Source organism: Esox lucius, chromosome 14 (genome assembly GCF_011004845.1).
Source record: "Esox lucius isolate fEsoLuc1 chromosome 14, fEsoLuc1.pri, whole genome shotgun sequence".
Classification (NCBI taxonomy): Eukaryota; Metazoa; Chordata; class Actinopteri; order Esociformes; family Esocidae; genus Esox; species Esox lucius.
The window spans coordinates 5,466,009-5,598,202 of NC_047582.1; the positions used below are offsets into that span (position 1 = coordinate 5,466,009).

General features: G+C 42.3%; 5 protein-coding genes across 8 annotated transcripts; 3 read left to right on the forward strand and 2 right to left on the reverse strand.

The window, feature by feature from the left end:
* Positions 1-2,844: 2,844 nt before the first annotated feature.
* On the reverse strand, positions 2,845-26,595 carry rcl1 (RNA terminal phosphate cyclase-like 1). Its single transcript, NM_001303641.1, is given in 9 exon segments — positions 2,845-3,007; positions 5,082-5,185; positions 13,584-13,740; positions 13,935-14,060; positions 14,377-14,501; positions 14,706-14,774; positions 14,956-15,131; positions 24,643-24,714; positions 26,437-26,595. Coding segments are annotated over 9 exon segments (1,113 nt in total). The 5' UTR covers positions 26,567-26,595; the 3' UTR covers positions 2,845-2,853.
* On the forward strand, positions 25,998-41,343 carry ak3 (adenylate kinase 3). Of its 2 annotated transcripts, none has more exons than XM_020053284.3 (5): positions 25,998-26,118; positions 34,461-34,580; positions 36,579-36,751; positions 40,149-40,267; positions 40,722-41,343. In XM_020053284.3, exons 2-5 carry the CDS (start codon positions 34,475-34,477, stop codon positions 40,840-40,842), a joined length of 519 nt encoding a protein of 172 aa, XP_019908843.1. In that variant the 5' UTR covers positions 25,998-26,118; positions 34,461-34,474; the 3' UTR covers positions 40,843-41,343. The 2 variants fall into 2 exon arrangements, with proteins under 2 accessions (XP_019908843.1, XP_010875675.1); XM_010877373.4 differs by lacking the exon at positions 25,998-26,118 and adding an exon at positions 31,027-31,298.
* Positions 41,344-45,244: 3,901 nt separating this feature from the next.
* On the reverse strand, positions 45,245-56,163 carry cdc37l1 (cell division cycle 37-like 1). Its single transcript, XM_010877366.3, has 8 exons — positions 55,872-56,163; positions 49,870-50,187; positions 49,525-49,621; positions 49,321-49,436; positions 48,574-48,696; positions 47,771-47,947; positions 47,563-47,634; positions 45,245-46,504 (listed from the first exon to the last, which is right to left on the reverse strand). The coding sequence occupies exons 1-8, from the start codon at positions 55,971-55,973 to the stop codon at positions 46,385-46,387; spliced, it is 1,125 nt and encodes a 374-aa protein (XP_010875668.3). The 5' UTR covers positions 55,974-56,163; the 3' UTR covers positions 45,245-46,384.
* Positions 56,164-56,583: 420 nt separating this feature from the next.
* On the forward strand, positions 56,584-105,885 carry exd3 (exonuclease 3'-5' domain containing 3). Of its 3 annotated transcripts, XM_034297173.1 has the most exons (22): positions 56,584-56,684; positions 56,873-56,912; positions 57,072-57,132; positions 57,777-57,852; positions 59,213-59,277; positions 62,900-63,061; positions 63,351-63,536; positions 63,911-63,964; positions 64,047-64,293; positions 64,515-64,588; positions 64,712-64,750; positions 64,869-65,035; positions 65,161-65,308; positions 65,423-65,624; positions 65,915-66,024; positions 66,939-67,116; positions 74,447-74,598; positions 74,973-75,191; positions 76,475-76,528; positions 76,618-76,749; positions 103,857-103,923; positions 104,025-105,885. In XM_034297173.1, the coding sequence occupies exons 4-22, from the start codon at positions 57,828-57,830 to the stop codon at positions 104,399-104,401; spliced, it is 2,658 nt and encodes an 885-aa protein (XP_034153064.1). In that variant the 5' UTR covers positions 56,584-56,684; positions 56,873-56,912; positions 57,072-57,132; positions 57,777-57,827; the 3' UTR covers positions 104,402-105,885. The 3 variants fall into 3 exon arrangements, with proteins under 3 accessions (XP_034153064.1, XP_010875671.3, XP_010875670.3); XM_010877369.5 differs by lacking the exon at positions 57,072-57,132; XM_010877368.5 differs by lacking the exons at positions 56,873-56,912; positions 57,072-57,132.
* An 8,430-nt stretch (positions 105,886-114,315) lies between these two features.
* On the forward strand, positions 114,316-118,216 carry nrarpa (NOTCH regulated ankyrin repeat protein a). Its single transcript, XM_013137000.4, has one exon. It carries the CDS (start codon positions 114,963-114,965, stop codon positions 115,302-115,304), a length of 342 nt encoding a protein of 113 aa, XP_012992454.1. The 5' UTR covers positions 114,316-114,962; the 3' UTR covers positions 115,305-118,216.
* The last annotated feature ends 13,978 nt before the right edge of the window (positions 118,217-132,194 follow it).

The window sequence follows — 132,194 nt, forward strand, 5'->3', positions numbered from 1 at the left end:
GGCCCTCCATGGATATTAAACTCATGGCCCTGGCATTGTGAACAGCATGCTCTTTCCAGCTGAGCCAAACAATCAGTGGCATCCAGGAACCCTGCAACGATTTACTAAGCCACACACAAATTACAATCTCATATGTAATTGTGTGACTACATACGAACACAGAAGGGTACACCGTTCACACCAAACAGCACCACACAGAAGGGCACACAATTCACACCAAACAGCACCACACAGAAGGGTACACCGTTCACACCAAACAGCACCACACAGAAGGGCACACAATTCACACCAAACAGCACCACACAGAAGGGTACACCGTTCACACCAAACAGCACCACACAGAAGGGCACACAATTCACACCAAACAGCACCACACAGAAGGGAACACCGTTCACACCAAACAGCACCACACAGAAGGGTACACCGTTCACACCAAACAGCACCACACAGAAGGGCACACAATTCACACCAAACAGCACCACACAGAAGGGTACACCGTTCACACCAAACAGCACCACACAGAAGGGTACACCGTTCACACCAAACAGCACCACACAGAAGGGTACACCGTTCACACCAAACAGCACCACACAGAAGGGTACACCGTTCACACCAAACAGCACCACACAGAAGGGCACACAATTCACACCAAACAGCACCACACAGAAGGGTACACCGTTCACACCAAACAGCACCACACAGAAGGGTACACCGTTCACACCAAACAGCACCACACAGAAGGGCACACAATTCACACCAAACAGCACCACACAGAAGGGTACACCGTTCACACCAAACAGCACCACACAGAAGGGTACACCGTTCACACCAAACAGCACCACACAGAAGGGCACACAATTCACACCAAACAGCACCACACAGAAGGGTACACCGTTCACACCAAACAGCACCACACAGAAGGGCACACAATTCACACCAAACAGCACCACACAGAAGGGCACACCGTTCACACCAAACAGCACCAGAGGACTGGTTGACAAATAGCTACAGTAGCACCACCTTCTGGCATGTACCTGTCCTAACACCAAAGCCATGCTTTTCTCTTTATCAGCCCAGTAGCAGAGTATCGATATTGACAGATGAGAATAGAAAGTAATTTCCCAAAACAGAGTACATAAACGGACAGAGATTTCACCACAGCTGTGGGCCTATGCACAATACCACAAAATGAAAAAGTAATAACACATTTAGAAACATGTCAATTTCTTGAAAATCTAAATCTCTAATCTCATTTATTTAATACTTTGTAGGAGTGCTTTTAGCAACAGTCAAGGCTTTGAGTCCACTTGGTGAAAATAGTATTTTTTTTAAAATGAGAGACGTTAAAATACTTGTATGTTCTAAACAAACAAAGTTTCCAAAGTCCCACGGTTTATGAACAATAAAAACATTCAACATCACAATTCATATAAGCTTGGTTCGCACTACCCCTAAGAGCAACACAAAAGAACAGCAAGAGTGCTAGATAGTAGGCTAGTCTTTCACTAAAAGACAAACATATCTTGTGGGAACATTTTGGAAAGTAGCTCACCAGTGATAGCCCACTTATTAGAATATAGTACATTGTTGATGAAAACACTTATTGGACAACAAACCCGTGATGAAGCATTTGTGAATACCTAAGGCATACATTTGATAATTACTCAATTTCTGGGAAGTGGTGGTGGAAAAAAACACTAAAAAATATTTGACATGAATGAAGAAAGCTTTTTTTTGTCATGCTCTCAGAGTCCTTTCAGTGCCATTTAGCAAACCCAGACGGCGTGTCATGTCTTTAACTCAGGTTTGGACTCAGTCTAGCCATTGGGTGCCTCCTTGACCAAGGCCTGCCTAAGCGGTTTGGCCATACTGCCAGCAGTAGGTAGTCTTGGGGGTTGCTAACTTCTTCCCCACAATGATAGAGCACACTGTGCTCCTGGGAACTTTCAATCCTTCAGCAATTTTCTAAGATCTATGCCTTAACACAACACACCAATCAATTGAATTTGTCCACCATAAGATTCTAGAGACAGAGCTCATCAGTTAACATTTATACATTTCAGTGGATAATTGTTTTAAGAGATGACTTGCAATGTTAAAAATAGGTGAAAATACAATGTAAACATTCAAGACCTCATTGTATACTGCTAAAATATAGAATGCCTGTACAACCCCATTTCTAAAAAGTTGGGACGCTGTGTAAAATGTGAAGAAAAACAACAATGATTAGCAAATCATTTATATCCTATATTCAATAGAAAATAGTACACAACATAAATTGTTGAAAGTAAGAAATTTGTTTCTGCATCAAATTCAGAATGGGCATGTATTTTTCAAGATTTTTTTTTCTAATTTAACATTTTGTTGTCTTTGTGCTATTTTAAATTAAATGATAAGCACATCATTGCATTCTGTTTTTATTACCATTTTACTCAGCATCCCAACATCTTTGGAAACAGGGTTGGAAGAACAAGCAGAAATGTAGATTAAAAGATAAAGTGTGCAACCTAGTGGACTCTAATTGCACTCTAGGGGCTCTGCAATGATTCTCTTTCAAGATGGGCTCAATACTGAGAGTTACTGTGGACAAGATTCTGTTAAATGACTGAAGTGTTCATCAATTTTAATAAATGAACATTATTAAATCAAACCATTTTTAAATGGCTAATCTTAGCCTCAATATGAGGACATTTTAACCTAAAATGTATTTCTGAGAAACCTTTGTTCTAACAGTATAAAACATAAGATCCCATATTAGCAAATTTAAAATTAAAAGATACCAAAATTACATTTAAATAATTGACACTGCAATTCAAGAATGATTCAGGTATGAAAATAGTATTTGTACAGTCTTTATTTTAATGATTTGCTGATGTTGGTAAAACCAGCTCCAACACAGGTCATCATTACTTTGTCTCCTCCTTTCCTTTCATCATCCGAAGGTTTCTGAGGCTCCATCTTGAACACCATCTGGAAAAAGTCTCTTAGATGTCTGAGCATCTCAATCCTGAGAGTAAAAGATGGAGAATTTGAGACAAACATCAAGATTTCCAGTTGGGTTGTTTGGCTAATCATACAGCACAACACATGACAGGCTACCTGAAGGTGACCGCTGTTTTACTACAAAGTCAAATACAAAACATTAGCGCAAGTCAGTAGGGACGTACTGTGACTTTTGACCCATTGTGACGTCAGAGTAGTTGACTACGAGCTTGTTTACAATACGCTACATTTTGCCAAGACATTGAAGAATCAAAAGAATCAAATTATTTTGTGCAAACTTGCAGATATCGATAGCTCGAGACACCACCTTACGAAGAAGTGTGAGCCTAATTTTCGATAACCCCCAATGTGAAGACAATTCTGTCAAAAGGGTTTCAAGTTTCTGTGCAGTGCGTATGCATATGATGATTTTCCTGCGATTGCAGTCCACAATCCTTTGTGGTACATCTCGAACATGACAAGTGTCAATTCAAAGGCCATAATTATGAAAACTACACTACCTTTCAAAAGTTTGGGATCACTAGGCATACAGAGGCCCATTATCAGCAACCATCAGTCCTGTGTTCTAGTGGCATGTTGTATTTGCAAATCCAAGTCTTTAATTTTAAAAGGCTACTTGATCATTAGAAAACTATTTTGCAAGTATGTTAGCACTGCTGAATACTGTTGTGCTGATTAAAGAAGCACTAAAACAGCCTTCTTTAGACTAGTTGAGTATCTGGAGCATCATCAATTGTGTTAAATTACAGGTTCAAAATGGCAAGAAACAAAGAGCTTCTGAAACTCAGTCTATTTTAGTTTAAGGCTATTCCATGTGAGAAATTGCCAAGAAACTGAAGGTCTCGTACAACATTGTGTACTACTCCCTTCACAGAACAGCACAAACTGTCTCTAACCAGAATAGTAAGAGTGGGAGGCCCCAGTGCACAACTGAGCAAAAGGACAAAAAGTGTCCAGTTTGAGAAAAAGAAGCCTCACAGGTTCTGAACAGACAGCTTTATTAAATAGTACCCACAAAACACCAGTCTCAAAACTGAAGAGACGACTCCGGGATGCTGGCCTTCAAGGCAGAGTTGCAAAGAAAAATCTATTTCTGTATTTCATGTATGTTTTCATGGAAAACAAGTACATTTTTAAGTGACTCCAAACGGCAGTGAATTATTCTCTCCTCTGTACCGTAAACAAGCCCCAAGTGCAGAGCAAGGACAGTGTTTGCTTTGGAATGCCTTCAAACACCCAATTGTAGCTCAAAGATCTCTAGATATAACCCAAAAAGAATCTTCTTCTCAACAAGACATACACACAGAAAATGCATGAATCATTCAATCAAAATATAAATCCTGAAAACTCCAAGAAACAAATAAAACTAAATCCTGTAAAAAGGGCGTTGTAAATCAGCTCAGCATCGGCACCGGTAAGAGGGAGGTTCGACAGGGTAGCCTTGCCAAGTCGTCCACTATGCGGATCATTGTTGGGGTGTGGGTGCCTGCAGCCGCCATTGAGTTTTTTCTGGAATACGACCCGGTTAAGTAAGCAGCGTGACAAGAATGACATGACCTGGCTGTGTGTAACCCGGAGGACACATGTCCAGAGACTTGACTCTCCTGAACTCGCAGAGAGTTGCTTGATCAGACAAGGTCATAACGGAGACCAGGATGTTTGGGAGGAGGTGAATTCAGCACTGCAGCCCAGGCCTCAGAAGGTGCTCAGAGAACTATAGGGATGGCACTGCCAATCTTCAGTTATCATAGTACTGTACTTGACAGGCACACAGCACCGGTACCATGATAACTGAAAATGGACAGTTCATAGTCTAACTCTGAGGGGGAGTAATGGACCTGCTGTCCAAGATTAGTTCAGACACACACAGTATAAAAAGTTCAAAGAATACAAAGTATTTACCCCAAATAATTGCCAAAATAAATATTTATCAAATAGCCAACCAAAAGATTAATAGGAAATGTTGGTTTTCCTTCCATCACAGGTTTAGTGATCATTTGTTTGAGCGTAGCCATTCAAGTTTCCTGCTAGTTGAAAGAACTTTGGATCCAGGTCCTACCAAACAAAAATAAACATACGTGTAGGGGGACAGTGGGCCAAGCAGAGCTTTACACACGTCTTGTTGGCGTAGGGTCATGTAGAGGAGAGCCAGGCTCTGATTGGCTGAGTCGATACTACCGCCCTGAAACAGTAAGAGCAGAGAGGGAAGAGTGTCAGTAACAACAACAACATAACACTACCGCCACCAGAGGTCTCGAAAACAGACTCCGTAATCTCATAAGAGCATACCTCACATGACACCATGTCCTTGCTTAAAACAACAAAAAGCAAATTCGACGGGTCACTAATTAAAAACAATGACATAATCGTAACAGTTTAATATGTATTTTTGGGCACGTTTATGCTTTGAGGATATTCGTGCCAGATTGCAACCTTTTTGGCAGCGATACATGTGAATTGGAGGGAGAGGCTCAGACTACTGGGCCACCTCGGGTTCAGTTTGCCACTCCGACACACTCAAATCATCACAGTCAGCCCTCACACTGAGCCATGTCAGACTCTGGAGAGAACATTCTGGTAGAAAGTGTTCTTCACATACAGTGTCAGTGGCCCACTTTATGCCAAACATCTTCTCATCCGCATGAATGTGATTCAATCATCTAATCCGTTTTTCAGAGAACTAAGGCTACATTGTCTTTAGTGATACCTTGTTCCAAGAGACCACTGGGATTCCAAACGATTCACTGTTCATTGTCTGACGGTCTGACCAGAAAGTCTGTCTAAGAGAGGTATGTGATAATTCTGTTACGTTTATTCAGATTCCTTTCAAAAGTATTTTTTTCCATTGTTTTATACAACACAGCTTGGGGATAGCATATAAAACTAACATTCAATATTCAAACTAACATTACATCTTGAGAAAGCTCCTCCCCAAGCCGTAATAGGCAAAGTATTCCTCTCACTTCAAAGTCCAGATGGGAGAATGTAAACAGCAACAAAGCACTGTTGGTGAACCATACCAGAATTATAATCACCAAAGGAGACAAATCATACTGCACATAAACACCATGCAATATCCCTTTTAGAGGGCAGGGTTTCTCCACCCAGGGTCACGCTCAAACTAGACTCTCCACTGCCACGAGGCAGAAGCTCGAGTATATGTGCCAGGAATTCACAAAGTTGCAGCCCTTCCAATGATCAGACCTGGTATTAAGATTATGATACTAAGCAATGCATGAAAACTGAACATTTGTAATATTAGAAATCTTGTGACCTACCAAATAGGAAAAAAATATATATTGAATGTGCCTTCTTAGAATGACACTGTAACCCAGGTCCAGAAAAAGAGTACTGACCAGGATGCATAGATTTTACCAGAATATAAACCAAACAGAATATGAACTGTAATCTGGCATAGAACATTCATAAAAGTACAATAGGATGTAGAGAGTTGTCTTGAATTGCGGTTAGAGGATAGGATAGATTACTGGACTTTATCAGTGGTGGATTGTACTGTGGAAGGAAGACACAAGTCAAACAGTATGTGACAGATTGTGCACCTTTTGCTAGCAATGCATAGAACCTCTTTGCTGAACCATATGCTGTCTCTTAACTTGGCATCATGTAAAAACAGGTTAAAGTAAGCATTACATAGGCATGTCCCACTGATGTTTAGTGATATTCTGGGGATTTAAAGATACAGTATTATTATGAATGCTGAACACTCGGTTTTGTAGAAGGAAAAGATTAACTACACAAGTTTGTACATTATTTATACACCTCCAAAATGTATTTTCAAAAATGTATCTTTAGGTATCCTTGTCACATCAGGTAGTATCTCACCACAACAGGCTGGCATTCCATGTATTGCTTTCCTCAAAAATAATTTATACAAAAACGGGCATTATAAAGATTTACAATTTCAGATTGTCATTTTATTTTTTGCTTTCTCTAAATAGAAGGGGGAAAAATGTTTTGACTGCCTGTAACCAACTGCTAAATCCAAATATATTGTTTAGAAATGATTAATCCAAAAGGATAAATAATTGGAAAAAAATAACCACTACTCACATCAGTTCCCCTCGTGCCTCATCTCACCAGGCACTCCAAAACACAGTTGCCATCCTGCAGCTCTTGTTGACTACGACCACTATGCTAGCTGCTGTCTGCCACTACAACTGATTAGCCACTGTACAAACACAGTGGTGCACAGCATGTCCTCAGAAAGAAACTCTAGCCCCTGTATGCTTCAAACATTAACCATTTCCAGGAGTCACCCTGGAATCTCTCTCCTAGTGTTCCCCCTTACCTCCTCTGTGAGAGACGCCCAAGCCTAACAGCGACCAGAGCAACAAAAATCTACACTCAAAACAAATCAAATTCTCCTGGCTAACTGGACTCACATGCTCTTATGAAAGGCGGTGACCAATGGGAGTCACAAGGGGTAAAGTGAAGTCACAGAAACGGCAGCTAATTTAATATTTCATAAAGATTATCTTTTGGGGAGTGGGGGACAGTGTGGGATGCATTTTGAAAATCTGAAGCCAGCTTTGCAACACATTCACATCATTATCATATTACCAGAGAGAAAAGATGCACATTCACAATGACTTGGCTTCAACTTCAAAGAATAATCCATGACCTTAAAGAGACCCTGCATAACATTTATGTAAAGTTCTGAAAGTGGAGACTAAGGTCCCTGAATGCTGTGCATTCATCATGATGAAATTGTTGGAGTGTCTGTGCACAATGACACCCCATAAACTTATTGGATCAATACTGTGACCAAACTGATCCAGCCTACCACTTTAAATCAACCTTAGTGTTTGTACGTATATACATACATAGATACATATACATACAAATAGAAGACAAATAGAATGATCCCAGACCAGCGCCCATACTGAGGTGCTTTGTGAAGACAGGTCCAGATGTCCACAGTACATTGGGTCAGACATAAAATGTCCTTTAACATAGTTAAGGGCTTGACTCAATCCCAACATGTCAACGAAACCTTGTCCCGCTTGTTAACACAGATTCCCCTGTAATGATGAGACAAGCCATCTGAGGGGTGTCTGTGTTACTCTCTCCAAATCCTCCAGCGATTGTACATACCACTGAAATAGAAAATGTTGGTGACTATAACACAATAATGAATCCATTTACAATTTTCTTTGCATGTTACGCACTGTAAAGCATTGCAGCTCCATACTCAACAGCCGTAATAAAGGTTTGTGAAGAACGAGTAAACATGAATGTGAGGAAACCACACATTATTTCTACTTAGTGTGGCATTAATCAACATTCTTTAGAATATTCATGAGTTTACACACAGCCATGACTGCACACAGTACCAAGAAGTGGAATATGGTTATTTCACGCAAAAGTAGACTTTCTCAACAGATTTGTTTTTCTACTGTGAATTCATGCAATGTTCCTTAACAGGTTATTGGATTTCATGCAATTTGACCATGTCCGTTAATTATAGACATGTGTAAAACCATTGTTGAATAATTATAAGAGTGAGTTAATGGGAAACTGAATTAGAAGCTGATTCTTGTATGTAAGATTTACCACACCACTGCATTTCAGAGAGCGCATTGTTAGAGACAGAGAGTCACTCAGCTGAAATCATTTTGGCGTTTATTTATATATATTTATTAAAAAGAAATGCCATTCCAATGGTCACATCCAAGTGCCATCCCTCCTAGTGTAAATCCAATGGGCACATCCAAATGCCGTCGACCAGTTAAACCTGAATCGTTGCTAAATCCAACGGAGACTTTCAACAGGTTTTCAACAGGAGTCAAGGCCCGTCTTCGGAGGGGAATGATCGGCAGGCATTTTCTACCGGTGGCCTTGAAAAACTGAAAACTTTAGTCATTGGCGATTCCATTACCCGCAGTATTAGACTAAAGAATAAGCCGGCGATCGTACAATGTTTACCGGGGGGCAGAGCCACCGACGTAGCCGCAAATCTGGGGTTGGTGCTAGCGAAGTCTAAAACTGGCAAGTATAGGGAGTACAAAGATATTGTTATTCACGTTGGCACCAACAACGTTAGGATGAAACAGTCAGATGTTACGAAGCAGAACATAGCTTCAGCGTGTAAACTACCTAGAAAGATGTGTCGGCATTTTTGTCTCTGGCCCCCTCCCAGCTAGGGGTGGTGACGAGCTCTACAGCAGACTTGCGCAACTCAATCGTTGGCTGAAAACGGAGTTTGTAGATAACTGGCTTTCTTTTTGGGACTCTCCCGGAAATAGGGCCAGGCCTGATCTGCTGAAGAGCGACGGACTCCATCCTAGCTGGAGAGGTGCTCTTCTTTTATCTAGGAACATTGACAGGAGTCTCACTCCTATAGCCTTAACATGAGATAGGGTGCAGGTCAGGCCAGCCTGTTAGCCAGCCTGCTAGTGGAGTCTGTCGATAGTATAGCCAGAGTAGTTAGTACAGCTTTACCTATTGCCACTGTGACTCGTTCCAGGCTGAGAAAAGTTAAACAAGGTAGTGCTAACAAAAACGACCTTAAGATAAAGCCTTCCTCCACCTCGGTTACAAATAAAAATGATTATCACCTCGCATCTCAAAATGGGACTCCTAAATGTTAGATCCCTTGCTCCAAAGGCAGTTGCTGTAAATTAATTAATCTCTGATCATAAACTAGATGTTATTGGTTTATGTGAAACGTGGCTAAAGCCTAATGAATTTATTGCCTTAAATGAGGCCTCTCCTCCTGGTTATACTAGTGATCATATGCATCCCGAAAAGGAGGGGGTGTTGCTAATATTTATGACAGTAAATATACATTTACTCTCAAACATATCACCGAGTTTCATTCTTTTGAAGTTCTACTCATGAAAGTTAACCAGGCCGATAAATCGTTTTACATAGCTACTATTTATAGGCACCCCGGCCATACACAATGTTCCTCAATGAGTTTCCAGAATTCTTGTCAAACCTTGTAGTCATGGCAGATAGTATTCTAACTTTTGGCGATTTCAATATTCATATGGAAAAGTCCAACGATCTTCTTCCAAAAGCCTTTGAAGCCATAATTGACTCAATGAGTTTTATCCAACGTCTCAGGTCCAACAAATTGCCACAATCACACCTTAGATTTAGTCCTGTCACGAGAAATAGATATTGTAGATCTAATAATTTCCCCTCAAAATCCTGGATTATCGGATCACGGTCTTATTACATTTACCATTAAAACAAGAAATCCACTTGCTCCGCAAACAATGAGTTTCAAAAGCCGTACTATAAATTCTCGGACTACAAATAAATTCCTTGATATACTTACAAGTTCGCTCATTAACGACAGAGTAAATAAATCTGTAAACGATCAAATCGAGGATCTAAACTCAACACTGAGAAATACATTAGACACAGTTGCACCACTAAAAACAAAATACTTGCAACAAGAAACTTGCTCCCTGGTACTTAAGCACTTAAGCAAGCCTCCAGAAAATGGGAGCGAAAGTGGCGCTCCACCAAGTTGGAAGTATTTAGACTAGCCTGGATAGACAGTACACTACAATACCGAAAATCACTCACGTATGCTCAATCAGCTTATTTCTCCAACCTGATTGAGGTGAACAAAAACAATCCAAAATGTATCTTTGATTCAGTTGCAAAGTTAAGAAAAAAGCAAAGCTTAGCAAGTGAAGTGGGTCTTCCCTTTAGTTGTAATGAATACATTAACTACTTTGATGAAAAGATCATCACCATTAGAAAACAAATAACTGACTCCTCCTTAAATAGTTATGTTCCTCAAAATCTAAGTTGTCCTAAAAATTTCCTGAACCTCCCTGACCAGGTGTCAAAGGGAACACTTGAATTTTTTGTTCTAAACCCACAAACTGTCAGCTAGACCGGATTCCAATAAAATTACTTAAGGCGCTATTTCCTGTGCTAGGTCAGCCAGTGTTGAACATAATAAATTGCTCCCTTTCCTCCAGATGTGTACCCAACTCACTAAAAATAGCGTAAATTAAGCCTCTTCTAAAAAAATCTAAACAATTATACGCCAATATCGAACCTTTGACAAGTCAAAGGTATGCTTTGGTGTTCCTCAAGGCTCGGTTCTGGGCCCATTATTGTTCTCACTATATATGCTCCCTCTGGGCGATGTCATTCCAAATCACAATATAAACTTTCACTGTTACGCTGATGACACACAGTTATATATTTCAATGAAGCATGGAGAAGCCCCAAAATTAGCTACTTTGGAAGCATGCGTTTCAGATATTAGGAAGAGGATGACAGAATTTCTTGCTCTTAAACTCAAGGAAAAAAGAAATGCTCGTTTTAGGACCCAAGAAACAAAGAGCGTTGTTAGCAGATCTCACGGTGAACCTCAACGGCTGCATGGTCGTATCCCAAAAAACTGTAAATAACCTTGGCTTCACCCTTGACCCTGACCTCTCCTTTGAAGAACATATAAAATATGTCTCAAGAGTTGCTTATTTTCATCTTCGAAACATTGCAAAAATTTGAAAATTTCTATCAAAAACGGATGCAGAAAAATTTATCCATGCTTTCGTTACTTCTAGATTAGATTACTGCAATGCTCTTCTCATTGGTTATACAGACAAATTAATAAATAAACTTCAATTAGTGCTGCACACAGCTGCTAGAATCCTAACTAGAACAAAAAAGTTTGAACACATTACTCCTGTCCTAGTGTCCTTACACTGGCTGCCTGTTAGGGCTGATTTTAAGGTTTTACTCTTAACCTGTAAATCAATACATGGACTTGCTCCTATTTACCTTGCTGAAATGATCCAGCCATACATACATACACGTAACCTATGATCGCAAGATGCAGGCCTTTTAATTGTACCTAGAATTTCTAAACAAACAGCTGGCAGCAGGGCCTTTTCTCATAGAGCTCCACTACTGTGGAATGATCTGCCAATTAAGGTTAGAAATGCCAACTCAGTGCAAACATTCAAGTGTCTACTAAAAACTAATCTCTACAGCATGGTGTATAATTAGGTGTAGCCTGGCCCGGGGGCAGGAAAGTGACCAGTAGGCTTGATACTGTCCACCCTTGCTGTCTTGCCAGGTGGGCTCTCGTCGCCACTGGGTTGCCCTCCCTCCAATGCCTTTCAGGGGGAAGAATCACTGGCTTGTTGTTGACTCTCTGTTGCGCACTTGTGCAATTGGGCTGTACGCTGCTGGCAATACTCGGCCCTCATTCAGGGGGGTTGCGGTTGGTGGTTATCCCTTTGGTTGATGCCTGGCAATGTGGGTGGATTGATTTTCTGCCTGTTGGGCCCTGTCTGGGGCCTCCCCCGGGTAGGGCCACAGTGTCGCCGGACACCCCCGTCTCAGTCCCAAGGTGTTACGCTGCTATATTATTGTGCTGGAGGATATGAGGAATGCACTTTCTAACTTTTCTCAGTCTCCTCCAGTTTTAAATTTTAGGAGGAGATGAGGTCCTGGTCCACACCTGCGGAGTACCTGGCTTGGGGGGCCCGTTGCTGTCCCTGTCCTTGTCCACCTGGTCATACTTTTGACCTAGTCTAAAATCAAACAGGATTTAGCCCAGAGAAATTTATAAATTATTTAAATTGGACTTAATATCTCACCCGGCACAGCCAGAAGAGGACTGGTCACCCCTCGGAGCCTGGGTCCTCACTAGGTTTCTTCCTAAAATTTGGCCTTCCTAGGGAGTTTTTCCTAGCCACTGAAATCCAACACTACTGTTGTTGCTCCTTGGGGTTTAAGGCCGGGTGTCTCTGTAAAGCACTTTGTGACAAGTGCTGTTGTAAAAAGGGCTTTATAAATACATTTGATTGATCCAAGTGCCATCCCTCCTGGTGATAATCCAGTGGGCACTTTTCAGCAGGACCTCGCTGGTCTGGCATCTCACCCAGTGTGCGCCCGCCAGCCAAAATTAAATGTTGTATACCCTTTCCCACTTTTGCCGCTACACAGAGTTAATAAGAAGACATCTGTTTATTTTGCATTGATGGGTTCCTAAAAATCCCAACAATAAGGCATAAAAGATGCTGCTGCATGTGGTGGCCAGGGGGCATTCATTCCGCTGAGCCACAACAAGGCTGTTTGTACATTTAAAGAACAGAATATTGCCAGATGCTAAAGACTCAAGTTGTACTAAGTGTTTAGCAAAGTTTGCATTTTTCCTGCTCAACCAAGCATGAACAGAGTGATTTATTTTTTGTTATGTTGTTTTATTTATTGCTACCAAATTGTATGTTTCACACAGGCTTAAATAGATGATTTTTCTACCACAGATGGTAAATTAGGGGTGTGTCAAAATGCCCACCGCCATGGACATGCACAAGCATGAAGGCTAAGAACAGGTATTCATCAATGTAATATCCCACTGGTGTTTGTAAAATTATGGTAGAATAATTTGAGCCATTCTAAACTTGGTTTGTAAGTACACATTTAGGAAATGTTCTCCCTTGAAGAAACAGGACTTCATGGTTTTATACATACCGTCACAATCAACAAAGGGAAATGCAAATTAAGACTTAAAAACAGACAAAGTGCACCATGCCCCGTGACGGGAGATTGGTTTTGATGTGTGCGTGGCAACCCACCCTGTAAATTTCTTCAAGCAAGTGCTTGGCACAGTTCCTTCCCATGTCCTCAGGAAGCACTGGTTCTCCCTGCCCCTGGGGTGTGGATACCTGCTCTGCACTGAGGAATGTCCCGTTCAAGGTCTCTGCCACCAGGGTCAACCCAAAGCCTGGAGACCTGAGGACCGCAGCAGCCATGGCAGAAAAAGAAATTTAGGGTACAAAAATGACAACCATGAGTGTATGCCTCATTTGAAGTGACAAACACATAGTACCCACAAACAAGAACTACTGACAATGCTCCATAAAAACATTTATTTTTCATACGCTGTGCATTAATGAATACAAAACTAAATTAATCAAATGTCTTACTTTCCAGACTTGTCCCCTTTCATGTGGTCTGTGTAGATGTAAATGTCTGGAATGAATTTGTTCAGAATGCCTCTTGCAGAATCCACTAGTCGATTTGCCATCTGTGGAGAAACCCTGACAGAGTATCTTTATGACCAATGTCAAGGTTGGCAACTTCGGGTGTCGCTGTATAATGGACCAATAAACGATGTGCAGTCTTAAATAGTGGACTCCGGGTCACGAGATCAGCCCATCAAATTGACAATCTCTTCCAAAAACTCACTGTTCTCAAAAGGTGAACTTACCAAACCAATACATGTATAGGCTTCATACAGAGCCAGGAAAAGCTAAAAAAATATGTTTAAACCAACTAAAACCACCTTGCTACCGTATATTTTGGAGTTTCTGGATCAGAGCTTAGGAAAAAGGACGAAACATCGGATTGAGAGAACGAAAAGGATACGCTATTCCTCTGATTCGCTTGATTTTCCCGGGGTCTGTCAGGTTCACGGATACGAGAGTCTTCCGAACAGGACACGTGAACAGCACCTCACCTCCCCCACCTGGAGCCATCCCCCTCTTCACTATCTGCATAAAGAATCATTATAATACAGATTGGACGTAAAGGCAAGTCGCAAGAGAACGTTATGGCAAAAATAAATAATGTAAAAATATAACATACCACCACATACCAAGTACGTGCCTCGAATGGACATGAAGTCTGCAATTCTACCGTATGTACAGTAGAATACGTATACAAAGTAATTTATGGTATAATAGAAAAACCCTCACCTTCAGTTCCAACCCGTCAATTCCAAACTTCCTCATCAGGGGAACGGCCGAATACTTCAGCTGATCAACCTAGAAGAAAAAGTGAGACAACTGGTGGTTGAAATAGAAATAACAATCCTCCACTTAAATCCCATGCACTCAAGACAAACGGTTAATGTCGCTGATCCAGTATAGCTTATGAAGACCGTAGCAATGCGCTTTGCCAACCCAGACACTCTTGTTTAAAAAGAAAGGGGGACATGGGCCTAACCGAGGGGTCTGTGGGGTCGTTGGTGACCCCTCTCAGTACGGCCTTCAGGGGCATCTTCATGAAGGGAGCCAGCATCAGCAGAGCCTCCAGGTAGAAACCCACGGAGCGTTGGGTGTTACAGTCGTGTTCCACCTCCCCGCCGATCAGCAGGCCCGGCTGGTAGAAGAGCACTGTACCTACAGAGCAGAAAGACAACAGGGTTATTTACCAGATATCGAAAACCGGGTGGTAGTACAAAGTTGTAGCGAAACAGCTTGCTAGGCAGAGATTTATTGAACACTGTCTGGGGGTGGGTCAGGAGGTGTCAGCACCACCTGGTCTTAGTCTAGGTTAAGAGTTGACTGACTGAGTGAAAACTTCTAGTATTTTATTTTTATTTTAACTTTATTTTAACAGGGAAAACTGACTGAGACCTGGATCTTTTTTCAGCTGTGTCCTGGGTAAACATGTTGCCAAGTACAGTTTTAGGCACACAAACAAAACATTTATAGACAGACAATTTCAAAACATGCAAAACAAAGACATATAATTCAACAGAAACAATCACAGACAACATCATATAGATCCTCCGTTACAGTTTTAAAATGGGCAAGGGACACCAGTGTTTAACTTAAGTTTGATCTGCAGTTTGTTCCATAAATAAGGAGCAAAGGAAATGAAAGAAGCCCTACCCAACTCTGTGGAGACCACTAGAGTCTCTAATGTAATCCATGTCTGTGATCTGGCTATGAAATTTGTTAGTCTAGTAGAAATTAATTATATATATATATATATATATATATATATATATATAGATAGATAGATAGATAGATAGATAGAGGTAATTTTAAAAGAAGTGCTTTGTAAATAAACAACAGAGCATGTTGCTCTCAACTCAGATCGAGAGGCCCAACCCACATGTTGGTATAGGATACAGTGATGAGTTCTGTAACTATCACCCATGATAAACCTGAGCGCACAATGATAAATAGCATCCAGTGGATTTACTGTTTGTCGAAGTATGCATGCATATAGACAATATCAGCATAATCTAAAACGGACATAAAAGTAGTCTGAACAATTTGTTTTCTATTTACAGAGGAAAGAAAAGCCTGCGTTTAAAACAAGTTAAAGCTGTAAAAGAGACCTCTGTAGAATCAAAAAATCAGATTTCAATTGCATTAATGTTTGTTCCACTGTTGGAGCAAGAGTACATCATTGTGTCATTTGCATGAAAAATGAAATTACAATCTGACATCAATGTTGTTTGTTTAAAGTGAGAACAATAGTGGGCCAATTATTGAACCCAGAGGGACCCCTTTAAGTAACTCCAAGGACTCGGACTTGACCCCGTCAACCATGATGGCCTGAGTTCAATCTTTAAGATGGTTTTATACAGTGGGGAGAACAAGTATTTGATAACCTGCAAAATTGGCAGTGTTTCCCACTTACAAAGCATGTAGAATTTAGTATTTGATACATCAGAAAAGCAGAACTTAATAATTGGTACAGAAACCTGTTTGCAATTACAGAGATCATACGTTTCCTGAGGTTCTTGACCAGGTTTGCACACACTGCAGCAGGGATTTTGGCCCATTCCTACATACAGACCTTCTCCAGATCCTTCAGGTTTCGGGGCTGTCGCTGGGCAATACGGACTTTCAGCTCCCTCCAAAGATTTTCGATTGGGTGGATGGGGCCATGTATCGCGAGATCTGGAGACTGGCTAGGCCCCAGGATCTTGAGATGCTTCTTACCGAGCCACACTGAGTGTTTCGGGTGGTTGTCATGCTGGAAGACCTAGCCACGACCCATCTTCAATGCTCTTACTGAGGGAAGGAGGTTGTTGCCAAGCTCTCACGATACATGGTCCCATCCATCTTCCCCTCAATACGGTGCAGTCGTCCTGTCCCCTTTGCAGAAAAGCATCCCCAAAGAACGATGTTTCCACCTCCATGCTTCACGGTTGGGATGGTGTTCTTGGGGTTGTACTCATCTTTCTTCTTCCTCCAAACACAGAGTGGAGTTTAGACCAAAAAGCTCTATTTTTGTCTCATCAGACCACATGACCTCCCATTCCTCCTCTGGATCATCCAGATGGTCATAGGCAAACTTCAGACAGGCCTGGACATGCGCTGGCTTGAGCAGGGGGACCTTGCGTGCGCTGCAGGATTTTAATCCATGACGGCGTAGTATGTTACTAATGGTTTTCTTTGAGACTGTGGTCCCAGCTCTCTTCAGGTCTTTGACCAGGTCCTGCCGTGTAATTCTGGGTTGATCCCTCACCTTCCTCATGATCATTGATGCCCCACAAGGTGAGATCTTGCATGGAGCCCCAGACCGAGGGAGATTGACTGTCATCTTGAACTTCTTCAATTTTTCTACTAATAACGCCAACAGTTATTGCCTTCTCACCAAGCTGCTTGCCTATTGTCCTGTAGCCCATCCCAGCCTTCTGCAGGTCTACAATTTTATCACTGATGTCCTTACATAGCTCTCTGGTCATGGCCACTGTGGAGAGGTTGGAGTCTATTTGATTGAGTGTGTGGACAGGTGTCTTTTATATAGGTAACGAGTTCAAACAGGTGCAGTTAATACAGGTAATGAGTGGAGAACAGGAGGGCTTCTTAAAGAAAAACGAACAGGTCTGTGAGAGCCAGAATTCTTACTGGTTGGTAGGTGATCAAATACTTATGTCATGCAATAAAATGCTAATTAATTATCTAAAAATCATACGTGATTTTCTGGATTTTTGTTTTAGATTCCATCTCTCACAGTTGAAGTGTACCTATGATAAAAATTAGACCTACATGCTTTGTAAGTAGAAAAACCTGCATAAATCGACAGTGTATCAAATACTTGTTCTCCCCACTGTAACTATCAGCAGGCATCAGTGCCCAGTCCTATATAGGACAGCTTACTCGGAAGGATGGTTTACAATGTCAAAAACATTTTGTAATGTAGTACTGGAGCACCTGTTTTCCTTGCCACAGCCCAGGCTTAATTATTTAGCAGGATGATAAAAAAAAAGTACTACATTACAATAATAACTTATTACACAGGTACATACACATTATTACAATCACCTTGAAGGGCATATCAGACTTAACAGTGATCGCACAATGAATTCCATCCCAAACAAACCAGCTGAACTGTGTGTTCCGTCATACTGGAGACTGCCAAGGACAGTTTGGAGTACATGTATCATGCATTCACAGGTAGATAGCCAGCGAGTATAAACAAACTCAATGATAACAGAAATCAATACCAGACTAGATGTATCCTAATAGAGTAAAACAAATGTCTGTGTGTGTCCGTGCATACACGTGACTAGTCAGAGACGTATTATAAACACTTGGTAGTGCCTTGATAGTGCCTTTTTTGGGGAGCTGCAGGACATTCAGCTTTTTGTTCCTGAGCCACTCCAGTGTTGCTTTGGCTTCTGCTTCAGATCATCGTCCTGCTAAAAGATGAATTACTCTTCCGGGGGGACACAGAGGCGTTCCCAGGCCAGCTGGGAGACATAGGACACGCTGGAGGGACTAGGTCTTCCCCTGGGTCTCCTCCCGGTGGGACAGGACCGGAACACCTTCCCAGGAAGGCGTTCCGGAGGCATCCGAAACAGATGCCCAAGCCACCTCAGCTGACCCCTCTCGATGTGGAGGAGCAGCGGCTCTACTCTGAGCTCCTCCCGGGTGACCGAGCTTCTCACCCTATCTCTAAGGGATCGCCCAGCCACCCTGCGGAGAAAGCTCATTTCGGCCGCCTGTATCCGGGATCTTGTCCTTTCGGTCATGACCCAAAGCTCATGACCATAGGTGAGAGTAGGAACGTAGATTGACTGGTAAATCGAGTGCTTCGCCTTGCGGCTCAGCTCTTTCTTCACCACGACAGACCGATACATCGACCGCATTACTGCAGAAGCTGCACCGATCCGTCTGTCAATCTCCCGTTTCATCCTTCCCTCACTCGTGAACAAGACCCCTAGATACTTAAACTCCTCCACTTGAGGCAGGCACTCTCCACCAACCTGAAGTGGGCAAGCCACCCTTTTCCGACTGAGGACCATGGCCTCGGATTTGGAGGTACTGATTTTCATCCCCACCGCTTCACACTCGGCTGCAAACCGTCCAAGTGCATGCTGAAGGTCCTGGCTTGAAGGGGCCAACACGACAACATCATCCGCAAAGAGCAGAGACGAAATCGTGTGGTCCCCAAACCTGACACCCTCCGGCCCCTGGCTGCGCCTAGAAATTCTGTCCATAAAAATTACGAACAGAACCGGTGACAAAGGGCAGCCCTGCCGGAGTCCGACATGCACAGGGAACAAGTCTGACTTACTGCCGGCAATGCGGACCAAGATCCTGCTTCGATCGTACAGGGACCTGACAGCCCTTAGCAAAGGACCCAGGACCCCATATTCCCGAAGCACTCTCCACAGGATGCCGCGAGGGACACAGTCGAATGCCTTCTCCAAATCCACAAAACACATGTGGACTGGTTGGGCAAACTCCCATGAACCCTCCATCACCCTGTAGAGGGTATAGAGCTGGTCCAGTGTTCCACGGCCTGGACGAAAACCACACTGTTCCTCCTGAATCCGAGGTTCTACTATCGGCCGTATTCTCCTCTCCAGAACCCTGGCATAGACTTTCCCGGGGAGGCTGAGAAGTGTGATCCCCCTATAGTTGGAACACACCCTCCGGTCCCCCTTCTTAAAAAGAGGGACCACCACCCCGGTCTGCCATCCCAGAGGCACTGTCCCCGACTGCCATGCGATGTTGCACAGGCGTGTCAGCCAAGACAGCCCCACAACATCCAGAGACTTGAGGTACTCAGGGCGGATCTCATCCACCCCCGGTGCCTTGCCACCGAGGAGTTTCTTAACCACCTTGGTGACTTCAGCCCGGGTGATGGACGAGTCCACCTCTGAGCCCTCATCCTCTGCTTCCTCAATGGAAGACGTGACGGCGGGATTGAGGAGATCCTCGAAGTATTCCTTCCACCGCCCGACGACATCCCCAGTTGAGGTCAACAGCTGCCCACCTCTACTGTAAACAGCGTTGGTAGGGCACTGTTTCCCTCTCCTGAGGCCCCGGATGGTTTGCCAGAATCTCTTCGAGGCCAGCCGATAGTCCTTCTCCATGGCCTCACCGAACTCCTCCCAGGCCCGAGTTTTTGCCTCCACAACCACCCGGGCTGCAGTCCGCTTGGCCTGTCGGTACCCGTCAGCTGCCTCAGGAGTCCCACAAGCCAACCAGGCCTGATAGGACTCCTTCTTCAGCTTGACAGCATCCCTTACTTCCGGTGTCCACCACCGGGTTTGGGGATTGCCGCCTCGACAGGCACCAGAGACCTTACGGCCACAGCTCCGAGCGGCCGCTTCGACAATGGCGGTGGAGAACATGGTCCACTCGGACTCAATATCTCCAGCCTCCCTCGGGATCCAGTCAAAGCTTTGCCGGAGCTTTTCATCCATTCTTAAATAAACATGATTCCTAGACCCTGTTAATAAGAAGCATCCCCAAAACACAATGGTGCCACCAAACTTGACTTGTAGGGACAGTGGCCCTCATTTATCAAAAGTGCGTACACCAAATTTCCAGCGTACACCCAAAACCACGGTGACTTTGAGATTTATCAATATGGATGTTGGCGTACGGCACTCAAATCCTACACCAGCTCAGGAGGTGGTGTACGCACGTTTTGAGTTAGTGCAGAAATGCGCAGGAAAAAAAATCCTAACGCACTGACAAACTAAAAGACATGATATATTATGACCCACTTTAAAAAAAAAACAACAACATAATTACAAACTTCAGTGTTTATTTTTGTGCAACATGGACTTCTATGTTTAATTTGACTTTACCAAAGCATTTGATTTATATGTATTCCTTCAGATGCGAGCCTGTGTGCTTTACATGACGTTTCAGGGTTAGGCCCGGCAGTTGCGCACAGACTGGGTTCAGTAATAAAAGGCTTTTAATGACCAGAATATAATTCAGACTGACAAAATAAATATGACATTCTTCTTTTAATAACAATAAACTTCATTAATAATAAATATCATAAAATAATAAGACGAATATTACAAATTGTCATGCAATTATTAATGTGAATGAATGGTACTCCACATCACATCATCTTTTATTCCGCTTTTTCAACTGCCAAATAAAACAATTTTATTTCTTTCTACCTCCCTGGTGATCGTCTCAATCTCCACGTCAGAGAAGTTTCTCTTTTTTGCCGTCTTCCGTGTGTCCATGGTGTAAAATGAGGGCGTGGGGGAAGCGGAGACTTGAATATATAGGGGCGTGTTATTCTAATGACGATCGTTTTCAGCCGCGGCATTTATCAAGGGCAGGTATTGCTTACACCTGGATTTTAAAGGTACGCACAGCTTCATAAATCAGGCGGTGAGAGGAGTGTAAACAAAATCTTACGCCAACATATACGCCCGTTTCTACGCAAGAATGATAAATGAGGGCCAGTGTGCCCTGATAAAAGAGCAGTGTCATGGTCAAAAAGAACTAGCTTCGCATCTTCTGACCGCAACACATTTTCCCATATTGCAGCTGGGTCACTTTCATGACTTTCCTGATGATGGAACCAAATGTGCCCACTGGGATATCCAAACACTTTCATGCGTATACTTTTCCTAATTTATGCTTTTGTACTTTATTGCCAAAATCTAAATTTTCTACTTATACAACCGGTCCAAAGTTTTAGAACACCTCAATCTTTCCAGTTCTTATTGAAATTCACACAGTTTACTGTACTCTGAAATCAAAGCATGGAACAAATACATTATGGAATTATTTTGTTTAACGAAACATAATCTACATTTTTGACTAAAAATAACTAGGGATGTAACGATATTGACGATATCGCGCTATCGTGGTGGTAAACGTGTCTCGATATCGTCGTGGTTGGGTTACAATATTAAAAGGACAGGTGTCCGTCAAAAAGCAAGAGGAATAAACACAGTCCCGCGGAACAAATCATTGTTAACTACATAGACCATGATCCTTTGCGCTGCGTCGTCACAACAACCATTGTTAAGCCAATAGGATTGCACACTGCACGCTGTCCACACAAGCTCACAGCAAGCCAGCATGGCCGATAGCGATACTTGTAAGGATGAAAACAACAACCCCGAAGTTGAGATTGTGCCAGCCCCTGCAGCTTTTAAATCAGATGTCTGGAAACATTTTGGTTTCGCCGTGTCAAAAAACGCAAAAGGAGAGAAGGTGGTGGACAGACAATGGACTATGTGCAAGCACTGCCACAGTAAACTGCGATACAACACGGGAAAGACTGTTTAAGGATTTTTTATTTTTTACTGTTTTTTTTTCTTCTCCCTTGCAATGTAGATATTTTGATCTTTCTGATGAAAAATGTGAACATAAGCTAAATGATAGGTCAGTTTTTTTTAAAAGGCTTTTTGACTGACTATTTTATTTAAGTTTAAGTTATGTTCCTAAATACCAGTTTTAAAAGGCTGTATTTGCTTTGCACATTTAAACCTGACTTAACTTGATCTTTGTTTGCACTTAAAGGGAATTCCCTATTGTTTACAATTGTTCTAGTTGCTTCTTAACTTGCACATTGCACAGAAGAATCAGTTATGCAACCAAATATTATTATACAGAATATTGATGTTCCTGACTACAACTTGCACTTTAAAAGCACTATGTGATCAGCGTTTTATGTTGTCATGATCCATAAATACAAAAATAAATTGCCTGTTGACTGGCAAAAGCAGAATAAATGTCAGTATTTTTTTTGCTATTATCATCACAAACATTATCGTGAGCTATTTAACAATACCGTGAGCTTTTCCACAATATCGCAATAAATATCGTACCGTGAGGTCAATATCGAAATTGTATCGTACCGTGAGATTTTGATATCGTTACATCCCTAAAAATAACCAACTTTTGCAGCCATAACAGCCGAACACACTAGTGGCATTATTCTCTACAATGGTAATTAACCATTGTTCGAAAGTTCTTCCCAACACTGTTGTAGAGGTTCCCACAAATTTGTCACACTTTTAGGTTGCTTTGCTTTCAAACTTCTGCCCAGTTAATCTCAAACCAGCTCAATGGGGTTTAAGTATGGAGACTGTGCAGACCATTCCATGATTTTAAGCCTACCACCTTCTTTTGTTTTAAGGTAGTTCTGGAGGTATGTTTTGGGTCATAATCTTGCTGTGGGATGAACCCCTGACCAACTCCTGCACATCAGAGAGTATTGCATGGCACTGCAAAATGCTGAGGAAGCCAATTTGGTTCAGATTGCCACTCTTGCCGACTCTGGCTCCAGCAATTTTATAATTCAATAAGACCTCCCAATCTTTAGTAGTCCACTGGCGACACTTCAAGACCCAGGCAATCCTCTTATTTTGCCAACTTACCAATGGTTTTATTACTGCCACTTGACCTTTTAAGCCTGGAGCTCAAAGTCTTCTCTTCACAGTAACATTTCAGGTTATTCACTGGACTGTTACATTTCTATACAAAATTGAGAAATGGGGGTGTCACGGAACTTGACTGATAGTGTATGTAGAATGTTTATTGGTCAAAATGTTCCCATTTCACAGCCTGACCAATGATTCTACAACAGTGGGTTTTTAATCTAGGAAATGTCACAGCAACCTTGAGAACTTTGGTTCACAGGCAGAGGCCAATGGCACAACAACTGTGTCTTCGTTAGGGCAATTTCTTTCATCTTTGTAAACTGGGAGTTTCCAAAGCACAGGGTTTGAATATGTATTCAAGAAACATACTTCAGTTTAAGTTCTGTAAGTTGCGAGGTGGGGCCTCCATGAGTCTGGCCTGTTTGTTCAGCACATACCATAGATGCTCGACTGAATTGAGATCTGGGGAATTTGGAAGCCAAGTCAACCTCTTGAACTCGTAGTGGTGTTCCTCAAACCATTTCTGAACCATTTCTGCTTTGTGGCAGGGCGCATAATGCTGCTGAAAGGGGCCATTGCCCAAAGCATCACACTGCCTCCTTCCTATAGGGCATCCTGGTGCCATGTGTTCTCCAGGTAAGCAACATCCACGTGATGTAAAAGAAAATGTGATTCATCAGACCAGGCCACCTTCTTCCATTGCTCCGTAGTCCAGTTCTGATGCTCACGTGCCCATTGTAGGTGCTTTCGTCAGTGGACAGGGGTCAGCATGGGGTAAACGTCCGGTGCAACGCAATCCATTACGCAACAAACTGTGATGCACTGTGTGTTCTGACACCTTTCTATCAGCATTCACTTTTTCAGTAATTTGAGCTATAGTAGCTCATGTTTGATCAGACCACATGGGCCAGCCTTCGCTCCCCACATGCATCAGTGAGCCTTAGCTGCCCATGACCCTGTCGAGCACTGCAGACTGGGAACACCCCACAAGGGCTGCAGTTTTGGAGATGCTCTGGCCCAGTCGTCTAGGAATCACAATTTGTCCATTGTCAAAGTCACTCAGATCCTTACATTTTCCTGCTTCTAACATCAACTTAGAGGACAGAATGTTCACTTGCTGCCTAATATATCTGACACACTGAGATTATCAGTGTTATTCACTTCACCGGTCAGTGGTTAATATGTTGTGGCTGATCCGTGTATTGGGAACACATAGGGTATACTCTGACTAGGGCCATATAAGAAAGTGTGGCTGTGCTCTATATATTCATCCTCTCATTGCTTACCCGTTTGATTGATTTCGATTCTGGTCCCATTGGTTACTTTGTCCAAAAGCCGGATGAAGCTGGCTTCGAAGTCTAAAACACAGAGTCATAATGTCAATCATGGTGTAACTCCACCGATGTAATGACATCCCATTACTGCCAAACAGAAACATTGTGAAGACTCAGAGAGGTGCAACACTCATAACAACGTATCATGCCAGTTCGGGTTTTACTGATCTGAGGCAAGGGTGTAACATTTTAATAACTAAAGTTCTATTGGTTTAGGTCAGTGGGTCCATCGCCATTTTGTGGCAAAACATTAAGGGTCAGTTTCACAGACATAGATAAAGCCTTGTCTAGGACTGAAGGTTTACAAATTTAAGTTGTAGTGAAATTACTTGGCAAATACGTTCTTTGGGATCTGAAGTGGTGGTCGTAACATCAGCCCATTTTAAACTGCCAGCACTTAGAAGTCCTTTCTGCTGACTATATTTTTTATGAGAGAAAGTAAAATCTATTGCACTTTTCCACTACATGGTACCAGCTCGACTCGGCTCTACACGTCTCGCCTTTTCTGCTTTTCCATTGGGCAAAAGTAAGGATAGTACCAGGTAAGGAAACATATAGTTAAGTTAATTCAAATGTTAATGCAATACCACATTGCATTTTCATTTTCCACTTGTGCCTGCATTATTTCAGTCAATATGAAAATGTTAATGCAATCATGTGATTTGCATTTTCATGTAGTCGTATGCACATTTGCTGTCAAAATTAAAATGTTAATGAAAAGACATTTGCCGTTTCATTTTCACAGACATGCCTTGTTTGTGGTTAACAAAATTAAAATGTTGATTCAAACGTGAAAAGCGAGAAAAGGCGCAATCCTTGGCAATAGCTTTTCCACGCCCTAACACGGTTTTCCTAACTTAATGAAAATGACTCCACAATTATTTTAGGCTTAGTATAACGTAGCTACTGAAGGTTGTAGCCAGCGATGTTTCTGTCTATCTTGCTACAACGAGACTCGAACACCAGTCACCAGACGTGTGTTCAACCAGACGTAGATAGGTCGGGTCTCTACCCACTACGCTATTTAACAAGAGGTAATCATTCAGTCACTCAGTAAGAGACATTCGCTTTTCTTGGCTGGTGAACAAATATTAAAACATGTTTGAAAACGTTTTCTAGCAAGAAATGTTTTTCCATAACCTATCCACATTTTGTCCAAAAGATAATCGGTTCGACAAAAAGGTCCTGTCATCTTTGCTCCGGTATATATCACGAACAGTGTAATATGATATTCTATTCGCTGGATGTTGCAATCCGCTTTTAACAAAAAACACAATTTCCTTCAGACTGCAGTCCGCATAAAGAAAGTTTGCTCAACCCAACTTCAGCAAGCTCAGTTTCCGTGACTGTTAGCCTATGAGCTAATTTTCCGGATTAAGTGTGTGTGATGACAGAAGCATATTGTACGAAATTGAACCGAAGAGGATGGTAGGTATTTGGTTAGACACATAGCAGCTGATATAAGGTTTACCTAGCTAACAATCACTATAAAAATACCACATGAACAACAACTATATTCCTAACTAAATATTGTAGAATGTGTGGTTTTAATATAGCTGGTTGAGTAATTACTATTTGTATTGAGACAATCAGCAAAATTTCAGTCTACCCGAGTTTTTTTTAAGTATTAACTTTTAACTGCGTAGTATTGCTAGCTAACGTTAACATGCTAACCATATGTAGCTATCGTACAGGTTAGCACAGAGTAGTCTTAGTAATACCGCGATGCTTTTGTGTGCCACTTACCTCTCAGCCCCGGGTTATCATCTTTAGATCGTATGTTTGTTATCTTGACTCGTTTGCCACTTAGTGTTGATAATACTAATCGTTGTCTAAAAAAGTTACAACCATCGTAGTTTAGCCCCTGGCTTGCCATGTTGTTGTTATTTCCACGTGTTTCAAGAGGGTGGTGGGTGAATTACGGAACGTGGTGAGGGACAGAAAGGGAATTTTAAAGGGACATGTAGAATAACCGAGAATAACCACCAGGTGCCCCCCTAGCACGGCTTTGTCAGTTAAACAGAATGCATATACCGTTAAGTAAGCTAAATGGTTTAATTTGAGAGAAATGTTGAGCGTTAATAAATATCACCAATTAATTTGAGATTGATTAGTATTCAAATTGTGTGTGGTTCAATCACTAACTTGCGCATAGTCTATGCATATGAAAGCCTACCAGCGGTGTACAATTTGTGTGAATTGTAGAGAAAACTATAGGAAAACACGTTGTATTGTTCAAGTTGTATAATGTTAATTCGTATATGGATGAGTTAAATTTCAGCTAGACACGCAGTAGCATTTGCATACGAGCTTTCGTATTTAACCCCGTTATCGAACAATTTGTTGTACGGCTGATGTTCCTAGAAGCGATCGACCCGTCGCTGAGATGGAAACATCACTTAGCCGTATCCCAAATCCTCGGAGATGCCTTTGTAATTATTAACCATTTACCAACGCAATTAGAACTGTAAAACTTTATATGGAGTGGTACCGTGGTAGGCCTATTTCAAACTCATATACCGCGGTGTTAAGCCGATCATCATCCAGGATTCATATCAGTCGGTTTATCAGCAATAATAAAATTGACAATAACAATGTATTGTTCATCAATATCATCGGCCACAGAATCTCAAAGTTCTGTCTTATGTTTAAGTCTTATAGTGGGGTGTATAATATGGAGTCCAGAAGCAATGCCATTACTTGAAAAAAACGTGTGCATTCCTTGTTATTTACAATTATAGCTTTGGGGAAAGGGAAAATCCTGGATGATGATTGTACACCGACGGGGCAGGACGGCTTTCTTTTGCTCCTTACACCCTCCATGGTAGCTGTGTGCAAACTAACTCAGCTTCAATTTTACAGAATTTAAAGATAAGATATCCTAATTGTTTCGTGGCTGTAGTTGTGCACAGCTACCTGATCGAGGAGGGTGTATTAGAAAATTCCTATAAAGTAGCTACTGAAGGTTGTAGCCAGCGAAGTCTGTCCTGAACAAATACTAAAGAATAATTTGTTTTGACAGTGACCTGAGTCGAATGCGGAACCAGGTGTTTGTAGTCCGCATCTTTAACCACTATGCCATTTAACCGGATGTAACTACCCACCCAACTACTCATCCACTCACTCATCCACTTACTCAAGGCTGATTTCACTCACTCAGTCGAGACATTCACTCTTCTAGGCCGGCTCCACTTACGCGGTCTGGCAAAAAGAACCTGGTGTAACATCTCACAACTAATTTGGTAAATTGGCAACAGGAAAATAACATAGGGCATAAAAAGAGCATCCCAGAGAGGATGAGGCTGAAGTAAAGATGGGGAGGGGTTCACCACTCTGTGAAAGACTGAGTGGGCAAATAATTAAAGAATAATGATGCTCAACATAAAATTGAAAAGAGATTGGGGTCTCATCATCTACAAATGGACTGAGGGGAAGTGGAAAACTGCCCTGTGGTCTGACAAATCAAAATGTGAAATTATTTATGGGAATCATGGATGCTGTGTCCTCTGAGCTAAAATGGAAAGGGACCATCCAGCTTGTTATCAGTGCACATTTCAAAAGCCAACACCTGTGATTGTATGGGGGTGCATTAGTGCACATGGCATTGGTAAAATGCACATCTGTGAAGGCACCATAAATGCTGAACAATATATACTGGTTTAAGAGCAACATACACCGATCAACCATAACATTATGACCACCTGACTAATATTGTGTACGTCCCCCTTTTGCCACCAAAACAACCCTGACCCATCAAGGCATGGACTCCACTATACCTCTGAAGTTGTGCTGTGGTATCTGGCACCAAGACGTTAGCAGCATATCCTTTAGGTCCTGTAAGTTGTGAGGTAGGACCTCCATGGATCAGATCTGTTTGTCCAGCACATCCAACAGATGCTCGATTGGATTGAGATCTGAGGAATTTGGAGGCCAAGTCAACAGCTTTAACTCATTGTTGTGTTTCTCAAACCATTCCTGAACCATTTTTGCTTTGTGGCAGGGTGCATTATCCTACTGAAAGAGGCCAATGCCATCAGGGAATACCATTGCCATGAAAGGGTGCACATGGTCTGCAACAATGCTTAGGTAGGTGGTACGCGTCAAAGTAACATCCACATGAATGGCAGGACCCAAGGTTTCCCAGCAGAACATTGCCCAAAGCATCACACTGCCTCTGCAGGCTTGCGTCCTTCCCATAGTGCATCCTGGTGCCGTGTGTTCTCCAGGTAAGCGACACACGCACTCCCCCCCCATCCACGTGATGTAAAAGGAAGCATGATTCATCAGACCAGGCCACCTTCTTCCATTGCTCTAGTTCTGATGCTCATGTGCCCATTGTAGGCACTTTTGGCAGTGGACAGGGGTCAGCATGGGCGCCCTGACTGGTCTGCGGCTACACAGCCTCATACGCAACAAACTGTGATGCAGTGTGTTCTGACACATTTCTATCAGTACCAGCATTTACTTTTTCAGCAATTTGAGCCACAGTAGCTCGTCTGTTGGGTCAGACCACAAGGGCCAGCCTTCGCTCCCCACATGCATCCCTAAGCCTTGGCCGCCCATGACCCTGTCGTCAGTTCACCGCTTTTCCTTCCTTGGACCACTTTTGATAGGTACTGACCACTGCAGACTGGGAACACCCCACAAGGGCTGCAGTTATGGAGATGCTCTTACTCAGTTTGGCCCTTGTCAAAGTCGCTCAGATCCTTACGCTTGCCCATTTTTCCTGCTTCTAACACATCAACTCGGAGGACAGAATGTTGACTTGCTGCCTAATATATCCCACCCACTAACAGGTGCCATGATAACGAGATTATCAGTTATTCACTTCACCTGTCAGTGGTCACAATCTTATGGCTGATCAGTGTATGCTGCCATCCACAAATCTTTGTCAGGGAAGACAAGGAAGACTGGGAAGACCCTTGTCCCAACAGTTTTGAAACATGTTTCTGGCATCAAATTTGAAATGGGCATATATTTTCCAAAAACAATACAATTTATCTTGGTCAACATTTGATATGTTGTCTTTGCACTATTTTCAATTAAATATAGGGATAAATGATTTGTACAACATTGTTTTATTTGCATTTTACTCCGCATCCCAACGTTTTTGGAAAGAGGTTGTACATGTTATGGGTGTGTTAATTCCATTCATTTCTGTGGATACTGCTCCCATCTACGACTGCTCCTTCTAAGAAGTACCAATATGGCGTCAGCTGGCTTTAACGTGTCATGACCAATAAGCTACTTTGTGTCAGCAAGCCAGAGTTTTTCTGTACACAAATGGTCTTGGGGGAGACACGTGTTCTCGTTGTAGCGAGCGGAAGCTGGTTTCTCGTTTCTGAACTAGGCTACCGCCTTCTCTACAAGGGTTGCCAAAGCGCATTGAAAGTATAGTGCACAGTCACCCGCTATTACATAAAATAACTGCACAAGCGCTATTTTTTCCAAACAGCTCTATCTGTAAAGCGACCCGCTCAACCCGTTTTTGCCCGCACAGTGTCATTAAAATAGTCCAATTGCCAGGAAACCTCTCCACCTGGCAACACGGTTCTCTACCGGCTTAGAGGTTTTAGCAAAAAAAGATGATTTGAACCGCTAAAACCGAGCTTTGAGAGGGTGGTAAAGTTTGTTTTATATTGAACATTCGGTTGTTAGGCGTTTTATTTCTTGTCAATAGCTATGAAGTCAAGCATTCCACTTTCGTAGGAGCTATTGAATTTCAATTTATTTTTCTAATTTTGAATATAATATTTTAAAATACTAAAAGCTGTGGATTGTAGTCCACCCACACTTATTAAGAATGTGCTCTTTTTATAATCATGGCACACTTTTTCTAGTAGCTATTGAATTTCAAATTTTTTAAAACACATGTTGAAATGTAAAAAAAGTAGAAGCTGTGGATTGTAGTTCATTATCCCCCGATAAAATATGCACTTTTCATAGTCATGGCACACTTTTTGTATGAGCTATTGAAATTTAAAAATGTTTAATCACATTTTGAATTGTAAAATTTTAAAAATCTAAAAGCCATGGATTGTAGTCCATCCTTCCCTTCTTCAGGTTATGTATGTTTAAATATTCCAATACTTTTTTGTAGGACCTATTGACGATTGAATTCAGAAATTGCCCCCAAAAAAATCTCAATTTTGAAAATAAGGTGTGTATTGTAGTCCATCCTATCCCAATTCCGAAACGGTAATTTTCATGGTCATGGAATGCTTGACTTAGATACTGACAATTGAAAACGAAAATCCACATAATGTCCATAATAAAACTAACTTTACCTCGCTAGCATGGATACGCCCACAGACACGATGCACGCCCAGAGTTGGCGATTGTATTAGACGATTGTATACACTCGGGCACTGAGGGCGCGTGAACCTTCTCTCGTCTAAACGCATTAATGAAGAGGAAAATTGATTTCTGCACATAGTGATAACAGCAATAAGACTGTAACATGGCTATACAAAGGATATTACGGGCGGTTATCATGGGACCTCCGGGTTCGGGGAAAGGCACCGTGTCAGGGCGCATTGTAAAAAGTTTCGGATTAGCACATCTTTCAAGTGGGGACCTTCTGAGGTCCAACATAAAATCTAAAACAGGTAGGATTCTAAACCCTCCACACAAGCATTTGAACAGTGCTTGCCTTTAAGTCCATGTTCGTAGCAACAATGCTTAAACACCGTATTGCTTGACGGTGTTATACTGTTTCAGCAGTATTGGCTCTGACAGCTGATTATGTTTCAAGGGATTGATAAAATAGAGTTGATTGAGTATAATATCGGTGGTGGCTGATGAATTTGAGCAGAATGTAAATGCATTATTGTAATAGTGTTTGTACGAAGAATAGTCAGGCGGTTCCCAGTTGCTTGTGTTAGGTCTTTGTCACCATAGCAAGAGGTGACATTAGAAAAGATATAAACGTTCAGAGGTTGTTAGTGATATACTTTCTAGTGACTTAATCCATTTATTTTGGATGTTCTGCACAAATTCTTAACGTATGCCTAAAGAGAAAGAAATAAAGGTATGCAAGCTGACGGAAGCATGCAATGTACTGAATAAACAGTTCTGTTCTCACATGATTGTGTGATCTCTCATCTGACCTTCTGGGGAGAACGATAAAGTTCAGCTAAGTATTTTTGTTCAACCTGGACTTCATATCAGGAATTTCTGTCAAACTGTGGTAACAGATACAATGTTGTTTTTACATTTATCATACATCCCCTGTCAAAATGTTGTCCCAGTGGTCTGATTTAACCATATGGTAAAATATCAAGCCAAGATCGAAATGCCTATCCGAGTCACTCAGAAGAAAGATTATTGATGCCCATGTGTCTGGGAGGGGTTACAAAGCCATTTACATGCAATTCAAAGTACATCATTCCAGTCTCTGACAGATATACAACCCTGTTTCCAAAAAAGCTGGGACGCTGTGTAAAATGTAAAGAAAAACAGAATGCAATGATGTTCCAAATCATTTAGACCCTATATTCAAGGGTACACAGATAACATCAGATGTTGTAAAAGACATTTCATTGTTTCTTTTAAAATATATGCCCACTTTGAATTTGATGCCAGCAACACGTTTCAAAGAAGTTGGGACAGGGACATCAAAAGACTGGAAAAGATGTGTATTACTAAAAAATAAACTTGGAGGAACATCTGACTAATCAGGTGAATTGGCGACTAATCAGGTGAATTGGCAACAAATCAGTAAAATGATTGGGTATAAAAAAGCATCCCAGAGAGGATGAGTCTTTCAGAAGTAAAGATGGGGAGGGGTTCACCACTCTGTGAAATACTACACTGGCAAATAGTAGAACAATTAAAGAATAATGTTTCTCAATGTAAAATTGCTAACAATTTGGGGATCTCTTAATTTACGTTACATAATATCAATAAAAAATTCAGATAATCCGGGGACATTTCTGCACGCAAGGGACAAGGCCAAAAACCAATATGGTCTTCGGGCCCTCAGGTGGTATTGCATTAAAATCAGACATGATTCTGTAGTGGAAATCACTGCATGGGCTCAGGAACACTTCCAAAACCCATTGTCTGGGAACACAGTATGTTGTTGCATCCACAAATGCAAGTTAAAACTCTACCATGCAAAGAGGAAACCATATATAAACCAGATCCAGAACAACCGCCACCTTCTCTGGGCCCAGGCTCATTAAAAATGGACTGAGGTGAAGTGGAAAACTGTCCTTTGGTATGATTCATGAAAATAAGTGTGAATACTACTGTAAAGAGAAGAGGGACCAGGCGGCTTATTATCAGCGCACAATTCAAAATTCATCATCTGTGATGGTATGGGGGTGCATTATTATATCATTCATTTGGGAGAGTCCATAAAAATCACCCATTCAATACTATTAAGTACTAAACAGCATGTTTTCAAAATTTCCTCCCAGTCAATGTGAGACTGATAAGTTATAAGAAATTACTGCATTGAGTTATTGAATGTAGAGGTTTACTTATTTTTACCATACTATGAAATTGCATTTCTTTAGATTTTTAAAGAACAAATGATATTGAAGTATTACCTTCCAGTGACATTTCTTAAATGAGCTTCCCTTCATTTGCCAATGGTGTTGAGGTAAATATTCCATATCTGTATGTCTGAATAGGGGGTTTAGTTTTTCACAAACCTGTGGGTGTTTGTTCTTGCAAATGTAAAGATCCCCTTGATTAAAAGGTCTGTTTTCAACCAGACTAAAATAACCAAACATTTTCAGTCCAGTTGAGCTCCAAAACTGAAACAGCTTCTCTTATCTAACCCCCTGCCACTTGAGCTTTAAACAGGCATGAGACTCTAAACATTCAACCACTACTTTATCATACTGTCCCAGAAATCTGGGATCATGTCCAATTAGCTATGAGGACCATCATGAACTGAAGAGTAACCTTATGTTGAATTCAGGACATGTTACCATTACTCTCTGGAATAATATGTTTCAGGGCACAGGCATAATAATGTGAAGAAAATACATAAACGTTTATATTTAGTCTGACGTGAGCAGTGCTAGGGACTAGTGAACTATGTGTAGTTAATCTACTAGTTTAACAACATTTAACAGAAATGTAGTAGTTAACATTTTTGTAATGGGGTAGCTAACTACAGAAATACTGTACATGTTTAATACAGTAAGCTAAAGTTCACATTCTGTTAATATCTGACTCCAGAGTAATAATTTATTAAAGGTAAGTGTGGATTCACAACATATTTTTAACATCAGAATTACTGCTACTTTCAAAACTACTGTCTGAAATGTTACAATAAGCTAGAGAATGACTTTAAGGGTAGACTAGATCCTAACACATTCCAATGTATAATAATTGGTAACTTGGTAAACTATTTTCCGAATGGCTTCCTTAACACTAGAGATGCACTTCACATAAACTATAAACCATGTTCTGCTGTTTAATCTGTGACTCTGTAATGGAAAATTCCTGGACAAAGCAATTAATGAGAAATTAATGAACTGGCATTTTGACCTAGAAAATATAGAATATAAGCAATTAAATATTTTCCTAACATAATATATATATATTTTTTGATAGTATTATTATTATCATATTGTTGATTATGTTTTATATATGATTTAAACTCTATTCTGAATGTGATTGCATGCATTGTCAATAGAAAATACAAAGTAAAGCCTGCCTTCACTTTGAGGTTTTGGTTTGGGTTCTTCCCCGAAAGCATTTAGATTAGATCTTCCCATTAGTAACGCATAACGCATCTCTTCCTCTGGCAGAGTTGGGTCTCCTGATGAAGTCATGCATTGATCAGGGACAGCTGGTACCTGATGATGTCATCTCCCGTCTCATCTTGACCGAGATGAGGAATATGGACCAGAGCAGCTGGCTGCTGGACGGTAAGCATCAAGCACCTGAATCTCGCTAATGAGTCCTCTTTGACCATACTCTACACACACCTGAAACAGACAGCTAATGTTCCGGGGTGTCCCACGTTATGAAAAACAGTACAGGCAACACATTTTCACAATGTACCACTTGCTTCGGGGAGCTTAATGCATGTTTTTAACATCTTTCCACACACACTCTAATCCACACTAATTAGGCTTTTTTCCGTAGGGACACCAATATGTTCTCTGTTAGTCTACTCTAGCAATTAACCTTGAGACAGGGTCACACTAACATAGGTTTGGATAAGATATAGTCAATTCCAGAAACACTTTCGTTTTGAAATAGTGAGATTGGCTGTATGAAACACATGCTCACACTGCTCCAAAAAATTAAGGGAACAAGAAATCATCACAGTATAACACACCCCAAGTCTATTATACAGGGATGTCAATCTGTCCAGTTAGGAAGCATAAGTGATTGTGAATTCATGTCATCTGTTTTGGTGCAAATGAAAACGATAACAGGTGCACTGCAGAGGCAAAAGCAAGACAAACCCCAAAATGGGAATGGTTTTGCAGGTGGTGGCCATAGGCAATTGCTCTCTCCTTATTCTTTTGGACAAATTATTCTCTAGATTTGTGTTTCGCTAGTAGCACGAGGCAGTACCTGCAGCTCATTCAGGTTGCACAGGCAGTCCAGCTCCTCCAGGATGACACATCCATACGTGCTGTCACAAGAAGGTTTGCTGTGTCTCCCAGTACAGTCTCAAGAGCATAGAGGAGCTACCAGGAGATGGGCCGTTACACAAGGAGCTGGACAGGGCCGTAGAAGGGCATCAACCCAGGAGCAGGACCGGTATCTACCCATTTTTGCGAGGAGGAACAGGAGGAGCACTGCCAGAGCCCTACAAAATGACCACCAGCTACTGGTGTGCATGTTTCTGATCAAACTGTCAGAAATAGACTTTATGAGGGCCCAACTTCCTCTTGTGGGACCTCTGCTCACAGCTTCGTACCATGCCACTCAACTGCTATTTGCCAAAGAACCCCAGAATTGACATGTCCGCCATTGACGCCCCATGCTCTTCACATATGAGAGCAGGTTCACACGGAGCAAATGTGACAGATGTGAAAGAGTCTGGAGACGCCGTGGTGAACATATTTCTGTCTACAACATCATCCAGCATGACTGGCTTGGCGCTGGGTCAGTGATGGTGTGGAGAGGCATTTACTTGGAGGGTCGCACAGACTTCCATGTGCTAGCCACCAGTACCATGACAGCTGTTAGGTACCGGGATTAAATCCTCAGACACATCGTCAGAACTAATGCTGGTGCAGTGGGCCCTTGGTTCCTCCTGGTGCAGGACAATGCCCGGGCCTCATGTGGACAGAGTGTGTGGACAGTTCCTGGATGATGAAGGCATTGATGCCATTGACTGGCCCTCACATTCCCCAGACCTGAATCCAATTGAGAACCTCTGGGATGTTACGTATCGGTGCATCCAATGCCGTCAAGTAGTGCCACAGACTGTCCAGGAGCTCACTGATGCCCTGATCCAGGTCTGGGAGGAGATCCTCCAGGACACCATCCTCCGTCTCATCAGGAGCATGCCCAGATGTGGTCCGGAGTGCATACAGGCACGTAGGGGCCATACAAACTACTGAGTCACATTATGAGTTGCCGTGAAGAAATTCACACAAGTTGGAACAGCCTGTGATTTCAACTGTTTACTGTGTTTAAATCCTGCCTTTAACCGGTTGGTGATTTTGGTTTCCATTGACCATTGTTACGTCATGTTCCTCTCAATGAATTACACAATGTTTTGTAAAGATTTTGACCTTTAATATATTTCCTTCATGAAGACCCAATGTGTGATTTAAGTGTTCCCTTCATTTATTTGAGCAGTGTATTATATTAACATAATCTTGCTTCTAGGAATCTTTGGAGAAGGGATGCTGCAAGGAATCCCCAAAAGAAAACTCAACGTTTGTCCATCTGTCCTTCAGGATTCCCCCGTACTGTGGTTCAGGCAGAGTCCCTGGACAACGTGTTCAGAGTAGACACAGTCATCAACCTAGACGTGCCTTTCCAGACTATTAAACAGAGGTTGACCTCCCGTTGGGTCCACCAGCCCAGTGGACGGGTCTACAACATTGACTTCAACCCTCCCAAGATCGCTGTAAGTCCAGTCTATGAGACACCACTGTGTTTGACAACTAGACACTGTTTGTATTGAGCCTAAATAAAAATATAGATAAATAGGTTCTGTATAAAGGTATTTGTAAAGTATTTATGTGCATATTTGTATAAACGACAACACGTTTTATACATAGTCTGTTGGACAGCTGACATCAGAAGCAGAATAAAATCTGAACTGTAATGAAAAATATTGTCTGCTGAAGTACAAGCAAATGCCTCCAAAGTCGTTAGACATTGCTTTATAAAAAAAATAAATAGACAAATGTTTAGGTTTAAATCCAATTAAAAATTCCTATAATTTGCGGTGAGATTTAGGGTAAAAAGTACTCAAAAAAAATACTGAATATGTATGCAGCCTTGGCAAAGCATCACCAGAGTAGACACCCAGGCGCTGTTGGGGTCAGTATGTCACAGACCTATGCCAGTTATTACATGCAAAGGATGTGTTGACTAATACAACATAAGTGCTTAATTTGAGCATGATATTAATATGTCCCAATACTGAAATGTAAATAAAGTGTTACCATTTTTAAATGGTGAAACCGATATATATAAAAGCCCTAAAATAAAAGCTGATAATCTATTCTTCAACATCTTGGTAATTATTTGTCTTCAAATCCAGACTTTTAGTGTACAAGCCAAATAATTACAAAGGGGCACTGTATTCACTTAAGCTTTAGAAAGGCTTCTGTTCCAAAGTATTCAGACCTATTTTACACACAGTCCTTATGCATATGACCATGAAATAAAATGTTTGATACTGTCTGTAGGTATGGGTGGGTTACCTGAAAAACCTAAACCACCTTTACGATAACATTTTAATATTTTGTGTGTGAAATGTTTTCTGAAGACTGTACCAAAATGTTGCTGTACAAAATATGTAGCACAACAATTGAAGTCCTTTAACATGTAACAGATGACAGAGTGGAATAGGTTGCTTAACATTCAAAAACATTTAATCTAGCTAATAACCTATCATATTAGGTTGATTACAAATCTTCCTATATGCAACTTAAATCAGTGACTATAATATAATGGATGTTAGGTTTGAATTTTCCCAAATTTTTACTCTTTTTGTCTTTTCAAATATATAATTTTCTGTGGCTCTTTATTTGACAGAAGAGGTTTAAAAGATAATGAAGAAATGTTTTGCTGAAAGAGCAGTGGGCCAAATTGGTACCCATGCTGCCGTACATGTGCAGTAAAGGCAGCAGCTTAGACTGCTTAGCCATGCTAGGCCACAAATATTATTATTCTTAACAACAAAGTTTAGTAAAAATGTCTTCTTATATTCAATGAAGTATTCCAAATTGAAATCAGCTGTATTAAGAATAACTTCAATCCGGATCATGTTTGTTTTGTTGTTGTAATCCTTTCTGAGTGGCTTATTTCTCTTTTGTAATCAGATGAGGTAATCCTTGTTACATAATAATTGCATAATTTTTCAGTGTCCTGACATACACTCTGTGTATATCTAAGAAAAATTTTAAACCAGATGACAGCTACAGTATTTTGTGTTGTCTCCCACCATATAGTATATCTTTCAGTACACACCATATATTACCTATCGTTTAGCTTTATCTGAATCACTCTGTTCTTTAATTGTCAACCACAAAGCAACCAACTGCTTGCTGGTAATGCTATGAAGATATGGATGCTCAAACAACATTCCTTAAACAGTTAGGCACAGACAGTCTGTCCCTAGGGCCTGGAGAGATAGAGGAGCATGGGACAGATGGAGTGCTAAGGGATCTAACAGATTAGACGGTTGCATACCAAATGGAACCATGTCCCCTAATCCAGTGCACTACATTTGACTGGAGTTTATGGGAATAGGGGGCCATTTTGGACTTTTGTTTGCTTTTGAAATTCAAGTGGAGACCTTTGCTCCAATCCATACAATTAAACGGGAGCAAACAGACTTGCTGGCAGTCGATGGCGGCAATGTTAGCAGGACTGGGTGAAAACAGCATTTTGAATTAGTCCAAGTACATTTGCTGTGTTTGATCAGGCTTTTGCAATGGATCCAATAGAAAATGTGTGGTCAGATTGTTAGCAGGGTAAACTGACTGCACCAGTGGAAATGTTGTGAGTGGACACTACTCTCTAGCCTTCTCAGCGATGAATAGAACACTGAATGAGATCTCCCCCTCTCTTATCCTCTTGTGTTCTACTTTTCACAGCATGCACATTGTCTGTGTCTTTGCATTCTTTCCGTGTCATTGGTTTTAAGTAATAACACACTGGTAGGAGAGTTGGCCGCTATCTAAACACTAAGTCATATTGATTGAACATTTACCCCATGTTTGTATGCTGATGAGACAGAGGACTGAATGCTTAATGCAGGCGCAAATGTCATCACAAGGTATTGTTTCACGTTAACTGTGGAAACAGAATGGACTTGGCACTCTAGAACCTGTTTGGTCTGGAATGGGGGGGGGGGGTGTTAATTATCTGTGCCTTACATAAGTCTATTCACGTCTTTAGAGAAGTGGAACCAATCTCAGTTAAGGTAGCAGTCACATGCTGTAGGTTGTTTTGTCTTTATGGTCACAAGGTTATGAGGAGTTTAAAGTGTTTTAGCGATATCTTTGAGTGCCTAAGACTAGGCTAGGAGATGTTATTGCTTCTGATAACTAGGTTTTTTGTCCCACTCACATATCTCAGGACCAGAAACGCTGGCTTTGGTGTCAAGTTTTTATGCCACTATAATATTAACACTAATAATTTATTGAAGTTATGTAGTACTTCACAATATCTCATTTAAGAAGTCACAACCAATATCCGTAATATAAAATGACAATTGAAATGATAGAGGCCAAGTCTGATGGTGATTGCGTCTGCTGATTATTGTGTTGAGCAGTGGTTCCCAACCAGGGGTACTAGGACCCCTGGGGGTACTTGGCCTCACCACAGGGGGTACTTGAAAACACTCATGACACCATAGACTTACTAGTGAAATTAACATGAGGGGGTACTTCAGGGGAACTGAAAGCAGTGCAAAAACATTTTGGGGGTATAGTAACTGAAAAAGGTTGGGAGACACTGGTGTAGAGGGCACATCTGGGAAAATAAGTCTGTTGGACTTGTATTCTTTATGGCTCCCACTTTCTCTTTGCATGCTCTTTGCACCAGAAATTCCATCACAGAATAGGAGCCAATACAAAAATGTATTCTTCATTCCTCCAAATTTCTTATTCAAAATAGCTAAGTATGGCAGTACAATGACAGCTTGGCTGTAATCATTCGTGCTGAACTCTTTGGAAAATAAATTAAATATGCTTAGAATACGAGTACTGCAATCTGTTGTTTAACTGAAATCTCAGTCTTCACAAACTCACTGCTCGGTCTCTTTTGCTTTGCCCTTTTGCCCACAGGGTATCGATGATGTCACCGGAGAGCCTCTGACTCAGAGAGATGATGACACACCAGACACGGTTAACAGAAGGCTGAAGGCCTACGAGAACCAGACGCAGCCGGTCTTAGAGTACTACAGGTAGCGAAAACTAGAGCTGTACACAGTCTCCTATGGATGTATTTTATATTGCTCAGTCTCAGACCTACTGGAGAAATTCTTAAACACCAGATATATGCTGTTACTTTGATTTAAGTGTCTGTTGGATGAACTGTACTAGATACATTCCAATATGGTATTGTTGATCTTTTTTGTGTTTCTAAACCGCAACAGAATATTTAGGTTTTGACAAAGGACTAAACAGTGAATCTATTGCCCTGTGCAGCTATTTCATGCTCTTTGTTTAATACTGAATGACCTTTGCTGGTAACCTTGAAAGCATTATGTAGTTACAAACTGAGTTGCAGAGAACAGTACCTCTCTGTTTCAAAATATTCAATACCTACTGAAAAGGAGCTGGTTTATTGCTAATGTATATTGTGATTGCAACTGTTTAATGATGGTTATGAGGTACTAAATGTTTGTCTACCAACAGGAGTAAAGGGGTGTTGGAGACATTCTCAGGAACAGAAACCAACAAGATTTGGCCTCATGTTCAGGCCTTCCTGTCCAAAAAACTCTTGGCACAAAATGAAACAGTTGGTGAGAAAGCTTAGTGTCCATTTTGAGGGAAATGAATGGATCAGTTCACCAGAACTTCAAATAGGAATTACCTTTTCGGTCCAAAGCCTAGCAGTAACTATGTGCCTGTATAAGACCATGCCACTTAAGACCACACATTGAGTCAATGCCACTTTCCATCTCTGTTCACTACCTATCTAACCTTTTCTAAGATCTGTTTGAATTTTCTTGACAACTTGCACGGTCACACCAAATAATGGCTGTACACTCTAAAAAGTAGAGGTTCTAGGAAGAAAAATGTAAACGGTTCTCTATTAAAAGAGGTTTTTGAAAAACCCTCTACAAGAACTTCAACTCATATAAGTATTTTATAAAAAAGGAGGGGGAACTTGTCTTGAGGTCCAAGGTTTCAGTGTTAAGGACCCCTACATGGTCCTCCAGGAACCTTTTCTTTTTAGAATATAAGAGTTGGCAGGACAGAACAAGCAGGTCTAGAACCAAACCAAGCTGTTCCATATGTACAGTGGATATAAAAAGATAAATCATGTCAGAACATTTTCCACCTTTAATGTGACCTATAACATGAACAATTCAATTGAAAAACAAACTGAAATCTTTGAGGGGGAAAAATAACAGATAAAAAACTCAAAATAACCTGGTTGCATAAGTGTGCACACCGTTAAAATAATACTTTGTTGAAGCACCTATTGATTTTATTACAGCACTCTTTTTGGGTAGGAGTCTATTAGCATGGCACATCTTGACAGGCAATATTTGCCCACTCTTCACAAAAGCGCTCAAAATCTGTCAGATTGCAAGGACATCTCCTGTTCACAGCCCTCTTCAGATCACCCTACAAATGTTCAATTGGATTCAGGTCTGGGCTCTGGCTGGGCCATTCCAAAACGTTTATCTTCTTCTGGTGAAGCCATGCTTTTGCTGATTTAGATGTGTGCTTTGGGTCGTTGTCATGCTGAAAGGTGAACTTCCTCTTCATCTTTGTAACGGACGCCTGAAGGTTTTGTGTCAAAATTGCCTGGAATTTGGTACTGTTCATAATTCCCTCCACCCTGATTAAGGCCCCGGTTCCAGCTGAAGAAAAACAGCCCCAATGCATGATGCTGCCACCACCATGCTTCACTGTGGGTATAGTATTCTTTGGGTGATGTGAAGTGTTGTTTTTGCGCCAAACATACCTTTCGGAATGTTGCCTCATAGCACACAGCCAGTACTTAATTCCTGCAGTTCCTTTAATGTTGCTGTAGGCCTCTTGGAAGCCTCCCTGACCAGTTTTCTTCTCGTCATTTCATCAATTTTGGAGGGACGTTCATGTCTCTATTGTGTTATATTTTCTCCACTTGATGATGAATGTCTTCACTGTGTCCCATGGTATATCTAATGCTTAGAAATTATTTTGTACCCTTCCCCTGACAGATATCTTTCAACAATGAGATTCCTCTGATTCTTTTGAAGCTCTCTGTGGACCATGGCTTGGTCTGAGATGCAACTAAGAAAATGTCAGGAAAATCCTGCTAGAACAGCTAAACTTTATTTGTGATTAGTCAGATTCACTTAAAATGATGGCAGGTGTGTAATGACTTCTATTTAACATGAGTTTGAATGTGATCGGTTAATTCTGAACATAGCCACACCCCCCAGTTATAAAAGGGTGTGCACACTTATGCAACCAGGTTATTATCTTTCATTTTTCCCCCTCAAAGATTTCAGTTTGTTTTTCAATTGAATTGTTCAAATTATAGGTCATGATTTATCTTTGTCCCATTCTTTTACATCACAAACACCTGGCATTTTAACAGGAGTGTGTAGACTTTCTATATCCACTGTACCTGGTTTCTAGGTGATTTTGAGTCCAATTTATACCAATCTATGTGAGAGAGGATTGGATGATAAAGGGAAACACATAACATGCAAAATATAATTATGTTCAGTTTGTGATTTAATCACGTGTAGCGCAGTGCCTGTTGCCTCCCATTGTTTTTATCATCTTAGTTTTAGACTACTATGCAATTAACAAGAAAAACATGACTGACTGCATTGGTTGTAGTTAAATATTTGTTAAGGAATGGTGTAGTTTAGAATAGCTGCCATTTTGAGTTCCTAGCCATATTAAAGCAGACTTAATGTAAAGAGAATGGTGAAACATAATAGGTAAGTCAGTTTGCACACCAGGCTAAGAACTCATCATTTAGCTTTTTATTTAAAGGCTTTAATTTGCTGATGTCTAATTGTGTACTGCTGTGACCTTGTCATGGGAGGATAGATTATCGATCTAGAATGTATTAATACTGAAAAAGCAACATTGTCTTACCAGCTAATCATATGTAGTATTTTTGTAGAGCATTATCTGCTCTGATGATTTTTTTTTTAATGCTTTTACAAATGGATACATTTTTATGAACCTTATTAAATTTTTATTATAAAACAAGTGTAATAGGTGTTATTCCTGGAAGATACAAATCAGGGGTTAAATTGGGGTTTAGGTCTTAATTTTTACTTTCCAGTTGTGTAAAATATCATTTTGACCGTTTATACCGGAGCTCAGCTCCTGCCCAATTCTGCCCCTGATTATGATGCATGTTTCGATATAAAAAACTATACTGTAAACTGAAAGAAATGGTGAAAAGCAACAAACAGCTTCCCATAAATGTCTTCTGTTTATTTCTATGAACTTTTGCAGAATGTCTTCAACTACCTAATATTGCTGGTAGGCCTAAGGTATTACAGCTGTATTTTCTGCACGTACTGTCATTGTTTAAATTCTGTTCTATTTCAAAAAGAGAATGAAAGCAGAGCCTAGTACAGGATGTTATCACGCTTTTACAATCAATTCTATAAGCACTTGAGTACAGCAGACAAACACTGTTACGTTGAGAAGCGTTTGTCCTTGACAATTTCAGAAGGGTTGGTTGTAGTGGATTCACAAGCAGTAACAGAAACAAAAATCAGTATTCAGTAGTAATACAGCTAACTCATTGCTTTGCATAGTTAAAGAACCACAGCTACACCAAGGCTTTCATGGCTATGGTAGTTACATACAGTTTACTGTATCTGTGTGTGTCTGTGTATATAGTATACAGAAGAAAATAGCAGTAGTTATATACACTGTATATACTGGTACATACATTGGATGTAAGAAGTATTCACCCCCATTGGATTTTTTTCATATTGTTTTGTTACAAAGTGGGATTCAAAGTGATTTCATTCAGATGTTTAGGATTGATCAAATATTTCAAAATTTCCAAAATGCAAAGAATATACACAAAGTAATTAATTAAAATGATAGTTGCATGCAAGTATGGATGTTGATGTTTTAAATAATAACCCCTTCCTGTCCCCATTTTATTCAAACTCTAAGTTCCCTCTGAGAATAGTTTTATTTCAAGCACTGATTAAACTACAGCTCTTTGAAAGTCTAATAAAGAGGGACAGTTATTTTTTGCAGGGTACCAAACTAAAAACAACAGGAAGGAAACTACTCAGGGATGTCACTGTGCTGCCATTGGTTATTTTAAAAAAAACTCTAATGGGCCAAGAAACTGAAAATGGATCCACCACATTGTAATCACTCATCAATAATGACCTAAATTAGTAAAAGGAAGAATAAATATACACAGAAAAATATATTTCAACACAGTTAAATACAGCCGCAATACAAGTTGCATCAGTGAAGCCAGGTGTTTCACTCCTGGTCGCGACATTCCAACAATCTCTGAGGTCCAGCATAGGGCAGCGCTAAATGGCCTGGGTTGGAGGGGAGGAAGTCCGACTTGGGTGCCTGCAAGCTTATTGGTGATCGTTGATTCCCGGAATGCATTTCTTAGCACACGTCTATCAGCCAAAGAATCTTTTTAAAGAGAGAATTGTAATAAGAATCAAAGTGGCTTGGATAGATAGGTGGGTAGGAAACCTGTCTTGATCATAACATATCTTCACACCTGCTGTGGAGTTGGACATAATTGGTCATGAAGTTGGGAGACACAATGGGGGGAGGGGGGGTGGGGTGGGCACTTCTTGATAGGAATGAATGTATGCAACAGGGCACTCAAGTAATACTTTATAAAAAAAATCAGCAAAGGAATATACTTTTTGGCCTAAATGCAAAGCATTGTGTTTGGAACAAATCCAGCAAAACCCAGATCTGTTTCCTTATTTTTCAGCATAGTGGTGGCAGCCTCATGGCATGGGGTCAGTTCTCAGGATAAAAAAGGGGTGTAGACCAGAGAACAGGCAAGAATGTAGAAGTGCACTTTACACCAGCTACTGGAAAAGGAATTCACCGTTTAGCCGAACAATAAATTACAACACTATGAAATTGCAGTCAAGGCACTTCACAGAGCATGAAGAATAAAAAAATAAATAAAGGCCCAGTATTGCATGATCCATATGTGCAAAGCACAAGACCAACTGTAATTGCTGTCAAAGGTATTTCTAACATTTATTAATTAGGGGGTGAACAGAACTAATCAACCTAGTGTTTGATCTGATCAATATTTAAAAAAATATATAGTTGTCTAGTGCAGGGTTTCACAAACCTCTCCTTGTGGTCTAGTTCAGGGTTAAAACAGGGGGAGAGGTTTGGAAAACCCTGATTTAAGGTCATCCACTGATCTGGCCCAACGCACATTTACTGCTGCAGAATGACTTCTACCCAATACTGTGCTCTTTCAGAAAACAATTCCACATTCTAAATCCAATGAAGAATATAAGTGTCAGAAAATATATCTTAAAAGACATCTTTAAAAACATTATACAGAATTTTGGAACTGCATTGATTTTGCAGAATATTCAGAATAGAGATTGTTGACCAAAATCTAACATTTAAATCCACTTTGTAACACAACAAAATGTAAAAAGTCAAATGAAGGATACTTCCTATACCCAAGTTTTGAACATACACCAGTTACCATTTGATGTGAGCCTAATGTCAATGAACTAACCTCCCACAAGGCTTGAAAGTAACAATAAACTATACCTGCTTTTTAGAACATTTTTGTAGTTTAGGCCACATATGCTTGTGTCTCAGCTGTTTTTGCAGCGTATTGGACATCAACTGCAGAACCATAAGTCCTAGAACTATTTTCTTTGAATTTAAACAAATTGTATGTCTATCTGGATATCTAGATTATCTTGCTGGATTCCAATGCTCAAGTTCTTGCCAGTCTCACTAGGCAAGAACTGTGCTGGGAGTCTTAAAACATTTCAAAACGTCATTCTTCACACTTTACAGGTTGATAAACAGAACCACAAGAATACAAAATCCTCAAACAGTAGCTCACAAATCCTCAGTGAAGATGACTTCCTCTCCAAAGTGGGAATCAATCTGCTAAAACAATCAAGATGACAATAGAAGTGATACGTTAGTGATATGAGCAAAGGTACAATAAGTTACCACTCGGCTTCCCTTAAATAATGATTTGAACAAATATAAAGTGCAGGACACATTCGGCGCAGATTCAGCTGCATACAAAAATAAGTCTGTGTGGGAGCTCAGCTCTTTTTCCTCCATGTCGTTTCATAGGAGAGACTAGTCATTCGGTCCTATAGGGGAGATGGTGACTATGTCTCCATCATGCGCAGGTCGTCGGTTTCCGAAGTAGAGTCCTCCTTGGACCGTCTCCCTTCTCTATTAGTCCACAAGCCGGCCTCCAGGCAACGCTTTACGTGGTACTCTGCCACCTGAAGGAATAAACACACATTCTGGATGAAAGGGCACTTTTAACTCAGCCCCCTTGTTCACAGTTTTTTTTCAGGGTGTTTAGACCAGAATGCTCAAAGTGCTCAACTAGGACCAGGTCCCTAATACACAATATCATATTTTTCATTAAGATTCAGGAAGCAAACTTAATTATGCATCAGCACTCTATATGCTGTCAATAGACATTCTATATATTGAGACTGTGGTGGTTAAAGAGCAGACCTGTCTGAGCTGATCTGAGTTTATAGACCTTAGAAATGACTCCCTTTCTACTTTATATTCTAGAGCTAGTCAAAAGTACTGAATTGTATGGGGAATAGAATTTGGAACACACAACATACGGATTAAGGTGCAGAGCTGCTCAAGCAGATTATTATGTTTATGTAACAGGCGTTTCTCCACAGCCTTCACTGGCCCATATCCAGACAACCAAGCTCTGAGTTGCTAGCTAAATATCATTAGATGAAGTGGAGCGAACATTAGTTTATTTTCCTTTTTTTTGTTTTTCTTTCTTTTTTGGCAGGAACTGAGTTTAGGGATAATGTTGAGGTTGATCTCATTCTTTAACTTTCTCAGTCTTGCCCTCTCCCTCTTTCACTTCCTCTAGGAAGGAATGTTGTTCTGAACACTGACTGTAAAAATGCATTCTGGGAATGCTTGGAACTGTTCCCAAAAATGTCCAGTCATTGAGATAAAACTAGTTCAAACTGCATGCATACACATGAAAAACAGTATCTGTATAAAAGGATACAATTTTGCCATTTTTTTAATAAATTTTTTAACTCACTAACTGGGCTCTTTATTTAAAACCTTTTAAATTCTGAATGAACATGAATTTGGGCTGTGGTATTTTCTGGTATCTCTGCTCTTGATCCATGTTGATACAAGAAAAGAAAAAAAAACTCCAAGGTTTCCAAGGTTATACCTCTTACATTGTGTGGCACAGAAATTCACTAATGTTTAATCAACTATTAACACTGTAACTGAATACACAGGTCTGATTTTTGTGTGGGTCACTGTACAGCATAAAACTGTGTACCTGTGGATTCATGTTGCTGAGAACTTTCTGGAGAATCTCCATATCTTGCATCTGGAACCCTGCCTTCAGCTCCTGTTCCAGACAGTTAAAAATAAAAGTATACAGATCTAAAACTACATGAATTTATCCATAATATAGAATACTTACAGAATCTTTTAAACTTTCCGTACGTGTAAACTGTGAGGAAGATGTAATTTGGAACACTCACAGGAGGTAAAGATTCCAGTACGTCTTTGGGGTCCAGCGGAGCGTGAGCGCTGCCACTATGTTGTTCATTATTGTTAGGGAGTCTGTCCCCTTTGCACTTGATGGTGTACTCCTTTACTCTCCCTTTGAAGGCCTCTAGTTCGGTATAGAACACGTCCAAGTATCCCTCTTGTCCTGCCTGGGGACATGGAGACAGTTGGGCAACACCATTAAGATACTTGATTGTCCCTTGCTGACAATAAGGAGCATGTAACTAAGGAGTAAGTTACATAAAAGGAAAAACAAATATGTTTTCTGATTGGCATACAATGAGTGTCAGTTCTAGGTTTGTGTTTGAAGCTGAAAAATGCAACAGGTTCCGGCATGAAACCATGCAGTCTGTGTTTATGGAAGGACATGAACATTAAAGGACTGGCAATTGTACAGAAACAATAGCAATATTTTGACATGAATGCAATAGGTGTGACACAGTGAAAGGTGCTTCTGTATTTTTTTATCATTGTGTGGTTGTGTTGGTGGATTCACCTGACTGCTGTCCCTCTCTAGTGGGAGACTGACCACATTACACCACTTTCTGTACACCTTCCTTTCATCAACCAACTATTTTTAGTGAATGACTCTTTAGTTACATAACATTAAACAATAACATATTTGGACCAGTCTAATCAATAAAACATTTTAATCATTCCATAACCTAGTTTATTAATAAGTAGTTAGATGGTGGGACACCAATTTTGGTGTTCATTTACTTGCGGTGTAATGCCTCTATAGTGACTCAGCAGATAGGGACAGCTAGATCCTTACTTTAGCTTTGTGGAAAAACTGACGGAAACAGCCTCTGGGGTCCTGCTGGGAAGTGCTAGCCATCTCCAGGATAAACTGCATAGCAACAGCCTGGTGAGCGACCTGCTCCATCAACGCCTCTTTCTGTGGTTAAATAAAACAGCGAAAATGTTACAGAATTTCTGTAACACTATTTAATGTAGGATATACTATCAAGGGAACCTAAAAAAGAGACATTTTGAAGCCCTGATTCAGTCAGGGGAAAGGGGACTGTCACCACCTCCTGCATACAGGTAACAGCCAAAATAAAGGAAACACCAACAGTGTATTAGGGTGCTGGGCCCGTACAATTCACCATAACACTTCAATGCATCTTGTCATAGATTCTAGAAGTATCTGCCATTTTGCTTTTATTGTAGAGAACAGTGTTGGACAGACATGGAAGAGAGGGCACTTGGCCTGCTCATGCCGACTCGTACGTGTGCACCAGGCTGAGCAGTTTAAAACGATGTACTACCCAAGCCAAAGATAAGCTCAGAAGGCTTCATTATTTTAATTTTATTTTGGATATTACCTGTATTCATCAATTATGTGTCAGACTGAAAAATATCACTAAACAGCTGTTTATTCATCACCTCAACAGGAATGATGCATACAATTGGCTTTGTACTACACCCCACTGTTTGGAGCCAGAAACCTAAACATTACACTACACCTCCCACAATGCCTGCCAAACTGTTCAATAAATTTTGATTTGAGTGGTCTTACCTCTTCGGCCTGCAGCCTGAAACACCAGAGGATCAGGTAGTTGGCTGTCTCTTCGCAAATGAGGTGGGGCATGTCAGACAGGAAGCGCTGGCTGTCGTCCCACCTCCTCAACATTCCTGATCAATCACATGAGATGCCGGAGTTGCACCACAGCCATCCACATAATTCAATACGAAAGCTGTGACAACAAAACCTTTCCCTCACCAAAATGTTTCAATTCTGGTTCGTACTTCTCCACGAATGTCTTGCTCTTGTCGTGATCCTCCGACTGAAGGTTTGCACTTTGCATGTTGATAATACTCTATAAGGGAAAGGAAAGAAAAACAGTGAGTCCATAATCAATGTGTTTTGATAATAGGCCAGGAACAGAACATGAGAGGAATAAAAGACACAGTTGAGATTCTTCCTCACTGTCTCTTGAGAAAGATCAGAATTGTAATGATTACACGGGTAGACATGATTTAGCAGGTGCATCTAACCTGGTATTTAATAACTTGGTCTATAATATCTTGGGTTCCTGGGAGCGTGCGTGGTGGTTTCCATAGTTACCCTGTCGAACACGTCCCGGCTGTCGTCGCTGCAGAGCATTGAGCTCCTGCCGCCTCCCAGCATGCTCTCCTTCCGCCGCCACTCCAGTTCCGTGTGGGAGAGCTCCGCCTGGCTGGCGATGGCACGTGCGCGTTCCTGTTCCACGCTCTCAGAGCCGTGCAGCTCCAGCCCGCACAGCTGGTCTTGAGCCTCAACCAACTGCCAACTGGACACAACTGAGGCCTTCACGCACTGCTGCTGGCTCTGGCACAGGGACACCATGTTGTCAGCGGGTGCCGACCCCATGCTGGGTGCCACGCCCTCTGCTCCGGCATCACCCTGATGAATGAAGGAGATAGGCAAGGAGAGTAGCCTGTTATAAACAACCAATGTGAGAGCATCAGGCACACCGCTGCTGGCTTCGGCACAGGGATGCACCATTGGCAATTAGTGTTTTCTATTGGCGTCAGCCAACATGAAGACCAATTAGGTGTCTATAAAAGTAAGATGAAATCTATTCAAAACCTTTAGCAAAAGGTTTAGCAAAAACAGCAGTTCCATCATAAAAAACAGGGCCAAGATCTTCACATAGAATTACTGAAGTTAGTTAATTGAGTTAATTATTCGCTGGTGAGAATATTGTTATTGATATAATTGCTTACCGTAATTCCCCATTTATAACCTGCAGCATGTATAAACCGCATCATTAATTTTGAAGCTTTGTATGTATACAAAACCCAGTATTTACCACACCCATATAAACCGCATTTGCCTGGAGAATTACAACCTGTACATACATTTTACATTCATATTGAACATCTGTCATAGGGTGCTACCAAAATTAATTTGTTGAAGAATTAAATGTTTTTGAAAACCCTGTGTTGGAAAGTCCCATGCGCAGTTTTTGTTTAGAAGAATGCAAATTGTCTGCCAGTATTTTCTGATAACATGCTGCATTCAATTTAAAAAGCCACGGGATTTCTGTTTTCATTATGATTTAAAAAGAAGCCAAACAACTATGTGATAATAAATTGCTTCTTATAATCACTATCCTTAAACAAAAGACAGCTTTTTTGCATGATCAGTCATATTTTGACTGAAAATCTCAATTTCTGCTTGGGTACGCAAACCTATGAGCACAACTCAATGTACCTTCAGCAGCCCTATGGTTCAGTCTCGTTGTCCACCCCTCAAAGAACTCTTCTCAGATATAGAAGCCATAGGAGCTGTAGCCTACTAGAGAGTCATCCACTCATGACAATGTCATGTTGGATTTGTCATTGGTAAATCTAAACAGGACCCTCGACCTGCACACACAGTGCCACACCTAGAACTGTGTGCAGCTGTGTTAGCAGTTGATATGGATGAACTAAGAAATCGACATTGAAACAAATACAAAAGTTCAACACAGATATTAAGATTATTTTTGGTTACATACACAATTCCACCTAAAGACCATGCCACAAGACCCATACCAGCTACATGCTTTAAGCACACAAGCTGGTTCCTGAACCAAGCAAACCCAAGGCAATCAACTTAGACCTTGCAGACACAGAGATAAGCTCAGAACTCACTGCTTCTGCCACCAAGGTTCCTAAAACTCCACATGACTCTAATTGCTTTGGTAGGTTCTCAAGCCGGAAAGCTCACAATCAAGCCATATCTCAAATCATTCATGTTACCATATCTTTCCATGAAGACATGGACGACATTAACTGCAAAGGCAGGCATCCCTGCAAAAAAAACATACAGCGCAAATGAGCTGGCAAAAAACAACAATTATTCACCGTGTGCAGCATGAAGCCTTCAAAGAAGAATTAAAATGCACTGAGGAAGGAAAGGAGTTCCCAAAACAGAGTAAACCGAAAAAGATCAAGCGCTGGGACAGACATACCTTTGCATAAACAACAGCCTGAATGTCTTTTGGAATGGATTCTACACTGTCGGAAATGTTCCACAATCATTCAGCATATTGAACGGAGGTAGGGTAGACCCCATTTAGTCAATTGTTTGGTCAGTAGGCAGTTGGTAGAGTAAGATTTTTAGTTGAGCAGCCGCATAGCCAAGTAAAAGCAGATTCCTAATTGTACCAATCCATTGCAAAGGGCATGGGGATGGCATAATCAATCTCTCAAAAAAATGAATATGCTACTGAAATTGCATATGGTTATATTATGTAAGAAAATTGACATTTATGTCTCTGTAGCACAGTTCCCCACTCGCCTGCAAGGCTGCTGGTCCTGATGGCGTCCCCGGGTGTGTGTTCAGAGCATGTGCTGGGCAACTCGCCGAGGTCTTTAATGACATTTTCAACCGGTCACTGGCCCAGACGGTTGTTTCAATGTGCTTCAAGACTGCAACCATTTGTGCCAGCGCCAAAGTAAGTTGACTGCGTCTAGCCTGAATGACTCACAATCACCCCCACAATCATGAAATTCTTTGAAAGACTAGTCCTGCCTCCCCCAACACTGGATCCCTACCAGTTTGCCTACCAGTCGAACAGGTCTACAGAGGACGCCATCTCCACGGCTCTACACCCTGCCCTGACCCACCTGGACACAACCAACACCTATGTGAGAATGCTGTTCATAAACCTCAGCTCAGAATTCAACATGGTCATCCCCTCTAGACTGTTCAACAAACTCCATAACCTGGGGATTAGACCCTTTCTCTGCAACTGGACCCAGTCTATCAGGATAGACAACTTCACCTCCTCCACCCTGATCCTGAACACTGGTGTTCCACAAGGCTGTGTGCTGAGCCCCCTCCTGTACTCCCTCTTCACCCACGACTGCGTTCCTGTACACAGTTCCAACACCATCGTCCAGTTCGCAGAGGACACCACGGTGGTAGGTCAGATTAGTGACAATAACGAGGCAGCCTACAGGGGGGATGTCAAGTGCCTGGCAGCGTGGTGCGCTCACAACAACCTGGCACTCAACACAAAGAAAACCAAGGAGCTCATTGTTGATTATAGGAGGTCTAAAAGCTGGAGTCACTTCCCAGTTCAAAGGACCTCTCCTGGACCCTCAACACTTCAGTCCAGGTCAAAAAGGCACAGCAGTGCCTGTATTTTTTGAGGAGGCTGAAGAAGGCCCATTTGTCCTCCAAGATCCTTGTGAACTTTTACCGCTGCCCAATCGAGAGCATTCTGACTAACTGCGCCAGTGTGGTTCAGCAGTTGCTCCGTAGCCTACTGAAAGGCCCTGCAACAGGTGGTGAAAACCGCCCAGCACATCACTGGTAATCTGCTCCGAGCCACCGTAAAGCAGTGTCTGCGCAGGGCGCGTGGCATCTTCACATCCATGCCACAAACTGTTTGCCCTCCTACAATCAGGCACCAGGAGGACTCCTAAACAGCACTAAAGGTCCTCTTAAACCCTATTCACAAAGCTGCTAAGACCAACTTTTACTAAGGAATGGGGAGAAGTCTTAAGAGACAGGGCAGGGTTGACCCTGTTGCTATGGATGTTGTCATGTTCCATGAACAAGCTGACTTACTATGTGATTGGCTGATAGGTGAGGGGTCTCTGTCAGTGTATTAATCATAGCAATACTTTAAAAGGATGTGTCATGTTGCCATATTGAAATAAAGATATTAAAATTAAAGTGTCACTGATTAAACATGAAACCAAGAATGATATACTGAGTAGTCAAGATATGTTCTGCTAATTGTCAGTCTCTTACATGTCTGGCAGCTCATAAAGAAATGCGCCTTAATCTATTGATGGTCCAATAATTCGTGCAACTACGTGTCCCAGCACCAACTACACTGGGTGCTCGAGCTATGGGCATGAAGTTGGCTTTGTATCTTTGTAATTGGTGAATATCATGAGGAAACCGAATGATTTATCGCACGATATGGGGTCTGGGGAGGGTATTTATTGATTAATGTAATATTCTACTGACAGATGACTGAGATATAAGTAATTTGTCTGCGCTGCATAGCTCAATAATCCCTGTGGCCTAGAAGCGTAGAGTTGTCACAACCTTGATGTCCGAAGTTATTGGGTTGTTTCTGTTTTTTGGTAAAGTGACAGCATCCCTGACGAGCTCTATGATCATAATACCCTCGCAATTAAGGCGATACCTTGTTAACTGCTCAGTATCATTAAATGTTTCTAAAACATCAACCTGATTACAAGGCGGATTGTCGGCAGCAGCCCTTTTAGGATTGTTTGTGATTTGGTCTTAGTGACTATGGAGTCCTCTTGACTACTCCTAACGTTCCCCATATTTAAGAGCTGGTTTAAGTTCTAAAACGCTTTGTGAAATACTCTTAGACCAAAACGTTAGGACTGACCCACCAAGTTACATTCCAGATGCACATGCTACCTTACTCCTTCAACATGCCTTGATCGCACATTTAGAATTCACATTTGTACATTTGTAATAACTATTATCCCACTTGTAACATACACTATACCTAATACTTGTAAACATTCTCCTCTTCTCTATTTGCACAATTATTTTTGTCATTTGTACTGCATTTGCCTTCAACGCACATCTATACATCTCACTTGTAATATACATATACTTAATACTTGTACATTTCTGCCCTTCTATTTGCACTTCTGGTTTAGAAGCTAACTGCATTTCGTTGTACTCTAATTGTACTTGTTCAATGACAATAAAGATGAATCAAATCTAAACAGAACAAGGATGAATCCGACCAGGAAATGCTTTCCCGTTCCTCATGTGTCCTGTGTTGGTGATGGGACACTGATGTTACCAGCTGCAACTGCCCATCTGTGACAAAGGTCATCAAGTTCGGTGTCATCATGTTGTCGTCCTGCACCATTATTTGCCTGTTTGTGGCCTGGTTGTTTATCTACTTTTGTAGTCCGATCAACAAGCTGGACTTATTCTCGATAAGCCCTAGACACTGCTGTGCATGATCGCTCTTAAACCTGGCACTGGAATCAGTGCACCAACAAGATGCAGGTCATTAGATTTTCATTTTCAATCAAACGGTAACTGAAGTCTTCGATGCCTGTCTGTCGGTTTTAAATAGCATGCCTCAGCCACGTTACTTACTGTCTGTGCGATCCGTTTACGTAAACAGTAGTGCACCTAAGAAACTGCCCAGTAACTGTAGATCAGATCAGGCCCCATCTGTCCATGCTGTCTGCTTTACTTAAGATTTTAAAGGAAAACAGATCCCACTGAGACACTCCCAAAACTGCCTCTTCCCCTTATGATGCACTGCAGTGACTCTGTTTTGGCTATTTGTGTGTACATAGACACACATGGGTTGTGTAGCTTTGCATACCAAGCTAATAATCCCAACATGTACCACCCATGAACTATAACTGGCAAGCTAATACTGTGTATGGATCCTTCAGGGAATAACATGGATGTCCGGGAGATCTGGAGGCAATAGGAATAGATGTGACACATATACTAGTTATGAGTGCTGATCTCATTCACACTGGGGGGCGGGTAGTTATTGAAAGTAGTTAGTTACTGACTGCCTGGATAAAAAGCAGCAAAATAACAAGCAAATACTACAGAGAATAATTTGGCCTTCGTGTCGTTAGTGTTTGTCCTTTGCAACAATTTGCTGTGTAATACCGGTAGGCCAGTCTAAATTACAGTGGCACAATCTTTGCTGAGCTAAGAAATGGCTAATGTAAAACCTGGTAATGAAACTACTGTTGAGTCGTTCCGCCGGGAATCCGCTATATCTTATGGCAGCAGCCTCGTTCGACGCTTACGTCTGAACAATTATGCAAGCTATCATCCATCTCAGGTAGCTAGCTATTGTCCAGATATCAGATTCGTCTATATTGTTGACATTGTGTACATGTTGGCTAGCTAATCGCATACTGCAGCCATGTCAGAACCATGTCCAACATCCCGTAGGTATGGTTGTCTAAAAGGTAACTTTAGCAAAAGGCTAACCATCTCTAGATTACACCAGTGGTGGCTTAAGCCTGACTAAAAAAGCCTGTTAAAAAGCCCGTATTTCCTCGATAAGTTGCGTAGCTACCTTGCTACCAGTAGTTAGCAGTTGGTAATACCTGCAGTGAAGAGCTGTAAAATAGATTTGGTACAGAAGAGGCAGTGGCACTGCAGTTTTCTTCTGAAAACATGGGGGAGTTTCCAGTCCCGAACCAATCCATCGCCGCAGCTCCTCGAGCCGCAGAAAACGCCAAAGCTGAGTTCTAGAATCTATCACTAGAGAAATTGTTTTACAAAATGATTCCCAAGCAAAGCAATAAGTTAACCGAGGTAAATGCGGTGGTATTTGGTTGAACCAGACCTCAAAAATACATCAGCCTCTTTTGAACAGAGAACTTCTGGCCCCATGCTTTTAACTACCACGTGGTGTAGAACATTTATCACGTGGTATCTGTTTTGATGTTATTTAACATTTTTATTTTTATTATCATGAATATGATTGCTGTATTATATATAAACCCTATATATATGTATTAATATATATATATATATTTCTGCATAAAATAACTGTGCAATACTTTAATTGAAATATGTAAAATACTCCTGAATATATAGTGGCGTAAACATCCACAGTTTTTTTTCAACTATAAAAATATAACATATAATATAATATCAAAATCTACCCCACTTCCAACATTTATATTTTATTTATTGTTTTATTCTATTCTATTCTATTCGGTTCTGGTAAAGTCGAGAAATCTGTTCGATTGTTCTCCAACTCGCGTGAACATCCGAGAACGAGAACTGGATTGTGTCCCTTCTGAATCCCTCCGTGCAAAACCTTTACCTAAAATCTTGAATTCCACACCAGCTTTCAAAAATATCGAACATCTTTTTGCATGTCCTTGTTTGCTAGAGAGGCAAGTTATAACGTAAGTCCTTTTCACATTCAAAACATTATAAGATAGCATCTATTTGACAGATGTGGTGAATTGAGTTAATATTCCACCAAGTAAAAACATGTCAAATTAGCATATAATATAAAGCTTGTTAGCTAGCTAATGAGTGTTATGAGGCTAGCTAGCTAGTACTGAACGTATTACTAATGCTTGTATTGTAGGTTAGCTATCTGGACACGTTCAGGACAGTCTGTCAGCTAAGTAAGTAGCAGTGTTACCAAACTGTAATACCTTACACCAATATGTGATGGTTGTCAAAATGATTGAACCTAAAAGCATGATACGAAATATAACTTTGCCGTTTGGTACAAGTTGCAAACTCACCTAAGAGGCCCTCTTCTATACTGTGCTGCTCAATAGTAGCCGATAGGTGGCCACAGAGAACTGTACAGCAGAGCGCCCCTCTGCCGAGTCTACCACTGTGAGTAGTTAAGAGCCAAGAACCTCCCACATGGACCGGGGAGAGAAACAGTCCAGACTCCAGACCTTAAAAAACATCCTCAGCCTCAAAAGCATGTCTCTCAGCCAGCTGGCAGCCTGCCCTTTCTTGTGCTGTTGTTCCCACTGTGTGTGTGTGTGTGTGTGCGTGCGCGTGCGCAAGTGTGAGAGTTAGACATTAGGGCTTTTATCGCTGGTTCCTAACTTGCTCAAGAGAGAAATTCTGAAATATGTAAGATAAAGGATTTCAAGTTAATAAATGTCTTGGTTTTTTATGAGCCTGGCAGTGCTTAAAACACTTGCGAAAGGCTCTTGAAGTATGTAAATTATTTGATGTCACAGTAATGTAAATTGTTGAATAGATGTAGAAATGTCCAATTTGCTTCAAAGTGCAATGGCGTGGGTTGCATAACCACAATAGAGTATCTAAAGAAACATCCTCTGAGTCAGAATGTTTATGTACGTTATTACAGAATTTCCCACCAATCAGGCGTGGCTTATCAGTCCTATAATGCCAGTCGGGGTGTGTCCCCTTTCTCGCTGATGTTTGCTTGTAGTTGGTAGGGTAGACATTCCTGGTGCTGTTAAAATATAGGTTTGATGTGTCTGTGTGTGTGTCCACCCCAGGGAGCTGAAACCCACTCAGTCTGACGACGCAGCGCCACCTGCTGGAGAGCAATGAGCCAGGCCCTGCAACCAGTGGGTCAGTAGCCAAAGGAACTCGCTGGGACTTGACAGAAAAAAAACACACATCATTTCAGACAGGTGGATCCAATAGGCCCGCGCACACGTATGCAAACAGGTTGTTTTTCCTCGGTCACCTGGGATGAAAGATATTAATGAAAGGTGTGAAGGTACAGCTTGTGACCATCGGTACGCAGGGGTTCTCCTCAGTTCAGCGCACCTCCTCTAAGCCCCTGCTCACCCACCACACAGCGGAGACGCTATACGTTCAACATTCCTGAGGTTTTCCCTTTCTCCTTGGGACTGGGGTGAATTATTTGGGTGTGGGGGGATAGCAGTGGTGAGAGAGAGTGAGGCAGAACGAGATTTCCCCTGAAGGCTCTACCGCCGCGCTTTGTGTCATGTTTCGGGTTAACCGTCTGAGAGTGGTTAGGTCCCCGGTGCTTCCCAGACCCGCTCTGAGCTGGGGTGCCGCGTGCCCCACTCTGCAGCCAAGACGGGCCGCTATGTGTGTGTAGGCATGCACCAGCCCGCTCCGATATGTCAGGACCTGAGAGTTAAGTATGGAGCGCGAGAGTGAGAGAGAAGCCCTTTGGTCTGCTTTCCCAGGCTGTCCATCAGGAAGGCTCGATTCTTTACACCGTAACCACTGCGTTGCCCTTTCCTGGGGAAATCCGAGACAAACAGAGAGCGGTGGGGGATTGGGGGTGGGGGGGACAGGAAAACTGGGCCTGGGAAGGAGGGAGGGACAGGGAGAAGGGGGGAAGTGGAGCCCACACAGCAAGGGAGGGAGAGGGAGGTAAGCAGGAGCTTTTTGGAATGCTTCGGAACATACCCCGCACCTCCCCTCATTTTCCTTTTGTTACCAGGCCTTTTTTTTCTTTACTTCACCCTAGCTCTCCAAAAATGTGGCCCATCTTCTCAGTTCTCAGCGGGTGTTATGGCTTTAAATCAAACCACAAGCAAAGCGGAACTCCTCCGAGCTCAGTAACCCATCACAACTTCTGTTAATCTTGCTCATTCGAGTTAATGATAACCCCGCTCTTCATAGGTCGTTGAAGAAAATGAGGTGTTCTCAGGCATACTTGTAATGGTAATATTATGGTATAAAACAAATAAAAGTAGCAGATACAAACCTTAAGTAATGGCGAATGGTTCATTTAAGAACAGACTAACATCAGAAAGCATGTGTCTTAGTGTGAAATTTTGTTTGCCACGTATCAGGTTAGTGTGAGTGAAAATGGAGACAAAAAGTAGGAAACACAATTTGATTGTTCCAGTAGGGTGACTTGTGGGTGCAGCCCGATAGCCAATGACAAAATCAGGGCGAGAGGTCTGCGGGGTCACTCTGTAACCCATATCACCTGTGTGACCTCCAGGTGCTGACCCCACGGTGCTGAGAGAACAACTCTTTGACCTCTGGACCAGGAAGGAGCTGGAAGCAGTAAGAAAGCTGCTATTACAGTGTATTTGTGTGTCGTTAACTTAACAATCAGGCCCTGTGTGTGTGTGTGTGTGCGTGCGCGTGTGTGTGTTTGCTTGTGTGTGGGTGGCTGGAGGTGCTGTATCTTTCAGAATGAATGTGCGTCTGTAATATTGTGCAAGAGACAAACAACTACAGATTGGAATCTCTCAAGCATGCCTGCATTCATTTAAGATATTGAGTAACTGTGGGTGGCTGTTTGAGCCTAACAAGTCAGGAGTGTTTAAGATGGAGGTACACTGTATCTTTGCAATAATTTAGGTAAATACAAACAGATTCTGCCTTCAGTATACTTCTAGACCCCTATTGCTCGAGTTTGACTCTGGGCTCAATCTCTTCTCTATCCTCGCTACACTGTATGACAGTATTGTTGATATTATAGACAGATAGTCATGTGGAAAAGTAAGTACACCACCTGGAAAGTTGTCTTTTCTTTTACATATTTGTACATATGTAATCTTCAGTTCAATATTATTGACAGATAAAGTTAATCAAATTTAATAAATGATACTAAAAGACTATACTTTGCTAGCATTTATTAAATAAAAATCTACTGAAATGCTATTTCATAGTGTGGAAAAGTTACACCCTAGCTTGATAGCTTGTGTTGCCCCTTGGGCAAAATAAAATGTCCCTTAACTTGACTGGTAGGATTTTTTTGTCCAATCTTCTTCACAGTACTGCTTTAACTATCATGTTTCAAGGCTTTCATGCCTGCATCAAATCTCCCAAAATCATTTTGATAGTATTGAGATCTGGGCTTTGACCCTGCCATTCCATAACCCCCCATTTCTTATTTTTGAGCCATTCTGTTGTAGCTTTGCTTGTGTGTTTTGGATCACTGTCCTGTCATCAGATCCATGTTCAGCTCAGCTTCAGCTTTTTGACAGATGGCCTCACATTGTGGCAAGTGAAGCCTGTAGAATCCTTGATGTTACCCTGGGGTTCTTAGAGACTCCTATAAGCATCGTTCAGCTGATGTGTTGAGTATTGACGGGATGGCTTGTCTGTGTTCATACTTTTTGTGTAGTGTAGGAATGTACCTCATATTGCTTGGAAATTGCCAAACACATGGGCATCAATAATCTTTCTCCTTAAGACCTTAAATATGTATTTTTATATGTTTTAGTATTGTATTTTTTATTGAATTTTTATCATGGTTAACTACAAAAAAACAAACAGGGTGATGAGACAGTATATGGTATGAACTAATTGCGAAAGATGGCGGTAATATTGACTGTAAGCAATATCTATTAATATAAAGAGGAATACAGAGTGAGAAATATTGGAGGTACAACAAAACACATGAGCTGATGGGAGGAGTGAATCATTGTTATAACATTTAATAACACTTTGCCAAATCGTCTGGCAATGAATTGTACCTATTGTCTGGCAAGTTCAATGAACTGTACCTATTGTCTGGCAAGTTCAGTTAACTGTACCTATTGTCTGGCAAGTTCAATGAACTGTACCTATTGTCTGGCAAGTTCAGTTAACTGTACCTATTGTCTGGCAAGTTCAATGAACTGTACCTATTGTCTGGCAAGTTCAGTTAACTGTACCTATTGTCTGGCAAGTTCAATGAACTGTACCTATTGTCTGGCAAGTTCAATGAACTGTACCTATTGTCTGGCAAGTTCAATGAACTGTACCTATTGTCTGGCAAGTTCAATGAACTGTACCTATTGTCTGGCAAGTTCAATGAACTGTACCTATTGTCTGGCAAGTTCAATGAACTGTACCTATTGTCTGGCAAGTTCAATTAACTGTACCTATTGTCTGGCAAGTTCAATTAACTGTACCTATTGTCTGGCAAGTTCAATTAACTGTACCTATTGTCTGGCAAGTTCAATTAACTGTACCTATTGTCTGAACTAAATCAGATCTTTTCCACATGAAGTGCTTTACCAAGGGTTCTCAACCACATGGTCAATGTAAGTACTGATTCCAGTGCTGTAATATCAAGCCCTTCGCTAATAAAGTACATAGAGACACTGCTTAGCCCATTGGGCTAACTAGTTAATGTATCTGGTTTTATACATTTTTGGACATGACTAATGGTGGTAAATTAAGTTGCCCTCACCTTGTTTAAATGTTTTACTTGAAGAGATAGCCGGGAGTATTGCCTGGAGTTGAATTGCCTGGAGTTAATAGAGCTGTGATATGTTCTTTATGTGTTCTTCTCATATCTCCTCCTCAATTTCAAAACCAAGATCTGATACCAAAACCAAACTGATTAGCCAAAACATTATGACCACCTGCTTAATATGCTCTTGGTCCTCCGTGCCGCCAAAACAGCACCGACCCGCCGAGGCATGGACTCTAAAACACCCCTGAAGGTGTGCTGTGGTATCTGGGACCAATACATTTGCAGCAGATCCTTCAAGTCCTGTAAGTTGCGAGGTTGGGGCTGCGAGGTTGGATCGTATTTGTTGGTCCAGCACATCCCACAGATTCTCAATTGGATTGAGATCTGGGGAATTTGGAAGCCAGGACAACACCTTGAACTGTTCATCATGTTTCTCTAACCATTCCTGTAAAAATGTGAGCAGTGTGGCAGGGAACATTATCCTGCCGGTTTGTTGTTTGTCCCTCCTCGGACCACTGTCGGTAGGTACTCAGCACTGCTGACTTGGAGCACCCCACAAGCCTTGCCATTTCAGAGATGCTTAGACCCAGTCATCTGGCTATAACAATTTGGCCCTTGTCAAAGTCGCTCAGGTCTTTACGCCCATTTCTCCTGCATCCAACATGTTGACTACAAGAACTGATTGCTTACCATCTAATCTACCCAGACCTTGACATGTGTCCTTGTTAGGAGATGATCAACGTTATTCGCTTCACCTGTGAGTGATCAGTGTTTTGGTTCATTAGTGTACTAGCCATAGTAAAGTCTACATAGGGGGTCGTAAAGTCTGGGTACGGATCTTTTTACACATTGGGAAATATTGACATGTAATTCCAACAGAGGATGTTTTTGGCTCTTTCTCAAAATGTGATAAATGTGCCATAAGAAAATTACTTGCAAGTAACAAAAATAGTTTGGATTGGTGTTTTGATTCAGTATGATGTTTTACCACACACTCATATGGTTAAGACCATACCAGACCAGGTGTCTAATCTTTATGGAGGCCTGGACCCTACCAAGTTACTCTCTAAAGGTTGTCAAATAATTGTTTATATTAAATGGTAAATGTAGGAGTTGAATAACCTTTTTACACCAATGGAAATGTTATTTTTGTTTATTTTAATTGCATAAATTGGGTTATGTTTATCAATGAATGTGTTTCGAATTTAGAGCAGATATCCATGTGTTTTGTCCACATGTAAAAATTAAATAAAAAGACAACTTTTCAAGTGGTGTACTCATTAGTATAGTTGCAGCATTAAATGCCTGATAATGCTTTAAACATTTAAATTTCAATACATACATCTTTTAAGGTAGACGTCAGGACTCAGATGAAGGGCTGCTGTCTCTCTCTCTTGGACCTTTCTTTTCAGATGTATTTATTGGCAGGTGTTCAATGTGCATCCAGAGAGCATATCTCCCTGATAACTAACGCTCCACCCCATGTCATTGTAGCTGCGAGCCGCAGCTTCCAAAGGCTTCTCAAACTTCCAGCGTCCATTAGAGGATCTGCTGTGTGTCCTGGAGGGCTGTCCTGGCAGGCAGAAAGGCAAGGCCAACACCATGGGCCACGGCATACTCATGGAGTTTGGGAACTGGAGACGCTCCAACCCTAAGGTCAGTCTTAGTGAAGCAGGACGACGGCATTAGCACAATGCTTTTCTGTAGAAATTTACGGAAAGGGTGCTTGGAAAGAACCACTCACTTAGCATGGCGCTTCCAATGCTAGAATTGTGGGTTCAATTCACACTTTGTGCCTGTATGAAAATGTAGACATCTCAGTGTTTTTTCTATATATATCTTCAATATAATTATTATATAAAGTCTACATTTGTTCTTACACTGTGATGAAGTAGCATTAAAATCAGTCAAAATAAAAAAAAAATTACTTAATCTCCCATCTCAGGTGACTCTCCAGTCCGTCCCGGAGGCCTCTAAACTGGGGCTTCAGCGCCGTGCCCTCAGCCTCCTCACAGATGCTCAGCCCACCTTTATGGATCCTCTCATAAACATTTACCAACTGGGCACCCTAGACCGGAACATCTTGAGACTACATATAAGCAGACTGCAGTCGCTCAACTGCTATAGGGAGGTGTGTCTGTGTACTCGTCTAATTGTATTACTGTATTGTGAAAAACAGAAACTAAAGTATAATGACCCATGGTAAATTGGGGAAAGTGCAGAACATGTGCAGACTGTTTTGGCTTTGGGTTCATTTTAATTGATTTGGGTGTTAGGCGTTAATGTTATTTTTAGATTGAAGGTTAGGATTATATTATTTTTGCTTAGGGAAAATACTAATTTTAATAGTGTAGTATTGTGTGTGTGTGTGTGTTTGTGTGCCGTTAGATTGGTTGAAAATCAAATGGGTCCTGATAGAATTAGAAAAATATCTATTAGCTCAATGAAAGAGACTGTTTTGAGCTGCTACAGTCCTGTTGAGATCAATGTTTTTGTTTGTTGAAGGCGGCGCTGCTAAGTATGAAACTGGAGTTTCAGAAAGAAGTGGATATGGAGGAGGTGAGAGTTTCAGTATTAGCTAAATTGTGTTTGTGTGCGTGTTTGTGGGGGCTGACTAAACCCTAACCACATTGTTTTGCAGATGTGTGTGCCCCTGATCCTCCAGGACAAACTTCCTATAGCCGAGTCATATGTGAGCGGTCACCCGGAAATGGAGGAACACATGGTAACACTGCTTGACTCCTGGTGTCACCCCAACTTCAGTGTGGAACAACTCTGCAGGCAGTTCCCCCGTCTGTCCCTCTCCAAACATCAAAAAGACCAAATCCAGCCAAAGATGCTCAGCAAGCAAGTGTTTCGGTTAATGGAGAAATTTAACATCAACCCAGGTGGGTGTTTGCCCACACCAGAGAGAAAATAAACGACAACGTTTAAAATAACCTGTGACGTTTTTTGGGACAAAAAATTAAAATAAAAAAAATATATTACAAATGCATTTCCAAATGTGTTAGACATGTAAATACATTTCAACATGCTTATAACATTTAGTCCCATTTACCCCAGAGTCCTCAGGGTGGCTGATCTACAGATTGAATGATTTGCTTTGCAGGCCTGTGTCCTAACGCAGTGTACAAGCGTCGGTCAGACTCCCTGCGGTTCCTCATGTACAAACGTTTTGTGGAGGTACGTACACCTTTTTGAACTACTGCTACTCACCATTGACTTGAATGAGAGTTTTGTGGTCATGTTTCCTGAGCTCTCTGCTTCACGGCCAGTTCAAATGACTCGGCCCCCTCTGTCTTTCAGAAGGGTATGACTGAGGAGAACTGGTACGACCATGTACAGGTACCATTTAAAACCATTCCTAATCTTTAAGAACGTTTTAAGGCCGACTTTGTCCTGGAACGTATTCCAAAGCACTGCCTTCGATGCACGTGATCCTACTTTTGGTTGGTCTGGTCAGTCCACAGTAGCAGATGATCCCGAGCTGCAGATTCAGTTGGTGGAGCTGGTGGTCAGATATGACAGTTTGGTGAACGCTGCCCAGTGGTCAATACGCTACGGCCTCCCCAAAGACCGACTGCCCTTCCGGGTTTGGAACACAATGCAGAGCCTGCCGCCATCGTTGAGGTAGGGGACCGTTGAAGGAGTGTCCTCGTGACGGGCCGTAAACGTCAATCAGTCAAACAATCGATCAGCCCTTGTGTGTGGTCAGCGTTTACACGCGCTCTCATTCCTTCCTGTCGCGTCCTAAGAGAGGTGGGTAAAGGCTGCAGTGCGGAGACGTGGGACCCGCCCAAATCCCACCAAGACAGGTTCTACCAGCTGCCGATCACCAGGGAGCACGTCCACTTACTGAAGACGCCGGAGGAGCTGCAGTGCTGCATAAAGACTGTGCTACAGGTGTCAAACAGTCAGCTGATTGTCTGTCAGTCAGTCACTACTGGAAGGTAAAAGCACATTCTTCTATTCATTTTTCCTGCCCTGCACCCCCTTCTCCATTCGGTTCTCCTCCAGCCCGGTTCTGTGGTCGGTGTGGACATGGAGTGGCAGGCCAGGTTCGGTGCTGTGTCTCCCCAGCAGCAGGTCTCTCTGATCCAGCTGGCGGTATCAGGACAGGTCTTCCTGTTGGACCTGTGCACCCCCGGGTTCTCCCAACACGTTGACATGGTGGCCTTCATCAGGGGTCTCTTCTCTGACCCCACAGTCCTGAAGCTTGGTGAGTTCCTTGGGTTGTTTTGTGGGGATTTTTTTGTCTTCTTTTTTTTTTGCTTGAATTACTATTATCTCATGTCTGGTTTTATCATTACTAAATGACAATAAGAATCAATTTCCAGTTTGTTCCACTGGTGGCTTGCTCCTTGTGGCTTTGCTCGTCGAGCACCAATTCCACAAATGGAATGCTCCCAAACGCGCTCAGTGCACCTAAGACAGGCGTCCATTAAATGCTCAAATAGTTGAAAATGAACAAACTGTATTTGAAGGTCAGTATTCCCTCTCTCTGTCCAGGTTATGGGATGGCTGGAGACCTGAAGTGTCTTCTGGCTACATGGCCCCAGTTCTCTAAAGAATCTCTAAAGATAGAAGGACTGTTGGATCTGCTTCCCGTTCACCAAAAGGTACAGTGAAGCTGAACTCAGGTTTGCCCAGTAGTTCTCAAACCTCTCATTTGGACCTCCATTCATCTCACAGTTTTGTTGTAGCCCTGAACTAGCTCATCTGAATGAAGCAGATTAAGGCTTGATGGTCAGTTGACAAGTGAATTAGGGTGTGCTAATTCTGGAATACATCTAATACACCTATGACTGGGTGTCCTCTGGAGAGGTTTGACAATCACTGGGCTAGTGTGGTTGCTGTCTTTTAGTCCAGGGTCTCTCAACCACTGGGCCATGGACTTCATTCTGTACCAGTACTGGTCCGTGGAGAGTTTTCAGTTGGGCCTTGACCTGCAAATATATAATCCCCAAGTTTAACATATAGGTAATCGTTTTACTTGCCTCAGCCCAGCCTGTGAACTTCTTGCATATCTCGCAAGGTTTTTTGTGTAAATCTAAGAAGAGACAGCCTTTGTAGTTACAATAAGGTGACATGAATTGTGATATTCATGTCACATAATTAGCAGACTCACTAACCTAAATGTCCATGAGTTGTGAGTTAAGTAAATAGCTTACAGTCAAATATCTTTTATAAAAACAAAAGTCTTGTTTCCAGCTAGCACACGCAGGGATCCAAGAATGGTGGTTTGAAATTGATTTAGCTCTCTAAAATGTTTGCTAGCAAAATTAAAACTATCTTCGCCGGTCAGATGAAAATAAATTATACATTTGCTGATTGGATTTACTACATGATTGCGGAAGGTACACGGGTAAATTCAATTATTTTGGTTGCTTGCCACTCCATCTGGATGCTATACATTCAAAACTAAATAAAAATGTTAAAACTACAATAATTGATTTAAAGATGAGGTGAGAATAGGACCTGTAATTTTCGATGATGTTGAAACATTCCCATGTGGGTTGAATCCCCATGCCAGATTCAACGCAGTGCTAGCAGTCGCGGTGGTCCCCGTGGGGTGTTAGTCGGGGAGGGCCCGGCCGAGAAGGGTCTCAGCCTACTGGTCCAGCAGGTTCTGGGACGACCGTTGGATAAGATGGAACAGCTGTCGAACTGGGAGAGACGACCACTGAGAACAAGTCAGCTACGCTATGCAGGTACACTGACACACAACACAAAACACACGTTATCTCTAACTGTGATACATGGATACACACTCCACACAGACACACGCACACGCAAGCATGGCTACCTTCGGTTTCTTTGGGATTCTCTAAGTACTCCGGAATGTAATCATGCAAATTCCTGCAACTGCCATTGCAGTGACCTGAACCCGAGCCTCGTTCCAATGTCATTACATACAAATTACTGTCACGTTAGAATCTACAGCCTTTATACAGATATAGGATGTTCATTTGATTCCTGTTTTGTGGCTGAGAATGTACCTTAACAGCAGTAAAAAAAAAGTTTCTGAAAATGTATTTCCTTTTTTCATTTGTTTGTTCTTTTTGACCTAATGAAAAATGTATTGACAATGACCATTGATTATAATGCACACAATTCACATTTTCAGTGGCTGCAGGCTTATTTTCCTGCTCCAGGGATTTGGCTCAAATTAAGATAGAGGATCTGTATTACTCAGTTCTGTAGTATCCCTGTGTAGACATTGAAATGCTGTCTGTCTCCGAGCCGAGGCAAGGCAAGGACAGACGATGCAATCTCTCTGTCCTTTGATGTTCTCCGTCTTATCTTTATGTCTGTCTTATCTACACATCTCTAGTTTTCCAGTGTTTTTTCTCACGCCTTCCTTCTCACCCTCCATTCTCTCACACCCCCTCTCTTTATCTAGGTATTTCTCTCTTTTTTTGTCACACTTCATTCAGTTTAAGTTTGAAGGTTTTTATTGGCATGGGAAACATCTGTTTACAACAAGTTCTTCATAGAAGCAAGATAATAAATAAGAGAAGTGAAATCAAAATAATAGTTATTGGCGCTTTTCTTTTGTGAGCTGAACCCGACAAGGAACAGTTCCACAATGGCGGGTGGTGGTATACAGAAACCCACATTGTCAAATCCTTCAGTTAGACATAGTTTTGGCATTCCAGTAGACTACAACATGACAGATAAGCTTTGATAAAACTTGGGCAAAATGTAACACCCTTAATTATTATCTATGTGGAGTTGTTAGAATGTGCAAATTGATATAGATGTTGAATACAAATTGATATATGAATATACAACCCTGCTGCAAAAAAAGTTGGGATGCTGCATTAAATGCAAAAAAACAAACAGAATGCAGTGATGTGCAAATGATTTATCCCTTTATTCAATTGAAAACAGTACAAAGAAAAATAGATGCCCATCTTGAATTTGATGCCAGCAACAATCTTTTCAAATAAAGTTGGGACAGGGACATGTTTACCACTGTGTTGCATCACCTCTTCTTTTAACAATACTCTGTAAGTGTTTGGGAACTGAGGAGACCAATTGCTGTAGTTTTGAAAGTGAAACGTTTTCCCATTCTTGCTTGATACAGGATTGCAGCTTCTTAACAGTTCAGGGTCTCCAGTGTCATACTCTTTGTTTCATAATACGGCAAATGTTTTCAATGGGTGACCGGTCTGGGCTAATACGTGCAGAACGTGGTCTGGCATTGTCTTCCTGAAATAAGCAAGGGCTTCCCTGAAAAGGACGTTGTCTGGATGGCAGCATATGTTACTCCAAAACCTGTATATATTGTTCAGCATTAATGGTGCCTTCACCGATATGCAAGTCAGCCATGCCATGTGCACTAATGCACCCCCCACCATCATGGATGCTGGCTTTTGAACTGTGCGCTGATAACAAGCCGGATGGTTCCTCTCTTTCTTGTCCAGAGAGGATGCTGCGTCCATGATTCTGAAAAATAATTTCACATTTTGATTGGTCAGACCAGAGGACAATTTTCCACTTCGCTTCAGTCCATCTTAAATGAGCTCGGGCCTAGAAAATGCGGCGGCGTCTCTAGATCTTGTTTTGTTTCTTTGCATGGTAGAGATTGAACTTGCATTTGTGGATGCATGTACTCTGTTCACAGACAATGGTTTTCAGAAATGATTCCGAGCACATGCAGTGATCCACTACAGAATTGTGTCTGTTGTTGATGCAGTGACGCCTAAGCTCAGTGCACAGTTCTGGAGACTCTGAGGAGGTCCAGATATGACCTACGGAAGGCCATCAGAGCTGCCAAAAGAGACTACAAGGATAAGTTGGAGTCTAACAACCATAGCTCTGACCTGAGACGCATGTGGTGTGGACTGCAACGCATCACAGACTATAAAGGGAGAAACAGCAATGATGCCCATCCTGCTGCCTCTCTACCCAACGAGCTCAACACCTTATATGCACGGTTTGAGGTGACCAACACCAAGGCTTGCTGAGGACCAGGATTGCTATACTCTGTATCTAACCACGGCTGAAGTGAGGAGAGTTTATAAAAGAGTAAACTCTCTGAAGTCAAGAGGGCCAGGTGGCATTCCAGGCCGTGTCCTCCGGGGGTGCTACTCTGTCTGTAGTTCTCACCTGCTTCAAACAGACCACCATTGTCCCTGTACCAAAGAAACCTTGCATCACCTGCCTGAACAACTACCACCCTGTAGCACTGACCTCCACCATCATGAAGTGCTTTGAGTGGCTGGTCAGAACTCATATCTGCTCCACCCTTCCTGACACCTTGGACACCTAGGTATACCACCTCAATAGATCTGTGGGCAATGCCATCGCTCTGACGACACACACCGCCCTCTCCCACCTGGAAAAAGGCAACACATATGTGAGGATGCTGTTCGTGGGCTACAGCTTTGCATTCAACATTATTGTGCCCACTAAGCTTTTTCCTAAGCTCAAGACCCTGGGACTTAACACCTCCCTCTGCAGTTGGATCCAGGACCTCCTTACGGGCAGGCCCCATGTGGTGAGAATGGGCAACCTCACCTCCTCTGCACTGACCCTGAGCACCGGAGCCCACCAGGGTTGCCTACTCAGTCCCCTCCTGTACTCCCTGTTCACGCATGACTGCGTGGCCACACACAGCTTCAACGTCATCCTTAAATTTGCACAACCTTCCTGGGTCTCATCTCCAACAATGGTGATACCGGTTACAGAGAGGAGGTAAAGAACCTGGCTACATGTTTCCAGGACTACAACCCCTCTGGCAACGTCTGCAAGACAAAGGAGATGATCTTGGACTTCAGGAAGTGGCAGATGGGGGTCATGACCCCATACGCATCAATGGTATTGAACTGAGGAGAGTCTCCGACTTCAAGATCCTCGGTGTGTTCATCAAAGATTACCTCACTTGGTCAGAGTTTACACTATACCTTTCTTTTGACGGCCAATATTGCCATTAAAATGTGAAACATTCTGGCCATATAGAAAATCTACCGGACATATGTTTTAAATAGCCATATAAGAGCCTACATTTAAACAGCAATAAAACACAAACTATGATCCAACAAATGTTTTATATTTAAATTAGTCAACAGAATGAACTCTTCACAATCTTTGGGAACTGAACATTAGGCTACACCTAGGGCTGTCTCAGTTCTTGCATAATTGATTTTGTAAATCATTTGAGCCAGATTGCAATTATCTTTATAGACAACTATCTTTTTACACAATATTTTGATTCCAAAATCATGTTTCCAGTCTGAATAAGGGATTTTGAAGCCGATGTTAGAAACATCTGAACAAATTGCCTACCATGCGAATTATGTCCGTTTTCATAGGATGTCAGATCATTTACTGAAACTTGTTTGCTTCTAAATTTCAGTATGTTTAAATCTAGATTAGAATTGTTTTGCAATGTCTAACCAAAAGTAGCATAAGTTTAAGGTGCAAGTCGGCATGTGCAAATGAAATACAGGAATAGCATCAATGACATGTACCTGTGGACAACTGAAACTGAAAACCTAATCAGACTTATAAGGCAGTTACAGATTCCAGTAGTACAAAGGGTGGATATACAAACCTGATTCCCAAAAAGTTGGGACACTGTACAATTGTGAATAAAAACAGAATGCAATGATGTGGAAGTTTCAAATTTCTATATTTTATTCAGAATACAACATAGATGACATATCAAATGTTCAAACTGAGATAAGATTTCACTTTAAGGGGAAAATAAGTTGATTTTAAATTTCATGGCATCAACACATCTCAAAAAAGTTGGGACAAGGCCATGTTTACCACTGTGTGGCATCCCCTCTTCTTTTTCTAACAGACTGCAAACGTCTGGGAGACAAGAGGAGACAAGTTGCTCAAGTTTATGAATAGGAATGTCGTCCCATTCTTGTCTAATACAGGCTTCTAGTTGCTCAACTGTCTTAGTTCTTCTTTGTCGCACCTTCCTCTTTATGATGCGCCAAATGTTTTCTATGGGTGAAAGATCTGGACTGCAGGCTGGCCATTTCAGTACCCGGATCCTTCTTCTATGCAGCCATGACATTGTAATTGATGCAGTATGTGGTCTGGCATTGTCATGTTGGAAAATGCAAGGTCTTCCCTGAAAGAGACGACGTCTGGATGGGAGCATATGTTGTTCTAGAACTTGGATATAACTGTCAGCATTGATGGTGCCTTTCCAGTTGTGTAGGCTGCCCATGCCACACGCACTCATGCAACCCCATACCATCAGAGATGCAGGCTTCTGAACTGAGCGCTGCTAACAACTTGGGTTGTCCTTGTCCTCTTTAGTCCAGATGACATGGCGTCCCAGTTTTCCAAAATGAACTTCAAATTTTGAATCGTCTGACCACAGAACACTTTTCCACTTTGCCACAGTCCATTTTAAATAATCCTTGGCCCAGAGAAAACGCCTGCGCTTCTGGATCCTGTTTAGATACGGCTTATTTTTTGACCTATGGAGTTTTAGCCAGCAACGGCGAATGGCACGGTGGATTGTGTTCACCAACAATGTTTTCTGGAAGTATTCCTGAGCCCATGTTGTGATTTCCATTACAGTATCATTCCTGTATGTGATGCAGTGCCGTCTGAGGGCCCGAAGATCACGGGCATCCAGTATGGTTTTCCGGCCTTGACCCCCTACGCACAGAGATTGTTCCAGATTCTCTGAATCTTTGGATGATATTATGCACTGTAGATGATGATAACTTGAAACTCTTTGCAATTTTTCTCTGAGAAACTCTTTTCTGATTTTGCTCCACTATTTTTCACGGCAGCATTGGGGGACTTGGTGATCCTCTGCCCGTCTTGACTTCTGAGAGACACTGCCACTCAATTGGCAACATGATTTTATACCCAATCATGTTGCCAATTGACATAATAAGTTGCAAATTGGTCCTGCAGCTGTTCCTTATCTGTACATTTTACTTTTCCGACCTCTTATTGCTACCTGTCCCAACTTTTTTGGAATGTGTAGCTCTCATGAAATCCAAAATGAGCCAATATTTGGCATGACATTACAAAATGTCTCACAATGTCTAGCTAAATATTCAAACTCGGCGTGATGTTAATGCATGACAAAATGATCTAATGTCGAGATGCTATACCGACACATGGCATATGTATAGCTTTGTGGTGATGTGGTTAAAGACACGGCTTCTCACACAAGACCCACGTTCGAATCCAGAGCGGGAAACAACATTCATCCCTTTTAATTGCAAGCCGGCTGAACTAGGCTTGCCTGGTTAATTTTCTTGTTTTTTAAACTGGGCCCGGGGATGTCTGCTTCGCCTTTGACATTTCAGAGTGGTATACTGGAGCTGCTGTGGGAGTGTGTGGCTTTTGAATCTGGCGCCACATTTATTCACGTGACCAAACACTCAGTAATTTCTTACTGCAAGAGCAAGCGGAGGATCATATAGGTCACACAATATTAGGCTATTTAATATGCTATTAATCCATTATTTTCATCTGCTTGACATCTACATCTGGGCATTTGCCAGCTAATGTAATTCCATGCGCTTGGTTCAGTCAATCGAACTCGGTAGTGAAAACTGCCCAAAAACCACTATAATTCCTGAGGACACTCAAGAAGTTTGGCATGCCTGAAAAAACTCTCACCAACTTCTACAGGTGCACCATTGATCATTGACCATGTGTGCAGCACTGTTTATTGATCATCAAAGACTACAGTCACATTGCTGCCGTCTGATAGGCGCTACTAGAGCGTCAGGGCACGCACTTCCAGATTAACAAACATTTTTTTCCTTATGGCCATAAGGCTCTTCAACCAACAACACTGGTCTATGATCATGTTTATCACACATGGACATTCCAAATGCTGTGATGTCTTTCCATGTACATTCAGTGGACATTAGAATATTATTTTGTATGTACCATTCATAGGTATATCACACATATTTATAATACTCAATACTATATTGTCTACACACTTTAAAATTGCGGCTAGTTAACATTGCTATGTATATTATTGCTATACTTTTACTTCATATATTTCTTAATTCGTACTACGTAGATGTCGTGTGCCATGTCACAAAAATGTCATTGTTCAGAATGAAGCTGTTTTATTCTTTGCATTTGATTAATAAACTTTGAACTTAGGAGCCCGAAAGATCACAGCCATCCAATATTAGCTTTCAGCCTTGTCCTTTTCATACAGTGATTTCTCCAGATTCTCTGAATCTTTTAATGATATTATGTACCTTAGATGATGAGATCCCCAAACTCATTGCAGGCCTTTTACGTTGAGAAACGTTATTCTTAAATTGTTGAACTCTTTGCCTGTGCGGTCTTTCACAGTGTGCTGAACCCCTCCCCATCTTTTCTTCTGAAAGATTCATCCTCTCTGGGATGTTCTTTTAATTCCCAATCATGTTACTGACCTGTTGCCAATTAACCTAATATGTTGTGAGATTTTCCACCAGATTTTCTTATAGCATTACACAACTTTTCCAGTCTTTTGTTGCCCCTGTCCCAGCTTTTTTTAAACATGTTGCTGGCATCAAATTCAGATAGGGCACTTATTTTTCAAGAAACATTTAATATCCTATCTTTGTAGTATTTTATATTAAATATAGGGTTTAAATTATTTGCACATCATTGCATTCTGGTTATTTTTTCATTTTACACAGCGTCCCAGCTTTCTTGGAAACAGGGATGTAAATGACAGGGGAAAATGAATACAATTATGACAATCTGTGATGTTTACAATGTTGTTTGGATCACATCCCCAAAAGAAACCACAGACTGAGGAAGTTGTTTTTGAGGTTCATCTCTCTGTAGACGTAGGTTTTACAATCTCTTTCCTGTAGTTGACTGAAATTGAACAGCTGATTTTGGTAATTAGTGGTTCTTGCGTTGTAGTCAGAAAATACTGGTATACATTTCTGCATGCAGTATCATTATGGATCGAAGTATTTTACGTTTTTCTGTTGAAATTGTAGAAGGCCCTTCATGCGCTTTCCCTCATCCTGCAGTGCCCACACCCGTCCACTCTAATCTCTCTCGCTTTCTGTCGCACTCCAGCTGTCGACGCATACTGTCTGCTGGACATCTACTCAGCCCTCTCCCAGGACCCAGCGTGCTTCGGGCTGCCCCCGGATCTCCGCTCCATCTCTGCCGTTCAGACAGAGAAGAAGAAGAAAGAGGAGAGGAGAAAGCAGACCAAGCGCCGAGGGGTCAGAGCACTACACCTCCGCACACCCAACGTCTTTTGTTTTTGTTAGGGTCAGCCGGGGGAGGTCGCGGCTGACGTTTTTTTTATTGTCAAGTCATCATGAGATTTGGCGAGAGATTAAACTCTCCCTTGCCTGGGGAAATATAGTTTTTTCAGTTGCAACACAGTTCACCAGAAGTTTACACAGCCACGTGCTTCTGTCTGACTCTGCCGTATGGGCTGTGTTCAGCCAAGCCGTAGGAGCCTTCTGTCTGTGTATGTGTTCTGTGAAGCTTAGGACTGTGTTACAAAGTCCTTATGTTGGTCCCGTACATTGTTTGGTAACCTGGTCGTTTGTAATGAAATTTGAAATGGTTGATCTCTTTGTGTTATCAGGAGCACCAGGATGACTCGAAGGCCTCAGCTCCAACTCCGACTTTAGGCCCGGAAAAGAGCCCCCATCGCGGGGTAGACAGCCAGTGTCCCCCTGTGTCCCCCCAGCAGTTGCGCGTGGTCTGCGACAACATGCTTCAAGGTCTGGGCCGCTACCTGCGCTGTCTGGGGGTAGACGTCCTGATGTTGGCAAACGACGACGACCACAGAGTGGCTGCGCAGGTTGGTTGGAAGAATGCACTCACAGACACACACTCAGTTGAGGTGGACATCTTTTTCACTCCTCAAGTGTTTTATTGAGATAAATGAGACGTTGCAAGAATTGCGTTGGATATACAGTGGGGAGACGACTAGCGTCTACCGCATAACATCTGGTCCCGTTGAGTCTCTAGTCGCTAGACTCCAGTTCTAAGAAAACGGGAGAAGAAATTGGAAGTATAAGTCAGCAAGAGCGAGAGGTTATATCTTGCGCAAAACTGATGATAAACATAGCGTTCCCTGCTGAGAATTAGGCAGTGTGAGCATGAAAATCACTAATCTGACCAAGGCGCTAATTCAGGGTTTCCCAAACCTGGTCAAACCTGACAAGTAGCCGAGATGGCTAACTCTCCGTGACAAAACAGATTGCTTCATAAAGGTGTAGGCAAAATGCAGACTCCGAAAAATGTTTTCTTAAGAATAGCTACTACTGATAAGATGCAACAGCTGACAGTAAGATAATTTATAAAAACTAGTGCAACAGCTAGGTTCAGCTTATGGTGTATCATACTCAAAGTCATGTGACATTCCATATTCAATATTGTGTGCAGCACAGTTTATCCCGAATCATGTTTACTCAGACCATTGGTCCAAAAACCATTGTAGCTATGGAATGTCATTTTGTTGCTGTCTTTTTCGTGTCAAATAACAGAAGTCTCTTAAAGATTATTGTGAACTATAATATGTGGGATAGCTAGCATTAGTTTTGCTTGTTACCAGCCTGAAAATAATGACACTGCAGTCATTTTCGATATTCATAGGATTGATTTATATACATTTGTTGAGATTAAACTTTAGTTCATGAAAATAAGTACACGTATAACTAACTAAAGATGCCAACTATCGAGAGCAACAGGTAGTATTTTGACAGGGCAAGGCCAGGGTTGCCAGATTCCATTGACAGTATACAACTCAATCCCCGTGGACTCCAAAAAATAAATAAATGCACAAACGCTATTTTTTTATACAACCCTATCTGTAAATCAACCCTCCCAAGGCCATTTTTACCCTCACACTGTCATTCCAAATAGCCCAGTTGGGTGGGAAACTCCCCATCTGGCAACACTGGGCAAGGCGCTGTGTACATATGTTTTAAGCTTATCGCCAAGCTTTGTTTGCTTTACACAGTGTAAATTAAAACGTTTATTTCCATATGTAATTGTTATTTAAATGAAATTGTTTTCACAGCAATTTATGCAGTGTGAATAGACAGTTGTAGGATGACTCTTTTTCCCTCTGTTTCACAGCTGGCCCAGGAAGAGGGACGAGTCATACTGACCTGTGGTCAACCCTACCAAACTGTAAGAATGGGCCTTGTTTTACAGTGCATGTTGTCAATGTGTGAGAATGCTCAGAAGTTTTCCTCAGTGTTTTCTGTGCTCTTTACTAGCTTAAGTCCCAGGTGGGAGAAGGCCGCTGCATTGCATTGGACTGTTCTGAGAAGGCCCGAGACCAGGCAGTAAGAGTCCTCAGACACTTCAACGTCCAGCCAACGCAGTCGGACATATTCAGCCGCTGTCAGGTCAGTCCGAGAGCCGCTTCCAGAGTCAGGGGCGCCACTGGCCTTGAGGTTAGAGAAGAAGGCCCGCAACCAGAGGGTTGCAGGTTCGAATCCTACTGCCATCGTGGTACAAACGAGTCGCTGGCATCAATGCCACCTGCCAAGCAAGGAATTGAATGCCGCAATCCGCACTTTAGGATCCGCGGGTGGCCTCTGCCCCAGTATATGGTGTGTATGGTAAAAAAGGAGACAACATTATTTCCACAGATTTGTGAAGTATATCTTGTCATGTCATAGGGGTGGATATGCTCAGAGTACATTTCTCATGGATAGTAGAAAAGTTTTGGTTTCACTCTGACGATATTAATCTTTAGGGGATTATTAAATCAAATGCTCAGCTGATTTCCTGATATCATGATGGGAACGTGGTGGTTGAGTAGCCTGTCATCAAAAATACTCTCAGGGTTACTTGATAAACAGTCCCACGAAGCTCAGATGGTAGTGTTGGGCGCTAACTATGATACGGTCATGGGTTCGATTCCCATGGGGGCAGGGGGGGTGGGGGTCAGTACATGAAAAACAAAATGCCTGCACTCCCTACTGCAGCATCTGCTAACTTAATCAAATGTAAATGCCAAGGCACTGGAACGAATAGGTGTGAGATTCTAATGGTGCTGTGTACAAAAAAGCATAAGAGCTCAAGCTTGTTAAGTTCAGATGTATTTTCGGCCCCGGGTATGTTCCTCGAGTACGGCCTTTGGCATGACGTGTCTGCCTGGGCACCTTCCTTGTGCACAGCCTTTGGCCTGGTGTGTCATGGCATTTATTTGTCAGGGCATTTAACTGCTTGTCCATCAAGGAGGATGTCCCGTGCCGTATCTGTGAGACAAACGGAACGGGAATGGAATGGCGGAACGGGGCTGAGTGTGTGTCAGGAAGTAGCAGGGAGATAGAGCCGCGCTGGGGACCAGTTTCCTGTGAATCATAATGTTTGAAGTGCCCACCATGGTAATCACTGGAACAATGGGATCTCCACTGTACGCCGTAAACAGGAGTAGACTGCTGGGAACCGGCAGGACGGACAGATAGAGCTGAGAGGCCCGCCACAGAAAGAAGTGGAGGAGGACGGCGTGAGGGAGACCAATGCAGAGCAGAAATATGCAGGCCCAAAACACAGCTAGAGATTGATGGGGGGAAGGCAGAAGAGCAAGTAGTCAGAGAAAGGCGAGGAAATGGAGGAGGTAGACAATGGATACAAATAACTGGGTCGATGTTCAGGTGCCGTTTGCTCAGTTGTTTTGGTTTTTACATGCATTTATTTACATTGATTTCCCGTTTCACATGGGTTCGGTTGCTTAGAAATGGAATTGACAAGTCTTTGAATTGGCATTACTGTTGTATTTGTTCTATTTTTATGTATTCCTATCCAAGGAAATGAAAATCCTGGTAAATGCATTTTGTAAAACCAGCCTCCAGACATTGTTTTGTTTTAGTCATACCACATGTAGTCATGTTTGTTTAACCTAAAACCACAGAAGCTATTCTTTGTGGCTGGATCCATAAGTATTACCTACAAATATTCTTTTGGAAATGAGATAATGTCTTGAATTGTTGTTTTCTCTGTACACGCTACAAAATAAAGAAAATATTATCATTGCCAATGTTTGTAGACGAGGCCAGTCAGCTAGGATCTTGTTCCTTAAATAACTCAGCCTAGGGAAAGCCTCTTGATTTATCTGTTGATTGGTCGGCCTGTCTGTTTGTCAGTTATTGTGTCTATCCGATAGGAGCGTTGTCCTGGCCCTCCTCCCGTCCCAAATGTCTCAACTGGTTTTATGACCACCTGTACCCGTTTGCACTGGTGGTTACTGACCACTGGTCAAACATTTCCCTCTGGGCCTCCTGCCACCATTTGTCTCAGGCCAAGTGTGTTTGCCTCAAATGGTCGGTTCTCTGACCACACTGCTTGTTCCACCCCGTACATCATTTGTGGTCAGAAATGTGTTTTCTATCTATGCTTTTTCTATCATAACAAAACAGCAATACTTGCGGTTTCCCCCCAAAAAGCTGCAATGCCAAACCAAAGTCACAAGCTAAGCCAAGTGAGCAGCTGTCTTCCCCTGACAATCATATATCCACTTCTAGCCTTTTTATTTCCTTGAGTAATGCCGGCCTTTGAAAAAAAAACTTCTTGGTAAACAACGAAGCATTAAAGATGAGTGAGGTCATGTAACGGAATGTGTGACAGCGGGCTGATGTTGGGAAGGGTGGGTGTGTGTGGGCTCTCGCTGCACCCCTGGGGAGGGCCACCGCTGGTGAGTTGAAAGGCCACCCAGGAAAAGTTAACCCCTTTGTTATCTGATTGTAAAGTCCTTTGATTTGCGGTTAAAAAGGCTGTCTTTTTCTTGACCAGGCCTAGCCTCAACTCAACCCCCCCTCCAGCCCTCCTCTTCTACACACACACACACACACACAGTCACACACACATTCCCAGAATTGAAGCTGTAGTGATGACCCGAATTTCAGTACCCTTAATAAAACAATTTTCCCTACATCCTTATTCTAACCTAAACTGAAACCCAAGCCTAAACAATTCTATTGTCAATGTGAGGTCCTCACTTAAATAGTATAAAACTCAATCTGGTCTTCTGGCAATTTGAGTACACACATTCACAGTCTCTTACACACACACACACACACACACACACACACGCGCGCACTGTGGATTGGTGTCCTTTTTGACTAGCCTCTACCCCTCCACCCCCTTTACCCCTGAAAGCCCCTCTCTCTAGAAGACACTAGAAGACATTCCTGGTACTGGACCCCCTTCTAAACCCCCTGTGTGGCCCATTGATACACACGGCCAATGGTTAACCCATCCACTGCCAGCCAACAGGCCCTCATCCCCACCACGGCCCGAGAACAGACCCCAGCCATTACTGCGGTAATCCCCTCCTTCCCGATCTGTCTCGCTCCTTTACCCGTCTCACTAATTTCCACTCTCTTTTGGCTGGTTCACGTTACGTGGAAGAACCAGAGAATATCCACTTCATTTTGTTTGAGGGAACGAGAGGGTCTTTATTGTGTGCGAGGGAATGCGAGAGGCCGTATACTTTATTGCGTGTCCGAGAAAGAGAGAATGAGTGAGAGCGGGTTAAAGAGGGTGTGATGGAAACGCATTGACGTTTGCTGCTCTTAATGCCTACACTACAGTCCCAACAGCACAGAGCTCATTCCCTCCCCAGCTCAGACTGCCTTCAGCGGTTCAAACAATCCTACACTTCTGTGTGAAACAACCCTGCGAGCCATTATGTGGGGCCGAAAGGGGTCCCTATCTGTAACAGTAGTCTCTCTGAGATGAACCCAGTGAATGGGAAAGGCGATGTGTGCTTGGATCAGATAATTGCTTCAGTCTGTCTGCCTTTGGTCTCTGTATATGTGGGCTAGACCACAACGATAACCGACTTTTCCCAAATGGGCTGGCGGGTTACTCGTGGAAATCTTCTGGGATTCTGTATAGGAGTCCCTTCCAGACATGAGTTGAGCTGTACATTTCTGGCCCTAAATCAGTCATATTGCGCAACTGCAGTCTTCGCACCACCAGTGAAATTTGGAAACGTGTTCTCTACTTTAAATTCCGTAATACCCAACCCTGTGAAGTTAATGTGGGGCGGCAGGGCGGGCTAGTCCTCAAGTGTGTTGGAAATGTTGAAACAAAATTGAAAGGTTGTTGGTTCTAATCCCTGAGCTGGCATTTGTGAAACATCTTTAGTTCTGTCCCTGTGCAAGGTAGATAACCCAAGTTGCTTCCACATTGTTGCTGAAATTAACGTAATACTGCCTAGTTTTCAATTAACTTTACAGTTCATCCATGTTGATGAACTTTGTTTTTCAGGATCTTAGCAGGAACTGTGTTCAATAACTTTTACAACATTACATCTTTACGTAACTAAGCAGTGAATCTGTTCATCTGTATATAGGAACATCCTTCAACAAAGTTTCCATTGGACCTGATCAGTTCATCTGTGGTCAGCTCACACGTTTGAAGACAACCTCTTGGCGCGAGTCATCACCCACTCGGGGCTTCTTATCTTACAACCTCTGCGGACCTGATCCATCTAGAACTCAGTCTTGGCGTCTCACATCGTCATTTCATCCCTGGTATTCTTCCTCTCCCCGAATTCCATGGAGGGGATTGGTGGACCAGTGGCTTCACAGTCCGCCACTCCCTGACCCCTCCACTCCCTAACTCCTTCTCCACAGCCTGCCCCGGCTCCCTCCCTGTCCCGACGTGGCATCAGATTGCCTACACCAGCACACTGGATGTGACCGAAGGCAGTTCAAATAATAAGGGTGCTACATTCGGAACAGGGCCGTTTGGGAAGTGCTGCAGATGGTCAAGTGGAGGAAAGGGATGACCAGACCCACCGCGGAGCTCAGGTTCCCACGAGAGCCAGAGCGAGAGGGAGGAAGTGAAAACGAGAGCGACAGGAACTGTAACACGGTGAGAGTGCGAAAAGGAGCGGGGCGGGTGGTGTTGGGGTGGGCAGATACAGAGGAAGGGGGGGGTAAAAGGGAGGCACGGGGTGATGATTGGAGGACTTCGCTTTGAGCTTTGATCTACAAAGGAGGCGACAGGCTGAGAAAAAAAAGTAGAAAAAAGGAAGAATGCGAGAGGGTGAAACACGTTTTGAGTTACCCTTCACTCTGGGGGGGGGGGGGTTACCCTTCACTCTGGGGGGGGGGGGGTTACCCTTCACTCTGGGGGGGTTTACCCTTTACTGGCAGTCTGAGATTGTGTATCTGTGTGTCAAAGTCTGGGTTGAGCCGTACAACACACTTACGCCCAATTCTCACACTCAAACCTTGTGTTCTTCTGAGTACATTTCCAGACATCTGTTTGTTTCACACAGATTCGTTTCTGTGCGTGTTTCCATATGCCGAAGAGGTGGATGTGTTGGCCCCTTTTACTCTCTCAGTGTGCTGTGTGGAAAAGCAGGGCTGAGATCAGAGTTGTGCCTCCGCGGCTCTTAAGACGAAGAGAAGGGGTGGAGGGAAGGAGGTCCGGGGGCCAAAGAGCCAGAGACATTCCTCAGACCCGCCAAGACATTCTGAGGGAAACCATCCCAAATATTTCACACTGTGTGTGGCGAGGGGTTCGTGTCTTCTGTTACAAAGCCGGGCTTGGAGTGAAGCCACAAAACCACACGTACACACGCACATGCACAGACCATCTTGGGACTGAGGAAAACATTGGGCACTGCAGATGATTGATGTGTGTCTGACTGGTGTATGTGTGTGGGAAAACCAAAAGGTGTGCGTGTCCTCTGCATGTCCCTGCTGTGTGTGTGTGTGTGTGTGTGTGTGTGTGTGTGGCGAATGACTGTGGAAAACACATTAGAAGGACAGTTATGGAACCTGTGCATTTATCCTCCGGGTCTAAGGCTCCCACGTTCCAGCTGATTCTCATGCCTGCCGGTCTGGGTGCCTGTCGGTTTGTCTGTCTATCTCTGTAGTCCTGCTTGCGTTTGCCTAGCGCTCTGTCTGCCTGTCTTTTTGTCCATATGCCTACAAGTCTTAATGCCCGCCGGTTGGTAGGTCGGTCTGTCTGTCTGCCCAGCAAGACAATAGACCACTGTCTCAGGAAGAGAAACAGGGCTGATGTTGACATCCCTGGATGAGCCACAAGATGAGCTGTCCGCCTGTCAGCAGATTTTGTATAACACTTTTCCCACACTCGTTTTGGACCGGATTGCAGTAGGATAACACCTGTGTGTGTGTGTGTGTGTTCATGTGTGTGTGTGTGCGTGCGTGCGTGCACCATACGGACCCCAGGGGTGGCGTGCTCAAGGACACTTCATTAAAGGTGTGGAGGATCATTTTCGAGTTAATAATCTGGCTGCTACTTCCTGTTCACACTCCTCACCCGTTCCCTCACCCCTAATCTGGGACTTCCAGCTCTATCTCTCTCCCTCCGTCTCGGTCTCCCTCGTGCTCTCTCCCTCTGTCCCTCATTCTTTCTATCTCCCTCAGTCAGTCTCTCTCCCTCCCTCCCTCTCTCTCTCTGATTAGCCGTGGTAAGGAATCCGGAGCACCCGTCTGTTGGAATGTCCTGTTTGTCTTGCTCTGTTTGTGCTTTTGTACGCTGTGTTTTGATTGGCTGGCTGGCTGGCGTGTGTGTGTGTGTGTGTGTTAGAGAGACTCCATGGCCGCCTGCTAAAGGGCCCAGGCCTGTTTGATGTGTCCCATTGTCTGTAAGCCAAGCTACTTCCTGCCCCTGCTTTGTCCGATAGCCTGTCCAGGCGAGTGTGTGTGTGTGTGTGTGTGTGACTGCTAGATGAGGGAGGGGGTCCCTCAATGGGACTTTTCCTCCAAACACCAATACAATGAAGTAGTGCGTAATTTCCCCTGTCCTACACCCCCCCTCCCACGCCCTGCCACCATCACCTCTTTATAGTACACACACAGACATACACTCCTTCTCATGCCCTCAGTAATGAAGAGAGATTATTTTCAGCTCTCCACTGGTCAAGCTCTGTGTCCATTTTTAGAACGGTCACACCTCTCTCCTGTCCACTCTGTTCTTACCTACTGTTCCATGTGTGTGTTGTATTAACCATAGTGATGGTTATGTGGTCTCATGTTGTCTGAATGGCCAAAGGTCTCCCTGAGAGCCAGAATGAGGCCAGTAGCTAAATTAGAGGCTCAGAAAAGAAAAAGTGTAAGGAGAAGGTGGACAGAGGATAACCAGCAACGTATGGGTTAGACGAGGGATGCATAACAAAGACTGGGGGGGGGAAGCAAGGGAAAGAGAGAGCGTGACAATACAAGCTGGGAACCGCTTTGCCTTTCTTTTCCCTAAACCGTTGGAATAACACGAAAGAGTGGACAGAGACGGAAGGAGAGGGGAGATGGCGAGAATATGGGAGTGAGAGATAGCTGGACTGGACTCTTCCTCCTTTCTCCTAATCTGGCCGTTGAGGGTTTTGACAGAGCAGAACCGAGTCCAGAGAGGGAGCATTCTTGCTGAGCGGTGATGTCATGAGAACTGTCCCTGTGCAGACAGAGCTGTTTATGTTCTCCGGAGTAGAAAACTGTTCTGGCGGGGCGGGGTTGGGGGGGGGCCCAATGAGGGGCGCAAGGGGGTCCATTTTTGTGTGCCCGCCCGAGAGGCGGGCAGTGCGTGTGTGTGTGTGTGTGAGAATATTGTGTGTGTAACTATTCTGTTTGTGTGTTCCAAGAACAGAGGGAACACCAGCGATCGCTGACACACACACAGTTCGTCATGTAGACCTAGCTTGGTAGGTAGCTGTGTGTGTGTGTGTGTGTGTTACACACCAACCCCACAGTTTAACATCCTGCAAAATCAGCCAACCAAGCCACTGGAGATGCCTTACATTCTTTGCAATTACAATTATATATAACGTCACTTAGTCTAACAAGGACCGATACTTTTAAATGTGTGGTTGATGGAGGCCGACTCCAGATGTAATTGACATGAGCGTTCAGTCAGGGTCCCCGCTGGTTGGCCTTTTTGCTAACTAAGTCTGGGAATAATAAGAAAATACACAAACACCAATACATGTGTTTGTGTATTTACAGTTTGGAAGTGGTGGTTCAACCAAAGTCCAAAGTTTGTCTTCTTAGTGTTGTCAATGATGCTTTTACCACTTTTTTGCAAAATCTTTCCGGAGGAATTTCATGTGTCCTGAGAAACCCGCCAAGCCGTGCCTGGTTTTATTTATTTATTTACTGTTTAATTGCACAATGAAACAATTACAAAAGGGAGATATAAAAATACACAAACATTGTAAACTAATTTTACAAAAAAACGTTTGGTTATCAGATATTAAATGTGCCTTCTAGGCACAAACATTTTGAAATTAATTCTGAATGCCATTCCATGTGTGTGCATAGTATTCAAAACCAGAAATGTTTAGGGTAGTCATTTGGGGTCACCCATAAGTATATTTTGTGACCTCGGGAAGAGCATATACTTAATTTTATTTGGATTTAATACCAACCTAAGATGGGTGGATTGATTTCTTGCCTGTTGGGCCCTGTCCGGGGCCTCCCCCAGATAGGGCCACAGTGTCACCAGACCCCCCTGTCTCAGCCCCAATGTCTTACGTTTCTATATTATTGTGCTGGGGAGTAGGGTCAGTTCTCCTCCACTATAAATCCTTGTAGATCTAAGGAATGCATTTTCTAAATGTTCCCTGTCTCCTGCCATTACCCTTCACTCTGGGAGGGACATGAGGTCCTGGCCCACACCTGAGTACAAGGCTGTAAAGACCCGTTGCCTACCTGTCCAAAGTCCTCCTGGTTGTGTTGCAGATCAAGACCATACCTGACGATTTCAGCTGCCACTGTGCTGACACCTCCCCCTCCCCCGTGTTGTCCCTGTCCTTGTCCATCTGGTCATGCTTCCGACCTGGACTAAGTTTAAATAGACTTCTGGACTCAGCCCGCATGCATTTCAGTATCTCTCTAAAGTGAGTACACCCCTCTCATTTTTGTGAATATTTGAGTATATCTTTTCATGTGACAACACTGAAGAAATGTCACTTTGCTACAATGTAAAGTAGTGAGTGTATAGCTCGTATAACAGTGTACATTTGCTGTTCCCTCAAAATAACAACACACAGCCATTAAAGTCTAAACTGCTGGCAACAAAAGTGAGGACACCCCTAAGTGAAAATTTCTAAATTTGGCCCAAAGTGTCAATATTTTGTGTGGCCACCATTATTTTCCAGCACTGCCTTAACTCTCTTAAGCATGGAGTTAACACTCTTAAGCCCAGCCAGAAGAGCACTGGTCACCTCTCTGAGCCTGGGTCCTCTCTAGGTTTCTTCCTAAATTTCGGCCTTCTTAGGGAGTTTTTCCTAGCCACTTAAATTCAACACTACTGTTGTTGCCGGATGTTTTGTAAAAGCACTTTGTGACAACTGCTGATGTAAAAAGGCTTTATAAATACATTTGATTGATTGATTGATTGAAATGCATTTTACAAGAGTTGAAAGTCAGGTGTGCAACAGGTTGTGCAAGAGAGGGAGCCACAACATATAGCGCCTTCGTCAGCATAAAAAACTGAGCAATAGTATAGAGCATAGGTTCCCAACTCCAGTCCTCCAGCACTCCAACAGCAAACATTTTGTTTTAGCTCTGGACGAGCACAATGAGAGCCTGATAATTAGTTGACAAAGTTAATCAACTGTGCTTAGCTGGGGCTACATTGAAAATCTGTAATGGTGAGGGTACTTGATATCCGGAGTCAGGGCCACTGGTTGGGTGTATAGAGTGAATAATAAAAGAGCGAGATTGAACCTTGTGGAAAGGAGAATTAAACCTTAAGTGTTTAACAACAAATAAAGATTCAGTCCCATTAGTTACATTAGCCTGGGTTCTATCACTGGGAGGTTTTGGTACTGGTAAATGGTACTGCACTAACCAACAAGCATCGATCACTTTTAGCAGCCCCAGTTGTTTTCTTAATGTCAGTAGTTAGGTATAATCTTTTTAGACATCTTTTTCCGTGAATAGACTCATTAAAAACTCTTGACTCCTAACATCAGTATTGTCCTGCATAATTTCTCAACTGTCATGTATTCCGCTATAATTCAATAATTATTGCCGGACTGTGTAAGTGGAGCCGGCCAAGAAGAGCGGTTGTCTTTTACTGACTGACTGACTTAGTTAGTGAGTGAGTGAGTGACTGCCTGACTACCCCTTGTTAAATAGCGTAGTGGTTAGAGACGCAAACCTGCAAACTATAGGTCCTGTGTTTGAATCTTGTCACAGTGAAAATTAATTATGCATTAGGATTTGTTCCGGATAGCCAAAAACTTGCTGGATACAACCTTCATTAGCTACTAATAAGCTGTTAAAACGCCCAGTGGCAAAAGCCATGCAGTTCCAAGATGCAATTTGTGGTGGTAGTAAACTTAATAAGAAACGTTAATGGTGTCTAGCGAAATATTCAAACTTGGCGTGATGTTAATGCGTGACTAAATTATCTAATGTCGAGACGCTATACTGACACGTGGCATATGTATTGCTTTGTGGTGTTGTGGTTAAAGACAGCCTCACATGTGGGAGACCCGGGTTTGAGTCCAGGGAGGGCAACAACAGTTATCACTTTTAACTGCGGCCCAGCTGAACTAGGCTTGCCTGGTTCCTGTTCTGGTTCATTTGGGTTAGGCGTAGCAGTGTGGTTGAAGCATTACTCTTCAGAGTCATCAGTGTTTTCCAGTTTGGATGGTTTTCCAATATAATTACAAAGTGTGTTCACATAAAAATCAGTTTGTGCTTTTCTAATAAGTTTTGTGCAGAAATTTCTCAATGTCTTAGAAGTCTGCCAGTCCGAGGTTGAAGTTTTTCTAGGCTTAGCCCATGCCTCATTCATTTTATGAGTAGCATTAGGTAACCAGGGACTGGATCTTTTCTTGATCCTTATCATGTTATAATGCACATGCTGTTCTGCAACAGCTAAAAACACCAGCAAAATACTCTAGTGCTCAAGTTCAGCTTCTGGAATCTCAGTGATGCAATCGATGTCATTTTGGTAATAATATTGTAAGATGTATTCTGATACCTCTAATACAAACAATTGAGCAGTTGTCAAGATCTTTACCTCTCCTTTCTGCTATAAAATTATTGTATACTGTAATGTTTGTGGTTGCATTACAGTATTTGTATTCTTTAATAACCTAGTTTCAGATCAAATAAAGGATTAGATATCCAAATCTGAATAAAATCTATCTCAGACAATAAACTGTAAAAAGTCCCTTTATGGTTTTCAAAAACAATTGTATTATCGATATCTACTGGAGTGCTGGCAAAGTTACCATATGTACAAATGTGATTTAAATGAAAGGGGTCAAGATTGAGATTGGAAAAATGCATGTAATTGCAAGAATTTAAGCCATTGACACATTATGCTGTCAAGAGGGAAGACATCGATAAACAAATGTTTTACCACAACGTGGTGATCAGAGCATAGGATCTTGAAAGGCTACAGGCCAGCCCTGTATATGACCCAGGTAGGTTCTGAAACCCCAATTCGGCTACATTCTCCTAGCATCAGCACCAGACAGGAGAGTAGACCGTGCTACCATTAACAAACCCACCAGCTGTCCTTAGTCGGTGGGAAGGATATTTTGTGACGTTCTTGGTTCAGATAGGCAGAATTCTTTTATTGTAGGAATTAGGTGTGTGAATATGTCTTTGTTGTTACTTTTGAAACTGGGAAGGAACTTGTTGGTCCATGTACTGCTGGGGTGTCTCAGTGGTCATGGTTAAATAGTTTCCCTGGAGATAGTGAAATGTGATCGTCTCTCTCAGGCCAATGATTCATGCTGCGCCACTGTAATTTCCCTTTAAGCAGAAGTGATACAAGATACACTGTACCTAGAAAGACACGTTCCCACGCAAATAATTGCACATGCTATGGGACTTTTTAGTAGAGGTGTGTGTGTGGGCATGCACCCCCTGGATGTATGTGTGTGTGATTCTGTGTATGTGATTAGTCTCTTCCGCTCAATGTTACAGATGGATGTGTGTGTGTGATTCTGTGTGTGTGTTTAGTCTCCTCTGCTTGATGTTACAGATGGATGTGTGTGTGTGATTCTGTGTGTGTGTTTAGTCTCCTCTGCTTGATGTTACAGATGGATGTGTGTGTGTGATTCTGTGGATGTGTTTAGTCTCCTCCGCTCAATGTTACAGTTGGATGTGTGTGTGTGATTCTGTGGATGTGTTTAGTCTCCTCCGCTCAATGTTACAGATGGATGTGTGTGTGTGATTCTGTGTGTGTGTTTAGTCTCCTCTGCTTGATATTACAGATGGATGTGTGTGTGTGATTCTGTGTGTGTGTTTAGTCTCCTCTGCTTGATGTTACAGATGGATGTGTGTGTGTGATTCTGTGGATGTGTTTAGTCTCCTCCGCTCAATGTTACAGTTGGATGTGTGTGTGAGATTCTGTGGATGTGTTTAGTCTCCTCCGCTCAATGTTACAGATGGATGTGTGTGTGATTCTGTGTGTGTGTTTAGTCTCCTCTGCTTGATGTTACAGATGGATGTGTGTGTGTGATTCTGTGTGTGTGTTTAGTCTCCTCTGCTTGATGTTACAGATGGATGTGTGTGTGTGATTCTGTGGATGTGTTTAGTCTCCTCCGCTCAATGTTACAGATGCCTCGGCTGGTTTTGTCTTCTCCTTTCCTAGTTCACACCATGAGCAGGGAATTAGATTGGCTCATCTCTTAACATTTTAAACCAAACTGCTGTTTTTTTTATGGCTGAAGGCTTTTTGTTTTTAGCTACCCCTCAGCAGACCCCCCCTGTCCTGCCTGTTTTTGGGAGCTGCCTGCGGCCGTGTTGGTCCTCTTGCCCTCGCCCCCTGAGTTTGGCACCCTCGCTGCCTGGTCTCTGTTAATCATCTGGTCTCAATGTGGCACAGGCATTAGGAGAAATAGCTCTTGGGTCATAGTGCAACAGGACCATTAAAGAGGGATGCCTCGAACTTTGACTTGCATGCGCACGCGTGCACAGTACTTACTGTTGCACAAGCAGCACCGGAGTGACTCCATGCTAATCCCTGATGAGACCTCAGGAACAGACTGCGTGCGTGCGTGCCGCAGTCAGAATGACCAGAAAAATGCAGTGTTTGACATTGTGTTTCAGCTGATATCCATCGTTTTCATATCTTGTATGTGTCTATGATTTTGTTGTGTCTGTGCTTGCATCTTTAAGCCCCTGTCTTTTTTGTTTCCAAACCCTATATTCTCTTAAGGGTGTGTGTGTTAGTGTGTGGGTGTGCGTGCAATTTGTGTGTCCATGTGCACACGCATGTGTGTGAGTTGGGCTTGGGAATGGAGGAGGTCGTTTGGTCTTCAGGCCGACCCTGGCAGCATTTCCTCCCGTCATCCAGGCCTCCATCCAGCCGACTGCGTTGCCTGAGCGATCTTATCAGGGTGGAGAGTCTGTTTGCTTTGGGAGTGCTGGGCAGTCCGGGGTGGGAAGGGTCGAAACGAGACACCCCCAGGGGACGGCCGAGGTGGAGGGCCCAGGAGGTCGGAAGAGTTCTGGCCTGGGAAAGGGCTGGTGGGGGGGGGGGGGGTCTGGGAGAAAGAGAGACCCAAACTGATACTGAAAGACAAACGGGATAAAAATGGAATGGAAAAATTGCTAGCCTGCCCAGGTTTGGCCGGTCGGTGTAAAAGCTGAAAAATGATGATACGCCACTTGCGTCTATAACCCCCCCCTTTTCTTTTCGGTCCCCACGACAAAAGCAATTTTCTCACAGGAACAGGAACTGCAGTCTTCTCAGGCATTTTAACCCTGCTGGCGTAGAGAGAGAGAAGTTAACTCAAATCACTTTTAATTTGTCATGTGCTTCATTAACGACAGGTGTCCAAACTCTTTCTTACCCATGTGGGAGGGCCATGGGTACCTGGTTATCAAGGCCATGACAGTGGAAGGCCAGAGAATGTCATTCCCCTAAGGGAATAAAACAGGACTGTCACTTTCAACAAGGCCTGTGCATTACTCATACCCATCATGCTCTCGGGCCCGCTGAGTCCCAACAAGTGTTTTGTTGTTCTAGCCACCTGAATTCCATCCATCAAAAGTAGAAGTTAATGTGTAGAACACAGCTTCATGTGTAGACCACAGCTTCATGCGTAGACCACGGCTTCATGCGTAGACCACGGCTTCATGCGTAGACCACGGCTTCATGCGTAGACCACGGCTTCATGCGTAGACCACAGCTTCATGCGTAGACCACGGCTTCATGCGTAGACCACGGCTTCATGCGTAGACCACGGCTTCATGCGTAGACCACGGCTTCATGCGTAGACCACAGCTTTCGTGAAGCAGGGGACCCTATTCATCCCTGTTCTAATAGGAACAGACCGGCCGACTTCTGAGCCGTCTGCTGCTTCCTGATCTTACGCGGTATGCTGGGTGGGGACTACTGGAGACTGGCTAGCGACCCTTCAAATGTCTGCTACCGCGGCGATGCAAGTTTGCAGGAGCCTGTCGAAATCCCTGTTCTTAACGAGGTAGGACACGCCCTTCCGGTCCTCAACCGCTTCCCAGACCCAGAGGGTCTGCACGTTCCCCATTTGAACCAGACGCTCCCACTGACGTGAAATAATTAACCTGGAGGGCAGCGTCCATCTGCAGGCAAGACAAGGGACGAGGTGATGGGAAACCTGTGTACCTGTCCATCCAGATATCCCCCCACCCCCTCCGGAAGGATTCCATTATGTCCTCTCTGGTCACTTCCCTTTCAGTTTGCCTCGGCTGTCCTCTGCCTATTTTTGTGAACCCGGCGGCCGGTTCCCACAGTGCGGTTCCCATGGTTATCAGTATGGAGATAGCAAGCGAAGAGGGTGTGTGGGGGTGGGGGGGGCTTGACAGAAAGCCGGAGAGACAGCAGTGTAGCACTGACCGCTCTGTGAGATAGTGGGCTATGCTCTTTCACTGGAGGGAGGGTGGGGGCCAAGCGGGGGTGCGGCTCCCATGAATATCAGTGCAGTGCAGGCCTGGGGTTGGGGGGGTGTCGGGTGGAGCGGGTAGGGGGGCATTGCCTCTTAGATAGAGGGGCTGAGGTGGAGTGGACTGAGCTGCCGGAGGAGGGGGGGGGGGGGGGCTGGTTTGGGGGCGAGGGGGCACCGAAAAAGGGACAGATTCAGTTCCCACACTTATAATTACTGTGTCACAGGAGACTGAAAGGGCTTGCCGCTGGCCCTGGGGAATTTAGCTGGGGCCGGACGGGGCAGGGAGGGAGGGGGTCGTGGAGGGAGCGCTGGGGTCTATGACACAGGAACGCTCTCTGCTCTTTCTTTTGGCTCTACCTCGTTGCTTTCACACCAGCAGAGCCACAGAGGTGACCCCCACCCCCCACCCCTCACCCCACCACAGCTCCTTTACCACCCCATCTTAACCCCTCCCCCCCTCTCTCCACGTTCCTTGTGCTTTTGTTCACCGTCTTGTCCTGCTTCCTTCTCTCCCTCCCTCTCTCCTTCCTTTTCTCCCTTCTCCTCAGGCCGCTGTGTCCCTTGTTGACACAGTAACGCTCTGATGGAGTGCTTTGAAGTCCTTCTGGTGTGCGCTGTCTCTCATACACACACAAACACACTCATACACACACGGATGCCTTATCCTGCATCATTACCACTTAACCCTGCCATCCTGTCAGCTCTTTATTTTCCCTTTTTCTCCCTTCACCCTCTCTCTCTCTCTTTGTGTGTGTGTGTGTGTGTGTGTGTGTGTGCACGCGCACGTGTGCGTGCGTACATTTTAGTCTGGGTGTCTAATTCATTTAGTCTTATCTGCCCCACTGTGTGTGTTCTCACATTAACTACACATTATTGACCTGGCTAGATGTCCTTTCTGAAGACCAGTCTGGGCGAAAAATGTGTACTTCTGCAATTGGTCATGATTGATCGTGTCTGATTTCACACACTGATAGAAGTTCATTATCTATTCCTGCTTGCTACATACGTCTGGGAATTGTCAGGGAACTCAGGATACCATATTATCACCATACCCAGTGGCCGGTGTGATAGGTTATTAAAATGATTTTCAAGATTCTACAGTACCTTCTGAACATCTTCAGAATCCTTCACTTTCTCTGTTATGTTGTGTTATAGAAAAAAATGCAGTATGTCACCTTTATAAGTTTTCAAACTGTTTATTTAGTACTTTGTAACAGCTCCTTTGGCAGCAATCCCAACATTGAGTCTTCTTTGAAATGCCTCTAGCAGCTTTGCACAACTGGATTTGGGGTGTTTCTCTTCTGTCAGAGAAGAATTCTCTTGCTTATCCTGTCAAGCTCTGTCAGATTGGATGGGGAGTGTTGGTGAACTCCAATCTTCAGGTCTTTCCACTGATGTTCAGTGGGGTTCAAGACCAAGCTTTGGCTGGGCCACTCAAGGACTTTTTACAGATTTTGCGGACACAAAGCCACTCATTCTTGTCTTGGCTGTTTGCTTTGTGTTGTAGTTGTGCTGAAAGATGAAATTCCGCCTCAGTCTGAGGTCTTGTGCAATCCAAATCAGGATTTCGTCAATGTCCTATCTGTATTTGGCTCCGTTCACCCTTCCCTTAATCCGGGCCAGTCTCCCGGTCCCTTCCACTGAGAAGCATCCCTATAGCATGATGCTCCCACCTCCATGCTTCACTGTAGGGATGGCATTAGCTATGTGATTAATGGTACTTTGTTTTCGCCAGACATTGCACTGGAATTCAGGCCAGTTCGGTTTTGTTTTTATCATTGTTTTTATCTTCCTAAATTTTGGTCTCTCTTAGGGAGTTTTTCCTAACCACTGTGCTTCAACACTTGTTGCTTGTTCCTTGGGATTTCAGGCTGGATGTTTTGTAAAAGCACTTTGTGACAACTGCTGATGTAAAACGGGCTTTATTAAATACATTTGATTGATTGATCAGACTAGAGAATCTTTTTCCTCATGAGTCCTTCAGGCAACATGTCATATGCCTTTTAATTAGGAGTGGCTTTCATCTAACCACTCTACCACAAAGGCCTGATTCATGGTTTGCGGCAAAGATGGTTGTCCTTCCAGCAGGTTCTTCCATCTCCGCAGAGGAACTCTGAAGCTCAGTTAGTGGTTTTTGTTCACCTCCCTGAACTAGGCCCATCTTGTCCGTTTACTTAGTGGCAAGACAGCTAACTCTAGCAAGAGTATTGGTGGTTCCAAACTTTTTTGTTTCACAATGGCGGTGCCAACTGTGGTCCTGGGAACTTTCAATGCTTTAGCAACTTTCTCCAGAAGTGTGAATATCTACCGAGTCTACAGAGTGCATTGGAATTCATGACTTAGCACTCGCATGCACTGTTAAATTTGGGACCTTGTATTGACGTGTGTACCTTTCTAAAACAATTTTAAGAGAAGGATGATCAAAGGACAGTACATTTAGTTTGTCATGGCAAAGGGTCTGAATACTTATGTACTTGAGACATTTCAGACAGAGCAGTGAAATATATTACCTTACTTGTTTACCTTTTAAACAAAACATTGATAGTGCAAGAGGGGCATTAAAAGAGGTGGATGCCTTTATGCTTAATTGTGTTTTGATACTGTGATTTATAGAATGTTGATGTTCTAAAAATGTTGCTCACCATTTCTGAGGTCCTTTTTAGTTTGTTTTAGTGCTGGCATAGCAAATAAGAGCAAAAATTATTTTGCGGTATTGTCAAAACAAAATGGTATATCAATAAAATCAATATCCCGTTAAGTAACTATTTGTGTTTTGTCCCATTGCTAGTGATACAACGACTTTTCCCATGAATAACAACTTGTTTTTGTTTCTATGGTATTTAAGCCCCCCCCCCCCCACACACTTACAAAAAAAAGAAGACTTATGTGTTCTCATGCGCAGTTAACACTTAATGTCAGCCAAAAGTGGTGTGCAACTAGGACGATTTGTTAATTTTTATGCGTGAGGAGCCATAGAAATGCGTGAGGAGTGATAGAAATGTATAAATCTGCAACAAATCGATGTGTGACGAAAAAAACATCTGGAGGGGGACAAAAGAGGCTACATGTTTGGCTGCAAATGTTTTTTCTAAATGAATCAGATTGTGGATGTTGTAGTTCTGTTCATATATCCAAAAGTAATCCTAATTGGAAAAATAGATTTTTGCTTTAAAATCCAGAATAGAAATCGGTTCATTTATTGTATTGAAAGGAGGACAACGGAACCATGCTGAACACGGTTGAAAAGCGCAATGAAGATTTGTAGAGGTTACCAGCCCCCCAAAAAACCTGACATCTTGGAATGTCTTTTGGGGTTATGGAGTTAACTGATGACACATAGTGGGAATGTTCCCTGGCACTGCTACAGCAACATACATGCTTCATCCTGCAGCCACTAGCTTGGCAGAGATAACGCTACATTCCACATACAGGCTTGGTGATGGACAAAAAAAGAATACATGGAGAGAGCATCCACAGAACAAACCAAAACATTGTGATTTAGGCACTGCTTGTGAAGAGGATTCATGTCATGCTGAACCAATGACGCTCAAATGTGAGATTGACTAGTTTGTTCTCATTTATGTAAAATACAATGAAATACTGCTAGAGAATCTGCTTCGGTTTTCAAAAAAAATAACTACAACTTGGGAGGAAATTCACTTTTCAGCAGGACAATGATCCCAGGCACAAGGCCAATGCAACCCTGGAGTGTGTGCAAGGCACTGTGTGTAGGAATATACACATTCTCCCTGGCCACTTTATTAGGTACACCTATCTAATATCAGAGCCCTTTTGACACCGTCCGTTCAAGGTTTGACGCATTCTGCAACCCTTGCCCCACTGGACCTGTAACGTGTTTCCCTGACTGACTTCCCCTAGCCTGTTGGCACTTCCTGCTCAGCTTCTCATTCCTGGTCCCAACACAGCGTTTTCTCAGGGGAGGGTGTCTCCTCTGAGGCAGAACTGGCCAAGGGGACTGGCGGAGCAGCAGCCACTGTCAATATTTACAGTTGGGGATGAATCACGGGAACACGTCAGTAACATTCCGTGCGTGCCTGTGTGTGCCTGTACAAGGAGGATGGTTTGTAATATGCATCAAATCTGGTGGCGCTCCCATGACAAAGCCGGTTGCAGTGGATGCTTTGGAAGAGACGAGAGATCGTCCGCTTGCCGCGAGCGAGCTTACCGTTTTGTTTAGCGGTTACGATAAGGCTATCTGTTGCGGTGCGGAAAATAATTTGATCAGGTTGGCTTTATTTATTCCACTTCTATCTTGAACATTCTTCACCCCCTGAATAAAGGTCAAGTTCTGTATTTGATGAAGCACTGCTCCAGGACCAGGCTCTGCCTATCAATGTGGTCTTTTCCAGTTTTATCAAGAAGACTAAACTGATCCTTAATCAGTAATCCTAATCTTAGTTGCATTTAACCACATATTGCTTTCTGAGTATTGGTCATTTTAACTCACTAAAAACAATTGTAACACACCCTACAAAGCAAGCCAAATTAATTTTAGTGTCTTGTTTCAACTTTTACAAAGTTATTCATCGCACCAGCATTGTCTAAAAGACCTTTCCAACGTCTTGTTTCCCTGAGCTGTTCTGAGCTAGTCAGCTGGTATCTTTGGCCTTGCCTGGCCTCGCAACTAAAGAAAGGAGGGGAGAAAACAGGGGTGAAAGGGAACACAGAATTAACTCTTAGTGCCAAGGGAACGTGCATTTCTGACTGTCTAATGCTCTGACTATTATCCTCTTTCACCAGCCAGTAATTGAAGAGAGTTCTCAACACTGAGGGGTAGGAGGGCAACAGTCAATGGGTTTGTGTGTTTGCGTGTGTGTGTTTGCGTGTGGGTGTGTGTGTTAGTGTGGAGCCCCTGCCTTTTCCAGAGCCGCTCTACCAAACAAAATCCCTACCGGACGGGGACCCGAGGGCTAAGCCACAGACAAAAAGACTCAATCGATTGTCCTGTTGACTGGCGTTCTTTATGCAAACCCACTTTTTAGTTTCTATATAACAGATGTAGCCTCAGAGAGAGAGAGAGAGAGACAATTTAACAACTCTGTGTTGAACGTTAAGGCACTAGGTCGGCCAAATGCAACACCTGTTTAGTCTTCTACAAATAATTTGCAATTCAACAGTGCATTTTTGCATTTGTTAACTTCATGTTTTCCTTTTGAACCATCTAACTATGAGTCAATTGGTACTACAGGGATGTAATTATTCCTGAAGAAATAGGTATTTCAGACACAATTTTAGACATCCTAAATTCATATAATTAAATTGAACACATCTCCTAGCCCACATCTGGATTTTACAGATTATCTATTTTTTCTGATTTCATTCCTGCCAACATTAAAGCACAATCCAAAATCATCCAGGAAACATAACTGAACTTTGTTAACCAAACCCAACATGATCTACTCAGCATTATTAACATAATCCTGAATTCTAATAGTCTAAAAGTAGTGGTAACTGACGCCTTATTAACCGAATGGTTAGAATCCTTAATGTTCTAATTTGTTGGTAACCAGTTCATAATAGCAATAAGGCATCTCTGATGTTTGAAGATGCATTATTACCATATTCCCAAATAATCTGTCACATTGCCCAGCTTTATTAACATAAGCCGTTTGAGCTATAATGACCTCTTAAATTAAAGGTATGACTCCAGTGTCATCAGTTTCCTTTTATGTAGGACACATTAGAAGGGACTGTGGCAATATCACTATTGAAAGCAATACTTTTTTTTATCACATACTTGATTCCAATACCCCCAGTGTCTACTAAAATAGATCAAAAAGTTTCCTGCCTGCATCCAAAGAGGAATAAAGCCATCCTTTGCGGGTCCATGGCACAAAAACATTTGAGAAACCTATAGCTTAGAGCATCTGACCAGTTTCTAAAAAGCTGCTACATCAAATCTCTGAGCTGGCAAGGTCAGAAGTGTTTCTCTCACTGACAAATACAGCTCCCCAGGCAGCAATGTTTTTTATTTCCCTGTTAAAATGAGGGTAAAAATTTGAATTACATAAACCACCATGATGTACATAGTTTTTCATACAACTTTATGTAGACCTGGCAGTGTGGCTGTCTGTGACTAGTCAGAGATATTAAATCAGGAAAGGTTCCTTGCTGTGCCGAGTTCAGGCTTACAGGACTCAGCAGTCTTGGTCATTGTAAGAAATCAGCCTTTTCGTATAGTGGTCACTTTCATCAAGCGCGCACCTGTCAAGGGAACTTGCAATTCAGTGTGTTTATGAAATAGTATTGCAGTACATGTAGCTTTGTCGTTCATGATGTTACAAATTCAATCTCAAAGAAACGGACGTACAAAGATAACATATTGATACTGTTGTTGATCCTGAGAAATGTTATTGTTTTTGGAAAAATACATACCCATTTTGAGTTTGATGCCAGCCACACGTTCTTGCATCAACACTATTGCATCACCTCTTCTTTTAACAATCCTCTGTAAGCTTTTGGGAACTGAGGAGATTGCTGTAGTTTTGAAAGTGAAATGTATTCCCATTCTTGCTTGATATAGGATTTCAGCTGCTCGACAGTTCAGGTTCTCCTTTGTAATTTTTTGTTTGAAAATACGCTAGATGTTTTTAATGGGTGACCGGTGAGGACTGCAGGCAGGCAGTTGTAATATGTGCATAATGTGGTTTGCCATTTTCTTGCTGAAATAAGCAAGGTCTTCCCTCATAAAGACATCATCTGGATGGCAGCATATGTTGCTTCAAAACTAGTATATAGTGTTCAGAATTAATGGTGACTTCACAGATGTGCAAGTCAACCATATCATGTGCAATAATGCACCCCCTTACCATCACGGATGCTGGCTTTTGCGCTGATAACTTTGCGCTGTTAAGAAGCTGGGTAGTTCCTCTTTCCTTTTGTCCATAGGACTTGGCGCCCAAAAATATTTTAAAATTTTGATTTGTCACACCACAGGATAGTTTTGCACTTAGTCTCAGTCCATCTTAAATGAGCTCGGGCCCAGAGAAAGCAGTGGCGGTTCTGGATCTTGTTTGTGCATGGTAGAGTTTCCAATTGCATTTGTGGTTGCAGCGACATACTGTGTTCACAGACAATGTTTTCTGAAGTGAGCCCATGCAGTGATTTCCACTACAGAATCGTGTCTTTAATGCAGCGCCGTCTGAGGGCCCGGAGACCACAGCCATCCAATATTGGTTTTCGGCCTTGTCCGTTGTATACTGAATCTATTAATGTTATTTTGTGCCGTAGATGATTAGGTCCCCAAATGCTTTGCAATTTTATGTTGAAAAACGTTATTCTTAAATTGTTGCACTATTTGCCCACGTAGTCTTTCACAGAGTGGGGAACCCGTCCCCATCTTCACTTCTGATAGATCCATCCTCTCTGGAATGATCTTTTAATACCCAATCATGTTGCCAATTGACCTAATTCGTTGTGTGATATTCCACCAGGTTTAGTTTTTTTAGCATTAAACAACTTCTCCAGTCTTTTGTTGCCTCTGTCCCAACTTTTTGAAACACATTGCTGTTATCAAAGTGGGAATATTTTTCAAGAAACAATGAAATGGTTCAGTTTCAACATTTGATATGTTGTCTTTGTACTATTTTCTTTTTAATTTAGGGTTTAAATGATTTGCACCTCATTGCATTCTGTTTTTATTTAATTCATTTAATGCAGCGTCCCAACTGTTTTGGAAACAGGGTTGTACTAGAAGAGCAGCTGAATGCCCTCATTACCCCTTTAAATTAATTACTGTACTTCAAATGGGAAAATGAATGTGTTGAGAAGAAGCAGACTTTAAAGCTTTTGATGGTTTTGCTCATATCTAGTTTCAGTTGCTTGCATTTTTTGTATGTCATATTTAGCAGTACCCATGTATTTATAGTACTGAATTTATTTTGGCGCATTTAATAAATTATAGTGCCAATTCAGTTTTTTGGGTTTCCACTTTTTGATTATTAATTATTAATTTTGGTCTCAACAAAATGTTAATGTGCTTTTATTTCTCATCTACAAGTGTGTGTCAGCCTTAGTTTCCAGACTACTAACTGTCACGTAACAGACTGGTCAGGTAGCGTAGAGAGAGAGAGCTGGTCCTGGAGCCTGTCTCTCTCTTGCCAACCCCCCCCCCCCACCTCTAGTTCCCACGGTGTTACACCTCCTTCTCAAGCAGATCTTTTACCTGACTTGCCCCGCTTCCCCTCGCTGCAGTTTTAAATCAAATCACGGACGCTCCATTGGCTAGAGGCCCGGGTCATGTGACCTAACCGCCAGCTGGTCCCACCTCCTGTGGGCCGTTCAGGATTTTCCCATGGGAGCAACCTGTAGAGGAGAACGGGACTGTGTGTGTGTGTGTGGTTGCATGGGCTTCTGAATCCGGGGGAAAGTTTCTCCCACAACCCCTCCTTTCCTCTCCCACATCACTCCTCTTTCTCTTCTTTTTTCCCTGCACCTCCTCTCCTTTGAAACACAGTATCACATTCTGATAGCCTTTGTTGTCACGACAAGGAACATTCTCTTTGGCATTGTCCCAAAAAAGTGTGAGATACTGGGACATGTGAAAAGAGTTGAGAGAGAAAGGTTATTTGTTTTAACAATCATAAAAAATGTTAATGTAGTAAATGTTTTGTCTATTGTATGGATAACTTGCGAGTGATTCCATAAGAAACAAGAGGACTACCAAAAAATACCATGGGTTGAGGAATTTCTCAGTTAGGTCCAAATAATGTCCCTTTGGAAGAAGTATTGTGGACATATTTGACATTTGTATCCAAAAGCTTAATTAATTCTTAGATTCTATATTTTATCTGTATTATATAGCAAAACAAAGTGGACTCATTTGAAACTTTACTGAGTTGCTTGTTTGTAAATTGATTTTTTGTCTGTGAAAATGAATAAGTATAGTTGAATGTGAATATAGAAGATATAACATCTCTGATTTGGCAAATGTTTTAATATACTGTTTTAAAAAAGAATCTCTATGAACATATGAAAGATCTGTGACAGAACCTTTTGTTTTACCCATGTTACTACTTTTTATCTAAAATGTTATTGCTATGTATGGATAACTTACGTGTTATTTTAACTGAATTTCATTGTTTGTATCTAATTAATATTTTATGAATAACTTATATGAGCAACTTACTGCTTAGTGAACAATGACTATGATACAAGGTGATTATTGTGACGGTTAAGTGTTCTTTATTTCATCTCTGTAGTCCAAAGATGTGGATTTCAAATCAAACTTACAATGAGATTAAAGTATGGATTCTCAACGTTTATATGATGGTATTTGTACACAAATGTTAACTTAAAAACACTTTTTACACCATTGAAGCATTTCAGGGCACCAAATGTATTTGATCAACAGGATTTACAAGTGTTTCTGATTAGTTTGGTATGTTCCATCAAATAATTTGTATAGTCATACGAGAGCTGTCAATGTTTACTGTTGATTCTAGGCTTTGCCCTTGCGTTTGGAGTTTATTGGTATCTGTCAACATGGGAGCAAGGAAGCCATTATGAGAAAATCAGAAAATACAGCCAAAATTTTAGGCTCACCCAAACAGCCTGGAACGGCCATTAAAAAGAAGGAAAGCTCTATTAACCTCAGCAATCACAAATGGCCTGGTTGGCCAATTAAGACTTCTAGAGTGGAAAAATGCCCACCATAATGAATGAAAAAACCCAAACGGTTGTCCAACAGATTATGTACACTCCATGAGGTAGGCTTGAATGTGTCAGCCACTACCATCTGCCAAAGACTTTACCAGCAGGACTACAGAGGTACAAAGTGCAAAAACACTACTTTGCCCCAAAAACAAGATGGCCAAGTTACAATTTGTGAAAAGAGCCTTGTGGACAGATAAACAGAGTGATGGCCATAGGAAAGTGTTGTGAGCAAAAGGAACTGCCCAACATCCACAGCACATCACCTCATCTGTGAAATGCTGTGGAGGGGGTTTTATACCGTGGGGAGTTTTGGCTGCCACTGGAAACTGACTCACTTGATTTAACAGTTGAAGGCCAGAGCAGGATTCAGAAGTGTACAGAAACATATTGTCCGCTCAAGTACATGCAAATACCTCTAAACATTGAACAGTGGGTCATACATGGAGCAATTAGAGTGTCTTGACTGGCCAATTCAGACTGCAAATTTAAACCAAGTTAAACACACCTGGGAAAATAGATGTGCAGAACAGGTCTGGCAGCGCATCAGGGGGAGTTAGTCCATATCAGTGGGTCACAGATTCAGACAGGTTTTGGATGCTAAGGATATGTCACCAAATTTAAGAGGATGCTGTATGCTTATAGACTTCAAATCCAAAATGTTGGCGTATAGAGGAAGAAAACTGAGTGTACAGAGGCCACTGTGTATGACTCGGACAGTCATCTTTTTTCGCATTTGATGAAAAATCCCATTTTAACATCACCGTGGCATTTCACAGTATTTGCTTTTCAGCTGGAGAAGTAGTTTCTTTCATGCTCCTTTATAGCGCTGTGAATGACTGTCTGTGTGTTTATGTTTGTGTATTTGTGCATGTGTGCGTGAGAGGGAGAAAAAGAGAGAATTGCATGTGTATGGTGGGTATGGTGTTGTCTACATTTGTGTGAGAACAGAGTGTCTGTCTGTATTTGTGGGAAAATGATGTGTGTGTGTGTGTGTGTGTGTGTGTGAGAGAGAGACAAATGTGGATGGAAAGAACAAAAAGGAGTGTGTGTGAGTTCTTGGATAAGCTGGGAGAGTAACTGGTGCAGGTTTTGACTTGCTCAACCATGGGAAACTTTGAGCTGTGTAAATAGGCACTGTTTTCCAGGCTAATGCTATGTGTATGTGTCAGTCTGATCCATTATCCATCTAGGTAGAATACCAAAGGCGTGAGAGAGATTTCTTCATTCAGACAGCCAGCGGTTACCACCTGTTTTGCTCCCAAGTTCTACTCCTCCATTAACTAGGCCTACTGCCTGCAATGCTTAGTGATAGACAGGACAGCACTATTGTTGCTAGTTATCTTTAGCCACTTGCTAGCCAGTAGGTCTGGTAAATAGCCTAATGCTACATCATTGAGATGACAGCTTTGAACAGTCCAATAAACATCTCCACTTATTCAGACTGTCCATCTCATTGCTCCAGTATTATTGACGTAGCTTCAAATGATCTATTTGAAGGTTGGTATGCAATTTCTGTAAGCAAATATTGGATTTGTTTAAAAAAAAAAAAAAGAATTATGTTGGAAAAACATCACATTGATGCCATACAACTGAAATACGCACATTTTCTTTTACTTTGCCAGTCTTAAATTAGGCGTTGTGACCACAGTACTGAAACCCCTAAGAACCACCTAAACTGATAAGACACACATTTGGTCTTGCCGTTGTAAACCGTTTCTCGACACCTTTCCCCAATGAAAGCGACGCGCCTGTCTCTGTCTGTTGTTAGGGGATTTACAGCCGTCTCCTTAAGTGGTACGTTGTTTACAGGGGTGGAGTTCAGGTGTATTGACAGGGCTTTTAGCACCAGTGTGCTGCCAGGGGGGCTACAGACGGGGGCTCTTCCATGTCAAATGATAAAGCTAAAGAATACAAAAGTACCCTGGAAGTGTAAATGCTACCCAGGGATGAACACCATTGCCACAGTTCCACACCGTCCTGTGGATGGGTTAGGGGGTGAGGAGTGACAAGCGTGTGCACGTGACCCAAGTTTAACAGTACCTGATTTGGACCATGTGTCCACACAAAGATACTAAAACCTGACAAATCTGTCCCTACAAGATATTTTCAACAGTGAAGAGGCGACTCCCGGAGGCCAGACTTCTAGGCAGAGTTGCAAAGAAAAAGCCATACCTCAGACTGGCCAATAAAAAGAAAAGGTTAAGATGGGCAAAAGAACACAGACACTAGACAGAGGAAGAACTCTGCCTAGAAGGACAGCATCCCAGATTTGGCTGTTCACTGTTGAAGTTGTGACTGGTGTTTTGTAGGTACTGTTTAATGAAGCTGCCATTTGAGGATCTGTGAGGCGTCTTCCTCAAACTAGACACTAATGCATTTGTCTTCTTGCTCAGTTGTGCCCCGGGGCCTCCCATTCCTCTTTCTGTTCTGGTTAGAGCCTGTCTGCTCTGTTCTGTGAAGGGAGTAGTACACAGCATTGTATGAGATCTTCAGTTTCTTGGCAATTTCTCACATGGAATAGCCTTCATTTCTCAGATCAAATATAGACTGATGAGTTTCAGAATAAAGTTATTTGTTTCTTGTTATTTTGAGCCTGTAATCAAACCCACAGTTTCTGATGCTCAAGATACTAAAGAAGGCCCGTTTTATTGCTGTAATCAGCATACCAGTTTTCAGCTGTGCTAGCATAATTGCAAACCAGTTTTCTGGTGATCAATTAGTCTTTTAAAATGATGACCTCGGATTAGCAAACAAGACTTGCCATTGGAACACAGGAGTGATGGTTGCTGATAATGGGCATGTGTGCCTGTAGATATTCCATTAAAAATCTGTCGTTTATCATGTCTACCGTGTATTTCTGATCAGATTTGATGTTATTTTAATGGGCAAAAGATTTGCTTTTCTTTGTGACCCCGAACTTTAGAGCACTAGTGTATATTTGTTGTCTATTTCAAGGTGTGTAACAGCAACCAGTACCTGAAGCTCCCTAGAGAAGACATGACACGCATGCTAAAGGAGAAAGGTTGGTCCCAGTCGCTGTCCTCAGACAACTTCTTGTTTTAATTGTGGTTCATTCTAAAAGGAAATTAATGGAGTTTTGGAGTGTTCTTTTGTTCTCTACAGGCTTTCTACAGAACCACCAGCAGCCTCCTGTTCCATCGGATGGAGATATCTGGGATGAACAGCTGGATACTCTGACATTGCCCACCCTGTCCACACCCCTATCCCCGACCCCCTTGCTGGCCCAAGGGGCCCTGAGGTACTCCCCTCACTGTCGCTGGGCCCCACTGTCAGACTTGGACCCTGAGAGCCTTACCTTCCCTGGGGGAGCAGTGTTACAGCTCCACACAGTGCCCTCTGGCCTGCTACCCAGGATTCCCTTCTTCTTTATCTGCACCGGCTGTGGCAAGGTATTCTGGGAAGGGTCCCACTTTAGCAGGGTCCTGTCACAGTTTCAGGAAGTGTTGTGTATCACTCGGAATACTGAAGAGACTAGCTAATTATCAAACCAGTCTTAACCCCCCCCCCCCCCCCCCCCCCCCCCAAACTATCTCAGTTCATCAGGCAGTTAAACAAAAGGCCACTGACTGCAAAAGACCTACCAGAATGATTACCGTCATCACACAACTGATTTTCAGTTTCCCCTCCATTTCTTTTTTATGTAGGACTGTTTTCTATACCACACAATGTTCTACACAGACAGTATGTTGTTAGAATTGAATGAACATTCGCTTTAACTAGGATGTTATGGTTTAAATGGCTGATTTTGTCTTTCTGTGGAAGATAGTTTTTATGTATGTTTTATAAAGATATCTTGATTGTTTCACACTTGATTTTTAATCAGTTTTTTATGTAGTGTCAAGGAACAATCAAACTGTATGCTGGGGTCTTTATTCATTAAATCTTTTATTACCTTGTTGATATCACATACTGATGCTGCCATTCCATATTCATTTGCACATTTGTTTATTATTGAATCATGCTGTAACCAATGAGACAAAGTGGAGGCCAAAGTTCACAAGACACTTTACATTAGAATTTTTAAATAAATACAACTGAGTTTACGCACCATCGCATTTAAGCGATCACAAGAACATTTTGTATTATTGTTTAGAATTGCAAATAATGTTTCGGATGTCAACGGCCATTTTCAATGTTTACTCATTGCTCAGTAATTTATGAACTGTAAGCTAATCTGCAACACAGGACCACTCAACTAGGAAGCCTGGAGGCACTGTTCATACTTGGATAGTGATGGTGCTTTACTTGACATCTGCGACTGACTGCTAGTGTTCTGTGACAGACCACTCAAGAGTTTCCTTCTTCCCATAAGCCCTAGGGGCAAGGTCACCTGTAACACAAGCCCTCCACTGGCCCCTTTCTTTCAGTCCCTAGTCAACACAGGCTTTTTCCCAACCCACTTCTTATTTTCTTATACCTCACTACTTTTGGCCTGGTCTCTATGGGCCCTGGTTAGAAGTACATATTTCTGTTATAGTCATTGTCATCACAGGGGTTCCCAACCTTTTACCCCGGGGCCAAATCTTTCCCCATTATTGAGCATGCCAATGTTAAATACACTACCAGCCTGATTTTGTTACATTCCAGCAAGCAATTCTTTTAAGTTCATGTTTTGTATTTTGCATCTATGGCAATCGTATAGGTAGGATTTTTAATACTGATATTAATAGACCTGATTTGCCAAATATTATTCTGCTACCAAATAACATTTTGTATTGATAATATCTTTTAAAAAATCAATTGAATTATACATGTTTTTTCAAAATGCTAAATTCAAACATTGTATGCAAGTACTTCACAAGCAAAATCACATTTACTGTGGGTCTTCACTTGTCAGATTATGGAGACAAACCAAAGATGTGCATCAGTCACATCTTCCCGTGACAATTTAAAGCTTGTTTGTAGCCTATATCATATTTGTAATTGTTCCCTCCTCACAATAAAGTGTTGCCCATTGGGTTGAGACCCTGTGATTTAGTTGGCGCTCTAATCCAGAGTGATTTACAATAAGGATTTCATATATTGATTTGATTTATAACATGGAATAATGAGCCACTTTGAAGCTGAAGATGATTAGGTGGCCAGATTAGAAATGTAGAGAATGACAACCCCCAACCCATGTGAATTGTGCAGTGAGCTGGTATGGTGAGCACTTTGGATTTCTAGGCGTGCTGAAAGATTGAACAACAGCTTGTTGGCTCAGGGATTTGATATAGCAGCCTTTTGGTTACTTGTCAGATGCTCTTGCTTCCCCCAACTTTTTTAGCCTGGACACCAGAGTTTAGACCCCTACCTTTAGGATGAGTAACATGGGATATGTTAGTGAACACACTCATTTGACACCCCATCCAAAAGAAGGCAGCAGCATCAAGTCTCCAATCCAGACACTGACTGTGCTTTTGAAGGGGTGGGATGTTGGGTGCTGGGTGCTATGCTGCTGGCCAAAGTGCACTAAAACCAATTGCCGGCTGCTTGGGACATTTATCCTTCTCAAAGCATATCCAGGGACCATGCTAAAGAAGCACAGCACTCAACTTTTAGAGCAAACCTCATGATAGTATAGTATTTTGTTGCTTCTATTGACTAATGACAGAGACAGTGCAGTCCAGAAGTATTTGGACAGTGACAAAAGTGTTGTTGTTATGTGTCAGTACTCCAGTATACTGGATTTGGAATGATACAGTGACAATGGGGTTAAAGTACAGTTTGTTTGCTTTAATTTGAACCATTTAGAAATAACAGCATGTTTTGTACATAGTTCCTTGATTTAATAGGGCCAGAAATATTTGGACTGTTAGTTTCACGGCTGTCTCTTATTAGGCAGGTGTGTTTGAAGCATTAGTGCATGTACAAGAGAGCTGTAAATGTCTAGTCTTGATAAATCAGGATGAATTGATTAGAGACCGACAAAACATTAGGTGTGCCAAAACCAACTGTTTGGTTCATTAAGAATAAAATACTGGTTAGATGTAAAGTCCCTCATCCAATAGGTGACCGTCTGCACTTTAACCTGTAATTGTTTAATTTTAAATCAAATTTTCTCTTGTAAAGAGACAAACTAAATTGTGTCACTGTCCAAAAACGTGTGGACTGCACTGGAATAGCTTTCTTTTCCTGTTTTTTCTGTTAAGTAAAAGAAAAATCTGGAAATTCACTGTTCTTTAATTACAGTGTCAGCCAATGAAGCTGATTACAGTAAACTAATTAATTAAATTCTGGCATTGGAATTGCCAAATTGCATACATCTTAATTTACTCTCAAAAAATTCAGTGAACTTCAGTTGTGGCAGTTGGCAATAGAATTTATTGGTGGTTTTAATAAGTGAAGGTGATAGTTACGATTTCCTCTTCTTCACAGCAACAATTGTGCTTTGGCAATGACTGAAAAATGTGACTCTGTCTGACTAAAAGAGAGCCTCATACCATAGAGACAAAACCAGACCTGTAAGAAGAGTATTTGGGTCAATTCAGGGTTTTGTTCTTTTGGATCAGTCTGCAGGCTTAATCTAAAACAGGTTCATGGTGCCTTCTCATGGCTTCACAGAATTAGCTCAAAGTCCTCCATGTAGTCTTTATTTTTTATTCTTTAAAGTTAACTATTATATTAAATGTAGTTCAAATTAAACCTTAATAGTTGGTTAAAATGTAAGTATGCCTATGTAGCACCACTAGATTTGTGTATAGGTTTATTTTTGGGTGCGCTCTCAAGCCCTCCTGAAATGAGCTGCCTTTTCAGGCAGCCTTGTCCGGTTGCAGGATCCTATCTAGCCCTGTCGGAGCTGCATGTAGTAGCTGCCTGCGCGCAGTTTTTGCTGCTGTTATTTGATCCTCGCTCTTTCTTTGCTGGGAAGAAAAGCTTGCCTCTTTCCCACGCTCCTTGAACACGTGGTGCTGTAATGAATTGGATTCCCAAAGCCCTCCCTCTATTGAAACGTCACAGCTCCGCTCCACAGAACCTCTGTGCTGTGTGGAGGGTAGGGGCTCCTCTTGCCCCGTCAATTCTGTCTGGCCCCGGCGCCAAAACCCAACACGACGGCCTGGCTGGCTGGCAGGCTTCAGCATAAACTACAAGTCACGCTTGCTTGTATTTTCTCTTCTGTCATTGAGGGAAGAAGTGCATTGTTTATCAGCGATGTAAATACATAGATATTTCCCCTTCACTTATTATGGACCATTCTAAACCTGCCCATTTAGAAGTCTGAAAAGTGGGATAGGCCACAGGCTACTGTTGTTGTTTTGACTGCTCCGGGTTGACATCCTCTTTAAGTAGCCTAATGGAGGCTTTCCAAACATGGCAGATTCCCGGTGAGCTACAATTACCAACACATTTGTAAAATTCCTCTCACTGATTTGCTTATTGGTCAATGTCTAGAGACCCCGTGATTTTAATTTAAGCACAAATTGCACAAATAAATTGGATAGAGGATAGAATAATTTTCTCATACTGGTGAGACTGACTTATTTTTCAACAATTATTCATCAAGCTTTCTAAGCATTTTATACAATATGGTGGGCCTATGCAATCAATGGAAGAGTACACGTCATTGAAGGCATTGTGATACTTAATCCAGATGATGACCGTGTTTGAGGGACTGGCCATCTGGCATCTTGGGCATTCCAGATAGGCGGATCCATTTTTAGCCTAACAGGTTTTGAAAATGTAGTTGGAAATTTCAGTTTGTCAAACATAAATTGCCCTTCATACGTTTTGGGACAGTAAAGGCCAAATTGCTATATTGGCTGTACACTCAAGGCAAATGGATATGATTAAGAGATGAATATGAGGCAAAGATACAGACTTATTTCTGGTTGTTTCAACACACATGTTTTATACAGTAAGAATAACAGCACTTTCTGAGTACCATTCCCCAATTTTATTCAAACATAAATATTTGGACACTTAAAGTTAATCTAAGAAGTATTAAGGTTAGTACTTAACTTTCCCGCAAATCCCTTGCATGCAGTAACAGCAGTTTGTCTGCATCCCATTGACATATCTTTTGAGATGAGAGCCCAGGTTTTACTGCATTCATTATTAACTTCTGCTTCTTTTGGGTAGTTTTTGATTTCAGACTATTTTTCAGCAAATCGGATTTTAATCAAGAGATTGACTTGTCCAGTCTAAAACTTTAAACTTTTTTCCCCCTCATGGTCTCACTGGATGTGTTGGTAGTGAATTGTGTCATTTTCCTGTTGCCATTGTGAAGTGCCGCCCAATGAGTCTGGTGGCATTTGCTTGTACTTTGGTAGCCAAGATGCTTCTGTACACTTCTGAATTTATTCTGCTGCTGCCATCATTCGTTACACCATCAATAAAGATGAGTGAGCCCGTTCCAGAGGCAACATGAGTCAATTTTTTGAGGTAATCTGAAGAGATTTCACCCCATGCTTCCTGAAGCAATTTGATCCCACAATCACAACAGCTCAATAAGATTGTGATCCGGTGACTGTTCTGGACACTCCTTTATAGACAGAAAACCAGCTGACTGCTTCTTCCCTAAATAGTTCTTGCACAGTTTGGAGCTGTGCTTCGGGTTATTGTCCTGTTGTAGGATGAAATTTGTTCTAATCAAGCGCCATCCACAGGGCACGGCATAGTGTTGCAAAATGGAGTGCTAGCCTTCCTTCAACAAGATCCCTTTTTGCCCTGTAAATCCCCCACTTTACCACCACGAAAAAAAAAACAGACCATCACATTGCTTCCACCATGCTTGACAGATGGGGCCAAGCACTCCTCCAGCATCTTTTCATTTGGTCTGCTTCTCACAAATGTTCTTTGTGATCTGAACACCTCAAGCTTAGATTTGTCTGTCCATAACAATGTTTCCCAATCTTCCTCTGTCTAGTGTATGTTCTTTTGCCCATCTTAATCTTTTCTTTTTGTTAATCTGAGATATGTCTTTTTCTTTGCAACTCTGGCTAGAAGGACTACATCCCGGATTCGCCTCTTTACTTTTGACATTGAGACTGTTTTTTTGCAGATACTATTTAATGAAGCTGCCAGTTGAGGACCTGTGAGTTGTCTGTTTTTTCAAACTAGACACTAATGTATTTTTCTTCTTGTTCAGTTGCACACCAGGACCTCTCACTCTTCTTTCTATTCTGGTTAGAAAAAGGTTAGTTTGCGTTGTTCTGTGAAGGGAGTAGTACTCAGTGCAGTAGGACATCTTGAGTTTCTTGGCAATTTCTCACATCGAATAGCCTTCATTTCTCAGAACAAGAATAGACTGACTTGTTTCAGAATAAAGTTATTTGTTTCTGGCCATTTTGAGCCTGTAATCAAACCCACAATTGTTGATGCTCCAGATACTGAACTTGTCTAAAGAAAGACAGTTTTATTACTTCTTTAATCAGCATAACAGTTTTCAGATGTGCTAGCATAATTGCAAAAGTGTTTTCTAATGATCAATTAGCCTTTTAAAATGATGAACTTGGATTAGCAAACACAATGTGCCACTGGAACACAGGTCTGATGGTTGCCGATAATGGGCCTCTCTACGCCTATGTAGATATTCCATTAGAAATCCAGCTACATAGTCATTAACAACATTCACAATGTCTATACTGTATTTCCTTAGTTGGTAAAACATGTATGTGTTGAAATGGACAGAAATAAAGTTTATTTTTTATGTTTATCAAATGGTGTAGCAAGTAGAATAATTAACTTAGATGACATTTGTTGTGACGTTTAAAGTGATAGCATAATTATTTTTGAATTCTCTGCCTCCTAATGTTTGTAGTTGGCCATTTCATTTTTTTTTACCTTAAAAGATAAGCCTAGCTGCAAAATATAATATTAGGAAGTGCTTAAAGATAACTTTCTTACTTACCATTATCAACCACCCATTGCACTGAGGTATATAACTTTTTTCTTCTCATTATGTACTGAAAAGATCAAGGCTTTCTGCAATAAAGAGTTCTGATTACTAAAGCCAAACTCGCCTGTCTGAAATCTTTCTCAAGAGATGAATGCTTTCTGCCTCTTATACTATTCAAAATACTAATAGGTAGTTTTCTGTTAGTAATTGCACTAATTTCCTTGAACAGTTCAGGGGTGTCAGTTCAGCTAAATCTAGGGTATTGCAAAGTTATTGACTGGCAGCCACATTATGTTTTAGACATTTATTACACAATCTTCCTTGCTTGGAATTAAAACTGGTCCTTTTGATTCAAATCATGACATCCACCCACTTAATTGCTGTTCCCCACATCATCATAATTGAAGAGTCCAATAATAACCTATACATTAGAAACACTAACTTTAGGTGGAAGCACACACATCAATCTGTTTAATGTACTTCGCCAGCTCTCCTTCCTTTCTCAAGTCAAACCCTATAAACCCTCATGTGGTGATGTCTGTGGCTGATTCAAAACAGGTAACATCAGTTTTACTCATGTACAGCCTAAGCATTTGGGAAGCCCAAATTCACCATGCACACAGAGAGCTCCAACCACCAGAACAACAAAGGCTGTGAATCTTGTTTTAATATTATCTATGACGCCCCAAAGATGTGGGCACACATTTCATGTCCTCTGGCCAAAAGCTCACTTTAGTGATAGGCTGATGCACTGTCAACAGTTACATCTGATGTGACAATAGCATACTGACATATGGACACAATTCATCCAAAGGTTTGCAATTTTTTTTTATCCTTTTACAATTATTCCAATGTTCAATGTGTGTTGATACACACACACGGAGATGCAGTACATTTATCAAAAGGGACATCAATTGTAGTGTGTCCAATGGGTTGTTGTGTCTCAATCAAAACTATAAGTAGCTACACCTTTTTAGAAAAATAAAAACAAAATCAGTGGTCTCACTGTCAATATCTATATTAGGTTGCTTGGCTGATATGATCAAAACAGAGCTATTTGCCTTCTCGAAAGAGCATCTGAGTTGTGATTGGGCTATATCCAACTAGCATGCAACATGGGGATGCTCCAAGGATCCTGGATAGCACTGAATTCTGGGCATTAACCCTGGAATGAATCCTCTCACAGCAATCAGCCTGTTTGAAATTCATGCTCTGCCCTCTCCACAGTCCTCCAATCACATTAATTTCTGCCTTCAAGGCAGGACTGTTGCCAATGTGCATTTAATTTGAAGTTTGGTGCAAATTATTATTATTATGATGGGGGCCACAGGGAGAAAATTGTGTCCTCAAGGAAAGAACATGGGCTGGTGTGTTAGAAATACCAGGGCCAGGTTCTGTTCCCAGTATGCCCCTGGCTTCATGAAAAAAAAAATCTTGACTTAACATTTTCCAGACCTTAACTATAACCCTCTACACATGCCAAGTAGCAGAAGGAGAACAAATGCCACAGTTTGTGCGATAGATAGCCAAGTGGAATAGCTCCTAGCAGGATTCTGTGCAAATGTTTTCTAACTGGCTAGACTCTGATATTTTCTGAGTAACAGGCAGAGGTACCTGGTATCTTTAGGCTCTCTCCTTGATAATTTTTAAAGCAATTTGGCAAACAGTGGTTTAATATAGTCTTACGGTACCTTTTTGATGCCACACAAAGTATCACTGATGTTCCTTATGGACCAGACTGGTAAGATTGCATATTCTGTCGTTGAATTTTGATATTTGTTTGCCCAATCAGAACTGAAGAGTTACACCTTAGGGCTGTGTGATATTAAAATGCATTATAACGCCTCTCTCATAGTTGATGCGAAATGGAAACGTGTGCAACAAACACCTAAACAATATTGTATGATAAAACAAGTATTTGAATGTGAATTTGTCGGCTGAATTGCTACTGCATTTACTACAGTAAGTAAAACAGATGTTCATTTTTTGTTCAAGCATTTTCTTTTGTGGTGAGTCTGGTGGTGAGATAACTAGGCCTTCCACCAACACAACAGAAGGAGTCATCACATACGTGCACCAAATGTAGCCTGCAGTTGAGGGTGTGAGAACTTGGACAAACTGAAACTGCGTAACCGTGAAAAGACTGAGTGGTTAGAGTAGCACAGATCGGTCTGTAGATATAGGACTCCCATCTAGTAAAACTATAACAAACGGAGCGAACGACCCAATATACTGTGTGGTTTACACGGCAGAGTCGTTCTTGTGAAAAGAGAAAGGTGCGAGAACAACGCACAAAATCGCAGCCGTCCGGTTCCCACGGTAACATTGCTGGGCTGTACTGTCATTCTGAGCACATCTTCACCTCTTTATTTGCGAAAGGAAGTGTAATTTCTTCATTGAAATTATTTTATTCTTTGTCAGTTTACTGCAGTTGCCACATATTTACAACAGCTGACATTAATACATTTCATATTTAGATAGCTTCTTCTTTTTAACGTGGTGTAGCCTACTTTGGCTACTGGCGGCCGGTATAATTTTCATCTAAACGGTTAGTGGTAATTTGTAGCCTATTCTCTGTCCAATTTTAACGTTGTTACTGCCAAAACAGCAGATCTTCACTATTAAATTAAGCCACGTGTTTGTTTATAAGTAGCCTTTTTGTAGTTTGCCACGCTGTTTCATATTATATTTTATACTATTTTTACACAACGGGTGTGATTTTATAGAAGAATAAAAGGTTTCGGATAATTACAGTCTTTGCTACATCACATCTATATTTTGGGCACATTTTAGGAATATGTACCATCTACGCTACATATAACTAGAGGCACAGTATTTTACTTCATAAACCATTCGCCACAATCCTTTAATTTCACTGTCTTATCAGTTTTGACACATATTAGCAAACCACACCTCAGCTTCGCGAGTTTAAAACTTTTAACATCTGGAACTGATTTAACGTAATGATTTGAAAAAGCACCCAAAACCCGTCCATTGGAGCATTTTCATTCCTTTGATTTTGGCCTTTTCAAACTACTCGTGTTTGAACAATCAGTCCGTCGAAATAACACTTCAAATTAAAATAGAGTTTTTGGGGCATGCACTGTGGATCCATGCACTGTTGCCTACTCCGGTAATCCCTTGGATCCGCAGCAAAACTAGATAATCTATTGTCTATTGGTTTCTCGGCACGATGTAGTTTATGACTCCGTTAACACCAAACTGTCCCATTTGAGATAGCCTACTTGTGTCTAAAAAATAAATGTTATAGACGCCAGTTGGTTTTATTTCTACAGGACATTTGGTTCCACGAGACCACGCCTTACTCTACGGTTTCAAGCTTCTGGACCCTCCCCGACGGACCGAGGAGCCTATTGCCTCCTTAGGTCTCCGCCCATTTCACATTAGTTTATTCTATGGAGTACAATTCTTATGCAAATAAAGGACGCGTAAAATATCCCACTCACGCGCAATGTGGAGCAGACTCACTAGGACCGCACGAAGAACACGCTACACGGGGCACGCGGGGACCTTCATACTACGTCGCTAGGACCCGTCCATTTGTCATAGGCAAGTACCCAAATGTATTCTATTTCACCTAAAACATAACAGTTCTCCGGATGAGTAGCTATCTCAACCATATGGGAAAGGTGTGAATTATCATATTTAATGTGGACGTTGGAATGTAACCGGGGATTATTGCCTTGTTCAGTGCACTGATGTGGATCCTACCTGTTTCACACAGCCACCCTTGACGAACTGCTGCGGTTCCAGTATCAAACCTCAAGAAGAACCTTCCTAGATTCAACGGCTATTCGTTCATCGCGTTTGGAGATACCAGTAACCGTGGTCGTTATTCCAGAAATCCAATAGAATTAACGTTTCAGCCGTCGCTCCATCTCTGCAATTTAGCCAATACTACCTGGTGCTGCTAGTACAACGGACGGAAACGAGGACGAGAGGGGGAGACCACCTTGCGACCTGGAAATCTTATAAACACACTTTATAGGGATTTTGGATTTCGCAACCATTGACAACCTTTTGCACACCAAGTGTGTTATTGTGTCTATGTCCTTTTTGGGATACATAGTGGTCTCATTGTCTTATCTATAGCAAGTGCCTTATAACTGGTAGTAATCCAGAATTTGGGCACTAATCCTACGACAGAGACTCATTCAGTGATTAACACATATAACAGCACAGGATACCCCTATCCCGATTTCATGATGAGTCAAGGGGATGTATCAACTTGCTCTGCGCCTCAGAGGGTATTCCAAGAGGCGGTGAAGAAAGGCAACACAAAAGAACTCCACTCGTTGCTCCAGAACATGACAAACTGCGAATTCAATGTCAACTCCTTCGGGCCCGAAGGACAGACGGCGTTGCACCAGTCAGTCATCGACGGGAATCTCGAACTTGTAAAACTGCTTGTGAAATTCGGGGCAGATATTCGATTGGCGAACAGGGAAGGCTGGAGTGCCTTACACATTGCCGCTTTTGGAGGACACCAAGACATAGTCCTATACCTCATCACTAAGGCAAAGTACTCTTCTGGTGCACGGTGATCTGCTACACTGCTGTCAGGTAAAAACACGGAAATCCAGGCTCTTGTAAACTTGCGTTTCGATCTAAACATAATCGTGCCAAATTATAGCATAAAACACAACAAACTTCCCTTTCATCAAAACCAAACGGGGGTCTCTCTGACTCGTGGATCAAACACCACATGGTTCTTGTATCTGCTTCAGAATAAATCTTGGAAAAAAGAAACGCCATTTTTGGTGGGTTGGTACTAAAGCTTTTTTCTTGAATGTGTGTAATAGATCGGGACGTATTAAATAACTAAGCCGGTGTTTGGGTCCGGAGGCCGGATAGCAGCCTAGTTTTATGCGGCGATAAACGTTCCACCTCTTGCGGCTGTTACCTTGAAACGCTTCTTTATTGGGCTTTGTATTGAAGTGTCGACCTGTAGCTACGCTGTTCATTTGTAGGACCCTTTTAAATTATTTTAGATAGTATCCTACTAAAAGATGCCACTTGATGCTGTGGCTGCATGCTGGAATATATGAAAGGGAAGAAGAGGAGAACATGGGGAATGAAAGCCATCCTCTATTTGGCTATTTTTTTAATGATAGGATTTGATCAAATTTCAAAATTGGCATTACCTATATCAAATTCGCTTTTCCAGATATTTAATCATTGTAACAACAATTGACTTAATGTTGTTAAGTACTGTACACAATAGCTTTACTTTGTTTCTTTATAAAATAAAATAAAAGTAGCTAAATGCGCTCTGCCTTCATCAAGCAGGCTGCTGGCTGGCATCAATGTCTTTTCAGGCCAGTGCGACCAGTGTCAATGGTTAATGTGTTAATAAACCGCTGCTTTCGCTTTGTATCAAAACGTCAGGAAAGTCGCATTTGGAATTCACTTTATCTCCTTTCAGTATTTTAATGAACTTCACCCTGGTTTTCACTGTGAATACAGACTGGGTTTATTTATGAAGGTACATTCAGAAGATGCATTTTGAATATGTTGTGGTTCTTTTTTCAAATCAAATCTATAAAGAATATTTAGGGTGATTTATAAAGCTGCTTCAGACTCTCATACCTTAGTTTAAACTGTCCCGTGTGGAGATTCCATCGTGTCACAATAAGCCTAAATTTGTCTGTTAGAGAGACTCTTCGTTGTCCCTTATGAGCTCATGTTTAGTTTTCTTTACCAGCTACCTCGACTGTAAAGTATTCGAAATCATTGGAATCTTGCTCACACACAGATTCCTGTAGCCTATCCCCAGCCCTGTCTATGCCTACATAATGCGCATACCTACACAGACATTCAAGTAGGCCTATCAGATATTTTGGCATTAGGCCCAAATCATATGTTTTTCAATCTACTGATTTAAACTAGTGGACAACGTAAGGCATTTATTTAGCAAAGGAACACTGTTTTATTCATCAAACCCGTTTCTTTCTCATTGTGACCCGGGACAATTTATTTTCCAAACTTCAATCTGACAAGCAAAATGTTTTTCTTTTTTTACCTTTCTGTAAAGGTATGGTTGCAAACACATTGCATATTTTTTAAACAGTTGATCGCGTTATATTGTCGTTCTGTTTGAAGCGTCTATCTAGTCACATAAATTGAATTCTATTGCATGACTTATAAATGCAGGGAGTTTTATTGCACAAAAAGCGGAGCCTTTTACGCCCCCTGGTGCCTGTCCGGGTAACTGCAGGAGCTGAGGCCTACAAATAGTTACTACTGAGCAGGAGTAATACACCTATCAATACTGTTATATTATGACGACTTATGTCAACATGACTATTGCAGGATATCAACAAAAACATGTTTTAAAAAACTGCCTGCTACATTTCGAAAGTCATGGCACCCTAATGTTTGTTTCAATGCTGCTTGTATGTTACTTTTGATTTTCATATTTTAATTTTTTATTCAATGGCCAGTGAAAGATAAAAACCTAATAACATCACAGTCATTTAATGAGAAGCCCATTGTGTGTGTGTGTCAGAGAGAGTGCACGTATGTATGTGCCTGTGTGCGTGCATCTGACTATTCTGTCCTGTGTGAGGTGTGTTTTCCTGGCCTTGAGTTGCTACCTGGGTCTGCCCTTCCCACAGTTAGAGAGACAAAAGACTTACCTTCCATATACCTGGAAAAACAAACTAAAGCGATAGGAAGAAACATCAAGGAAAAGAATGGTATTAGCGGAAACAAATATGCATCGCTTGTCTTAAACTTGATCTTTTTTTATATATTTTTTTTATATATTGCACTGATGACTGTTGTTGATGAAGTTGGCTTTTTTATCAAGTCGACATTACATTTTTTTCTGAATAGAAAAAAAAGAAACACAACAAAATACTATTGTATAAAAAAAGCTCCAGGTTGTATAGTCTTTTGTGTGTTAACTTTGTGAAACGTTGTGCTTTTGCAAAGGTTGTTTGTATCTCTGTGATCGGGTGTATGTATATATATATATATATATATATGAATATATATAAACGCTGAAAATATCTTGGAGCACTTTCTTTTCTGAAGTGCTGTCCTCCTGTTATTAACAAAGGGGAAAAATACATTTGATGGTAAGATCATTGCTACAAAAAAAATTGCACGGTGTATATGGTTGTGTTACTCAACAGTGTCATAACATTTATGGCCCGAGAGTGGACGACTGGATAAGTGTAAATGAATGAGATAAAGTGCTGATATTTTTTTTTGGGGACTGCATTGTGCTTTTGATTTGCTTTTTTTTGAGTGAAGCAAAAACTAATGTATGAGTTTCACGAGTGATGCGGATGTTCCATCGTGTTGTTTTCTTTCGGGTTTTGTTTTGTGTCTTTATTTTTTTTTTTTACGTTTGTTACACTGTGATCATGGTGATTTGTGGTGAGGAAACGAGTGCTGTAATGTTTGTGTACGTTTGTGTACAAGCCAGTAAAGAAATCATTAAACTCTTTGTCATGTCCATGCATATGTTTCTTTTCCCGTACCCAACCGACCAGCACTCCCCCATTTTGCATAGAGAAGAATGGCAAAGGGCATGTACCCTCACCCACCCACCCCCACCCCAGACCAAGCCCTGGCCAGCCCGGATCCCCATTCTCTCCCTTTGTCATTCATTCTGCCTCATCTTTTCACATACTGGATAAAAGCCATGCACAGGATTGTGGGTTGTTCTGGTTTAAAGAAGGATGGTCCCCACCCCAGTGTGTGTGCGTGTGCGTGTGAAGGTTTTATCTCTGTGTAGACAGAGCCAGGTCCCTAGATGTTGGTGGCTCTGCAAAACCATCCATCTTCTGCTTTCTTTTAACCTCTATGTGCTCTGCCTTTATCTTTTCTGCCCTCCCACTCTTCCTCTCTGTCTGGCTCTGCTTCTTGTTTAATAAGTTATTGTCTGTCATTTAGTCCCTGTCTCTGTTTATCTCACCCTCAATAGCTTTAGTCCCTAAGAACCCTGATATTGTATGTATGTACAACAGGGTGCTTATTTACAAAAAGCAAAAATACATAAAATATCTGAAGCCTCAGACTTTCTGCTCATATAGAATTACATAGCCTAAACTGTGTGAACAGGCACAGCATGTCTTTATAGCTTTTATACCAAAATACCAATGAGCAGGACTGTATAGCTGTAAAAAGCAACTGTTTCCCTTAGCCTTTGTCTGGTGCCTCACATACCTTTGAGTAATTTAGCAGACACTCTTATCCACAGTGACTTACAGGAACAATTAGGATACTGTATTTTTACTGTATTTCTCAGGGACAGAACAACAGCATGTTTTTCTCCTCGCCTGCTCAGGGATTCAAACCTCCAAAGCTTTGGTCAGATTCTCTTGTTGGTAGAGTACCTAGCACTGGGGGTTACCCATGTAACTTATCAGGACAAACCATTGCTTTTTGAGTTGAGTCTCAGTGGTTTAGGTGCTGAATGTTTCAGTCAGGGTGTAAAATGCTGACTCATGTAAACATGTCCAAGTTACAGGGGTCAAGTTGTCTGGAGTCTCACTTCCTGAAGGACATAATGTAATGTTGAGTTGGCAAACAGACACAGAAGACTAAAGCTTTGTATGGCAGGACTACATTTACATCATTTAGCAAATGCTAAACCAGAGCAAATTAAAGAAGCAAATGCTTTATTCCGCAAATGTTTTTGGCCCCTTGTTGGAACCAATTCCACAACCCTGGCACTGAAAAAGCTTTGCTCAACCCACTGAGCTTCACAGGACTCCCTGTAGGAATCATTTTCACATATTATAAGGTTGTGGTAAATAAATTCTACACTAATAAAGCTTTGTGTTGAAGGACTAAACTCACCCCTGCCGTTAGCTTGAGACTATAAACTCTAGTTGTCACTTGTCCTATTTTCACTCCTTTCCCTCCCTCCCCCCTTGCTCCCGCCCTCGCCTTTGCTCATTCGCTCCCCCTTTTCACCCTTCTGGATCACTCCCTCCTCCCACTCCCTCTCACTTTTGCAGGATGTTTTTGTTGAGTTGAATTTCCATTGTCCGGCGGCTGAGTTGGCCACTGTCCCAGAGCAGTGCAGGATTTCTATACAGCAGAGCTGAGAGGCCCGCTAATAGATTCTTCATGTGCCTGCCCTCGCTGCCACACATCAGAGCAGGAATTTGGAAATGATTTTAGCAGAGTCCGCCCAACAAGAAGAGAGATACAGCGAGTGGGAGAACTGAGATTAAAGCAAGAGACACATAGAGAGAAACAGAGACTTGGTGTGGCATGGGGTGGGTGTGTGTGTGTGTTATGTCTTTTAGTGGGGTTTGTGTCAGAGTGTGTTTTCCCTGACGGGATGAAGCAGAGTGAAAAAGTACACCCTCCAACCTATCCACCAGAGAACTGCTGGGGCTTCATTTGCTCAAAGCATTTTTAGTGTTTGCTTTGGGTGGGTGGTGAATGTGTTAGCAGCACTCAGGCTCTCTCTCCCTTCAACATCGGTGCCTTTACAAGAGTACCTATCTAAGGGCTCAGTACAATCCAACCTGCATGCTAGTATTTCAACATTGTCTCTTTTTTATCGAGTGGTCAAATCAAGTCACAGGTCACTACCACCAGGGTGACCCCCCTCACAGCTTTTACTTTTCCCAAATTTGAAGAGGGTCGGTATATAATACTGTAAATGAAGATAATGTGCATTAATTGCCATTTGAATGAAAGTGGTTACTGCATAAGAAATAGCCAACTCTTACAAACAAAGGAACAAATGATATACTGACAGCCAAACCCATGCATCCACATTTCTTGTGATCTTTGTCTCTCAAATGCCTGGTTTAAACCTGGGTCTAATATGTATCCTGTGTCCTGATCTTGTTCACATTTGACGGTGTCTACACACTGTGTTAACATGTGATTTTCTTCCGTTCACATTGTGACCCAATTACCTGGTCACCCCCTGCATGCATACTAGTTTTCCACTATAATATTTAGACATATTTTAATACCATAAACATAAACAAATTGAAAAGCTTGTGTTTTAAGCAAAAGCCCTTTTTCGATTGGAGAATAGATGACTATGTGAATTCTATCTTTCATCTTGGTCGCTGTCAATGATTTCAGAGGGTTGAGTATTTATCATATCATGAGTATTTATGTGCCTTTTCTCCCCATAACTTTTGCACATGGATCATCTGGAGGATTGATTTGCTTGTTATTAAAAACGCGCTGACCTCAACACTTTCCCACTTTTGCAAGGAAACAAAAAAGGTCTATCGCTCAGCACTCTATCACCCTGAAAAGAAAGAAGGAGAGGAAGAGAAAGAGAGACAGGTGGCTGGGCCGGTCCTTTCCTTGCCCTCCGCTCCTTTTTGAACTTTTCCTTTCGTTCTTTCACTCCATTCTATGCTTTTCCATAGCGCAGTGACAAGCCCCTCCATTCACTCGTTCATTCTCCCCTCCCCTTTTGTCTGGGCGGCAGGGTTCAGCTCTATTCAGGACCCAGACGGCGTGGCATTGACTGGAGCCCCTGCTAGTTCACCTCCCCTCCGCCCTGTGACCCCCCCCCCCCAAAAAAACCTACCATGTCCCCAACCTGCACTCGGCAGCTGCTATGCTAATGAGCAGAGGGATGGCCTGGCCCTGATGGAGGAGGGGATTGAGGAATGGGAGGAGAGAGTGAAGGGAGCGGAGGGGTGACCCTTGTCCTTCATCTCCATAGCATGCTGGAGGCTCAGAGCGGCAGCCCCCTCTTACACAAAGGGATTCCCCCTCCCTGGGCCTCCAATGTCCCTCCCCCTGCCTCTCCCCTGCCTCTCCCCCTGCCTCTCCCCCTGTCCTCCGCTTTCTCATTCAAATGCATTTTATACCCAGGCGTCAAAGGGGAGAGCTGTCACTGCAGCGTGTAAAGTAACCTTACCCCTGCCCTCCAGGCTAACAATCTACATACAGGGACGCCAGTGTGTGTGTGTGTGTGTGTAACCATTCCTCTGCTCTGTCCAAGATGGCGACCATACCTTCACATTGCTCGGTAAGTGACACCTGTCTCCAACCTTTGTTGCACGCACACACACACACACACACACACTTCACAAAAGAAGAATATAAGGCTAAACTCAGCAGCACTCATTTGTTGACGTGTGTATGAAGCATGCATCATTCCACTCATGCCAAACACTATGAGGAAACCGTATTCATCATAAACATTTTTACACACACCCTGTATGGCGAATTAAGACAGTTCAGGAAAACAGGTGAGTTTGAAGGAGAGTTTGCTTGAAAGGCTTGAAATAAAAAGTTGAAGGTTCTCGTGCTTTGCGTGTCTGTTTCTGTTGAGCATAGACCTGTGTATGCATGAACATGAGTGTGTGTACCTGTTTATAAGCATACATGTGTGCATTTAAATGAACATGTGTGTGTGTGCGTGTGTGTGGGAGTGGGCGTGGGCTTGTGTGTGTGCTTGTGGGTGTGGATGACTAGGAGCATGACTGTATGCACATTGTGGTTTTGCTGTGCTTGAAGCCGGGCAGCTGGGCTGAGCTGGGCCCCAGCCAATCGCTCCTGCTGCTCCGTAATTTCCCTCACCATTCCACCGCCCGTGTGTGTGTGTGTGCGCGTGCGTGCATGTGTGTCGTGACCCGCTGGACCACAGGGCGGGGCCGGCCCATGTGACATCTGCCTGTTTGCACAGAGAGAACAGAGGGAGATGAGGGGAGCTCCCATATGGAGCCCCAACCCTCCCCCTTGACCCACTGGCCACCCTCCCTTCGGCAGCCCCTCACCCCCCTGGCATCGCTGCACTCTCCTGCTGCTGCTGCGTCCTTTGTCCCGCCCTTTGTCTCTCCTCTCCACCCCTGTTTGGCTCATTCCTACACAGCCCCGTTTTAGGGGGGAGGGGCATTCATGCGCCGTGTTCCGCGCTGAGAAACCAAGCGTCTGGTCCGGGGGGGTGGGTGGGTGGGGGGGTCCCTGCAACAGGCTGCAGCGGTGCCATGACATCAGACACCGCTTGCCTCCTTCCTTACTCCACCTGCCCCCACCCCAACCACCCCACGCCCCGCCCCCTTCTCAAGGTCCCCTACCCTGAGTGCCTGGCCCATGGAGGGGATACCGCAGCAGGCTGGAGGGGGGCTGGAGGGGAGCTGGAGGGGGGCTAGGGGCCTGACGGTACGTAGACCATGCAGATTGGGCTGGGGGGTGGTTGGGTAGAGGTGTATGGAGCACCCTCCCAGGGCAGGGTCAGAACCCCCCGGTCCCTACACATGTCCTGGGGTCTGCAGGGGTCTCCGTGTGCTGACCCGGCCCAGCTGGACATACTGGGCCTGTGTGTTTTTTCTGTGCGTGATGTGAAGTTCTGCTGAACCCAAGTGAACCTAGATCACAAACAACACAACATCGACTTTTCATAACAATAGTTGGTGCTGGTTGTCAGGACCAACACTATACCTGGAAGAGCTGAAGTCCACCAGGTTTTCTCTCCTAAATAATCTGGTAAATCCAATTCTAATAATTAGCTGGATGAAAAGCTAAAATCAGGTTAGTCACAGCTGGGCTGTAGAAACCCCTGCAGCACAGAGCTCTAGGAACAGGGCTGGGCAGGACTGACGTGGTCACGTTCATTCTTTATGAATGTTTCTGGAAAATTTTACTGATTCTGTTTTATATTATAATAGAAGTATCTTCCCTTTTTCTTCGGTTTCATATCAACCACAGTAATAGTCAATATATTTACCTAACATCTAAGGTTCCCTATGTACCTATTATACCGCGAAACAGAAATGTCAACTCTTATGAGGAGGTAACCCAATGTGAACACAGCAACATTAGCGCTAGTCTATAAGCATGTTGTTAATATGGGTTAAAAAGCTCAATATCTTTTAAATGGACCAGTACAACCCTATTGAATAATGTGGATGATACTGTGTAGTACTTCTACAGATAATCATGCTCTACTAAATATGCAAACTATTTGAGGTGATCTTCCTGGATGTATTGAAGGTACTCCTATGGCCACATGGCTTCAACAAGCAATGACGTTACATATCGGGAGATTATGCAGAATCCAGTAAATATATATATTTTTAGAATATACCATATTGCTAGGCCATCTACTCTGACCGTGTTTGTGTCTTGTCAGGCTTGCGGTTCTTTATGTTTGTATTTTTGCATGTACGCTTGCTTGTGTGAAGTGTATGTGTGTGCACGTCTGCCTATCCGTGCATGTTAGCGTGTGTGTTGGAGAGTAATTATAGAGAATAAAGAGCTAGTTGTACAGAGTGAACCTCCGGGTTTGAAGTGAGAGATGCTTTTCTGTTTGGCTAGGCATACTGAATGGCCCTATTCAGCAGGCCCCCCTTACCGCAAGCTACCATTCTCCCCATTGTCATCCCTCGTCAGCCCCCCACCCTACCATCTCTGCCACAGTCCCCTCTCTCCTCCACACTGCTGGGACTCAGAGTGAGGCCAGGGAGGGGGGTGGAAGGAAGAAAGACGGGAGAGGCTGAATGAGAGGAGTGGGGGAGGTGTGGAGGAGAAGAGTAGAAGAATGAAGAGCCGAAAGAGGATTGAGAGGGTTGGGGGGTATGAGAAGCAGAGGCGAAGTCTCCATCTCCTTCCTACCCCTCACCCACGTATCTGCATGTGGAAACTATTTTTCCAGATATCTAATAAACCTTTATATTTCCAGGTCATTCGGAACTGTTTTACAACCTGGCCTCTGCAGCATTTCCAAACCGACTCACAGGAAGAAATGTGTCACAATATGTCAGTTCCCTTATTTTCTTTAAATAACGTTTTCACAGAAACCACTTTGACTTTGCCTTCTGGATCTAAACCCTGACTCTTCACCTATACCCTTGCATTTCTTAATATACTGCAAAAACAGCTTATGCAGTCTATGATTTTTCTTAAGCAATATCTAGTTCCTTGCAGGCATCCATGCAACTTGCCCAATCTGATAAACAGTGTGCGCGTGTCCTTGTGTGAGTCTGTGTGGGTGTGTGTGTGTGAGTGTGTCTTGAGTTAAATCATCCAAACCCATTAAATGTCTGGAACACCACTATCAAACTCAACCAGAAACACAAAACACCTTCAACCGGGCAACGAGTCTTTAACGTCTTTATTGGAGAAAACCGACACAAGCTAAATGTTTTGTCCCAGCACCAGGAATATCTTTGAGGGCATGTGAGGGATGTGGTCTGCTGCTGTGAAGGGGCTGACCGTTGTGCAGCGCTTTCAAAGCTACTAGTGTTAGACAGTGTTAGAGTTCCCACACACGCACACAGCCGGGAGCGAATTGGCTGCATGCGGTCAACCGGTCAAGACAGTGTCTAAATCACACAGCACGGTAGCCCTTGGGGTGTATAAAGTTGTGGGGGGAGGTCTCACGCACTCACACACGCACGCACACACACACACACACACACACACACACACACACACACTTCACAAAGGAAGAATATAAGGCTAAACTCAGCAGCACTGTTTAGTTGACGTGTGTATGAAGCATGCATCATTCCACTCATGCCAAACGCAATGAAGAAACAGTTATATTCATCATAAACATTTTACTTGTGGGTTAAAAACGAATAGAATATGCACCAGTAGTTGAACAGCGCACGGTTGAAATCTTACATTTTCTTGTGGAGCTGAAGAGACTGAGGCATTCCGTTTTTTACCTCCTCTATGACAATCAGCTCTTGAAACTGCGAATGGGGTGGGAGGAAATGAGAGATGAGAGGAGGAGAAACTAACAAGAAGATGAGAAAATGAAGAGGTAGATACCTGGCCATCTTAAAAAGAATGCACTCACTACGTCACTCTGGATGAGAGCGTCTCCTAAATCACTCAAGTGTCAATGTGAAACGAGGAGGAAAAGGAGGGGGAATACCATGTCAAAGAGGATGAGAGGGCACTATGCAGCTCGTTGGTTAGCCATAATAATTAGAGTTGAACTTGGAGGAGGGGAAGAAGGATGGATGGGCCGGGGGTCAGGGAGTGGCTGGAGAGAAGAAACAATAGGATCTGCTCTACCAGCAGCAGCTGAGACAAAATGTTCTTACCTCTTTCTTTGGTCTGGTATAATGACATCATCAGGCACTCTCCTTTTTTCATTCTAACTTTGTCTGTCCTTTTTTCTATTTCTATCTATCATCTATTTACCCATCTATCTATCTATCTATCTATCTATCTATCTATCTATCTATCTATCTATCTATCTACCCATCTGTCTATCGGTCTATCTGTCTATCTATCTATCTATCTATCTATCTATCTCCTTTTTAGATGAGGACAGCTTTGTCCCAGGCCTCATGTGCTCTCCTCTGTCCTGATGTCTGTGATCACTCATCCTGCTTCTCCTGCTCTTCCCACTGCTCCTCTTTTTGCCTCTCCTCCTTGGGCTCCTGTCACGACTTGCAGTCTTTGGTGGGTTGGTGTTTGGGTTCTCGCTCACAATTGCGTGTCAATGTATATTTCTGTATGCATGTGGGTGTTTGTGTGAAGGCAACATTGTCCTTGTGAATGTGTGTGTGTTACACTGTTACCATGTGTGTGTGACACTGTTACCATGTGTGCTCAGGCTGACCAGCCAGTAGAAAGCCTTTTGATCCAGTCTACTGGTCTGGATCTGTTTGTGTTGCGGCTGCACAGAGCCGGCCTCCCCATTCCTCGCTCCTTTCCACAGATATTTCCTCATTATTCCTCAGAGCAGAGCTCCTACATCAAACCAGCCCTGATGGACTTAACCAACCAATCAACCAACACTTGACTTACTCAGGAAGCACAACAGACAGAGACTCTCTATGAAGCTTTGAGAAAGCAACCTCAAAAGTGATAAGAGGGGCACCTCTTGCCAAAGAAATGTCTCAGTCTCATGGTTTCATGTGTTTTTGAGTTCCCCTCCATCTCATTTTTGCCAGAGCTGTAAAAAGAAATGATAATCATGAGAATTTTCATGGGAACACTTTCTTTGCCTGAGAGCCACAGTTAATGTCTGTCTGTGCCACTTTGTGTGCCAGTTTCTGATGAGAAACAGGCTATTGCAGTGTAGGGAAAGATTACACTTCCTTCACAGTCACTTTTCATTTGAAACATAACACTGAAATGGTGTGAAAAGACAATGCCTTAATTAAATAGCCCATACGAAAGCCAATTGCAACGAACACATACATTTGTCCAAATAATAAATATTTGGACAGTTGGCTTCACAGCTGTCTTATTAATCAGGTATGCTTCTTTGCATCATTATTGCATGTGTGACAGAGTAAAGAACTGTATTGAATTCGCTCACCCCACAGCTAGCTAGAAATATCCATGATGGGACTTTACATTTGGTAACTTTTGTACAGCGCAAACAGTTGAAATGTTGTCTTGGAGGAAGGTCATGTGTGTTGTGAAGCTGAGGCCTTGAGTTCTTACCTGTTGTGGGGCAAGGCGAAATGTCTAAGAGGAAGCTATACTTTTAGCAACAAGACTTTTGATTTCAGGTTTAGATTCACAAAAAAGCTGTTAATGTCTAGTCTTGATTCTAGGTTTGGTTTTTGCATTTGGAGTTTTGCATTTGGACAAGGACCAAAGTAGTTTCAATGCAAATCAAGCTTGTCATCATAATGCAAATCTAAACAAACGTATCAGTGTCACAGCCAAAACATTAGGCATGCTGTAGAAAGAAAGCACTGGTTACCTCACCAATGGCAATTACTTGAAAGACCAATGAAGATATCTACGGTGGATGACCAAAGAATGCTTACCTTAATAAATAAAAAATCAACCAAGAAAACAGGATATCCTAAAAAACTAAGAAAATGCAGAACTCTGGAAAAGGTAATTGTGGACAGATGAGACCAATATTAACATCCACCAGAGTGGAAAGAGGAAAGTCTTTTGAAAAAAAGAGAAATTACACCAGTCTAGTCTAGTCTAGAAAATGAAAAGGAACTGGAAGTCTGTGAATGTGTTTTTACTTGCTGAATACAGGACTGAAGGCAAATATGCCCTGAAATGCAGAGCGTCATCAGAGCAGATACTCATCATCTGATGTACATACCCTCAAATTAAAGCTGACAGTCTACACCACAACCTTGTAGCCTTTCCAATGTGCTGGAATACAGAACCAAAACAACCAAACTTGCATCACTGTCCAAATACTCATGGACTGCATTCATATTGTTAAGTCGTATTGCAAGTCGTATTGTTAAATGAGAGGCATGCATTGGCAAGTTCTTGTCTCATATTCACGCATACAAAATAATAACTGTATGTTTAGCATGCCGTGGATGTCCATTCTCAGCATATGTCTGACTGACAGTGTTTTCCCGTGCTTTCGTGTGAGAGCTTGTCTGCATTAGAAAAAGATGCATTCTGCTAAAACACTGACTGAGTGCGTCTGTGTGAATGTGTTATTGTACATGTTTTTGTAAGATATTTTGTCTGAGAAAGCCCCTAGTTGGACCAACACTGTATTTGTTTGGCACCTCTCTCTGGCCGACCAGGTGAGGTGACCTTGTACGGAAGGTCACTCGATGCTGTCAGTTCCCTTTTCCTCTCAGGATATTCCCAGCATTCTACAGCCCAGCGGAACACAGCACAGAGAGCAGCCGGGAACTCTGGGAACCAAGAGCAGGAAACTAGCTATGCTCCAGTCGTTCCTTGGTTGCGCCAAGCTAACCAAAGGAGGGGTGTGTGTGTGTGTGTGTTGGGGGGTGACAGAGTAAGGCTGAGGCAGGAGGAATGAGTGCTCTGTAATTGTTACTGGAGCCACATCGCCCTCTTCTGGATTGTATAGATTGCCCATTTAACTTTCCTGCGGGGGAAACAAATGTAACTAGACAATACATCTACAAAAGAAAATGTGCTTAACAGCTTGTTTACATAAAATACGTTTAGGACTTTGAAGTTGGGATGGCCAACCCTTGTGAACAAATTTGATTTAGTGTCTGTATGGTTCAAGAGAAAGACAAAATATTTGTATCCCATTGAAGTCAATGCAATCCCATTGAAGAAATCCCTTCTATTATTGCTGCCTTTCTCAACATCTATTTCTTGCAAAACTAGGCCATATTTATGTAGAGCAACAATTCTTTTTTTCAGATTTCAGAGTTCTTTTCCATGAGGTGCCATGTTAAACTTCCAGTGACCAGTATGAGGGAGTGTGAGAGCAATGACACCAAATTGAACACATCTGTTAATTTGAGGGGACAGCAAATTTACAATGTTATACAAGCTATACACTCACTACTTTTCATTGTAGCAGTGTCATTTCTTCAGTGTTGTCACATGAAAAGATATAATCAAATATTTACAAAAATGTAAGCGGTGTACTCACTTTTGTGAGATACAGTGGGAAGAACAAGTATTTGATACACTGCCGAATTTGCAGGTTTTTCTACTTACAAAGCATGTAGAGGTCTGTCATTTTTATCATAGGTACACTTCAACTGTGAGAGACGGAATCCAAAACAAAAATCCAGAAAATTACATTGTTTGATTTTTAAATAGTTAATTTGCATTTTATTGCATAAATATTTGATCACCTACCAACCAGTATGAATTCTGGCACTCACAGACCTGTTAGTTTTTCTTTAAGAAGCCCTCTTGTTCTCCACTCATTACCTGTATTAACTGCACCTGTTTGAACTCGTTACCTGTATAAAAGACACCTGTCCACACACTCAAACAGATTCCAACCTCCCCACAATGGCCAAGACCTGAGAGCTGTGTAAGGACATCAGAGATAAAATTGTAGACCTGCACAAGACTGGGATGGGCTACAGGACAATAAGCAAGCAGCTTGGTGAGAAGGCAACAACTGTTGGCGCAATTATTAGAAAATGGAAGAAGTTCAAGATGACGGTCAATCTCGGTCTGGGGCTCCATTCAAGATCACCTCGTGGGGCATCAATGATCATGAGGAAGGTGAGGGATCAGCCCAGAACTACACAGCAGGACCTGGTCAATGACCTGAAGAGAGCTGGGACCACAGTCTCAAAGAAAACCATTAGTAACATTTCTGCAAAAGGGGAAAGGACGACTGCACCGTATTGAGGGGAGGATGGATGGGGCCATGTATCGCGAGATCTTGGCCAACAACCTCCTTCCCTCAGTAAGAGCATTGAAGATGGGTCTTGGCTGGGTCTTCCAGCATGACAATGACCCGAAACACACAGCATGGGCAACTAAGGAGTGGCTCCGTAAGAAGCATCTAAAGGTCCTGGAGTGGCCTAGCCAGTCTCCAGACCTGAACCCAATAGAAAATCTGTGGAGGGAGCTGAAAGTCTGTATTGCCAAGCGACAGCCCTGAAACCTGATTGATCTGGAGAAGGTCTGTATGGAGGAGTGGGCCAAAATCCCTGCTGCAGTGTGCAAACCTGGTCAAGAACTTCAGGAAACATATGATATTTGTTATTGCAAACAATTTAATTAGTTAAAAATAATAATGTGATTTTCTGGATTTTTGTTTTAGATTCCATCACTCACATTTGAAAAGTACTTATGATAAAAATTAAAGACTTCTACATGCTTTGTAAGTGGGAAAACCTGCAAAATCAGCAGTGAATCAAATACTTGTTCTCCCCACTGTACTATACAAATCCCTGCCAACCAGAATACATAGAATTCCAAAAAATAAACATGAATCTATTCAAACAATGAAAACCAAAACAATTGTCATTTTTAATGGCTATATTGAGCAAATATAGTCAACATACAGTTTATTTGTGGGCAAAAATTAACAACTATATTTATTATTGAGTAGATAAGATAGTTCTGAACTGTTACGCACACCTCCCGGAGGAGAGAGCGCAACACCCCGCTACACGTAAAGCACCCTAGGGCCTGACAGAATGGGTATGGGGTCGTGGGTGCGAGAATGGATGACAGAGACAGGACTACCGTTTTCAGGACTATTTAATGAACGTAACGGTAATTCAGGGAAAAGGGGCTGGACGGAACCAAAGCAAAGAACATAAAAGTAAACCCAAACCCTCTAAACCTACCTTACCTGTCAAACCAAGAACTTACCTAACTAGCACCTCTTGCGCCGGTGCTCTAACCAAAATACAGGGGGTGGTCCGCCCAGGTCTTACCTAGTGGTTTTAGACAGAGTAAAGCTATGGGAGGTGTATGCCCCAGGGCCTCTTGCCTAAAGCACAATGGCTTTCCCCTTCCCCCTGGAAACAAATGGAAAAGGTTTAAACACAAACAAATGCCACAACACACAATGCACATAAAGTTTGAACACAGACACAACACTTAATCACAAACATTCTTTCTACCTTACAGATAGCACCACAGGTCAAAAGCAACAGCATGTGTGTCTCTCTCTGAGACACTAGAACTGTGGCTTATATGCAGGCTAAACCAGCTGTACCCACTGACGAGCTGGCATAGGGGCTCTCCAATCAGCCCAAATCCGACCAATCAGCTGCAACCGACGATCAGGAAGCCAATTAGCCTGCAACCACCACATAGAACACAAAGGGACAAAACCACATACGAACACAGAGCAAAAGAGAGCACTGGGGACGTAACATGAACACTTACATTTGTTGCCAAAAACATACACATCTTTGCTCTAGGTTTCTATAATTCCCTGTTTCTATAAAAAATTAGTTAAACATGAAGAAAGAAGTTGTGTTCATGGGTACTGGACTACTAAACATTTCTAAAAACTGTTAGCACACAGTTTGCATTAAAAACAGAAAACATTTGCCTAAATAATTTGGTTGGTGGCAGGTGATCCTTGTTTAATAGGATATTAATCTCACATGTGGTAAGTTGCGGGTGCACACAAGGTATAAATGAACAAACGGTTACGTGAAAGTGTCAGAAACAAAATAATTGTTAAACTAAGAAAAAGCCTGTATGAATCATGTAAATAACAATGCGTAATAAAGGGGCAAAGGTAAATAAGGCTCCAACAAGATATTTCCTGAGCAATTTCAGGAAATGAAGGTAGGTTAAACAGCATCCAGAGGTCACGTCTTCATCTTCTGGGCGTACTTGAGCACATCCTTCACAGCCAGCTCAGCAGTCACCACCTGGGGAGTCTCCTCATGGATGGCATCGTGGACCAGGACTTTCATGTCCTCCTTAGGGTTGCTGTCTAGAATCTGCCCATCTGCACTGGAGCCCCCTGAATGGGCCGATTCAGGACTGAAGCTTACCAGACTCCTTTCTCACCACCTCTGAATTTGATACCTTCATGTGGCAGTCATCAACATGCTCACAGCTTGGGTAAACTGAGAAGAGACAGGAAACATCGGTGCTGGAGCATGGTCTGGTCAGGCTGCCTTCTGATCTGTTCCTGGAGACCACCAAAGTGGTTCTGGCGGCAGGGGTAATGTCCACAGCTTGGCTCTCTGCAGTTGAGAGCTCTGGAAATACGGTGGGTCCCTTTTTTTTAATATTACTTTGCAGCCTCTTGTAAAGGGACCTCCTGGCCTGCTGTGGTACGATGTCCCCGGCCAGTTCCACAATCCCCTCATGTATAG

Coding starts and splice junctions, on each gene's coding strand:
- exd3 (XM_034297173.1), top strand. CDS start 57,828: ATGAGCCAGGCCCTGCAACCAGTGG. Junction 57,853..59,212: donor CCAGGCCCTGCAACCAGTGG/GTCAGTAGCCAA, acceptor TGTGACCTCCAG/GTGCTGACCCCACGGTGCTG. Junction 67,117..74,446: donor AAGTCAGCTACGCTATGCAG/GTACACTGACAC, acceptor GTCGCACTCCAG/CTGTCGACGCATACTGTCTG.
- nrarpa (XM_013137000.4), top strand. CDS start 114,963: ATGATGAGTCAAGGGGATGTATCAACTTGCTCTGCGCCTCAGAGGGTA.
- ak3 (XM_010877373.4), top strand. CDS start 31,151: ATGGCTATACAAAGGATATTACGGGCGGTTATCATGGGACCTCCGGGT. Junction 31,299..34,460: donor CAACATAAAATCTAAAACAG/GTAGGATTCTAA, acceptor TTCCTCTGGCAG/AGTTGGGTCTCCTGATGAAG. Junction 34,581..36,578: donor GAGCAGCTGGCTGCTGGACG/GTAAGCATCAAG, acceptor TCTGTCCTTCAG/GATTCCCCCGTACTGTGGTT.
- cdc37l1 (XM_010877366.3), bottom strand. CDS start 55,973: ATGGATTGGTTCGGGACTGGAAACTCCCCCATGTTTTCAGAAGAAAAC. Junction 49,622..49,869: donor GCCGGGACGTGTTCGACAGG/GTAACTATGGAA, acceptor TTTCCCTTATAG/AGTATTATCAACATGCAAAG. Junction 49,437..49,524: donor ACCAGAATTGAAACATTTTG/GTGAGGGAAAGG, acceptor GTGATTGATCAG/GAATGTTGAGGAGGTGGGAC.